The sequence below is a fragment of the Amaranthus tricolor genome, chromosome 13 (assembly GCF_026212465.1).
Source record: "Amaranthus tricolor cultivar Red isolate AtriRed21 chromosome 13, ASM2621246v1, whole genome shotgun sequence".
Classification (NCBI taxonomy): domain Eukaryota; kingdom Viridiplantae; phylum Streptophyta; class Magnoliopsida; order Caryophyllales; family Amaranthaceae; genus Amaranthus; species Amaranthus tricolor.
The window spans coordinates 3,678,806-3,799,632 of NC_080059.1; the positions used below are offsets into that span (position 1 = coordinate 3,678,806).

General features: G+C 31.6%; 10 protein-coding genes and 1 pseudogene across 14 annotated transcripts in view; 4 read left to right on the plus strand and 7 right to left on the minus strand.

Annotated features, from left to right (window-relative positions):
- LOC130797583 (flowering time control protein FCA-like) overlaps positions 1–13,529 on the plus strand; it is a 14,842-nt gene extending 1,313 nt beyond the window's left edge. Inside the window, exons 2-17 of one of the 4 annotated variants that reach the window (XM_057660220.1) lie at positions 2,626–2,704; positions 3,756–3,781; positions 4,625–4,707; positions 4,799–4,850; positions 5,153–5,206; positions 5,309–5,344; positions 5,477–5,544; positions 5,790–5,856; positions 6,554–6,633; positions 6,722–6,786; positions 8,192–8,249; positions 10,300–10,572; positions 11,490–11,657; positions 11,741–11,938; positions 12,540–12,608; positions 13,229–13,529. In XM_057660220.1, coding sequence (XP_057516203.1) covers positions 2,685–2,704; positions 3,756–3,781; positions 4,625–4,707; positions 4,799–4,850; positions 5,153–5,206; positions 5,309–5,344; positions 5,477–5,544; positions 5,790–5,856; positions 6,554–6,633; positions 6,722–6,786; positions 8,192–8,249; positions 10,300–10,572; positions 11,490–11,657; positions 11,741–11,938; positions 12,540–12,608 — 1,317 coding nt within the window. In that variant the 5' untranslated portion in view covers positions 2,626–2,684 and the 3' untranslated portion in view covers positions 13,229–13,529. The remainder of the gene's footprint in view (positions 1–2,625; positions 2,705–3,755; positions 3,782–4,624; positions 4,708–4,798; positions 4,851–5,152; positions 5,207–5,308; positions 5,345–5,476; positions 5,545–5,789; positions 5,857–6,553; positions 6,634–6,721; positions 6,787–8,191; positions 8,250–10,299; positions 10,573–11,489; positions 11,658–11,740; positions 11,939–12,539; positions 12,609–13,228) is intronic. The other 3 variants (XM_057660218.1, XM_057660217.1, XM_057660219.1) reach the window with 3 other exon arrangements.
- Positions 13,530–16,153: 2,624 nt separating this feature from the next.
- On the minus strand, positions 16,154–19,603 carry LOC130798615 (WRKY transcription factor 23-like). Its single transcript, XM_057661672.1, has 3 exons — positions 18,972–19,603; positions 18,378–18,524; positions 16,154–17,469 (listed from the first exon to the last, which is right to left on the minus strand). Exons 1-3 carry the CDS (start codon positions 19,391–19,393, stop codon positions 17,001–17,003), a joined length of 1,038 nt encoding a protein of 345 aa, XP_057517655.1. The 5' UTR covers positions 19,394–19,603; the 3' UTR covers positions 16,154–17,000.
- An 18,728-nt stretch (positions 19,604–38,331) lies between these two features.
- Positions 38,332–44,560, plus strand: LOC130797609 (5-formyltetrahydrofolate cyclo-ligase, mitochondrial-like). Its single transcript, XM_057660266.1, has 8 exons — positions 38,332–38,733; positions 39,909–40,049; positions 40,646–40,810; positions 43,259–43,300; positions 43,391–43,436; positions 43,846–43,916; positions 44,012–44,138; positions 44,229–44,560. Exons 1-8 carry the CDS (start codon positions 38,376–38,378, stop codon positions 44,245–44,247), a joined length of 969 nt encoding a protein of 322 aa, XP_057516249.1. The 5' UTR covers positions 38,332–38,375; the 3' UTR covers positions 44,248–44,560.
- A 147-nt stretch (positions 44,561–44,707) lies between these two features.
- Positions 44,708–45,937, plus strand: LOC130797612 (germin-like protein subfamily T member 2). The gene has a single exon (XM_057660269.1). The coding sequence runs from the start codon at positions 44,997–44,999 to the stop codon at positions 45,639–45,641; it is 645 nt and encodes a 214-aa protein (XP_057516252.1). The 5' UTR covers positions 44,708–44,996; the 3' UTR covers positions 45,642–45,937.
- Positions 45,938–46,214: 277 nt separating this feature from the next.
- On the minus strand, positions 46,215–51,885 carry LOC130797610 (transcription factor bHLH79-like). 2 transcript variants are annotated; one of them, XM_057660267.1, is made up of 6 exons: positions 51,177–51,885; positions 48,465–48,659; positions 47,799–47,864; positions 47,557–47,625; positions 47,230–47,301; positions 46,215–46,673 (listed from the first exon to the last, which is right to left on the minus strand). In XM_057660267.1, the coding sequence occupies exons 1-6, from the start codon at positions 51,504–51,506 to the stop codon at positions 46,530–46,532; spliced, it is 876 nt and encodes a 291-aa protein (XP_057516250.1). In that variant the 5' UTR covers positions 51,507–51,885; the 3' UTR covers positions 46,215–46,529. The 2 variants fall into 2 exon arrangements, with proteins under 2 accessions (XP_057516250.1, XP_057516251.1); XM_057660268.1 differs by having other exon boundaries at positions 48,465–48,656; positions 51,177–51,882.
- Positions 51,886–59,622: 7,737 nt separating this feature from the next.
- On the minus strand, positions 59,623–63,604 carry LOC130798303 (uncharacterized). The gene is made up of 2 exons (XM_057661234.1): positions 62,765–63,604; positions 59,623–60,620 (listed from the first exon to the last, which is right to left on the minus strand). The coding sequence occupies exons 1-2, from the start codon at positions 63,404–63,406 to the stop codon at positions 60,465–60,467; spliced, it is 798 nt and encodes a 265-aa protein (XP_057517217.1). The 5' UTR covers positions 63,407–63,604; the 3' UTR covers positions 59,623–60,464.
- Positions 63,605–71,484: 7,880 nt separating this feature from the next.
- LOC130798732 (uncharacterized) lies at positions 71,485–74,120 on the minus strand. The gene is made up of 6 exons (XM_057661833.1): positions 74,018–74,120; positions 73,762–73,934; positions 73,022–73,688; positions 72,851–72,959; positions 72,201–72,613; positions 71,485–72,080 (listed from the first exon to the last, which is right to left on the minus strand). Exons 1-6 carry the CDS (start codon positions 74,118–74,120, stop codon positions 71,485–71,487), a joined length of 2,061 nt encoding a protein of 686 aa, XP_057517816.1.
- Positions 74,121–79,654: 5,534 nt separating this feature from the next.
- Positions 79,655–83,870, minus strand: LOC130797592 (probable LRR receptor-like serine/threonine-protein kinase At3g47570). The gene is made up of 2 exons (XM_057660233.1): positions 81,350–83,870; positions 79,655–80,922 (listed from the first exon to the last, which is right to left on the minus strand). The coding sequence occupies exons 1-2, from the start codon at positions 83,868–83,870 to the stop codon at positions 80,528–80,530; spliced, it is 2,916 nt and encodes a 971-aa protein (XP_057516216.1). The 3' UTR covers positions 79,655–80,527.
- A 1,070-nt stretch (positions 83,871–84,940) lies between these two features.
- On the minus strand, positions 84,941–86,605 carry LOC130797593 (defensin D2-like). Its single transcript, XM_057660234.1, has 2 exons — positions 86,081–86,605; positions 84,941–85,384 (listed from the first exon to the last, which is right to left on the minus strand). Exons 1-2 carry the CDS (start codon positions 86,136–86,138, stop codon positions 85,215–85,217), a joined length of 228 nt encoding a protein of 75 aa, XP_057516217.1. The 5' UTR covers positions 86,139–86,605; the 3' UTR covers positions 84,941–85,214.
- Positions 86,606–95,995: 9,390 nt separating this feature from the next.
- Positions 95,996–103,378, plus strand: LOC130797948 (serine carboxypeptidase-like 21; annotated as a pseudogene).
- Positions 103,379–104,045: 667 nt separating this feature from the next.
- Positions 104,046–106,241, minus strand: LOC130798231 (transcription factor MYB35-like). The gene is made up of 3 exons (XM_057661133.1): positions 106,068–106,241; positions 105,405–105,537; positions 104,046–104,830 (listed from the first exon to the last, which is right to left on the minus strand). Exons 1-3 carry the CDS (start codon positions 106,198–106,200, stop codon positions 104,059–104,061), a joined length of 1,038 nt encoding a protein of 345 aa, XP_057517116.1. The 5' UTR covers positions 106,201–106,241; the 3' UTR covers positions 104,046–104,058.
- Positions 106,242–120,827: the final 14,586 nt, after the last annotated feature.

The window sequence follows — 120,827 nt, forward strand, 5'->3', positions numbered from 1 at the left end:
TATGGGTAAGGTGGCGTCATAGTACTTCTTACGTATTGTTAAGGTTTTTAGCTTACTGGAACTGTTTGGATTGACCTTGAAATGTTTTGTGACATTGTTGCAACTGGGCACTTCTGCACTATGAGTTGGTACATTCGAGTCTCTGAAACTCTTCTTAGATAGTAGCTACTTGATGGCAATAATGGGATAATGTAACTACACTCTTAAAGTGGTAAGTTTTCTTATGTAGGAAGTTTAAGTTTAAAACTAGACTCTCGAAGTTTCTGCTAGGAGCAAACTTCCTGTGACATTTCCTTTCTATCCCCTTTGCAAGTTGTTTAGTGAACATGCGTCTCTTACACTCGATATGATTAACAGATTTAGAATTTTTTGAGGTGTAAAACTATTTCCATGTAGACCTTGATTGAAACAACAAATGATTGACCGAAAACTTGAGAGGAAATAAAATGTTAAATATACTTCCATGAAATATTTACTTCTCCATAATTCAAATATAAGTTTAATAAATGATGATTATTTCTATTCTGCTCTAAATCGATTTTGAATGTTATTTAGTGTAACATAGTATGAATAAATCATGTGATTCTGTATTGAAGATAATTTTTCCAAATTGAAGCGGATCATTGCATGTGGAGAAACATGCTAAAACTTATCACTTAGGGGTTGCAAATTGAAAAGTATATTATTGTTAAAAATAGATTTAAATGCTAGTGATCAAAGATTTTAAAATCACTATACTCTCATTGCATATTTCTGTGTGTTATGTCAACACTAGATCCTATGCTCCCTATTTGGTGGCATGTGTGGATTTTCTTATAAATGGAACTGTGATGTTTCCTTTTTCCGGTGTGGAAAAGATGAAATGTGATGAAGCAAGACTGACCTAATAAAGATGATGTTGCCATGTATGGGGAGGTTGAGGCCACCTCCATACTTTTGGGTGAGAACATTAAGGAATAGTGAGTGTTTGTATATTTGAGTTTCGACAATGTTATATGCAAGGGTGTCAGGATCGGGATTCTACGTAGGCTCGAAATCATCGGGTGGGATCAGATCGTTGGATCGAATCGTAGGATCGGTCGATTCTACAAATTTGCAAAAATATCAAGTTGTATTATGTCCATGTTTATTGTATGATCATTTTCAATATAAAAAAACACTAAACTCACATACACATTCTTAAATTTTTGCTTAAATTTTTTTTAAAAAATATACATCTTACTTGTTTAAGTCGTTTAGAATCTGTTTTCTTAATGAAATGACAAAATATATAAAGCAAACACTACTCACAATATATTTAAAACACACACACCAAGAATATAATAATTAACCATAGTCAACAAAAATCTAACAAACAACTAACAAATTTAAATAATATTAATAACAAATGAAGATGGTGAAGATTTGGTTTAAACAATATTAATAAAAAAAACTAATTCGAAATCAGAGTCCTAAACAAACTAATAAATTTGAACAAAGGAGCAGCTGAAGATTAGAATCAGAATTCAGAAAGACAAGAATCATAATTGACAAAAGCAAAATCAAATAATTGTCAAAACCTAAACAAACAACTAATAAAGTAAATAACAAAAACAAAATTCAGAAATCAGAATCTTAAGCAACATGAGATCGATTATGAACAAATGAATAAAAAAATTGAGAAGAGATTATGAAACAAAATGAGATTAAGAACTAAATGAGATTAGAATCCGAACAGGAAAAGACAAGAAAATAAAAAAAAAAAAAACAAAATAAATAAAAATGGTGAAGATTAGGGTTAAACAACATGAAAAGACAAGAAAAAATGGGAAAAAAAAAGGGAAGAACGAACCTGAAATTTCGATTGAAGATGGTGAAGATTGAGCACCACTACAGCAGCCAGGAACGAGGTGAAGGATGGTGGGTGATGGTGACCTGCGGGTTTTGAGTGGAAAGAAGGAGAATGAAGCTGAAATTAGGGTAATTTGTGGGTTTTTAGAGGTCAGGCCCAAAATATAAGACTTTCACTCGGGATCGTTAGAATCGGTTGTAACTTGCGATTCCACACGATCCTATGCGACTCCAACGATCCTACCTGATTCCGATTCTACGACCGATCCTAGTCGCTGGGACCGATCTGGGTCGTAGAATCGTATGATTCTACGATCCAGATCGCGATTCTAACAACCATGGTTATACGGGTGTGTTTCATAGCTACTAGTTTTGGGGTGTCTTGGGTAGTGGTTAGTGGTCCTCATTTTAGTGCTTTTGCTGAATTTCTCCATGTCTTGGCTCCTTTTGTTGGGTTTTATCCAGACTCTTGACTGCTTCTAGTTTACTGAGACACAATAAGGTAGCGTATCAAGTGAGTTGTCTCCCTTTGTTGAGCTGAAGAATTCATTGCTTTTATGTACCAATATGGTAATCATAGTCTGCGTACTTGTGTATAGAATTGTTGTGGACTTTTTTGCTGGTTTGACCTACTTATATTAGGAAATGAAATCATTCTTTGGTTGCTATTGTTCATCTCTCTTACCTTGTTTACATCTGAATGGAAGAATTATTCATGTTGGATCCTTTTCCTCTGATGCTTATTCTATAAAATTAATCACATCATAAATTGGCTTTTGTTCATGGTCACTGTAGATTTATCGTGTTTTTGAAGACCATGGAAATGTTACGGAGGTTGTTCTTCTCCCTGATAAATGGACTGGTCAAAACCATGGTATGTGTACATCGAAGCTGCTCACGTGTGTGCTATTGTATTTGCAAGGACAAAATATCCCCCCCTCCTGCTCTTCGATTTTTTGGTCCATTTTTAATTTTCTTAGGTCCTATATGATTTTTACTTGCATGCCCTTTTTATGAGATTACTTCTGGCATACTAAAAGTAAATATATAAATTTTTTTTAATAATCTTTAGATTTCTATGAGTTTTGTTCGTTTCCAATGTAGCCAATAATTCATGGTTCTTTGGTTTTGAAATATGGACTATTAAATTGGTTTTTTAAACTGTGCACATTTTTTACATGAAGATGCAAAAAATGTTTGCAATCAAGTTTCAACAGAACGTACCTCTTTATTGTTCAATGGGAAGGTTGTATTCATCCAATCCCCTAGAACGGGGTGATTCAATGTTGTTGTTTTGATTGCATTAATTTATAATTCAGTTTCTCTTTTTAGTCCCACTTAGTGGAAGAACCAGTATTAATCAAGGCTGATAAAGTATAAATACATCACATCAGGGACTCATTAAGTAAACTTTTTCATGATGGACAATTATGGTAAGTTTCGATAGAGTATTCAAATACTTCATTTGTTTTTATAGTTGCCACTCTTTGACTTTTGCTCCATTTATGATCTACTTTGACTATCGTAAGTGATATATACTCATAGAAACAATATAGTCATGTGAGATCTAGTTAGTTTTATCTTAATGTGGATTATCGAAGGATCCCGCGAAATATTACACTTTGTAACTTGAACTTTATTGAAAAGTATCTTTTATATAAGATATGCTAAAAACTCTCTTTTTAAAACTTTTAATAAATATTGGGACACATTTGGATTTTCTGGCCAGAATTCTATTTTTCGGGTATGATCACCGTCATTGCGCTTGGTTTTTATCACGCTTGGAATTCACTCAACGCTCCCTAAATTAAGTCATTTCCTCCTCTTTCTCTAAATCCCTAACCCCAAGCCGTAGAACTAATTCACCCACTATTCTCTTTCTCCCCAACTTCTCACTTAGCTTCCTTCTCTCTTCTTGCTCACAGCTGTTGGAGATGTCAGCACACACTAGGTAAAATTCTTCGCTAAAGTTAAATTCTTTTACTTCCTTTCAATCAACTATTTTAATTCTTTCCAATCCCAATCAAATGCTTGGGATTTTTGTTAAATTTGCAAAATTTTGGGTTCTTGTTAGTCCAATTCATAGACTTGGGGTTGTATTGAAATTAAAATCTGAGATCAAGTGATATTTATCATAACTCCAAATTGTGGGATCTTAATTTGTCAATAAGATGGCTAGGGTTGTAATCATCTAATTCCATTGAATTCTAAAATTTGGGCTAGCTTAATTTTTGGTGAAAATGGATATTTTACATTATCTAGAAAAGGAGTCTTATTCTTCCAAAAGAAGACACTGTTGATTTTAGGAAGCTCCATCTTTTTCTGTCTTTTGGAATGAAGCCTGTGCTGTTGAATAACCCTTTGTCAACAATTGAATGAATTTAGTGGGGGAGGAGGGAAGTTAGTAGGTCATTACACAAAATCTGATACAAAAGGTACTTTTCTATTAATTTGTACTTATAAAGCTCACTATTTGGCGAAAAATCTATTTGAAACTATTAGTAATATCAATTGCTGAACCCATGCATTAGCAAATGAGAAATAAGAAACATTGCAACTAAATGCTGGTTTTGTTTTTTAGGGCTACCTTAGTACCATGTTTTGTCATGTGTCTGGACTCTGTCGCTCAGCTTTTAATCGTTCAAAGGTACAGATGTGTACCATTGGATCTAACCTAGAGCTTCCAGCTGGTGTTTTGACTGGGTTGTTCTAGAAACTGACCTAGAGGTTCCAAATGAAACAGTACAGCGGAAGGAACTTACCATACCTGTGATCCATACTTTTACATTTGCAGAGTATTGTTTTGTGAAGTATGCATCAACTGAGGAGGCTGACAGAGCAATAACAGCTTTAAACAATCGGTTTACTTTCCCTGGGGTATGTTGATAGAATTTGTAATTAAGTTCTGATGAATTCCTTGTTACCTGGAACCATGGAGGAACCTTTTTGAATATCTTGTAATTTACAGGCAATGCTTCCTCTTAAAGTAAGATATGCTGATGGAACCAGGCAACGTCAAGGTAATTTTAGATTTGTACTCATGTTTGCTATGGAACCCCTTTTTTTTTTTTTTTAATGTTCCTGTATATGAAGTCTATTTCCTTCACCTAAATTATGTTCTCGTCGTTGAAATGCTTTAGATATGAAGGGTAAAGTAGTTAGGGGAAGGAGTTTTGCTATGAAATTTCTATATTGATTTGTTTTGCCACATGCTTTAGTGCTGTTCATCGTTATAACATCTTTCAAAATTTTGATATAATGTAAAGGTATCATCTCTATATGCTCACCTCATTCTTTTTCCTTATCCCTTACTTCGGGGCAGTTTCTCAAATTATGGAGCGTCCGATGCAGCATGAGTCCTGCCTTCCTAGATCAGGTAGTTATGAGAAGATAATTTATCATTACTGAACTAGTAAATTGATACTCATTTTCTCTTGCTGCTATCTTTTTGGTGTGGGTACACTCGGCCTCTTGTTAGGCCTGATGCAACATGATTCGACGTTTCCCAGACCAGGTATTTTCTTCTCCAGAGCATAGGTTGTAGTTTGTCTATTACTATGTTACCTACTTATCCTACAAGATTGAATATGTATTGTCCAAGTTTCTGTCTGCAGAACAATTTAATTTTTTTGTTTATTTGTTACAGAAGACACTCTGCACAAGCTGTATGTAAATGGCATGAATAGAGAAGCGTCAACAGAGGAGATCGAGGAAGTATGTATTCCTTGGTATTCTTGATTAATTGCTTCAGAAACTATTGAATGCAATCTAGTGAGTTAACTTATAGACAGACATGAATTTAGGGATAAATCTTGGCCATGATGATATTTAAAATATGTCAGATTATTTGACCATAGGATCTAAGTCAAGCTTATATGATACCTTTTCACTTCCTAAATTAGTTCTGATGCTGGTATTTTTGGACTTAATAGCTTTCTAATATTTTTTCTCTTCGCCAGATATTTTCTTCCTATGGTGTTGTTGCTGATATTTATTTAATGCGTGATGAAATGAAGCAAAACCGTGGTAGGTTTCTGTAACTTTTCTTGTACGCTGATGTTGCACTTGAATAGAAGTTGTCAAGTTGCATATTTATTTAATTTTTTTTCCAATTCTTGATATATTAATAAAGAATTAAAATAAGAGCGACTACCCATATACTAGGAGAAAATATGACATAAAGACGTTTTTCCCCTTGAGTTTCCTGAGCCATTTATCTACAAAGTCAAGAACAGTCAACGTATGCTGCTCATACACTAAAACATAAATAGGAACTTAAACCTTGACAACTGAAGCTAAGTTGCAAACATTTGTTGGTATCTGTCTTTCCTAGTACACCAAATTGCTAATCGATGAATCTTCCACACTTCAGTTCCGACAACTTTTTCTCACCCTTCTCTTCTATGCAACATCTACTCATATAATCAAATCCTTTTGTAATAAAATCTTCTTCTATGCAACATCTACTCATATAATTAAATACTCATAAGACAAAAATTTAACACTATGCTTCTTCCTTTTTACTTGAAATGTGACAACATCTACTCTTATAATCAAATCCTCTTGTGTGGGATCAGTTAGGTAGTAATGCTTATTTCCAGATTCCGGTTGTTTTTTCTTTTGTTTTGTAATTTTTTTGTACTTTCTCAAGTCACTATGTAGGATTGTAGACTTGATTTTGTTTCTTTGTTAATGCTCATGTGACCAATTGTAAAACATGTAGGATGTGGTTTTATTGGCTTCACTCAAAGATATATGGCAGTGGCAGCAATTAATGGGTTAAATGGAAGCTATGTGATGAAAGTAACATATATACTGGATTTTTCTGTAGCTCTGTTTGTTCTCGATCCTATGTCAATGATTTGCTTTACTTGTTTTTCATATATTCCAGGGGTGTGACAGACCATTAGCTGTTCGTTTTGCTGATCCTAAGAAGCCAAAGAATGGAGAATTCAGGTGGTTTTTTCTGTTCAAATTTTTGGTCTGGTTATTTTTATCTGTGTTCTTGTAAATTGGAATTTAGAGTTGCCTTCAGACTGGAAGCTTATTGGCACAGTGCTAATGTGAATTTTTGAAATGCATCTAGTTCTTGTGGCAACGGCCTGTTTCAGGGAAGTTAATTTCTACTGATTCTTCAATTAATGTCCTTATGGAGCACATCCAAACAGGTTATCATAGAATAAAACGACTTTCTTGGCTTATGTGATTGATGCAACACGCACTATGTATGTCCTTTATCTCATGAAGCTCAAGGTAAAAACATTTTTTCAAGGCAAAGCCTAGTCTGTCTAAAGTACTAGATGACAGGTTCAGTAAAATAAGGAAAAAGTTTAAATGTTCAGTAATATTGTGCCTTATGGCTTCACACAATCTGATAAACAATGAGCTTCATGGAAACATGTTGAAGATTGCCATTCTAGATTCTCTTTTCTGTTTGTTTAGGTCAGATTTTCCTTTGGAGATAGCTTGTACTCTTTTTTTTTCATTTTCTATTTTTCTTGTCCTTTGTGTTTTAGAAAATTCTTTTTACCCGTGTAGCTTCTCTAGCTTCAAAAGATCATTGGAACAGATAAAAAGTAAACTAGCATTTCTTTTGCTTGGTTAAACTTCAAAGAAATGACATCCTTCCCTTTTTTGGGATAGGAATTGAAAGAAAATAAAAGAGGTTAATATGCTTACCTTGTTTTCGTTGAAACTTTGTAGTTCATCCTTTTCTCTTTCCTTTCCTTTCCTTTGACTTTGTTTTCCTTCATAGTCATCACAATACAAGTGCTAGAGAGTTCAAATGGCACTGCTTTTGTGAGGGGGATCCAATTGCTGTGCAAGATATTCTTTCATGAAAATCATCGAGTTTGTTTGACTTATGAATTATGATGTATGTGCGTGCTATTTTCTGTTGACTCCTGATTGTAGAATGGCTGCCCGGATAGTGCATTATGTGGGAATGATGATAAGGGGATCGGAGCAAGTTCCTTTTGGAGACTACGATTGGAACATGGCGGCACGCTTTCTAGTTCTCCAATCTTTTAGAAATGGTGGGAGGTTCTACTTTTGAAAGGCTACCTACAGAAATTCGGTTGGAGAAGATTTGTTTTTCTGTGTTTTGGCGCATCTGGTTCTGTTCTCGCGTGAATTTCTTTTTCTACCGTATGACTTCCATGCATTGCAAATGTTTAAGTATATCTGCAGGATGACTTTTGAGTACAAATAGCTGCATCGCTGAATTGCTGGTGCATCAGTGTTTCTCACAGTTGACTGCTAAATAAATTATATCTACTTTTATGATGAACTGATGCACTTAAATTCAGACTACGTTTGAAGTTTTACTTTTGCAACTACTTAGAGGCTCTACTTTCTGCAGGCCAGCTCCTAATCCTATGTATATGTGGAAGAGTAGTATACCTGATGCTCTGCACTTGGTAAGTACAGGATAATAATTCGCAATCATAAATATTCTCATATTATATAATTCTGTGTATAGCTGTACATTAACATTCCATTACCACAATGTCATTATGTGACTCTCACCTAGGGTGTGGTTTGGAAGGATCAAATGTACATTTTATGATCCGGAACTTTTTTTCTTTTTTTTTTCCAATGTCAAATGTGGAAGATCTTAATACCGAGTAATCTTTTTTAAAGTAGGTCTTCCTGTTTATTTGATACAATCACTGTATTGTCTGTCACCATACCGTAAAAGTAAATAATATCAGAAAACATGTACCAGCCAATACGTGTTTTTCATTCCCAGTTTCTCTAGCTAAGGACACATAAGGAAATGACCTATAGGATATTATACCCTTTTCAACATGCAAATGCATACAACAATCTCAACTTTGGCTAGTATTTTGTGTCTTCTATGTTTCATCACTAGAGGCTTAGAGTTGTGTGTAGTTTATCTCATTCAGTATTTTTGATTTCTAACTAGTCTCTGTCATAACGTTTATTTTTGGCTTGACGGAGAGCAGCTAGTTTGTGCTTTCTGGATGATGTAAATGTTCACTGCTGCCTGGCTGCTACCATACCTGTCTTTTCCTGATAATTACATAGTTGTATTGAGTACTGTGTTCCAGTTATGAATCTTTCACATACGATTACTGTTGTTTGAACCATGGGTCAGAGCAATATATCCATGGATGTTACTATGTTAAGCCTTTTACCTTTGCAAAGAACTCACATCACATATTAGGCTTATCATGCGACGGCATGCCTATGAACATCCACGTTGCTTTTGAGCAACATGGTCAGTAAAATGGAGCAAATATTTAGTGGACAAAATACACTGAACAGGGACGGTTTAGCATCATTTAATAAGGAGTCTCATATGACCTATACTAAAAATTGAACTTTAGAACTATGTATTGATTTTATGAATATTAGTTATTGAATTTAACCTGAGAATTTAGCGTTTCTTATTATCATTTTGTTGTCTAAGTTTGTGAAATAAAATTTTACTTGTGGATAAAGATTGAAATGCTAAAAGTAAACCAATGTGTTGGTCAACTAGATGTAGTCCATTCCACTACATGTGGAGAGTGTAATTAATTAGTGGTGTTTAATTACCATAGTGAAAATTGGGGAAGATCAATTTGGATTTTTTTTTATCTATTCTTGAAAGTGATCTGAAATAGGATCAGCTAAAATGTAATTTATGATGCTTTCAATATGATGGAACAATGGAAGTATTTGTCATGGAAGGAGAGGTACCGTGCCTAAAGCACGTGTATTCTAGGAGAAGGAAGGAAATCTAAGCTGAATCTTGTTCTGCACTTTGTTATGAATCTTTGGGTAAAATCTAGTTTAGAAATCTTTTCACTACTTCTGTTAGTGATTTCTGAGCTGTAAGAAAGTTTTTACGAGTAATCTAGGATGGAACTCTTTGTCTACATAAGCAGTGGAGGGAGGGGGGGATTGTTAATTTTATGCTTGTAGTACATTTGAGTGTTTTATAACTACTGGAGTTTCTAAGCCACTCTAAGAGCTCGGAGAGCACTGCTCTTCTATACATGATACTAAATTCCATTCTCTCTATTCTCTCTTTGCTTCTGTCTGTTCTGCGCTTCTTCTCTTCTATATTCTGCATTTGACTCTCCTCTTCTTCTCTCTGTCTCTAATCTCTATTCTGCTCGCTTCTGAACTGCAACCTCACCATATCAGTATTGTATTGTTATATCAGCGTTTGTGTTTTATACAACCTAGCTTGCACTGAAAATATGCAAATTGTTGGCAATAAGCACTTCTCCCTTGTCGGATCCTGGACATCCAATTTGTTTATTGCATTCCTTTGCTGTGACTGGCAAAATTTCCGCTTTGTTGGAGTGCTAATGAGGTGCCTACTTGTTTGCAATTAAAGTGATATATATATTTTCATTTATCAGTACCATTTTATTTGTAGTTTCCAGTTCATTTTTTATGCGAATAAATTTAATTGTGAAAGATCTGAAGGATTTGTTTGTTCATTCATTTCAGAGCAACTCATCAACTACCATGGAAGTAAACACAAGCTTTCCAAATGGCAATTTTCAAACAGTGGCAAACAGGTCGGAGTGCCCCGTCTCTTGTGAAATGCAAACACTTCAGCAGCCAATTTCATCTCCAAGGTTTTCTCAGACATCATTGCAAAACTCACAAACGATGCAGGGGAGCCCTCAAATCTCCAGGCATACGGATTCTCAGTCGCACACACCATTGCACTCAAACCGAACATCAATTAGCACTGTAGAGCAGCAGCATGATCATAAGGTTTGCATGAACTTGTGTTCTCACATAAATTGTTGTATTTCTTAGATGTTTAGACTTCAATATTGTCTGATGTCGGGACCGCTGAACTTGAAAGTAGTGGCAGCTGATAACATTTTTAGATCAGTGTAGTTTATTGTGTGGCTACTGAAGTAATAGGCTACTGATTGGAAAGGGTAGAGTGGGCATGAGTATTCATATGCAAGTTGCATGACCTTCATGGCTGCTATAATAGTCTTCTCTCTACGGCGAATTCTGGAAGGCTAATAATAACATCCTCCACCACATGCCAAGAAAAAACAACCTTGATGATTTTGCCAGTACAAGCATGGTGATAGCCTTGTAAGCGCTCCACCTTGCCCCTCACCTCAAAAAAATGTGAATTGTAAACTACTTGGAAACAGGTGATCTATTATTTGAGTTTTTGGCGTAAGGTGTGCCATTGTTATATAACAAGACTGTCAGCTTTCTGGTGACAGGATAGTGTACATCCTTCTCCCTTTTTACTTGCTGCAAATAGAGGTTGAAGATAAAGTAAGAAAACTTGATGTTCTATCACAGTTTACAAAAATGTAAAATTTTTTTAATTTGATTTCCTCAAAACAGTTAATTTTTTTAGAAAAAATATAGTTACACCTGCATTGGAATTTGGAATTGTACAACTGCATTAGGATTATGAGAGAGAAAAGCTATTTTGTAAGTGTTCCGTAAAAATAAAAGATGAACAATTAGTGATATTTTCCTTCTTTTCTACCAATAACTACAACAATGCCATACATGGACCAATATAGAAGTATCAATTTCAATGGTTGTCCACATGGATTATTTTACTACATATGCATGGATCAATTTCTCTATGTCGGTATTCAAATAGATTTTGAGTTCACTTTTCTTATGTCTTTTGTTTTTTGTTACCCCAGCCTTGCAGGGATACTGGATCAGACTCACAAACAGAGACCTCTGAACCTGGTCCCTGTCCTTCATATAGAAGTGATTTGCCAGAGGATCCTATAGACTGTGACTGGAGTGAACATATCTGCCCAGATGGAAACAAGTACTACTTCAATTCCGCAACATTTGAAAGCAGAGTAATGTTTCAATTTCTTGGTTTTACTCTTTTCTTGATTCTGTAGATTTTCTTGTTGATTCAACCACTGCTATGATTCTGTAGTGGGAAAAGCCAGAGGAGTTTGCTATTTATGAGCAACGGTGGCGGAATAGGCAATTGCGCAATCAAACTTGTCCAGAGTCCTGTCCATCAACTTTAGAGACTCTATCTATTAAAGAAGAATGTAAAATTCAAACAGCACAAGATCAGAGGGAATCCTGTGATTCTAAGACTCCTCCATCGACAATGTCATGCGCTGTGGTTAGTGTTTTTTCCATCTGGGAATTAAATGTCATATAGAATGTTTGGCAAATTGTCATTATTTTTCCAATTTAGAAGTAATGGTTGATAATTGTACTCTGTCTAAAGATGCCTTCAATTACAATGTAGCCATGGCATGCATGGCAAATTCATGTCATATCTTTAGGTCACGACAAAACAAATACTAACACCTCAACATCTACTTCCTCAACTTTTGTGCAAGTTTGTGGGGAGAAGATTCAGTTTGAGTCGTGATACTCGATAAATAGCATGCACTGTAGCTAGTCTCATTGATGGTCCACATGGTAGCTTGTAATGAGAGAATGAATTTAACATATTGTTCAGTAGCGTTTTTTGTAGCCCTGATGTGATGCATTCTTTTATTCCTATAAGGACTTTTAGACCCATAATAATTTCAAGTATTGCCATTGTCTTGGAAATTTGGATATATGAAAATATCCCTTTGTTTTTTATCCGCTATTTTCCTTAATTTTTGTTTTTGAATTGCAACTTTTTACCCAATTAGTCATAATGCCATTGCGGTTTCTTTTCTCTAGGAAAGTCGGCTTTAAAATCTATGTTGATGATATCTTATACTTAGCAGGAACACACTCATGAGCAAGTACAAGCAGAAACCAGTGTACTCGGTGGACCAGCTGTAGTTCAATAGGTAACACCTTAATTTTTTGATTCTTCATATTTCATTTTCATTTTTACTTGTAACTTCTTGGTATTAGATATGTATATATTATAAAGAATACAAGGAAATATATCCAATGAAAAATTCTCTTGTTTTCCTCCCTGCTAGATCTATCATCTATGTGTAGCAGCAAATCTATAGTTGCTCTAGTTATAGTAAGTGCATAAGTTCCAATCATTCCAAAATGTACTGTTTCAGAGTTTAAAGTTGATCTTTGGTTCAATGGTTATAATGATGTGTATCCTTAACATTTCTTAGAAAACATACTTAGTGACATAGAAACTTCCTTGCACAATTTAGAACCTCTACCATAACCTGTATATGACAGGCAAAGTGGTTTGTGTTTTGTACTCACTGCACGATTACGGCTAGGTATACCTTCTTTAGGCAAAAACCCAGTGTACAACCAAATTGTGTTCGAAGGTAAGCTCTAGAGACTAGAATCTGAAGCAGCATACAAATCGCATCTCAGGAATGTGTCTTAAGAACACCATCTCAGGACTGATTACCTAATTACAGGTTTCACATTTTGTTATTTCTTCTTCATTGTTTAGTTAATATCTTTCTTACTCATTTTATTACTTTTGTAGATTGATATCAGACTTCTGTCGTACCTTCACTTCACTCTGCAGTGATATCTTTACTAGTCGATCAGTGGTAGAACCTCACTCGCTGAGCTTCGGCTCTGCACACCTGCAGACGCCAACTGAAGATGGCCTGTGTTTTCTGTTATGGTAATTGATAAACATCAAAGAAACATTACTCCTATGACCAAAAACATGAAAATGTACAAACAATTTTGACCAAAGGTGCAACATAACATGTTCAAAATCTCAGTTATGTAGGCAGTTTTATGAAGCAAAAAGGCATAGTAAAAAGACTTTTGTTTTATTCTATGTCCACTACCACTTGTTTTAGTGTCCAATGAAGAAAACAAAAAGGCTTGAGGGGCAAAGAGAAGCTGGTAGGCAGCAAAACATACATCAAAGTAGTATAAAGATGTTGCCAATTAACTCAGCGTGATCAAAGTGGGACCAATCTTGAATCCCTGTTGGCCCTCTCTAACTCCTCTTTTGGATAACTACTATACTTCTTCCTTGAACCCGATCTATTGGATTGTTTTGTGCATCGGGTTGCTTTTGTTAGATTTTATGTTGTGTTTTTTTAAGATTTAAGATTAAGATAAATTACCGTCATAAAAGTGAAATTTCTCTTTCGAGAGAGACATCTAGTGAAAATGGTGTCCAACTCAAATTTAAGGTCGCTAATGTTCCTATTAGGGATAAGTCGAGAATAACAAATTTTTTTTTTTTTTTTTTAAGGTTAAAGTTATTTCGTGCTTGGTGCTTTGAGTAAATGGCTTTTTACCATTATGAAAATGACTATTTGTAGTTCACTAATGAGTTATTCAGTCTCTATTTATAAATGACTTCCACTATTAGCACAAGAATCAAGAATTTTAATGAGATCATGTCTATTTTTTCCTTATTTAACAAACTTGAAGCTACCAAAAATATATAGTACTCAAATATTCATATCATAGAAGCACATTTGATTTTAAAATTATTGAACTGCTTTTATTTTTCATGGTAAAATTAGTAATTTGTAAAATGTATCCTGCGAGTAATAATATTAATTATTAATTTTTCTTTTAATTATGCCAAAATTCGTCCATTTGCACTAGCAAACACACCAATATCCTTCACAAAGTTTGTGTTAAATTCAGAAATATTAATCCAATTTCAAGTAATAGAAGTACTTTTATACAAAAATTACCGTGAATAATATAATATTTTGTTAATTTTCTTGCGATAATACTAACTTTTAATTAATTATGAATAACACCAATTTAGGGTGTATTTTCCTAGAATAATACAAACTTTAGTTTATTAGCTAATTTATCAATTTTTTTGTCATATAATCTCATATAGTTTGATTTTTAACATATTAGAGATATTTTAGGAAAACATCACTTAAAATTAGTATTATTTATGATTAATCAAAAATTGGTATTATTGTAGAAATATAAACAAAAATTGTATTATTTCTGGGTAATTTTTTGTATTTTTATTAGTACTGTTTGATCCTAGTATTTAGTATCTAATAGCGAAGCCACATGTGGGGTCCGCAGGAGTTCCATCTCGCATCTTACTTTTACGATCTATTCAAATTGCCTTATTTCAAATTCGACTCCTGTAATTATATAATTATATATTACTAGCTTAGCTTTATATTTTTTCAGATTATACGTGTTATTATACACCTATAAAAACTAATAAGTATAATATTTTTTTAAAGTCAAAATCATTGAGAGGGAAAAAGATGTACTCTAGTGCATGTGGTCCTTCCTCAACTTTTATATTTTCCTTAATGTAAAAAAAAGTGCCCAATTCCCGGGAGGAACAATGCACAAGCCGAAAGTATCTCTGTCCTTACGTACTTGGTTGGATTTATGTGAATGTGAATAATAGTAAAACCCTAATCCCTCAATAACTCATTTTTCACAAGACAAATAGGAGAGCGCACCCAAAAGATTAGTCTACTAAGTGAGAAAACTCTTTTGTCTATAAATCCCACACCAATTGCACTTTACAACCGATGTGGGACAAGTCACATATCTTGCAATGAAACATAACAATCAACCCCCATAAGGACGTTAAGGTCAACGTCCTCGTTGGGTCACAGTTATGTTGAGTCATAGCTGGCTTTTCCATGCCACCCACTCCGCAAGCCACCTACTCCGAGTCTGGCTCTAATACCAATGTTATAGAACAAACAGAAGAAGTCACCAAAAAAACTAGCCTATTAGGTGAGAGAGCGCAATTGCCTATAAACCCCACACCAATTGCACTTTACAACCGATGTGGGACAAGTCCCATACCTTGCAATGGACCATAACACTTTGACGAGCCTCTTTTTCCCATTCTATCCATCTTCATAGTTTAAAAATGTGATAACTGGTAGCTATTACGATAACGAACACAGTAATGTGGTGATCAATGCTGCAATTTTCGTACCATTGAATATCGGTTCAAATCATGAGTAGGGGTTGATTCTGAACATGTGCAAAGTGCTCAATCGTATAAAGCCTCATAAATTAAGGGGCCTCAAATATTAGTCACGTTTGTTAACAACCTTAGACTTAGTCTAATTACTTATTTTCAGACCCTAAAATTATGAAAAAAATATAAACAGGATCTCTCAGATTTTTGTGTATTTTTGCTCCGCCCCTAATCATAAGTGTTGCTCAATACATCCTAAAACACAATTTTTTTAGGTCTTTTTACGGTACATGTAACATTGATGGCACTAAATAAATGCATCTCCTTATTTTTACACCAAGGATTCTATGATCAACAAATTCAATGCATCTTTCTCTAAATACACAAACAAAGATACGAGCCCTTATCTAAAATATTTCCATTTTTAGGCTTACTCTAATTCTACATATTTTTTTCCCCTAAAATTTACTCGAACAAAAATGGATTTCTTCTATGTTACAGAGAAGAAAAAAAGTACTACTGACAAGAGAACTTCATTGAATTGCATACGTTTTGTGTACCAGATACTTCACATACTATTATTATACTTACCTCCACTATAGATTATAATAAAGCACATACCCTTTTCATGGTTGATATTAATTAAATACACTTTATTTTGCACCATATTCCATTATTATTTGCCCTATTAATTTTACATTATTTCTCTTTTTACAATGAAATTATTCTTCTTTGAATCACATTTATAAACTTAAATTCTTTCTTTGACATAATCACTCATTTTTATCATCCACTTATTTTTTGTTTTGTTCTTCAATTTAATTTTTCTTTCCGTTACATTTCACTCATTTTAAATTTGGGTGCAAAAATCAAAAGGATAGAAGGAGTATTTCACTTTAAAAAAGAATGGTAGATAAAATTTCTAGCCACTCTTGTATGCGATCGTCTCACTGTAAGACAATTCCATATAAAAGCCCGTTATGCTAAAAATTTCTATTATTGCATTATTTAACCCAAGTTTGGCGTTCGTATCACGGTAAGACCGTCTCATACAAGAATTTGTATAAAATTAATACTCATACACTCACTTACTTTGTTTCTAATACCATATCAAGAAACCAACTCATTCATAAGGCTAAGTTGTGGTTAAAGGTCAAAATATGTTATACTCTTGCCAAAATACAATGACTAATACTTAGCTTATATGTCAAGTACTTTTCATATATGATAAAGAGGGGATCTTCTACACCCAATATTACACTAGCTAAGATCAGTGAGAGGATTCTACTAAAATTACAGGCTTAGTCAGCAAAAAAAAAATGGAAAATACACAGAAAAATACTCCATATTTATAATGAATCTACTCTTGTTTCTTCATGATTGAAGGAAGTATGTCTTGCAAAAGCCCATGATCTGTAAGCAAAGCAGCATTAAGTGGAAGTGGTGCAGAAACACCACCAAAATTACACCTTTCTTGGGAACCTAATAATGAACAGCTAGAACTAACACTACTACCTATTGTATTTGTACAAACAACATTATTGCCAAACTGGTTTAGCTGTTGAGGAACTAAACTATTACCATAACTCATTTGAAAATGATTGTTATTAGCCACTTGCATTGGTACAACAAAAGGGGTGATTGCACCCTGCACACTAGCATTGAAACCCGAGCCGTAACCCGAACCCGAAATAAGTCCACGTGGCAGGACGGTGCAAGGGTGGGTGTGTTGACCTTCATATGTTGTAACAACAATGGATGGATCAGTAAAAGATCTCTCTACCCTCTTCTTTACATTACATGATTGACTGGTGCAACGGTAGTAACTCCTATAAAAACTCCCCAAAAAAATAATTTTAAACATTATCATACATTATGACAGGATTATATACATTATACTCCTATGATAGAGTATATAACATATTATATTATGGTTAATAAGTTTATATAGACGATAGAGTATATAACACACTGAAAGTTTACTGCCGTCTGAAATATGTAACGTACTCTTTAAAACCCGTATAACATTAAACAAAATCTTATTTTTTTGAAATATATACCAAATTATATTAGAGGTGTAGTTAGTCTTTTATACTCCTATTAGCTTTGTTTTTTATATAGCTACACTCCTTAAAAAAAATTATCACACAAAAGTGATAGTATTTTATTTTTGAATCTTTTCTCTATACTATACATCCTATATTTCAATGAGTTTGCAATATTGCATTTACCCATTTGAGAACGTTTTTTAGTAGATATGCTGCAAATCTCCGCTTATAAAAAACTATAATTAGGATCTAGGAGGGAAGAAAAACAACAACTCATACCCATTGATAAGAGTACGGTCGAAGAATCTCTCGGTTCAAATGTTGCAAAATCAAAGGCATAACAAAAGAGTATAAAAATTATTTTAGAAAAAATTAGTGAAAACATTCCACTTTAATTTAAGAGTGTGAAAGCATATGTTAATTATATACTCTAACACATCCTCATATGAGAGTTTTTAAATTAAGAGCATGAATGCACTGTAAATATTTCTCACAACTGACTTAAAATATTCCACTTTAATAAAGAGTAGATGTGATACGAACACGGAACATATGACATCTGAAAACCAAATAAACAAAAGCTTAAGCTTGATTGAGGCAACACGAGTACATGACTACACTCTAAAAAGTGTCTGAAATTGATGAGATATAATTGGATGGTTAAGATGGTGTAAGAAAAATGGAAGTACCTTGGAAAAGGGCTGTTCTTGACAGCTTTTTGGCCGTATTTTCTCCATCGATAACCATCTTCTAGATGATCAACTTCACTCTTTGTCATGAACGCAAATCTCGCCTCTCTCTGCCGTTTCTCATTTGTCTTCTTAGCTTTTGTGCATCTTTTAAGGAATTAATCAAGGTCAGACGATTAACTCAGAGTTTAAGAAATCAATTAATTAATTAAACTAATATAATTGCTTGGATTAGCATTTAATATTAAACTCTATGGTCCCATCTGTCTTATCATCCTAAACTCTGATCATAACTTCTACGAATAAAATAAGATGATCATTAAACTATTTACAAATCATCAAACTTTGTTGATCTTGATTTGTACTAACAATTAACAAATCAAGAGGGAAAATTTAAAAATACCCCTTTTTTTATGCATATTATCAAATAACACTTAATGACCCACTCACCCACACCCCAAAATCCAAAAAAAAGACCCAAAACTCAAAAAAAAAGAGGACCCATTTTCCTTTCACACTCTTTTCAAATGGGTTTGTCTCAAAATCCCCAAAAATTTTAAAAATAGATAGTTTTTTAATTAAAAAAAAACTTACTGTTTTTTGGTCTTTTGTTCTTGTTCATCATCTGGGTGTTGATCATCATTAAGAGCTTCATTAGAAGCAGAGGAAATGGAAGTAGAGTTTGGGGTAGTAGGAAGATTATTATTAAGCACCTCAGAAGATTCTAGATTGACATTAGAACAATGAAAAGCTTGATTATCATCACCATTCATCATCATAATATCAAACAAATCAGGAGTATTAATATTAATCACATCTTGCATACCCAATAACTCCATAAACCCTGTATTATTATTTGTTGTTGATGATGGGCAATAAATATTCTCAAGAATTTGAGAATCTAATGATGTTGTTGTGGATGAACACTTATTTTCAGTTAAATAATGATAATTATTACTATTAAGTGAAGCTCCTCCTTTCAAAGTCTCCATCTTTAATGGCTCTTTCATCTCCATTTTTCTTTTTTTCCACCTTTGAAGCTTCAAAGTTTTGAGATTTATTTTTCACCTAAAAGGATTCTCTCTCTAGCTACCCTCCTTAAATTAGTGATGAGAGAGAGACAAAGGGGAGATGGAGATGAATAGAAGTACGAAAGAGACTTCAAGAGAGAGAAGTGGAAGAAGGGTGATAGTAAATAAATTTGTTTAATCGAAAAATATTTAGCTAGTCTTTGATTGGACGTTTTTTTAGTCTATTTCACTAGAGTTTAATGTCTATCTATGTTATTTTTAATATTTACTTATTATATTTTTAATGTCTAATTTTAATATTTTAAATTTCTACTTATTAATTCTTAATATCTATTAATAATATTTTAAAAAATATAAAATGGGCCAGCCCATTAGAGATAATTTTTCAAATAGACCGTCACTTACAAGAATTTGTGAAAAAAATTAACCCTTTAGCTTTTAAAGATCAGAAAAATTAACATTAATAATATAATATTTTACTTATTCACTGTAAAATAATTTTACTTTTGAATTATTTATTAATAATCTAATATTTGTCATACATTTGCCCACAGGCGACACACATACTATTTTACTAATATAGGTTATAATAAGGTATTATGATAGAAAATTAAAGTTGAATTATTCATAGCGAACTAATGGCAAATATTAAATTATTTAAAAATAATTTAAAGATGAAATTATTAATAAAAAAATAAATTATTAATGTTAATTTTTCCTTTAAAATCTTAACTTTTATTCTATAAGTATGTATTTGGCATTTGCATTATTTTCTTAAAGGACTTTATTGCTTATAACAAATAGGTTTATAATATTTTAAAATATAAAATGATGTAAATGTCAAATTTTTTGTAATGTAAATGAAATATAGAATAGTTAAGAGTTGCGCCTAAAGGTGAGATATTTAGGATTAAATTTTTCATTTTAAAATATTACTATGTACTTCTTTTGTCCTAAAATTTTGCTCCAATTTCTATTTTTTTCGTTCTTATATTTAATTTTCTATATTTTGTTTTATAAAATTTTCTATATTCACGTTTCAATTTTCTTTTTAATAAAATTTGTATAATTAGAATTTTTATCTTATTCTTCTTATAAGTTTTAACAAAATTACTTAAAATATTTGTGTGAATCTTCTTAATAGTAATTTAGTAAATTTATTGGAGAAGAGTAATTTTAATTTTTTCCCTACTCAAAAAGTAGGGGGGGAATGGAACGGGTACAAAACAATTCAAAACAACAAAAAAAATATTTAAAATGGTTCTAGTACTCTTTACACTCTACTAAGTAGGTATAATATATTTACGGGCAATAGTTTGGGGCTAAATTTGAAAGGACTACCTAGCTATCTAATATTTTAACACAAAAAGTTGGTCCTTATAATGAAACTATCAATTTAGATCAGCCTAATATAATACTATTTTAATTTTTTTGGACATTTATCAATTTTGAACTTTAAAGGTATTAATTTTCATTTTTAAGATCAAAATTGAAAAATACCCAGAAAATGAAAAAATATCCAGGTTGTTACACTTGCAAATTAAACCGACTCAAATTGACGGTTTCATTATGAAGTCGTCTCGTCTAAGATCAGTTGATATTTTAAATATCTATGGCTTAAAAAAATCCAATTTGTAATGGCCCAAAAATAAAGATTTGTAAATTTTTGTTTATGGTCACCTAATAGGAATAGGTAAATAAAGAAAATTATAAGTCCTCGTTTACTGGTTAGGTCTGCTTTGTGAATAAACATAATAAAGCACTTTTTCAGTTTTTTTTATAACTACATTTAAATTCTACTATTTTAATATTAAATATTTTTAAATGTGCATCATAAAAAATTATACAAATATGATATGGATAATATGCATTAGTATGGATTAATTAAAATTATATTGGACTAAGTTTTTCCTTCACATTTAAAAATTATAAAATAAAATAAATTGATAAATACTCCTAGTATTTACTATTTAACTATAGTCATTTAAAAAACAAAGAAATTACATGATTAGCGAAATATAAGGAATACACATCAAGATCAAGATTTGAGGTTGAGAAATGGGTGTCCATGGTGCAAGCAAAAAGCTAGACTAAAAATGCAAGTGTATAATTGATGATACAGTAAACAAGATAATAACCACTTTAATATTTAAGGTGGTTCATCAAATAAATACAACATCCATCATCTTAAATAGATTGTATTTAATAATTTGTTTTAAGGATAAAAAAAAACTTGAAAGAATTATAATAGAGGTTTTATGGGAAGAGTGGATATTACATCACATGGGAAAGAATTAAAGCAAGAAAGATGAGCTATAATTAGCTTAACAATAAACTATGCTAAGTAATTTATAAAGCAACTTAGGGCATAAAGAGAAAACAGCATAACCAACACAAAATCGAGGCAATGATAGGCTACTGATGTTCGCTCGTTTGAGTAATATCATTGCTCGTTCGAGCGGCTATAGGATAGTTATCCTGAGTACGATTCAACTTGATTGTGCCACAATTCCCTTTGGCCACCTAATACACTCCCAATAATCTTGCTACACATGTCCTAGGCTAAATGCTAGCGTTTGTGCCCAAGCATACTTCATCTAATGATGGCAAAGGGGAGTGTGCTAGGTTGATTTTCCCTCAACCAATCCTAATTGAACAAACGAGGATCAAAAAGGGGTTCTTTAGAGTTAATTTATCAAGGAGTAGAAAATAGAATTGTTTGTCTTTTGTAAATGCTTGGAATGTTAAAGATAACGTACCTTAAAAATATGGAAGAATTTGTGTTTATAGTAAGGACTATTTATTGAAAGTTGTCAAATCCTACCTGTTATTATTACTAATTTGTCCATGTTGTAACGGCCATGATAATGTCTTAACCTCTTGTATCGCTTATGAATTTGATTAGATCCCTTTTGGATATATATTGTAATGTATCCTTTTAGGGCTGATGTAGACGTTGTTCGTTGAACATTATTTCATCATGGGGTTGTTTGTCGTTATTATGAGTGTACCCTGATACGTCGTTAAAACTCTCGACGTGAATGTACGACATTCCCGTGTGAACACTATTCGCCATGTTGGTCCTTACCTCATTTGGAGGTTACAACTATGTTTGATGGTGGTATTGTATCCGCCCAGATAAGTATCAGAAAACTAAGACCTATCTGTCATGAGTCTGATTTTCAACCCATATAACTAAAATAGAAGGATCGTAGATTGTGGTAGAAGGATATTACATAGTCTTATTAGGCTAAATGGTATTTACTATGAATAATTAACAATGATATATGTTGTGATTATTGTTAAAATATAATAACGGACACGAGACAGTCAATTATGGATACGGACAATCACAAAGACGTGGCCTGGTTGGTATTAGTAATTAAATGTGTGAAGTTTCGTCGCCGTATTTAAACTGTTTAAGGTTTGACCAACATTATTTTAATATAATAAAACATTAATCATAAATGAAATAAAATAAAATAAAATAAAACTTTTTAATTAATTAATCTCTCCAACATAACTATTTAAGGCGTGAATTGGGATTTGGGTTTTGTCTGAACTCTGAAGGGGATATTTGGCATCACGTGAAATTAAGGCAACGCCGCTCGAAAAAGAAGCTTCGCACGTGTGCATGTGAAAGGCTGTGTGAATGCAAAATTCAGTTATTAAAAATTTGTATGAAGCTTTAAGCAATTAAGCATTGTCGTTTTGCTTTTCAAATTTTAAAATTTTAAAATTATAGTGGTCTTTCTTAATTATTTAGTACTAATTATAATCAACCACATAATCTAATGTTTGGTTGATTTGCAATACCAATGTTGAATGGGTCTAAGATACTTTTCTAACATAATTAAATACAAAATACTACTCCTAACTTTATACTACATATAAAATTATTTATAAAACTTCATTAAAAAACATACAACAAAAACTTAAATGCCTAATAAAATAATATCTATACAATCATATACATATTATAATCTAGAAACTCCCATGCCACGTGTAATCATATCAAGATCATTCCTAAAGTATAGTAGTACAATTTTTTCACGCACTTCATACTACATTACTACTTCATATTTAGTTTTGATTATAAATAAAAGTATTAAGTATATATTCCAACCTAAAGTAATTATTTAAGTGTCACGTGTGTGAGGAGTTACAACTCCCCGCATCCCCACTCTCTATAATAATAATAATAATAATAATAATAATAATAATTGTGCAAAAACTCAAGGCACTTAAGCATGTTCTAAAGAAACAGTATTAACACACTTCAGTCCAGTGTGCTTTATTGTTAGCTGAGAAATCCCTTCATTATGCTCAAGTTGCTCTTCACAAACATCCTCAAGATGTTCTTCTCATTCAAGCTGAATCTTTGTGTGCTCGGAACTTACAATAAGCTAAGTCTGATTTTGCATCCTACCTACAACAGAAGGCAAAAATAGAGTGGTTCAAGCATGGATACTTCGTATTTTTATAATAGCATCAAACAAAGGCGCTCTTATGACAAAATAAATCATTTGAATATTGATGGTAACCTGGTGAGTGATCCTTCTAAATTTCAATAAGCTTTTTTAGCATTTTATACTGACCTTCTTTGTAGGGATATGGTAAGCAGGAGGAAGGTTAATATAGATGTTACCCACTCAGGCTAAGTTTTGTCTACTGAGATGAGGAACCAATTGAGTCTCAATTTTTCCCGTGAGGAAATTAATTTACCTCTTTGGAGTATTCCAGATAATAAGGCCCCTAGGATTGATGGGTATAACAGTAAATTTTACAAAGCTGTATGGTCAGTTATAGGGTATGATATTGTGCATGCTATCCAAGATTTCTTTCGGAATGACAAAATGTTGAATTCTTGGAACATTACCTCCATTACTCTCGTCCCTAAAACCTCTTGTCCTGCATCCCCTGGGGATTTTCGTCCTATTTTCTGTTGTCATGTTCTTTATAAGTGTGTTGCTAAACTGATTTGTACTAGACTTCGGTTGGTTTTGACGTCCATCATTAGTCCTAATCAAGGGGGCTTTGTGGTTGGTAGGAGTATTTCACCAATATTATGCTCTGCCAAGATTTTGTCAAGCATTATACAAGGAAAAATTGTTCACCTAGTTGCTTGATTAAGGTTGATGTGAGGAAAGCTAATGATACGGTGGATTGGCTTTTTATTAAAGATATGCTAGTTGCTCTCAATTTCCCCCCACATTTTTATTAAGATTGTCATGACTTGCATATCATCTAAACAGTATTCTCTCTTGGTGAATGGTAATCCTTCTACAGTGGTTAAAGCTAAAAGAGGTCTTAGACAGGGGGACCCTCTATCCCCGCTTTTTTTTGTTATTGGGATGGAATATCTTTCTAGATCTCTTCACCTGTTATCTCACAATCCTGATTTCCAATTTCATCCAAGATGTAGAAAGCTTAAGTTGAATCATATGTGCTTTGCAGATGTTCTTATGTTGCTGTGTAAAGGGGACCTAAACTCAACTAAGCTTATCTGCAATACTCTGGACTTGTTTGCTCAGACGTCAGGCTTGTGCCCTAATCACCTGATCATGTTAAGCTTTGTATTGCCAAAGAGCTGCATTTGCCTCTTGGATCTCTACCTTTCAGATACTTGGGGATTCCTCTTACGTCCAAAAACATCCCAGTTACTGATTGTGAAGCCCTTGTTGATAAAATGACAGCTCGCATCAGGGTTTGGTATGCTAAGAAGCTTTCTTATACTGCTAGGCTTCAACTAGTTAACTCGATTTTGATGAGTATTACTTCCTTTTGGTGCCAACTGTTTATCTTGCCTATAGCTATCATCTAGCAAGTGAACAGCATCTGCAGGGCCTACCTTTGGCACACTGATTATCAAAATACATTCTCTGGTAATGTGAATTGAAGCCATATTTGCAAGCCTAAAAAAGATGAGGGCTTACGTGTGCGAAACCTTGAGCTATGGAATGTTATTGCTATGGTTAAACTGGCTTGGCATGTTTGCATGCTTCATGAGTCTCTCTGGGTCAAGTGGGTGCATGGTGTATATACCAAGGGGGCTAATTGGCTTTTGTTTAATCCTCCTCCTACAGCAAGCTGGTCATTTCGCAAAATTTGTGCTGCTAAAGAGAAGCTTCAGGTCTTCATGACAAAGCCCACCTATGTTATCAGGAGGTGTACAAAAGCCGCACTCTTCAGTCTAACACCATTCATTCGGACAGGCTGGTTTGGCACAGAACCACTACTCCAAAAGAGAGGTTCATCATGTGGATGGCTATGCTTGGTAAGCTCTCTACCACGGACAAGTTGTTCCAATTTGGAGTGGTTGGTAATGCTCTATGCCCTATGTGCTGTGACGTTGTTGAAAGTGTGCAACGCTTCTTTTTTTTATTTCAAATTAGTGCTAAGTGTGTGCAACTTTTAGCTAAATGGTTGGGAATTGCAATCCATCCCCAACTATCTCGATCTAATCCGAGAAAATGAAAGATTCCTAAGGATAAAAAAACGAGTTGCTATTACTAACTTGTGTAGCCTAGTCTACAATATTTGGAAGGTTTGCAATGAAGTTGTCTGGGCAGTTACTATGATGTCCCCTGAGGCTGTTGTGGAGAGAATCAAGTCTGAGATTAGGCTTAGAGTTCTAATAACTATACACCCTCATATACAGTGGTGTTTTTTAGATTAATTTGTTAAGCTGCTTGTATAGTGCTTTGTTTGTTTCTCTTTGGCTTGGTTACTTACTTCTCTTGCACATGAAGAATGAGCTGGTTCAACTCTTCCTAGAAGGTGGGTTCCTTCCTCATACTGATGCATTACAGAGTGAGAGGTTCTCTTGTTTTGCGTTGTATCTGTTTTTGATTTGGTTCAATGATATTTTTATTTTCCAAAAATAATAATAATAATTGTGACTATTCCTTAAGTAAGACTTTACAACTATTCCAGTTATTGCACCTCAATTACTGCATTATTTGAAACACACTTTGTTATATCTCTATATTACAATTTAAAGCTTTTCCATAATTATTATTTATTTATTTGTTCAAGCTTTTCCCTTTTAATCTTCAATTTGTTGAGTCTTTCAATTTTGAAAGGACACACAAATTAAAGATAATGATAATATTAATAATAATAATATTAATAATAATAATAATAATAATAATAATAATAATTGTGACTACCCCTTAAGTAAGACTTTACACACTCAAAGTACCACATGTAGACTTACCTAAATAATAATAATAATAATAATAATAATAATAATAATAATAATAATAATAATAATAATAATAATAATGACTACTATAAGTAAGACTTTACAACTCCTTAAGTAAACCTGCATTAATTTGAAACACTCTTTGGCATGTCTCTACATTTATTCTTTGGCATGTCTCTCAATAAAGATTATTATTACAATACATACAATTTATTTATTTACAAGTTAAAACTTGTAATTGTTTACGGGTTTACTTAATAAGGAGTTGTAAACTCTTACTAAAGGGCTTATTTTCATTTATTCCTATGAAAGCTTTGGCATGCCTCATTTTCTGATCTTCTATCACAAACTTATGATGTCTTATTTATGCAATATGTATTATATACTCTTTATTCTTATAGTTTAATAAGTTATATATATATATATATATATATATATATATATATATATATATATATATATATATATATATATATATATATATATATATATATATATATATATATTAACTAACTCGTTGTTTAGTTCAACAATTATCATCAACCCAGACATTCCAGAAGTGAATGAATTTTTTAAAAGGTAATTTCAATTACAATCAAAATTTTTTGACTTTTAGAAATCAAATTAATTGTTATATATTATTATGGTATTAAAGAATAAAGGATAAAAAGGCAGATAGTCCAAAACAACTCATGGAAATTCCTAAGGATAATCTCAAATCAAATGAAGCAACTTTCTTACAAAATAAAAATGCTATCACATTAAATGACCTTCCCAATATCACAAAGGTATCTACAATCACATGCATTGTTTATTATTTTGATTGATTAAATTATAAATTATTTTACTAACTCTTAGAAATTAATTGTACTTTTAATTTTATTAGGAAGGACATTATGTGATTTTAGCATGCATTACTGGCTTAGATGCTGATCGTGAATGGTTCTATCGATCATGCCATACATGTTATGTTGAGGTTGTTCAAGACTCTTAATGGTTTCCTTATGTTTCCCAAGTGTAAGACAAACATGCAAATTACCTTTGCTAGGTAATCAATGTTAAAACTTTATAGATATAATTGTTAAAATAATATTTGTATTAATTTAACTATAATGTCTAAATTAATATTATATATTTTTTTTATAAAATAGTTCCATAATCATCTACATATCATGGATAAATACCTAGTTGTCTACCACTAGACTTAAAAAAAATTAAGTCTATAATTTATTTTTATCCATTTTGATTTGCAATACAAGAGATCAAGTAGCATATCAATGCAATGGGCAAAGTTATTTAATGTTTGTCCTATTTAAGTTAATCATACACGCTTTGGATAACAAATTATAAGATAAAAGAAAAGAGGGAAAGGAGAAGAGAAGGAAGAAAAAGAGTAAGGAAGGAGACTTTACATTGGTTGTTTCGAAGGAATTTGAAGAAAAAAGGAAGAAAAATGAGTATTTTTCCTTTAAATATGTCCACTTAAATAAATATTCTATTCTTAACAAAGTATGTCCATATTTTCCTTTTAAACCTCTCTCTTTTTTTATTTTTCAATTAAGAAATTGTCTTTCCTTCTAAATTTCTCCCTTTTATTTTCCTGTATTTCACTCTATTAAAACATTTTGATAGAGATAGAATTGATGTTAAGAAAGTAAAAAGAAGTTAATAAATTATTAATAAGATAAATAAGTGAAAAATATGAAAGAGATATCATTGTCTCAATGTGACAAAATAAAAAGAAAGGATAAAAAAACTAAGAATTTTTAAAAAACATGAAAAGAATTTCATAGTAGCACAATAAATTTGCAACCTAAAAAGGTGGTCAAGCTAGCATGTCACTTCTCCAACTTACAAGCTATGAAATGGCATGTCGGAAGAGCTAGTATAACAGGGAGTAATAATTAAAAAAGTATCTATTTTGTTTCATAACTTTTGTCTCCAGTATAATTTATGAGCAATCTAAGATAAAATAAAAAAAAACATTTTATAAAAAAAATAAAAATAATTAAAAAATATAACATTATATTAAGAATAATTATATTAAAATAAAAAATACAGCAAAATTCATATTATACTTCTTCTGTTTCGTTTTAGTCGCTACATTTGCATGGGCATGTGAATTAAGAAAAGTGATTGACCTACACTGTAGCTGATTGTTTACTTTATAGAATATAGTATTTTATTATTGTTAATCGAAAAAGAAAAAGGAAAAATAGGTTGTTAGGTTACTTTATAGAGTATAATATAGTATTTTATTATAGAGTATAGAGTATAGAGTAGGATAAAAATAGGGGTAAGTAGAACTTTAAATGATTGTTTTATTACTAAAAACGGAAATGTAGCAAATAATATAAAATTACCAAAAATAAAATATATAACGGGTATTATGGAACGGAGGAAGTATTAGGTAGCCGTGGGTTTGGACTTTGGAGTGGGAACAAGTAGTAACTTTAATCGGCAAGGAGGTACACTTTGATGAACCTATCACAATGACAAACATGCATCAACGACCAAAACCCAGTATCTTTATTTTGAGAAAGTAATTAAATTTACACTGCATGCACAAAAGAAAATGCCTTTACTTAGACAAATTAAAGACAATACTCCATGCATGATGATCCTTATGAATCCTTTGCTAGCTTTTTTTTACCTTTGCTTTTCTGGAATGCCAGGTACTTTTCTCACCGATCCCTAGAAAGTATAAAGACTAGCATATATTTCCTCCGTTTAAATTTAAAATTTTGGAATTACTTAGCACTATTTACTTATTTTTTTTATTTATAATTAATTATTTAATTTTTAATTTATAAATTAAAAATATAGTTAAGTGGGTTCTTATTTAATTCACATTCATACAAAAATTATTAAAATTTAATTTTTATAATTTTTATGATACAGAATTATAGATATTAAGAATTAAATTAGTGTATTGAACTATAAAAAAACAAATATTACAAGTATTTTAGAACGAAAGAAGTAATAATTTAAGAGCACTCTCGTACCACGAGTTTAGCTACATTATCTACCATTTCAGTTTGTATTTTAATTATATGACTAATACTTTTTCTCTAATTTCCATCAACATATTTAAAATATAACTCTTTATTTCATCACAAATATATTTCACTTTCTGTTAATTTTCTTTTCTCAACTTCTTTTATCCCACAATACTTATTTGTAGTAAATGACGTGGACAAAGTACTCTATTTTGCCATCAATGGATACATCAAATACTACATACTATTTCCATTCTGTAATTTTTGATACACGAGCTAATACTTTTAATATTGTTTTGTCATTTAAGCTTAGGATTAATAACTTAAAATAGACTTAACTATTCCATATCTATTCAAAATACACCTTTATTACTATTATTATTATTATTATTATTATTATTATTATTATTATTATTATTATTATTATTATTATTGTTAAAGATGAATATAGTTTACTCAAAGTTAATGATCTCAATAGTAGAATGTATTTTAAACTAATTGATAATGAGTAATTTTAAATGGATAAATTTTCCATTTACAAAAGCTTAATTGGAAATTATCAATAATGGAAGATAGCTGGTTTCTTTAGTAGGCATCCACATTCATTTTTGTCTCTAAAAAAGTAAATAAAGCAAGAAAAAGATACTTCGTTCGTTCCATAATACCCGCTACATTTTTTATTTTTGGCAATTTCATATTATTTGCTATATTTTCGTTTTTAGTAATAAAACAATCATTTAAAGTTCTACCTATCCCTATTTTTATCCTACTCTATGCTCTATAATAAAATAATATACTATACATTATAAAGTAACCTAACAACATATATTTCCTTTTTCTTTTTCAATTAACAATAATAAAACATTATACTCTATGAAGTAAACAGTATACTCTATAAAGTAAACAATCAGCTACAGTGTATGTCAATCACTTTTCTTAATTCTCATGCCCATGCAAATGTAGCAACCAAAACGGAACGGAAGAAGTACTATACTCTATAAAATAAACAATCAGCTATGGTGTAGGTTAATTACTTTTCTTAATTCTTGTGTCCATGCAAATGTAGCGACTAAAACGAAACGAAGAAATTACTAAATTTGTTGCAAACTTATGCTGTTATGCACGTGTGACATATAGTGTTAAAATTGGGGCGTGTGAGTTAGTAATGATCACGTGGTGAGGTATTTTACGTGTCAGTCTTAAATATCTATATGATCTATCTTTCCTAACTCCCGGCCTATAATTTATTAATTTTGCACTGCCTCTTCTTTATTTTTAATTACTTTATCTCATTTAATTTACTAAATATTTTTTGCGCTCTAATAATACTAATATTATTTATCATATTAAAATTTATTTTATATACATCAGTTAATAAGTAAAATAATATATAAATTTAAGTGAGATTTTTTTAAAATTATTTGGTCACATATTTTTATAATATTAACTTTTTATAATTTTTAGTTATTTAAAATTCTATATAAAAAGTCATATATATATTTATAATAAAATGAAAAAAATATACTTTAAAAGCTCTCAAATTAAAGATACTCCTAAAATGTTGCAAACTCAAGAAATTATTATTTACATTTGCATTTATATTCCTTTTTTATTAGGAATCAACCCAAGCATGCTCAACTATATTCAATGTATTTTGTCTAGTAACATAAGAGTATAAGACAAGTGGCAATCGACATTCTACTTCCCATTCATTTGATTTAGCCATCTAGCTAATTCTCCCATGTCAAAGAGTAAATTTCGTGAATTGATTTATTTTAAGGTTTTAAGTTTTCACCAATTTTTTATTGAGATCGTCTCACCATAAAACAGTCTCAATTGGGTCAGCTCAAATACTTTAAAAAAACTGTTACCTTATAAAATTTAAATCTCATTGTTTCTAAATATTTTTTTACTATGGCCTGCTTGTATGGGCTCGTCTCTTGATAAGACGGTCTCATACAAGACTTGCTATAAAGTTTTCATTTTTAAATATTTTTTTTCTAATGTATGTACTATTAGTTGGGTTATTCTTCAAGATGAGACTTAATTTCACTCTCATCAATACTCTTGTGTCTTTCAAAAAAGGAATTAATAATATAACAAGAAAGCTCAATATAATAAATGCATTAACAAGTGTACATGGTTTGATTTGTTTGAAAACATTATCAGCTTGGGATATGATTTTTCTTTAGGATTATTGTCCGAGTAAAAATAAAAAAGATAAATCTTTTGTTAATTTGACGGATAACTCTTAGAAAAAATATAAATGTTGGGGATGGAAGAGTGAAAAATAACTTCTAATTTAAGAGATAGAAATACTTTTTCAATCAAAATTTTCATTTCACAATCCTTGTCAAAATGAATTAAATAATTTTTTAGTGAAATTATTTTTATACAAAACACCCTTAGATACTAGTTGTCTAAGTGAACTAATTAAATCAAAATAAAAAATTATTCAGTATCTTTATCAGAAAAAGAAAAAGTATTATTTAGGATTTATAATAATTTTTCTTATATAAGATTATAATACCCACACTATCCCTTGACTTTTGTTCAGGATATGTTAGAAAATCTCCTACAGTCACGACGTGAGACAATAATAAGTTTTCACATGCATGTAAGTGGTAAACATTTGAACTCCTATCACAATCTCCCGACTTAACCGTTTCCGAATATTGCTAACAAAATTTTATCATAAAACTAAATGTCCATAATCAAACAATCCAAAGCCGCCGTTTACGTAACCATATTTATTTTGAACTATTGCCAATTTGCATCAATTATACGTGTTGATGAAAAATCGTTTGCACAAACGACAAAATAAATTAATATATGAATTGAGACAATCATTGTGAATGGGACGAGGAATATTAAAATAGAAGATATATCCAAGTACATATAAAACTTTTATATGACTATTAATTATTGTTCCTGTAAGTTTTCATTAACAATTATTTAAGAACTTAATTTTCTATTTTGTAATTAATCAGAGATTAAGTACTGTTGGAAGTCTGTTTTCGCTATCTTGCCAAGCTATGCAGTAAGATCGTTTGAGAAGATGATTGTTCTTGTAAAATGCAACAAGGGGTTAGCAGGGCTCGGAATGTTTTTCCGGGGACCCACTCCGACGCCCAAGTCAGTAACAGTCTGAAGCAGATTGCCTAATAGGTTCTTGCAGGAGCACTATAGCTACAAGGTGGATTACTGACTTATTTTGACGTGAGGTCTTTTGTGATTAATATCTGGCAAATGCACTTTTGTGGATTATTTATGTCAATAGTAATTACCCTCTTAGATTTATGATTGTGCAATTATAATGCTTCTCTGAAAATCAATTTGGGTCCTTGAAAATCAGATGTAATAACTCTTTCACAATAAATTACTTAGAGTTCATTATCTCTCTCTTAGTTGTAGTTATTAGTTAAAAATTAATTACCATCCCCTCATTTATGAGCTCCTTGATATGTATTTAGTCTATGTCTGTGCAAGTAGAACATTCCTCTGTTATTACAACAACCCCAAAATTCCCTTGTATGTTACTGTAGTTGTCTTTTACGTGTCAAGTTCCTCTTTACTTTGTTGATTTTTCTTTTATTTTTCATGGCGCTTTTTGCTTCTCTTATTAACACCTGTCCCACTAGCTTATAATGATCCTCTATAATTGACAAGTGTCTTCCAACCGCACGTGACCTTCCCATGCACTAATATTACTAATGTATGTTTAATGCTCCTTCAATCCTCCCAGATAAATGTTACCAGATTACTCTCTAAACTCACTAGTTCCTCCCAGATTAATATTAAATTAATCATCCCAAATAATTTTCTTTCATAATTACCTCTGACTAATATTTTACATATACAATTATTAAAGGCAGAGACAATCTGATTGTGAAATGTGACAAATATTTATGAGATGAACACTTTGTTTTAAAGTAATCTCAAGCTATAAGAGATGTTCTCTCATAAATAGAAGACCATCATATCTTACATTCAGACTTGTAGTCTAAAAAACCTAGTCTTATCATATGAAGAAAAAATGTACGTAAAATAGTTTTTTTGCTAAAAAAAATATATAATATAATATACAAAACATATTATTAGAATGATCAGTGTAAATTTTGTTTAAGTTAATTCTTCAACTTAATTATAAAGCATTATGATGATGCCTGATGATGTAGTTATAGTGAAATCTAGATTTGGAATTATTAATACGTAAAATATAATTGATTCTCTTAAATAAGTTATGTTATCTGCTTCCATTTCATTTATCATCCGGCAATTATTATGCATTAGCATGCATGATCAACTGACTATTTATTGCATGGTTTCAAATGGGTCCAGCAAAGAAGAGGTGGTAATACTTTAAACTGACTATATTTATTGGGATTAGCATCAAATAATGATACTAGGGAACATCTTTTTGATTTTTTAATTAAAGGTAATACCACACTAATTAGGACTATATATAAAATGTTCAAAAAAAATATTTGGTTAAAAATAAATATATCGTTATTAACTCAATTTACATTATTTGAATTTATATTTGATGAAATTAAAAATATTAGTTATATTGTTATGAGATCATGCTTAATATAATCCTATTTTAGAAATTAAATTTTATATTTATTTACAGCGTATACCATTTTACTCTTATAAATAAGATGATAAATAGATAAATCGATTAAATTACTCTATATAGTCTTATTTGTTTTTTTTTTTATTTTCCTCAAATAGAAATTTCACAAAGTTCTTTTTATTATGAGCATTTTGAAACATTATTTAGGGTAAATGTAACCTCATTTGTCTAACACATTGTACCATAAGGATATCACAAATTTACGTTTTTAAGCCATAAAATTTAGTTGATTTTTTTTATATTAATGGTACTCTTATTTTATTATAATTTTTTTCTTTTTTACTGTACTCTTTTACTCCTTTTTATGATTTCAATTAACTGATCAACAATCTTATTTCTTATTAGTATTTTTCTTGATTTTTTTTCATATTTCAAATAAGAAGAATGAAAGATAAAAAAGATGAGAGGGAGTAATTAAAATAGTACAAAAGCAAATCTCATGAATAGTTATTAATGCACGCTTAGTAAAACCCGGGCATGATGATTTATATTTATCAAAGCAAATAATACCTTGAGGCTTGAGTAGCTTTCTTGGTGGATTATCCGGCCAATAGAGGAATCAAATCAATTATAAGGGGCCAAATGGATTGTCCCTATCTTTTTAATGAAAAGATTGGAATTAATATTATGTGACCACTAATCAAACTTCTAATCAAGATTGGATGTTAATATGTGATAATCAAACTTCTAATTTAATGTTAATACTCTCTATACATATCATCTAATTTTTGTTACGCTTTAAATAAACTAGTTTGAAACTTGTGCAAATTACGAATAGCTTTTCAACAAATTAATTATAATTTTTTCATTTTTTTTATTTTCTTGTTATACTTTATTATAATATTTAATGTTTGTCGAACTATAAAACATTAAAGAAAATTAATTCAAAATGATGATAATTTAATCTTTTTGAAATAGTAATAGTGCATTGGATAATTATCTTCTTAATGTTTAATTAGAATAATGACAATTAATTAATTTGTAGGACACTATTTGAAACAAGAATAAGAATCTAAGTAAATGTAATGAGTGAAGAATAACAAGGGAATGATGCCTTGATGGGATCTTGCTGGCGTGAAACAAAATGGGCCACGCCCCCAACGGACATCCATCACATATGTAGAAAATTTGAAATAGATAAGATTATTTATTAAAAAAACATACAATAAGATACAAATAAACTTATTCGTATTTATAAGCGTTTAATTCCTAAACTCAAGGGTAGGGGGCTATTCGCACTTACTAACTGCGAACAAGTGTTGTGATCCAAAAAAAAAAAACCAAAGGGGTTGATCGCAGTTAGTAAGTGCGAACAGAGCTTTTGACTTTTTTGACTAGTCTCTCTTTGTTAGCAGTTACTAACTACGAACTGAACCGAACCCGAGCTCTGGGGGTGGAGGCGCTTATAAATGGAAATAAGTTCATTTGTGTCTTATTATGTGCTTTTTTTGATAAATAATCTTATCTATTTGGAGTGACAAGGTGCTTTGTCAAACAGTTGATAGCTGATAGTTAATATCTGACTATAGTGGCTGATTTGATTATTTGGTTTTATTAACTAGTTAGACTAGCTAATTTTGAACTCGCTGCTTTTAAGCAACTTATTTGTAACAATAAGTTGCTTTCAACCAGCTAATTTACCAAGCATTAACATTGGCTGATTTGACCAGTTAATCCTCTATTTGTATCAAAATAAGCTAAACTGCCTAATAAGTTATTCTGCCATACACCCCTCTATAAAATACTCCTATGTCTTTGAAGTTTAAAAATTGTCAAATAAGTGTCTCCCGGTAGGACCATTTCTATTGGGTTGATCCAGTGTTCACTTACAGCCTTAAAGTTATCACTTACAATCTTAAAGTTATCACTTACAATCTTAAAGTGATAAATTATATATAATCATAAAGTGATCACTTATAATTTTAAAGCGAACATTTTCTAAAGTCGTAAAGTGATCACTTATAGTGTTAAAGTGATCATTTTTAAAGTCGTAGAGTAATCACTTATAACTTTAAACTGGTTATTTACAATCTTAAACTGATCACTTATAATCTTAACGGGATACTTATAATCTTAAAATGCATGTTTAAATTGATGGCGTCATGGCTCACCAAACCCTATATAGCTAATTGTATGGGCTATGTCTGCAGAGTCACAAACTTCTTAATAATAATATATTTAATTGTTAAAGTAGGGATTCTCAAACCTACTCAAAGTTGTGGCTTAATTCCAATTTCCATGGTTATATTGGTTCAGTTCGATGGTTGGATTAATGTGTTAGTCGTGACGGACAAAATGTGGACTTGCTTGGGCGAGCAAGTATGAGACATTGGAGGTTGCTTTTGAGCACTTCAGCATTTTAGGGAACAAATTAGAAATAGAGATCATAATGTGCATGAGCTCGTTTGCTTAGGCAAGCAAAGACACTGCTGAGGCAAGCAAGTGCCCTATTCGTGTGAGCACATTGTGCTTAGGCGTGCCTATGTACGCAGATTTTAAAAAAATTTTCTTGAAAATTCTATTTTATATTGATCGTATCTTTTACTATAAAATTTAACCCTTGCCTGAACACATTAATCCTAGTATTCTCCCCCTCTCTATTGTAATTCTTACTTATCATTTTCGTTTGGATTATAGATATTGATCATAGTTTTCAGTATGGGTGGTGAAAGGGAAGGAAAAATTAATCATTTTACGATAAAATTGTAAATTAACACTATTATAAAGTAGAAGAAATAACCTCTAAATCATTCTATAATTCTATTCTCAAACTTTTCAATATATTTGATATTTTGAATATTTATAATTTGATCAAATGTTTTTCAGAGTAAATAATATATTTTAAGTTATTTTTCTACATATTCAAAAAAAATATATATAAAAATTGAAACAGCTAGTCTCTTGAGAGACTGTCTCTTTGAGAGACGTCTCTCAAGCCCAGCACATTAAAACTTAATTTTTATTTATATTATCCTTAATGCGTACTTATCGTATTTTTAATGTCTACTCACAATATCTAAAATGCCTACTTATATTATTTTTAACGCCTACTTATAATAATTCAAAAAATATATAATGGGTCAATTCAATTAAAAATGATATATCAAACATACAGCCTCTCATAACAATTTGTACCAAAGGCATCCATCAGTTAGGTTTTTTGTGGGTCATAGCTTTAGTCTCAAGATTAAACATCTGTCTTATCCAAGACGAAGATTGATGTAGGCATGTCTAGCTCATACTTTCCACCATTAGCGGGCTCCTCCTAAACTTGATTGCCAATTGCCACTTGGTCATTTTTTAAAGATCAAGAATTTTGCCCTTGCTAAATTATTCAAAAACAAATCTTTCCACTTCATGAGAAGTTTGCTAGAATAAATTTCATTATTGTTATAAAAAGTCTAAAATAATTGATATTTTCTCATATTTTATTTACAAGAAAATTTATTTTTTTTGTCAAATACTACCTATATGTGATTTTTGATTGAAAGTCAAGATGAAAGAGTGTTTTTTGATGCAAATTAGATGCATGGAAAGTTGGATATCTTTTGTTATTAATAGGAATAAGTACGGAATCAACTATGAAAATCGTATTGTGTTGGATCGCCTATGTGTCATGCCTTATGCCAAATTGTCGTGTCAAGTAGTGCCTATAAATTTTGCGTTGTGTTGTACTTGGGCTTGACTAAATTCTAACCATAAAAATTGTGTGGTGTTAGACGGCTCGTGTGTCGTGTTTATTGTGTCTCGTGCCAAATTGTACCGTTTTATGTCATACCATAGACAATATCATATAGTGGCTTGCCTCAGTCGGTTGTGCCAAGTTGCCTACATGCCGATCCAACCCACTTCCATCTTTTGGTATACTCGTTATACCATTCACTTATATTGCTGTTACTTAGTAGAGTACACACCTTGCCAGTTTGAAGATTTTTTTTTTTTCATTTTTTGATTGAAATTTAATTCCCAGATTTTACATAAATAATTAATTCTCTTTTTCCGTTATGTCTGATCTACGAGTCTACGATTAAATCAAATATACTCGGAGACTAAATTGGGTGTAGATTACACTGCACAGTACCCATCACAAATGAAAGAAGTGAGAGGCCCCAAACTTACTAAAAAATGAACACAATTCTGAGACTCTCCTCTACTCTTAAGCCCAAACAACTGAATAAGCTTATGACCCTTTCTCTTTCACTGTCCTTTTCTTCTCATCATTTGTGCACATTAGCATCACCACTTCCTCCCCACCACTTTCACATCCTTAACGTGCGCCCCGCCGCCGTATCACCATCACCGTCACCATCACCATCACCTTCCACTTTTCACTCTTTCATCAGGATGAGCTCTACCAATACTAGCAGTTCCATTGATGTTGCTGCTTCTGAATTGGATCCCATTTTTAAGCAGAAACGTATCATACGTTCCAAAGTACGTAAATCCCTTAAAGAGATGGATCTTTCTCAGAGAACCCTTGAAGGTAATTATATATTTATTTGAAAAAAAAATTTGCTCTTTATTTGATTGTTACTTGTTTTTGGTTAGTTTTGAAATTTTGGGTTTTACCCGAATTGATTTATTTGATGATTAATTGGTTATTTTGATGATAAATTGACTAATTTGGTAAGCCTGAGTTGAATTTTGATGTGGGAATAACCTGGGAAATTAGGTTCAAATGTAAATGTTGTTTTGCTTTGTTCTTTAGTCAATGATCTGGTCTGAGCTGACACCCTTCAATTCTTCCTACGTACTTTTCCGAAACAAGCCATTTTCAAGACATCCTCAAAGGCTTGCATCAAAACAAAAATTTCTCTTCTATATGAGCATGGGGAAGTAACCCATGATTAAAGGAATTGCAAACTCCTCCATGGTTTAAAACTCCAAAGCACAAGAGTTCAAACCTTAGCTTAAAATAAGCCAGGTCAAATGGTGGACTCAAGTCACCAATTGCAATAGTAATAGTGAACATTTCACAGGAGATGATCAATTGGACAATAGTAGTGTTCCTGATAAAAAAGTCTCCCGGCCTATAGCAATGTCTTCAGTTGACATTATATAACTTGTTAACATTTATTTCAACCTCATATACAACACCATTCCATTTTTTGTTGTCATTAAGTGGCTCCCACACAGGCGAGGTTTGGGGTTAGATGTATGCAATTTAATCCTTATAAAAACAAATATGGTTGTTTTTGATTGACATTTGATAGCAAATATGATATGCATCTTCAATGAATAACAATGTACATGATTTTCATGCTCGTATAAATGTAAATTGTATAAAGATACAAATCTTTTTGATTTTAACTGATAGTTGAACCATTGATCATTAACACCTCAGATAATTGTTGAATTTTCACTATAGATGCTTTGAACTAAAGCTTAATATAACTCGCAGTGTACAAAGTACAACATAAGTAATACAGACTAGTAGAGCACTTATAAAAGAGAAGATTTTTGTTATGTATTTCTAGTTTGATAGTTGAGCCTAAACGTCTTTGAACATTTGATACCTGTAATGGTGGGGAGTTATATTAAGCTTCCATCGTCTTCAGTTTGCAACTTCCTTTCATCTCCACATTTCAATAGTATCAACCATAAATAATCATCTTTTTTATAAACTATCTTTATATTGATTGTTTTATGTCTTCACAGATGATGTAATTCAGCATTTGATATTGGATGCTCCATGGTTTAAATCAACTAGAAGGTTGTGTGCTTATATAAGCTGTCGTGCCTTGCGAGAAGTTGATACATCTAAAATATTAGCAAGTATCTTACAGAGTTCAGACAAAGGTTTGACACTTTCCAAATGCTCTTTGGGCAATGATATAAAATTTATTTACCGCAGGTGCACGATATACATGTAGCTGCTAGTCGAACACAAGGAATCTAGTTTAATAATTTTTGTGCTACTCTAGATTCCACAGTGAAACGAAAGCAATATATGATTGAATTTAATATCTAAACTATTGAAAATTGTAATCTAATGGATTTAAACTATATAATTAAAAGATCTAGTAAATGAGCGAAAAACGCCCTAAAAACACCACTAAACATCCAAAAAGAAGCATAAAAATGTGTACCATAAGTGCAAATAATTGCACTTATCAAGCAACATGATGATTCTTTTTCTAGTCATTAATTTTTTAACCTTCAAGAAATTCCCTATTCGCTATAATAATTTGTTCGTTCTCTTAAGATCTAAAAGTACAAACTCGTAGAATGCACCATAGGCATCACTATAAGTTCATATTTAGTTTTATTTTTTCATGCCCATAGGCTTTGCTGAAGCTTGTAAACTAAAATTTTTGATCTATTTACCTTCTTAAAATAACTAGTCCAAAACCTATTTTCTTTTGAATACTATAAACTTTAGTTTTGGCTTGCAGACAATCAGGAACTTGAAGGTAAAACACTTTATGTGCCAAGAGTGGAAGATAAGAACAGTCATATGCGAATGCTTAACATCTCCAGCTTGAATGATTTAATTGCAAACTCAATGGACATCCTCGAACCTGTACCAGTAGATAGTAAAGGAAACCAGCGGGAAGATGGTAACTCCCATTCTAGTCTTTATTGCATAAAGCTCCTATGATAAATGACAGGCTTGATTGCTCTACATAGTATTTATTTTTTTGGTTGACTTATCTGTGGGAGGCAACAAAATGGACTCATTGTAATTATCTAGCTTACAAAAATATGTTTCTGTTGGGTGACTACCCTTTACAATACAACAATTTGGTTGACTTGCACAAACACACAATGACAAACTTGAAGAGATCCTTGATGCTTAAAACTTACGGTCTGAAAGAATAAGGCTCAAAGTATATGATTTCTTACAAATTTGCAAGGCTCAAGAACATTCACTTTTAGGATGAGAATATGTAATTTACTACTGAACACTATCAACCTCTCTATTAGTTCTTTTATAGAAGATAACATTCCCTTTAAGTGTATATTTAGCCATGCATGTCCAAGGCATATAGGCAACCATGAATCAACTGATCAAGAGAACATTCAAAAAGAAACCAACAAAAAACCACGATAGTGTGGCGGCGAATCGTTGCTTGGGGACTGATGACTAGTCGGGCCTTTTTTACCCAACACAACTCTCCTTCACAGACAAACTGACTGATTGTGGTCCTACAATCTCCCATTTGCAAGTTTCTCCAAACTTTATCTAGAACCACCAACGACCCGTCGTGGCCAACAAGAATTGTTGGTTTGTGGACCTTTTAATTCGTTTTAAACTTGTTTCCAAAGGTCCTTTGCAAAACTGCAATGCATAAAAAGATGTTCATTATTTTCTCCATCCTTCAAACATATAATGCATCTATGTGGATTCAAAGACTTATTAAGTCTCCTAGTCTGTAAATTCTCCATAGTATTAAGCTTCCCCAAGACAACCAACCAAACAAAGGCTCTAACTTTACATGGGATTTTTGCTCCCCAAAACAATTTGGCTGTTTAAAAGGAAAAAGATGTTGGAAAATGGGAAACGAGGCAAGAATAGAATGAGACACAGGAAAGACCTTTTGATGGATTAGGGGACCAAGTCCAAGTATCTAGATTCGAAGAAGGGTGTAAATAAAGAAGTAGAGAAAGAAGTTCAGACATTGAAGTAAGGTCCCAATTTAACGGATGGTGTCTAAGGGAAGTAACAATACAATTTAATCATCACAATTCCGTAAGCAATATGAATTTCGTACTTGTCTTCCTCAAAGTCTTCTCTCTAACTGGCTTAATGTGAAGTCAAGCATTTGAAGGAATTTCTCATAAAAAAATGGATCTGGGAAATTGTAAGTAGACTGGAGGAACACTAACAACCAAGATGTATTACTAAATATACTTATTAAAGAGAACAATATACTTGCCTTTCAGCTTCCTAAATTTTTCTCTGGCCCAATTTCATGTTCATAGCTCAGAGATTAGCAGTTCATAACTCTTTCACTAGTGAATGCTTTTTAGCATCTTTTATTTTTCTTGATTATACATATATATCGTCTTAGCAGTAAGAGGCTATCAGCTAACATTTCTGTTCAACTTGGAGTACTTTGAGTTGTATCCGGCTGTGTGCTTAATGTGTATAGTTGAACTTGGCAGCTAGAGGTCATGTTTCCTATTCATGGTTGGTTTCCTAGGACAGATTCAAGGTTGCTCAAGTGATAGAATTATGTAACGGGCAAGCGCTGTTACTTAAACACCTGCATGTTATTCAGACAATCGATGTGCATATCTGACTGTGGCCACATCAAGGCTGGATGTTCCCGTTTGGTAACTAGTACTAAATGGTGGGAATGGTAATGGAAAATTAGTGTAAATTTGGTAGAAATATCTCTTGACAAAATTTAATGGACATGCATATTCTCCTTCAACAATCCATTTTTCTTCACAAAATTCATTCCAATGCATTACCATTTGAACATGTGGTATTAGGTGCTAATGAAAATTTTGAAGAAAAAAACTTTTTTATGATCAAACTTTCATTATCATGGGAATGAAATGATATATACCATGAAAATAATTTACACTACAAATCATTTCCATTACCACCAATTAGTACCGTTAACCAAACGGGCCGTTAGAGTTTTGGACACTAGTGTGGGGACTCTAATCATGAAACAATTCTTATTATCAATGAAATTCTGCTTGAGCTTTTCATTTACATTTACAACTGCATATATTCGACATTTTTATGTTAACTTGTATGCTAGTTCAAGTTAGAATTCAATCTAATACCATTTGTGGGAACTTATAGCATAATTTTCTCACTGCTTCCCTCCTTTACTTTCCTCTAGTGGTTCAAGATCATTGAAATTTCTGGATTGAAATCAAAGTATTGGTTGATCATCCATAATTTTCTCGCTGCTTCCCTCCTTTACTTTCAAAAAATAATTTACATTATGGCTTTAAGGCCACTAAGCATCCTCTGATATTACTTCTCTTCATTACTTCTTTCAAATTGTCTAAATCAAGTTACAAAGAATGATCTCTCATTGCAGTTATGGAAGCAAGTGAAGCAGTTGACCTCTTTCTCTTACCTGGTATTATGGCTATCAATTACTTACTACACTCCTACATTACTGGAACTGAAATTGTAGCTTTTGATGATTCATGTAATTTCCTTTTTTCAGGACTTGCATTTGACAAATCTGGAAGACGGCTGGGCCGCGGTGGAGGGTATGTTCCAAAAACCTCAAATTCCTGCGGTGACATGTATTTGATTAAAATTGCTTGTGTTTTCTGTAAAATGCAAGTTAAATGAGTCCAGTGCCGTTACTGATGTGTGAAACTCCACCTCATGTCTATCTGAGTATCTTTTCCGTTGCTCCCCACCCCCCACTTATGACTTATCAGATAAAAAAATTTGAAATTAATATAGCGGGCTCCTATATTAGTGTTTCGAGTTTCTACATATTGAATATCACATTTCAACTAACAAGTTATTCCCAAAAAAAAGGGAAAAAGATTTTCTGTTTGCATAGCCTACAATGGTTCAATGGGAGTATATCATTAGTCAACGTGCATTAATGTTGGATTGAGAACTTTCTGGTAACTCGCTAATCCCATGTCTTGAAAACTTTTGAAGGTATTATGACACTTTTCTGAGTAAATACCGACAGCTTGCTAACAAACAGAACTGGAAGCAACCATTGCTTGGTATGCTCAAGTAAAATCCCTCCATTTATTAGTTGCCTTGTATGTTTACTGATTGATTGTTTTTTTTTTATTATTATTATTTTTTTTTTTGGTAGTTGCTTTGTCATATTCTGTGCAAATATTGGATGATGGTGTCATTCCAATCACTCCTAATGATATAAATGTGGATGCTTTAGTAACACCAGCCGCTGTTGTTCCCATTAGCTCAGCCGCACGTCAAAGGTAGTATCGAATACACACTGTGCACAGTTAATGCTACTTCTTTGTTATGACAAATTGGCAAATGTTGAAATTTTTTGTCAAATTTTTCAGGATGGAGCATGGTATATGACTGCCATGGCATTGTCACTTAACTGCTTCTTCGTGATATTCCCCCGATGTGATCTTCTTTTTTATTTGTATCGGCTGATCAGCATAGTGATTGAAATTTCTCTAAGGTGAGAGCTTATACAAGGCCGTCTGAAAGCCTACAAGGTTTTTGGTCCCCGGGGATAATGACTATAAGTAACGTTCTTATTTTGTGGCAAATTTATGGTTAGTGTTATTGTTTTAATAATCCTATAATCTATGATATGAAATGAATTATGATATTGTAATTCATTGAGTTGATTCTTTAAGATTGCATCAGAATTTTGAGTGTGAAACATAGTGTAGAAACCTGATCGTGTCGTATTGTATCTACCACCTTGTAAAGATTTTCAAATTTTCCAATTATATCCATATCGTCAAGGTGTAAAAAACCCGCATCGCTCCTGTTACCGCATCACCGTGTGTCTGTGTCGTTACTGTAATCGTGACCATTACTTAATTTTACACTATGGTGTGAAAGGTAGATTAGTCTAAAACTAAACAAGAGATAATTCTTGGTTCAATAGGTTGAATGAGTCTTACCAACTAACCTTTTGAAATTTTACTATGATCTTCCCTCAGCAATGCATAATTTTCTTTGCTGATGTTGTTTACACTCTTTCTAAATGCTTTTCTTTAACCTGCCTTTGACAAATTCTCATGTTCGTAGCTATAAAAACACTAATCCTATCCTTATCACAACACAAAAACATTCCTTAATTAGAGATAAACATGGCTGCCATACTCTTCCTTGTAGTTCTCTTGCTTGCTCCTTTCCTTTCCCATGCTTCTGATCCCGACCCCTTGATGGACTTCTGCATAGCAGAACCCGATTCCTCTCCCTCGTTTGCGAGCTTTCCTTGCAAGCCCGCCTCAAACGTGACCTCAGAAGATTTCTTCTTCAACGGGTTTATGAATGAGGGTGATACATCTTCGAGCCCATATAGATCAAAGGTCACACCTGGGAATGTTCTCACATTTCCGGGCCTAAACACTCTTGGAATTTCAATGAACAGGGTCGATCTTGCCATTAATGGTATGAACCCGCCTCACTCCCATCCACGCTCAAGTGAGGTTGGAGTAGTGATCTCAGGGAAAGTTTTGGTCGGGTTTGTGACAACGGGCAATGTGTACTACTCCAAGGTGTTAATTCCTGGGCAGATGTTTGTGATCCCAAGGGGATTGGTTCATTTTCAGAAGAATGTTGGAGAAACTAAAGCTCTTGTTTTCACAGCTTTCAATAGTCAGAATCCAGGAGTAGTGATTTTAGCCACAACTCTGTTTGCTACAAAGCCTCCAATTCCTGATGATGTTTTGAGCCAAAATTTCCAAGTGGATTCTAATGTTATCCATGAAATAGAATCCAAATTTGGATAATGTGAATTATGGAATAGTTATACTACCATGATCATATCAACTTTCGGTGAAACGACACCAAATAAAAAGCTTATATTCTTATACTGTGTATAAAATGGGATATTTAACCCATATATGAGGCGCGTCTCTTAGTAAGATCGTCTCATACAATAATTTGTGATTTGATATTCCTTGTTTTGTTTTTTTGATTTATTTTTTGTTTTTAGTAATTGATTTTTTGCTATTAAAGATTGAAGCATTATTATGCATTTTTAATGTACAAGTGATGAAACAATAAATCATATCTTGTTTCTTTATTGTCCATTAGACCATTAACATTACATATATGTTACTTTAGGTAAGGGACTCTTGTCATTCTAACCTTAGATTTTTGATTCTACAATTGCAAATATGATTTTTTTGATTAGTGATGTTAAAGAATATAGAAATGCAGATGCAGTCAAATTGGAAACAAAGAAAGATGAAGAAATTTAACCCATTTTCGAGAATCAAGATATTTAACATCTAATAAAGTATAAGAGTCCAAAAATTACCAATCTGAATGAACACAATTTAGATAAACTCATAAGAATGTGCAAGGTCTAAAAAGTTATTAGAAGTTCAAGTGTGTTAATTATACAAATATTGAACACTTTCACCAGCCAGCAAGGCTAGGATACTTGAGTCATTTTGATACTAGTTAGTGAATCAAAGGTTACAAACTTACAACAAGTTGTAAGTACTTTCTAGTTTCTACACAAATTGGTATCACAAAATCAAGGCAACCCCACCTAAATACTTGAATCATATATATAGGCATTAGGCAGACTTTCCTGATTCTGTGTAAATAATTTGATTAGGCAGAATGTTCTGCAAATTATCATCAAACAATAGTTCTTTTAAAAAGAATCATGATGTTCGTTCAAAATTTCCGCCTAATTGCATATGTAACCACTCCGATTGCGGCCCTCCAGCTGTTGTGAATTCTCTCGTAGCATGCGTGTTGAAAATTAAACCATTTGGATCGAAGGATGGAACCCCGAGCTGATTCACCTAAATAGATGGAATATACTTTATATACTAGTATCTAGTAAAGCTAAATAAAATTGTAGGACATGAATAGAGAGCATTGAACTGTGAAGCAACCGAAACTTCAGCAACCTTCGTTTTTCTCCTCCATTTTCCATTTTGTCGTCCCACTTTCACCATAAAATTTCCGTTCATGCTCTTCCCTTCCTTCTCTCTCTTTACACCTCCTTTTCACTCCTCGACGCCACGCCTGGTGGCAACCACCATTAGTGTCCCAACACCACAGCCTTTCCTCCCTCCAAACGAGTTGCCCACCGGGTGGCTCGTTCTTTTACAAAAAGGACACACAATTGGGAACTGGTGGAACCCTATCTATTTGCATCTGACCATACTTCAAATGCTTATATTCTGCATTTCATCTATTTTTTTGTGAAAAAAGACACCCGAGTGAGCGGCTCTTTTGTGTCGGCAGTGGTGGTCTTCAGTAGGTGGTAGTGTGGGGGATGTGGAAGTGAATTAGATGAGAGGAAGATGGAGAGTTCGATTGGGAGGGAAAAGAAAAGGAAAACGTCAAACTTACATCTTTTGATTGGAATCCATTAATAGAGGGAACCATCCCGGAATTGACCGCTTCAAGCTTCATAGATAAGAACTGCGAAGCAATAGTCATGACACATGAGGCTTAGCTACAATTCATGTGGAAACCACACAAGTAAAACAAAGGAAGAAATCGAAGAGCTAGAATTTAAGGGAAAAAACCGCAAAACAAATGTTCACAACTATCCCAATTCTGAACGGCCAAACTTTCAATCACTAAGAAAACGTTAAAGGACTAGTTATAGAATTAGTCTGATCATGACTGGCAACAATGCTCAAAACGACATTTCTAAGCCTAAAATTGACGCACCTCAACTTGTCGTTGTAAAGATTGTATATAGTTGATTATTTCGTCGAGGACTAAAGCTTTTCCAATAACCTGCCCAACAAAAGAGAGACGCCAGCAAGAAAACGATAGATGTCAAAAAAAAAAATACAGTTCTAGTATTCAGAACGGATTAGCTTGAATGCTTGACCATCCAAGGTCGAAAGGCCTCCATAAAACAGTCGACGATTACAATAATGATTGATTATGACATGCAATATACCAACCTTGTTACATCCAGGGACCAAATCTTGTAAAATTTTCATTCTCTCGCTTATCTTTTCTCTCCTGGCCTGTCACAAACAAAAACAATCGAGAAAAACTGATGAGAATCCGCCGGAAAAACAAAAATATTAAATTTTTTTGCAAATTGAGCCTTAAAGTTTAGCATTTTTGTAAATTACAGCCTCAATGTTTATGTTTTGCGAATTACAGCTACCAAAATATCAAAGTGATAGAATTGATAGAATGATTGGTTGCCATTTAATTTCAAAATGAGGAAATAAATACAAGAGTAATCTTGGAGAGTAAGAAAAATATTCTATTCTATTACAAAGTCTACTGCGTTAAGGCCAAATCACAGTATTCCAACCATTTTGATGGTCGGAATTTTAGATTAAGTGGTCGGAATTCTGTGATTTGGCTTAAACACTGTAGACTTTGAAACTTTGGTGGCTGTAATTCTCAAAAAATAAACATTAAGGCTGTAATTCGCAAAAAATAAACATTAAGGCTGTAATTTGCAAAATTCTAAAAATTTAAGGCTATAATTCACAAATTATTCTAAAGCATATGAGCATCATTTGGTTGCATAATTCATACTTTTATTACCCTGCCTACTACAAGGTGAACATAAAGGAAAAAAATTATTCCAAAATTTGAAAGAAAATTACTCTCTCAGCCAGACTATGGCTATCGGTAGCTTGTCCCCTTCTTGCTCTGACATGGATGTAGTCTTTAGGTGGCTCTGATGGTTTGTCAGCAGATTTGTTACCACCGGCTGAACTCGCTTCACCTGCAGCCTTCGAACTGCCATTTTCATCCTGAGAATCTGATGTTTTGATGCGTTTAGCATTTGAATCCTTCTGCTTCACAAGAACGAAATAAAAAGTAAATTACTAAATGTCCAAATCAATATTCAGTACATAAAAGCTTATCATACGTGCCATTTTTTCTATGATAACCTTTAATAGAAACATTGGACATCCAAAATCTAAGCTTCTTCTGCATGATTCACAGAACTATATATTATTGTGGCCTACCCCCAAGAAAGAAAGGAAAGATAGAAGCATCAATTCATTATCTATAAGCTTCTTCTCGATCTAAGGGTGTCCATTAGGGTATGATTTTTCAGGTCTAATTAATTTTGATTCTTGAGTACATGTAAATATCTCGAGAATCTGATTTTGATTTTTATACATGGGTCATTTCAGATCGAGTCAGATGATATTTGATTTCGAATAATCAGGTCAATTTTGACTAGCTCTATCTCGAGCCAAAAAAAGTACACATATTTCATCTGTTGTATCTTTTTTCTTTGGCCTCTCCTTACTAGCAAACTGAGCAGGTTTCACCAAATTTAATTTGGTCCTTCATTCACCTCAATACTTGTGCCTATTACTTAACATAATACTGCAAAATGTTGTCCGCATCATCGTATCATAACCGTATAGTAAATATTTTTGAACTTAGTGTGAACGAAATAAAAGTTAAGACATTTGCAAAACCATTTGCATTGATCGTGAAAACCATTTCACAACTGGTACCACTACCATGATCGATACTACCTTTTTGCGCTATGTTTCACATTACAAAAGCTTATGAACACTTGACACATAATCGGCCAAGGGTGCTAACATAAGAACATCAAGAACACAAAGGGTTTAGCCAAACAACGTCCAATTTACCAAAACCATAGTCTCTCAATACCAAAAAAAGTTCCATAAAAAAAGTTGGTCTTCACTTAGCCAGCTTAATCAAATTATATATTTCTCGAATAAAACCTTCATTTATTTTGGTTTCTGAAGTAAATAGTGAGTTTGGTCATTTCAAAACTAAACATTGGTTGCAGTCAGTGATCCAGATCTCATTCCTTCGCTTTATGTGGAAAGTAATCCATATCTAGTTTGGGTGCAAGCCAAAATATCATGAGGGCAAACATTATTGGAAACTACATATCCCTTATCAAATTCAACCAATAACCCAGAAGCAATTAGCAAAAAAATTGAATGCTACACTTTGCCTTACTATAGTTTTGAGATTTTAAGCCTTACACTCAAAATAGGCAAAGCAAATAAAAGAATTTAAACATGTCATCTTTTTTAAGAATGGCAAGAATTAAGAAATATGTTATAAACTAAATTAAAATGGTACACAAATTTGATTTTGTTGTGCAAAAATTGCCTTTGATTATAAATAGTCAAAGGTGCATTTTGTGTTATTATATGAAAGTAATAGTTCTAGATCTAGCCTTATTTAAAGAAGCATCTATACGATATTCATACTATAATTTTACTGTATGACAACAGTGGGTCTAGATTGTCGAGTTTCAAGTATGGATGTAAGTTCCATGGGCATCTAAGACTTTTTCGCCCAAGTCAAGTATTGAAAAGACGGGGCTAGTCACCAACACACAAAAATAGCCACTACGAAAGTCAAGATACTACTACAAGTTAGGTTGAACACTCATTTGTGCATGTGTGTATACTGTATACTATAACCACCTTAGTTGTGTCATAGTGTCATTCTTTCAAGTTGTTCTCCTATGTTTTGTAATTCAATATTAATAGGGTTTTTGATTAAATGACGGGTCATATCCTATGCAAGCCCAAACCTAGATTCTCCCTGAACCCTGTTGCTAGCAAAATAAATATCTAAAGATGTTGATACCCTGATTAAGAACCAAAACTCAAGTATGACTAACAAGGTTGTGGAATAATTCAGCTTCAAACATTTCAAATTTACAACATTTTCGAGCATCCTGAATCCTTATTATTGCTAAAACATCTTATAGATAACAATTTCCTATCACCAAAGGAGGCTAGAGGAAAAATTGAATTAATGATCAAACACAATTTTAACCCCAAATATGAAGGTAAGGTGGCTATATTGAACAACATACCTCCCTATAGTTGAATTTGCCACATTTATATCTCCTAAGAGCTTTTTACATCATATGTAGGAAATTCAATGGGACCAGAGAGTATGAATGAACACAAAATTTCCATTTGTTCCTCTTACAAAACCCCTTTTCAAGACAAAGAGCTTTACAAGGGAATTTGACTAAATCAATTACATCAGGTAAGATTAGATCAAAGTCTATAAGGGTGAAGCTCATACAAGTAACAAACAAAAATAAATCTGAAAATTGATGCTGAATTTCAATCATAAGGAACACTATAAGAACACAAATCTATCACCATCAAATTAATTATCAATAACATCCCAAACACTCACAATTCGAACCACAGAACACCAGAAAATTGACCAAATAGAAATTCTAGCTATTGAAACAAGCAACACAATATTTCAATCAAACACAATACAATTTGAGCTAAAAAGATCAAATTTTCCAAAACAAAATTATTTAAAAAAAGAAAAATTACCATTTCATTTCCACTACTAGTAGTAGAAACAAGCTTTGAAGACTCATCTTCTGAGACATTCTCCCTCCTCTTCCTCCCACCACCACCAAGACTTCCACTTTGCTCAGTAACAGTTGATTCCTCAATTGACCCATCTCTATTCATTGTCCCAACAAGACCATTACTCAATAACCCATCAATCAAACCATTCACAAATCCACTACCACTTCCCATTCTAAGCCCCAACATTCCTCCATTTTCAGAATTTCCACCATTACTAAAAGGCCAAATCTCAGATAATGAAGGGTTTGCTGTTGTAAATGAACCTTCATTTATCAATGGAGGATCCATCAAAGACTTCACCTTTACTTCACCCACATCCAAAAATCCTCAATTCAAAGCTTAACCAACAAATAGCTAAATCCCCACAAGTTTTTCCAAGAAATTAAGATGTGGGTATTGTAATTAACAATTAATTCTGAAATGGGTAGTGCTTAATTTGATGAAATTTAGTTCAAATCCTTACTTTATTGTTCTGAGTTCTTGAGTGGAAATGAAATTATAGAAAAAGTGAGCTTAATTATATAAAGTGAAGAGAGAGAAAAGAAAAAGAGATCCGTTTGGGTTGGGGTTTTGCCAGGAGGGCTGAAAAAGGTTAAGTGTACAGTGCACCCACTGCGCACGTTAAGGAAGTGAGGTCAGAGATAGATAAAAGAGAGAAACCTTTTTTTAGGAGAATCCAGCGGTTTAGATCGCAGATCCGTTTTGATATAATTGGATAATTTTTTTTTTCCCTGTATGATTAAGACTTGACCTTGGGCCCACAACCCTGGTTCAAGTTTTAGGTCCGTTCAACGTCTCTTAAGTTGAATCTGTGAAACACTGATTGTTTGTTAAATGGCTGTTACTTTGAAGTATTGGCTGAAATTATTAAGTATTTTGACCAGCTGAAAGTATTAGCTAAAATTATCAACTACTTTGATTAGTTGAAAAGTATTGGCTAATATGTCAATTATTCAAGTCAATTGTTACAGAAATGTTCGATAAAACTTTTTTGTTAGTTTTTCGAGAATTTATTAGAGAAAAAATAGGTTAAAAAAACAAAAACAAACGAAAAAAGCTATTATGAGTAAGTAGTAACTTTTGTTTTGATTTCAAAGCTAGTATTTTAGATGATTTAAAAATCATTTACTAAATACTTTTCGATTATTTAATAAAGTAACAAGTCAAAAATCAAAACAAATTCAACCATAGACTATAGAGGTACAAGAATACCTCCTATCAGGCTATCACAAGGCCCTAGCCAACTACTCCTTATTGCCTTTCACTAATTTTCTATTCTTGTGAGATGATTTTTATTGGTTCAGCCTAAATCATTTTAAAAAATTACTTCAAGTGCAAGTTGAAATTCAATTTTCATTATCTTTTAATGTTTTTTTATTAATGTATATAAACCGGTCTCACGTTGAGATTATCTCATGCAAAACTGGTTTATTACCTTTATAGTAGGAGTGTAGGACTAGGTAGCATGACATACTCCTATGAACAAAAAAAAAATGGTGGGTTTAATATGAACATAGAACATGTATATTTCTTTTAAAATATTAACAGCGAATAAAGTTGTGATAAAATTAATAACTGCAAATAAATATAGTTGTACGTTCGGACACGAAGACACTTACTCATTATAATATGAAGTATTAATTTGTATAATATACTTTTTCTGTTTTATCATATTCGCTATATTTCACTTTTTACGCAATCCAATGCGTAACTTTGATTATTTATATCTTAAGCTATGCTTAACTAAAAATTATCAAAATATGATATTATGACAGTATTCGATTAGACAATCAAATAAGATCTCATTTGACTATATTTTTTCTAACACATTAGATACACTATTTAAAATAAGCTTGAAAAATGAATAGTAACAATAATCTTTATGTAGCTGACTGTTTCAGAATAGAGAAAGTATTAATTAATAAGTAATAATTATAGACTTATCTCTCTACTTTGCTGACATCTTCAGTGCATGTGTATACTCCTCCTTTTCTTGTTTTATTAGTCTTTGAAAACTAAAAGATGTCTTTGGCTCTTAGCCTTTCCAGTAAATAAAAGAAGTGTTTAATAAAATGGCATTGAGAATTTTCTTTTTTTTTTTTTTTGTCTTTTTATCTTTGATTAGTCAATGAGTAAACAAATGTGTTTTGTATATGGCTGTTTAGTCATCTAAAAAAACTGACTTTTAAGTTAATTTAAAGTTTGATATTTTATAGTTTTTGGCTTATTGACCTTTTTTTTTTTTCTTGTATTAGGCAACAGACAACAATTTATATAAAATTCAATAAAAAATTTCTAAAACAGTTGACTTATTCAACTAATTTTAAAATTAATAAAAAAGTTAACACTTTTAGTTGATCAAACAAGAACTATCGACTGCTTGAGCTTCAAATCATGGAGCAAGGAATCATTTACCGACCCAAATGACGAACCACAATTAAGGCAACTTTCAAAGTGACTTTGAAAACATCCAGGCTGCCAAGCACCACGAGAAAGATTTATCAAAGACAAAGGCAGGCAAACATTTAATAGATGATAGCTGATTTAGTTGATTAATTTGATTAGGTGATTCTAAACTTGTTAAAAGCATAAAAATATTTTATTTTAAAATTTATAATAATAAGTTATTTTAATTAGTCAATTTAAGAATACTAGTATTAAATAATTTGATCATCTGACCTTATTATTATACTCTTAAAATAAACTAAAATTGCCCGAATAATTATTTTAACAAACACCCTAGTGTCTACTAAGAAAAACCAATGCTAAGTGATTTTCAAATGTGATAATTCTATAAAGGTTGACTTTTGAAATACCTAGAAATCTAATCTTAACAATTGATTATTTTAATATGAAATTTAAGCCATTTAATTCTTTGATTGATAAAAGAAAAATTAAATAAAATAAAGGAAAAAGTATCAGAATGTACCTAACAATTTTTTTTTCAAAAAGTACTTAATAAAAAAAATTTTGTTAAAAAAATACCTAAAAAAATTTTTTCTTTTCCAAAGAGTACCAATTAACGTTTTCCTTTAGTTGACCGTTAAATATAGCGGTTGACTATATTTAACTGGTCAAAATCGAAAATTCTTCTTCTTCATCTTCAATTGTTTTTCCAATTCAATTTCCTCACTATTTTTTTCAGCCAATTTTTTACTCAAAATCGAAATTAAATTGAAAAAAAATTAAAGATAAGGAAAAAGAATTTTAGATTTTATCCGGTCAACAAGGAAAACGTTACTTGATACTCCTTGGAAAAAAAAAAATTTGACACTAATTACCCATAAACTATAGAAGTATAAAAGCAAATAATTGCTAAAATAATCTATATTCTGACACTAATTAATAAATTTTTTAAGATAACTCAAACTTAATACAAAAATTTCATACATTTTTATTTCGTCAACCTAAACCTAGCTTGTCTTAAGGATGGATAATTAGTTAATTACCCATTGCCAAAGATCAAATACCCTTTGAAGTCTGTTGACATATGCTGCCAAGACCAGTTAGATGCTACGAGCCAACATTTTATTTATTCAGTCCCATCTAAAACAAGTGATTAGTGAGCACAAAAAACATGATTAATGAACAGATCAGGACTAGTCAAATGTATTAAGAGTCTTATAATTGTTTCTTTAATTGTTTTTAGTACTAATACTAAATTACTACTATAATTATCACTAAAAATAATTGTCATCTGCATAAGCGGAGCTGTAATCTATGGTATTAGCTATAACATATTTTTTCTTAAAACTTTTGAAATTTCCTTTTATGATATTAGCTAACTCTGGGCTATTATTAAATATCGATTTCTTAAACTAAATTCTAGTCTTTTAGCGTGCTCTCAACTTAAACGCTGCTTTCACGACTACTAATATGTGTGCTATAATCAAGAGCCACTTCTTTACTCCTTCACTCATTGGAGCTTCAAACCATTAAGCAAAAGTTATGTTTGTGTACAAAATTGTCAAAAAAAATTTTATGTTTTCTTCTCATATATATATATATATATATATATATATATATATATATATATATATATATATATATATATATTTAATCATTAATATTTTTAATTGTATTTTTATAATAAAACAGTTGCTTATGTACTATGGTACACTCTTGATTAATAAATTGTTAATAATCCTAAAATGTTGCACGTAAGAATTTTAATTTAATTAAACATTGTTCTTAAAATAAAAAAAAATGACTCAAATTTATTGTTATCTTCTTCTAAATTAAAATGCAAGTATGATACTTTGTTTGATTGAAGTGTGTTATCACCATCCATTGTATGATCAAAGGCTTAATTGTAAAGGCAAAAGGTTTGGTGATGGAAGGTGATAAATTATCCCAAAAAATATGGCAAACTATAATTTGTTAGAGTATATGATTACATGAACCATCAGTTTAATCTTTTAATTAAATTAGTTTATTAATAATATAATATTAGAAGCTAACGTGACAAGAGGTCACAGCTTCCTATCACACTCACTCCTTACTTAAAGAAGAATATTTTGCACCAGGTATGAAAATATTTGTCTTACAATCACACTTCTAGCTTAAATAACTCTGGACAGAAATATATAATAGCATATAACATATGGTGAATCATCCGCTAAAGTTAGTTCGTTTGAGAAGATTATATAGTTGTCTAGTTGATTGCCTAACACCTTATCTCAATTGTCATGAATTCTGACATTTGCCAAACATTGCCTTAGCCATTACTTTTGATATTAGAACAGTTAAGCACCAGTTTAATCCCTTAAAAGCCTCTTTGTGATGCTCCTAATTTGGGCGTTTAATTCATGTGACCTTTAATTGTGTGATGCCCACTCTATTATTAAAGGGCTATTGCTCAACTTTTTTTAGTCTAAGGGACTGCTTTTAGTCAATTTTTAGTACTCAATTGTGTTTACTTTTGTAGAAAGTGGTTGAGATCCATTTCATTGAATTGCATTTAATTACATTGAATTTATAATAATAATGGTGCGTATGTACTTTTTCATGCTCATATATCCATTTAATATTTTCTTACCCGCTATTTATTCACTATTTATGACGGATAAAATTTATATATTCGCATCTGCCCACTTAAATATGCAGTTAAATTTTAAATCCATCTCCACTTACTATGATCAACCGAGTATATCTACCTTATGTCCAACACAAATTCACTCCTTATTTGCGAATTGCGATTCATATTGTAATTCCTTATTTGCGCTATATGCGAATTGCGATTCATACTGCAATTCCTTACAAATTTAATTGTATATATACTTTTATCTAAATCATACAAAGCAATATGATAAAGTTTATATCCTTAATTTTTATCATTAGTTTTTAATAAGAATATACAAAATTAATAAAAAAAAATCAATATATTGTAGACACGTAGAGGTGGTTTGGCGGGGTGGGTATGACACGGGTAAGACCTCATTTCCACCCACTGGCCATTACCAACCAAATTCATACTTATATCTGCCCCTATTGGGACGGATGCAATGCAAAACCAGTTCAATTTTATTTGGCCACCATCCTTTTATGCCTTTGACTTGGGTAGAAATCTCAGATTTTAACCCGATTTAAAATTTAAAATTTTAGATATTGAAATTTATTGGATCAGAATCAAAAATTTTTGATCCACCTGTCCCTAAAATGACTTGATTTGAAAAAAGACAAAAAAGAAAAAACCAAATTTGGTTGTAACTTAAATTCGCAATTTTAACCTAATTTTTTTTAGCTTTTTTCAGTTCCATTCATCATTCTTATTTGGTATTTACTATTCTCTTCGTTTTTATTGATTTTTCTTTTAGTTGACAAACATTAAAGCTATAATTTGTAAAAGATATAACCTTAAGATTGCAATTTGCAAATAATTCTTTCTATGATATTCAATCATAGTTGATAATAGTTGATAAGAGTGTAAATTGTAGTATGTTTTATTTGATTATCCTTTAGTCAAAATGTATGCTTTAATGGAATTTTTTTTAAATAACCGTTAAATCAAATACTTATATTGTCGCATCACAATTTGCTAAGTTCAGTCTTGAAAATTATTTTGGACAAGACTTGGTCTTCATACACTACAAGCTGAGCCTTGCTGGGGGTGACGACTGGGCCTTTTTAATATTTGGTCGTTAAAAAATCGAGCAATATATGGTGTGATGAGGTCAGATAATGTTCTTTTATAAAATTACACAAAATTTTGTATGAGACGGTCTTATTATAAGATATATCGTTTGTATTAATAAATAGTTTGATAATACAAACTATTAACATATAAAGTTCTTAATTTGAGATCCTCTCACTAAAAGACGAACTTTTAAAAAAATAACTCATAAAACTATAAGAATTTTTCCTTAAAAGTGTTGTAAGATAACGTTAATTTACTCACCTCTATAAAATTAATTAAGTTTGTTAGTATGGTAGACATTGACACAAATAGTGTCTAGGATCGGTGTTGGGAAAATAATCATGGAAGATGGTACATATTAATGTGCAATCATCGGGTGATTGTAGCCTTGTGATCTACGCCTTAAAGAGCAAGGGTACAATCACCTAAACAGGGCTGGGTAAAAATTTTGAAAGCTTTATTTATTTTTGTGATGTTTTTTATAATGGGATCCTTCATTATATTAAAAAATATACTCCCTCCTATTCAGCTTAAATGTCCCATTTGACTTTTTATACTTGCCGAGGCAACATTTTAATTCTTAATATCTTAAATTATTCTTAATTAAAAATTATAAAAAGTTGATATTAATAATCCCTGTATTGAGACGAATCAAACAAGATCCCACATGACTATGTTTTAACTTATAGATTAAGAGTAAAATACAAATTAAGAGTGATAAGTGAATAGTGCCAAAAATCAAATGGGACATTTAGGTTGAATAGGAAGTAGTAATATTTTTCATTTCAAGAAAAATAATTTAAGACAAAATGTATTATAACATTATATTACTTCAAATATAAAAAAGATTTACACACAAATTAAATCACTTAAAAAGTATTGCTCGAAACCAGGCCTGAATAGCACTATTTAATATTAAGAAATCCTTGTGAGAGACAGTCTCTTTAAGAGACCATCTCTGATTGGGCCGACCCATTATATATTTTTTAAGATATTGAAACTAGACATTAAGTATACGATAAGTAAGCATCAAGGATAATGTAAGTAAACATTAAGAATACAGTAAATAGATATTAATCTTTAATGAGTTAGACTTGAGATATGTCTCTCAAAGAAACAGTCTCTCAAAAGACTAGACCCCTTTAGGGAGTCCTATGCAGTCGATTATCTGGGATGCCCCAAGAACCGTCCATGTAAAAGCAAGTGTAGAAACTTGAATGGATGGGGGGGGGGGGGGGGGGGGGGGGGCGTACAGTGTACGTGGAGAAGGAAGGACATACTCAATATGCTACTATACTGGACTGCTCGGAAGAGCCTAACTGTTGCTCACACAAGCAACATATGATCCGATAACCTGCGTTCTTTAGTACAAAGTAGCAACATTTTTGGCTCGTACCCCATGCTTGTTGAACATTTAGAGTATATAGACCTAGATTTGTATATACTACATACTTAGTATAGTAGTGGTACTAAAATATATATTATGAGTCCAATTAAATGCCTCAAAGAATTTGATGAATCATTACTTTGATTCATAAGCTTTGTTTGGTGAAACATTACTTTGATTCATAAGCTTTGCTTGGTGAAACATTACTTTGATTCATAAGTTTTGCTTGGTGAAACATTACTTTGATTCATGAGCTTTGCTTGGTGAAACATTACTTCGATTCATAAGCTTGCTTGGTGAAACATTACTTTAGTTCGTAAGCTTTGCTTAGTGAAACATTACTTTGATTCATAAGCTTTGCTTGGTGAAACAGTTTTGTTTCAAAAGAAGGTATTGTTTCATGCATAGCTCTATAAATAGAGATTGCATGCCTAGGGACATTTCATCCCATCTTCATATCTTTTCTTATTTCTCTCTTAAGAATACTCCTATTCTTATTCTTTCTTTCATGAGATAATATTGAGAGAGTAATTAACTCTCAATATCATCAAAGTTCTTAATTCACCACAACACTTGTATTTACTATTGCAATTTCCTTGTGCTAGGATTTTATTGTGTAGATTGTATTGAATTTCAATCATCATCCCAAGCACCTTTGTGGGAGAAATATCACAATAGAAAAGTGCATGAATGCCTTCTACTCATATCAAGTTTCCGAGCGACTTCTTTGATTGTCGCAATCATATCTTCATCTTTTTCTTGGTGATTCAACAAGAGTTCAAAGCCATATACAAAGGATTACAAATAGTGTAGATTTATCTTGTAACACGTATTTGTAATACATCATTATTGTAATAATACTTCGCAATATAAATTCATATATGCCCTAGGTTATTTGTAAGCCAGAGTCACATTATATTAGCTTTCTCTCTTGCTTTATTTTTCCTGTAAAAGTAGCTTTTTTTTTCCAAATCACTTATTTTTACACATATTGAAATACAACTTGGTGAATATAGTCTAATTTGGTGAACCAGCTTAAATATTGTGCTATTGATTGTTTATGTTTACTTTGTTACTCATCATCAACTTGCATTTTGTTTTGCTCATTGATTGGACCTTCAAACACATTTCTTCCGCACTTTTTTATTATCTTTCTGTGTGTTTCCTTTTAAATGTCCCAACAATTTTTCTCTAGAAATGGGTCTAGCATGTCCAAGCGTGCCAACCCGATTCATTTACTCATCTCCTAAGAAGTTATACTTCCCAAAGAATTAACCAAACAGGCATTGCGAGAAACGATTTTTTTTCTTATCTTCTTGTTTTGATGTCGTCTCACCTAGAGACGTTCTTTCACAAGAGTAGCTACATGAACAAGTTTTATAGACTAATGAACGTAAGCTTTAAATAAGTAATGATTAAAAGTCATACAAAAAAGTAAAAGAGAGAACACTATGTTTATATATATTGGGATCATTCACCAATTGATAAGGTCCAAATGCATATTTGACAAACACATCTTGACAACATCAAAAAACTTCATTAGTTGTATTATATTTGAAGCATCAAGAAACATGTACAAGCTATCCAATCCAAAAATTTATAAAGGGACAACAAACTTCGGTATAAAGACTACAAAATTTGTTCACTACTATTTACCCCCTTTAGAAAGCTTTCCTGTTTTCTGCACCATTAATGCATCTCTTGATCTAAGCTAAAAAGCTTATCAATCAGCTCTCTGTACAGTTGTTTTGAACAATAATACGTACCATTTTTGATCCAACGAAAAGTATAGGAATCCCCCGACGGAGTGAGTAACGAATGACCCAAAACTAGTCCCTACAATGCAATGCCAAGCCGGCCCATACACTCCATCAAGTTCCTGCATTCATAGGAACTTTTATTAACTTCATATACGACCAAATAATCCCTAATATTAGGACTACATGACAAGACCAACAATAATAATACTTCACATAGCATGGGATCCCACTTGAGAGTTGGGACAAGTAGTATAAGGAAGATGGGTTTTTATACAATTGCCCATTCTGTTGGGTATATATGCCAAGTGATCCAACTATTGATCACAACTCATAAGTCACAAGCTAGATGGGACTAGAAGCCTAGGATTCTACCTGCCATCCAAGAACAATTTATTTGTTCTTAATATTCTTGTGGGGGATAATCACATGTTGTTGCATATAATTAGGGGGATATATTGAGCATATTGTATATAATAAAAGTACGTTATATATACATAAGCAAGATTTGAGGGGAGAAAAGCAGATTAATCCTAATGTCTATGTGATATGCCCAAGTAGAACAGTTTCTTGTTCCATTCGAATACATGTATTCGGAAGAACATTAGTAGATCAAGTGTTCCCTTTTGTAGATGTATATTGATTATGTGTAATCTCAGTTTCACAACAAAATTGATCTTATTGAAATCTATTGAATGTAAATTTTACGTCCGTTGGCAAATGACTTTTTGTTCAAAGTGATAGTGATAAACGACATTTAAGTCGGCTGAATGAGTAGTTTTTTCATTAATTTTCAGCTTTTAATCAATTTTTTCTCTAATAAACAGACAACATGCACAACTAATTTTTACCAAATCATTTCCTTAACATCTGGCTTAACAATAGATTATCCAATACTTCAAGCTGGTCAAATCAGCCAACACCTCCGATTATTGATTTGCCAATGGCTTTCACACTTCACTAATCACGTGAGACTTGTTTTTTTTCAACTACAGAACTCCTATAGGCTACTAGGAACAGTAATCTTTTTTAAGGTTGTCAAATTAAGACTTCAAATGCAAAATAAAAGCAATATGATTTGTAAATCACCACAAAAAGACAAAAAAATAATAATAAAATAAAAAATCAGAAAAAGTAAATTAAAATTACAAAACTCTATCCTATTAAATCCTATCATATAAGGGTGATTTATTAACTTCACAAACTACCGTTATTTACTAACACCTCCACAAATAAAAGAGGGTGGACCCCAACTGACCAAAATACATCATGTTCTTACACCTATTGTCATATCATTTCTCTGAGGAAATAGTAGACCAATTAAACAAGTTAGGAGTAGTCACTTCACTGATTGGTTCTCAAAAAAAATTCCTAAGCAATAACAAACCACCATAAGAAAAAACAAAAAATATAATAATAAAATAAATAAAATCAAAAAAATAAATTAGAATAACAAAACTCTCACCCTATCACATCCTACTACATGAGAGTAATTTGTTATCCGTATGAATAACCGTTATTTACTTAGACCTTTCCTAATTCTGAATTTTCTTATGGAATCATAAAATGAAATTCAAATGGGAAGTTCAACCAAAATTCATTTATACAGTACTCCCTCTGAACTCTGTACCCCACAATAAGGTATGGCCCATCTATATAACACTAATAACCAAACAATATTAATTCAACTGAGTACTAATCGATGCTTATTCTAAAGACACTATTTAATGCAATGTTAACATGCCTTTATTCTATTCATAAATTGGATTCTTTGCCTTTTTACCGAGTTAAGTTATAAATATTACATTCCATTGGAATCAATTGTTACCCTTACATAACTATTGATTCTTAAAATCTGTTTTGAAATACCGGCTACGTTACGGTTATTGATACTATTTATTGTTCAAACTTATTTTATATATTGCGCTAATATGTAAGAAAAAATATAGTTATATAGAATCTTATTTAAATCGTCTAATAGCATATCGTCGTAATATTAACATTCAATAATTTTTAGATATACATAGTTCAATGTATATGATCATAATAACTCATTGAATTAGTAAAAATTTAAATATAATAAGTATAGAAAAATAAATAAAACAATTAAATATATCTTGATTCATCTCAATGCACATCTGAAGGTACTCTAAAATATCAAGATAATCAATAGGTATAACAACTAATTCTAAGTACAATTAAGCCCCAAAAAAGAACAAAATAACAAAAAAAAAATGAATTGAAGATGAGGAAAGAGTGGGAATACCTTTTTAAGAGATAAAGCAAGGTTCTTAGAAGTGAATTTCTCAAGGCTATCTTTAATCTTTCTAGCAAAACCGACAACATGAATTTGCATAAATGGGGGCATATCAGCTGAAACAACTTTGGCACAATTTGTTAGCAAAAAATTAGCCAATTCTTCTTGTACATCACAAAATGACCTCCTTTTCCCAATCCCATTTACTATCACCAACTTATTATTAATATTTGCTTCTCCTCCTTTCTTTGATTGATCTCTTCCCATTTTCTTCAATTCCTTCTTAGATTCTACAATATCTTCATGAACAACCACCAAAGATTTATTCTTCCCACTTTCCAAACCCATCTTTTTACCTTGTTTTCCAATATTTTGACCATAAAAGCTTGGATTTTTAGGGTCTAAATTAACCGATTTTGAGAGTGCTTTAACTTGTAAATGAGAATCTATATGTTTTTGGGTAGGTAGGTTTTGGAAATTAGTGGGTTTTTTTGGATTAGGATGTAACCTTGAAAAGTGATTTGTAAGGTTATAGATTGTAGATGTTGAGGTAGTACTAGAAGGCTTTGGATGTCTTTTTTCAGTAGTTTGTGAGATGGAAGGTGAGCTTGGTGCTGCTAACTTGCGCCTGTGAGTAGGATTGTGTGCCATCTTGATCTCGTGTGGGTAAAATGAGAGAAATGAAGGAATTTCAAAGCAAAAAAGGTTAGGGTTTGTGGGGATGAGTTTGGTGGGGTGGTGTTAAAAGGGAGGAAGAAGGATGTTGAGTTTTGAGTGGGAACTTTTTGTTCTAACTTGCGCCGCTAGACGTGGGGGAAATGAGGTCTTAATTTTTGACTTGTTTTACCCAGAAATAAACAAGGGAAAATAGAATGGGGAATTGGTAAAGTGGGGTCCTTGGTAACATGCTTTTCCATTCCTTTATTACATAAAAGAGTGAAAGTGGGGTCCATCTTCGTGAAATTTTGAATAAATGTCTCTCAATTAAAAAAATCTTAATCGTGTACTCTTATTCTATTATGTTTGCTACCCTCTATAATTACCCAATTACAAAGTGGGGTGGATGAATGATAAGATGCTAGATACACAATTAATAGGCCAATATATAGGACATGTGGACATATTATAGAAAGAAAATAAAAATAAAAATAAAAATATACATGAGTCTTGGATATGGTGTCCATAGTTCTCTTATAAACTCGAGTATGTGAGCATCTTGTGGCATTTGTGTTGCACTGCACATCTTAGCCCTGATCTTGTGTGGCAAATCGTGCTAATAAGGATGGGGACGAAGGGGCACGAAGTACTCGTAGATCTATACCTACAATAGTGTTAGATAATTCTTATCATCTTGGATTCTGACCTAATAACTATTAGATGTGACTCATAATCTCAATATGTATAGCTTCATATTGTATGGGTATGGTAGAAATAAGAGGTGTTATTAGTGCTCATGAATGAAGAGTATGGTCAGAGTGTTTCATGAGTAGCTCGAGTATATGGCTCAACCCAAGTTGTTGGTCGCTCACTGGATGCATTTGGCTCGACTGGTCGAGCAAATTTCAGCATGTCAAGCAGCTGTGTTCATGGCTACTATTTTGCATGGGTTTTCTTATTGCTTGTTGTCCTTCCTCTACTCTTAGTCTTATATATACTCCATCTCTACATCAAGACCAAAGTGGGAATTACATTGTAATCAAGAGAAAGAGAACACATTGTAATCCTCTTGTAAGAGATATTGATCTAGATAGAGAGAGCCTCAAATAAGGGTTCTTTAGTGAATTAAGAGCTTTTTAATTACTCTTGTAATCTCTATAGTTTTTCATTTCCTTTGTTAGAATTGATTAGTGTGTGTAAACAAGAACTAATCAATACAATAGTCTTTATTCTTTGGGTGGGTTTATAGTCTAATTATTAATTTGATATTAGGATTTTTCCACCTTCCAATTCTTAGTGTGTTTGATTATTTCTTTATATTTTGCAATCTTTATCATTCTTTGTACATTAGAATCTTCATTGAAAAAGCATTTGCTCTAACAATAACAACAAAGCAACTCGCGATAAAAGTATACCAAATTAACAACTTCCCAAGAAAACTCTAACACACCCCCTTGGGCAACCAAAATAGCACAAGGTTGCTTAATGTCCATGCGTGACTTATCAATCAGTAGTATCGACTACTGTATAACCACTTAATAGGTTGTATCTTGTTGCACTACTCGAGCATGTACTCAACATAATGCAACAACCAAGTCGCCAATAGCATTACGTTGGATCATTGGGAAAAGACTTATTCACAACCATACTAGGATGCCTAATGATGTCGTTGATTGTCGTCTTCTAAGTCAGACACTTAAGAACTACATGAGTATGCTCCTTCCCTTCATAAACTAGTCTAGCTATATGTCATTCACAACTAGAAATACGTTTACAATCTAGAGGTCTGTAGGCATCTATGACCTAATTCACCCAATTAGGTTACTCCTTATCATCAACTCGAGCAGCCTGACTAAGTGGCCTTATCCTTGAAGCACGGTTAACAATTAGGCTATCAGTAGATTGCCTAACAACATCGCTACGAATTCTAACTCATATTTGCGAACCAACGATAGTGCAACAAATCGACCCCATTGGCTCCTTTCAACAATCCAACCAATAATTGTCTCCTAAAATGTCCTAGCCTTTCCCTCAGACTAAATCCTCATAATCAGCAGCAAATGAGGTTGATCTTGAGAAACTTAGCTCTCTCGACATTCTCTCAAAACCTACTCCCTAACACAACGCTTTCATCAGGGCAAGGGCGGTTCAAGGGCCGTGCAAGGTGGCCAACTGCATAGGATCCCGAACCTAAAAGACCTCATATTAAAAACTTATAGTATAATAACATACTATTGTAGTAGAATAGCTAGTAGTAGTTTTGCTTACTATATCAATGGTCATATATATAAAACCTATAGATTACAATTTTTTTCTCTTTTTTTATCTTTTTCCAAAACAACTCTTTACTTTCCAAATATTTTTTCTTACCCCATTTAATATTTACACATTTATAAAACATCAATTATCACTAACTTAATTTATAAAAATAATCAACAATTTATTTTTAAAATTTTCAACCCTTCAAACTTTTACTCTTTTTATTATTAGTCATCAATGTATTACTATTTTTTTCTCTTTCATTTTAACATTAGAGAAGAAAGTTTAATTTTTAACTACTTAATTTAAGTTTAAGAGATTAAAATTATGTTGAATTTTTATTTTAGTTTAACAAAATCTTTCTTTTTTAATAATAAAGGGCCCCAATTTTAGAAATTTATGAAAAATAAACGGGGCCTCAGAATTGTTTGCTTCGCCCCTGCATGGCCTGTTCAAAAAAATTGAACCCGCTTGATCCGACCAGTCAACCCACTGACCCGCATTTTAAATGGCGGGTCAATTTAAAATATATATATATAAGTTCAGGGTCGGGTCATGGGCTGCAAACTTAATTATAGTGAGCACCCGTTGACCCGTTTGAGGGATTTTTTTTTTTAGTTCAATTGTTAATTTACTTTAAAAAGATAAAATGATACAGAACTATTAATTATTCATTTATTGAAATGGAATAAATTATTCTAAGAAGTACTTAAATGTGATTTTTTAAAATGAAATGATATAAGTATTAATTAGCTACTCTCTGAAATAGCATAATACTTGTATTTGAGCAAAAACAGCTTCATAGTCCAGAGCTCATATATGAATTACTACTTGTATTTGAGCAATGGTTTGAATTAAAAAGTAGGGCTTATGCTCTAAAGTACCTTCCTCATGTTGATTCTGTTTTCGGTAATCAATGGGCCAAGTGCAACGATCCCAGAATTAAGAAGTAGGATTTATTAAGAAGTATAAAATTCAATACCAAAAATTCAGCTTAATTTTCTCATAAATTATGCCAAACAATGCCACAAATAAAATTAATAACCGGGTACCGATGTCCCTGCCCAATTTATTCGGGTACCCGATAACCCGGATGGATTGAGTCGGGACACAGGCCGCTAAAATAAATACCCAACTAACCGGGTACCCGAAATGCCAGGTACCCGGTTACGAATACCCCTGGGCCATCAGGGTCACCTTTTACCGGCCTAAAAGTCGTATCACCTAAAGTACTTCTACCAAATAAAATTTTTCCTTCCTCATAATCACCAATCATCTTTCTACATAATTTACATGGACAAAAAAAATCATACTTAATTAAAAACTATAATTATAACGATTAATCATAAACAAAATTAATATTTAATACTATAAAAATATCACATAAAATAATAAAATACATTTTTATAGTATAATATTCTTACATTAGTAATAATTAAAAATAATTAGATGATATAAATATAGTTAAATATAAAAATACAAAATAGACAAAAATCCTACAAAACATACGATTTTACCAAGGTGAAATCACACAAAATATAAGGTAAATTAAATTTTTTAATCACTTAATTTTATAATTAAACCACTTATACATATTCAGAATCCCATCTAAATAGGACCCACAAGACAATCCATTACATTTGTTTGGTAATTATGAAGTGTGGGGTGCACTGTGCATTTTGTGGTGATAAACATAAATTTAGAGTGTATCCGTGCAGAGCGTAGTGATTGATTTTTTTTTAATTTTAAAGGATAATTGTACCCACTTTAACAAATAGTGGTGCTATGCATGTTTAACTACACAGCCACCCAAAAAATAAAAAAATAAATAATACAAATGAAAAGATGATTTAGAGAAAATGAACCGTTGAAATGATCATCATGAGACAAAAATAATTTTGAACTCATGCCTAATTTATCTCATTAATAAATTTATTTTCTCACTTAATTTATTCAATTATTTCTCCCTTTCAATAGAGCAAAATTGTATGTAGAATTACATAAATCCTATATTCCTATATTCAAAGGGTTAAACACATAAGGATTTGTTCTGAAATACTAAAATGATAGCAATGTATTCTTATATTCATTCGAAATTGCTACATAACACAAATTAGAAGATAAGCTTTTATATATTGTGAACAATATTTTGAATAATTCTTAGTGTTGATAAGCATTTTAGCCAGTGGAAAATCTTGAACAAAATTAAATGATGTCGCTAATATAAAAAAAATATGGTAATAAGAATTGAACCCAAACCAATATAAATATGGGTTAAGTTGGTATAAGCTTTAATAAGTAACTCAGATCTTAACACTAATATAAATATTGTCAGTTGACAGCATTGACCAGGCACAGATCCACCCGAGATTTCAGCAAAAACCTGTCAAATGACAACAACAAAGAAGCAAATTCCAAGTTGGTCATGTTAAGTGAGTAAATGGCTTTATTAGAGATATCCAATCCAAAGACAATAAATTTGGCAACGATATGTCAAGTTTTCATGCATTAATTCGTGGTCCAGCTCCAAAACATGCCAGGGCCTTCATTTAGAGCTTTTGTACCCAAAGAATATTACGGAAAATAACAGCCCAAATAAAATAAAATACCCACAATAAAATGAATTTTGAGAAATTCAGCTCAGCTCTTATGTCTATTTTTTATCAAAAGAATTTTAACCTTTTTAATTTGGAATTATAACATATATTTATATCAAAATGACTTATTGATTCACATTGCATACGTTTGAAGATTTAGAATTATGATAACCCCAGGAGGTCATGAATAGTAATTTCAAAACGATTCGAACAAATATAAAGATCTATAAAATCAGCAACGAGTCGTCAATAATTTTGAGCATGTACCATTCTATTTTTCTAAATAATATACATCCATTTCATTCAGCTGACAACTACGTGAAATCCTAAAACTGAGCTAACCAAAATGTACTTCCAATCCAATGGCTGAATACCTTGGGGGAAGGTATTAGCATATATAGTACAAGCAACAAGAAACCATTGCATCAATATATATTTGTATATTTAGTTCGTTATTATAAGCAAACTCGTAATCGACATGTACCTTGTTTGTGTTATGAAATGTTATGCAATGATATACACCTGCCAAGAAGTCCAAAAGAAACAAACCAAATAGAATATAGAGAAGAATACAATCAAGAAACAGAAGAACAATGAACTGAATAATACTTTCCGTATTCTGGTTATTGAAATTTTACAAGATACAAGATACAAAGAATCCTTCGAGTGGTCCCAAACTATTATGTGAATAATCACCCAAAAGATACAAGCATACCCCAATAGAAGACCCTCAACTATATATATACAAGACTCTAAGAATAAACCCCCTAATAAAAGTGAATGACTATTAATAGTAAAAAGTCAAAAATGCCCTTTGACCCTTGGACCCAATTCATAACAGTTTGCTTGCCTATATAAAGCACAAAACTTGTAGTCCTGTTCCAATTTATCTGCTCATCAAGTCTGAACTGAAGATGAAGAAGATCATGGGCTTTAATTTGATAAGCTCGAATGTCAAGCATCTCTAAAACCTGAAGTGCCACCGAGGCAGCTGGGGAAGGTGAGGACTCAAAATAGCTGGTTGCAGATATTCCCAGATATTGATACCGGTGTCAAGTTTAAAGGGTGACTCTGGTTTACCGAGGGAGCAAAACGTGAAGGACTGCCAGCAGCCATCATTGCTGCTCGAGATGGATAAGATGTCTGCATGAAAGATGGTAGCTTAATACTTCTACAAATTCAGATTTTTTTTTACCAAAAAAATAGATGGAAACACAAGTCAAATCTAAGAGTGGGGATACTAGATACACTTCCTTATTCTAGTCATTCCATTCTCACATCATGTAGAATCTGATATGAGAATTCAGAATCCATACTTTCAAATTTGTACAATTATCCAGAGAAAAGTAACAGGATATTTGTTCCTATGTTCTAACACCAGCCCAAAAAGGAAAAGGAAAAGGAAAAGGAAAAGGCAGCCTCTTAAACTTGATCCACTGTCAAGAACCTAACCAAAAATACAGAGTTTCCTAATAGCGATGTCTGAGGCAATGCATCACTGATAAGAAATTCAGCAAAGTTTAATATCAAGACTCAATTCAATCTTTAATCATGCAATCTTTTATTCATAGAATTGGTGAAAGATACAAGTACAAGAATGAGGATATATATACAAGAGAAGTAGAGAGCAAGAAAGAACTAAAGATACACAGCTATAACTAACAACTTTCTGTTATACAAAACAGAAGTTAATTACAAGAGTCTAACTAACTTTTGTGTTTCTTGTGGAAGTACATGGATTGCTTATTTGGGCACATGGATAGCTGACGTGGAGACCTGGGAGTCCTTTCATTTCCAACACCCCCCTCAAAACTAGGTGGTGTAGGGTAGACACCTAGTTTGGACAGTAAAACATTGAACTAAGGTGAGGGGAGAGCTTTTGTTAGAAGATCTGCCAATTGAGAATGAGTGGGAAGATATGATAGTTCAATTAAGCCTTCAAGAACCTTGTCTCTAGTAAAGTGGCAATCTATCTCAATGTGTTGTGTGTGCTCATGAAAGACGGGATTCTTGGAAATGTGTATAGCAGACTGGTTATCACAGAACAAAGTGACAGGTTGTAAGTTTGTGAGGCCAAAATCCTGAAGGAGGCGAATAAGCCAAGTGACTTCTGCAGAAGCTGATGCCATAGTTCTATATTCTGCTTCAGAGCTAGATCGTGAAATAGTAGATTATTTCTTAGACTTCCAACTAATGGGAGAGTTTCCCAACATAATAAGGTAACCTATGAGGGAATGTCTAGTGTCAACACATGAAGCCCAGTCTGAATCAGAAAAAGCCTGTAAGTTGAGCTTATCAGAACCCTTTAAAATAATGCCTTGCCCAGCAGTAGAGGAGACATAAGATAAAGTGTGTTGAAGAGCAGCAAAGTGAAGATCAGTGGGCTTTTGCATAAACTAAATTAGTGTTTGAACAACATAGGAGATATCAGACCTGGTATTGGTAAGGAAATTGAGTTTACCAACGAGGCTTCTGTAGACTGTAGGATCAGGCAGAGGGTTGCCTTCAAGAGCAGAGAGTTTAAGGTTAGAGGGTAAGGGTGTTAAAACTGATCTGAGATTAGTGAGCTTGCTGTCTGTGAGAAGCTCTTTGGTAAACTTTTCTTGAGTGAGAATGAAACCTTGATCACTATAACGAGCTTCCATGCCAAGAAAAAAATGTAGAGACCCAAGGTCTTTAATGCTGAAGGTGGTATGTAGGTGAGCTTTGATAGCTTCAATGGCTTGTAGATTAGTTCCAGTAATAAGTATATCATCAACATAGACAACCATAAGGGTGATATCTGCTCCTAACTTGTTGATGAATAAGGAATAATCACGTTTAGATTGCTTGAAGTTCTGCTGTTGAAGGGTGGAAACCAATTTAGCAAACCATAGACGTGAAGCCTGTGTCAGACCATAGAGTCATTTATTTAACTTGCATACTTTCTTGCCTTGGACATGTAAACCCTCAGGAATCTTCAAAAACACTTTTTCATGTAAGTTACCATGAAGGAAAGCGTTGTTAACATCCAATTGGTAAATAGGCCACTTATAATGAGCTGCCACAGCAAGCATACAACGGATAGTTGTCATTTTGACAACAGGGGAAAAAGCCTCCTCAAAATAAACCCCATACTTTTGAGTGTAACCTTTGGCTACAAGTCTAGCCTTGTATCTCTCTAAGCTGCCATCAGCCTTTACTTTGGTTTTGAAAACCCATCAGCCTTTAATTTGGCTACATAGTCCAGGTGTTATTTTGTTCTAGTGCATGAAGCTCTTTGTTCATGGCTTCAATCCAGTGAGGACAGGAAGCTGCTTCTGCATAGGATTTGGGTTCAACATATTTTTGGTGAGTCTGTGAGATAGATTTGTGAGTAACAGAAAGGGCTTGAGAAGATACAAGGTTACACCAATGATTGGAAGTGACATGGTTACACTGATAAGATTGAAGGAGTGAGGGTTGTTTAGGAATTCTTTGGGATCTGCAGAGAGAAGGTGGTGGTGGTGAGGATACAGGTGAAGGTAAAATAGGGAGTAGAATAGGAGAAGAGACAGAAGAATCAAGAGGAGATGTGTTTAAAGGAATAGTAGTAGGGACAGTAGAAGGGGTAGGATGCAGGGAGTTAAAGAAAGGAAGAGGAGGATCAGGATGGTCATCTGTGTAAGTAGGAGTAGAAGTAGGAAGGAAAAATTGTGGTAGAGGAGTAGAGGTAGTGTGATTGAGATAATGAAAAGGAAAGTGCCTTTCAAAGAAGAGGACATCCCTAGATACAATGACAATCTTGGTATCAATATTATAAACTTTGTAGCCTCTTTGTTGAGGGGAATAGCCTATGAAAACATGAGGAGTGGCTCTTAGTGCAAATTTGTGTCTGCCTTGTTTGAGTGTAGAAAACATATGTCAAGCAACTAAAATTCCTAAGAATGGAATAATCAGGTTGTTTGTGAGACCATTGAGGGTAAGAGTAGGAGTTCTGTTAATGAGGAAAGTAGCACATTGCAAACAATCACCCCAAAAGGAATGAGGGAGTTTAGATTGGAAAGATAAAGCCCTAGCAACCTCAAGAAGATGTCTGTGCTTCCTCTCAACAATCCCATTTTGTTGAGGAGTGTCTCTACAACTGGTTTGAAGGAAGATGCCATGCTGTTTGTAAAAGAGAAGAGCATCTACCTCAGTAATCTCCTTAGCATTATCACTTCGAATGGTTTTAACTTTGTGGTCAAATTGATTTTCAACAAGCAGTACAAATTGTTGAAGAAGAGTAGGACATTCACTCTTACTTTTAATGAGAAAAATCCAGGTGAAGCGAGTGAAATCATCAACTATGGTGATGAAACCAGTGTGAAGTTGTCTAGTTTTAAACCTATAAGGCCCCCATATATCAATGTGCAAAAAGTTTCAAGGGATTGGAACTCCTAGTGATACTGTGAGGGAAGGGTAGTCTTGTTTGTTTAGCCATGGGGCAGATAGTACAAAAGGAAGAATCAGAATCAGAATCATGCATAAAAGAGAGAAACAATCTTTTTATTTGAGACATGGGCAAATGCCCCAATCTAAGATGCCACAATTTTGTATTACAAACAATTTTATTTTGGTATACAACATTACAAATGTCAATCTTTTAAGGAATCTTGCAATCTTGTAACGGAGAAGTATGCTCAATCTTGTAGTGAGGTAACACCACTCTTGCATCAGTGGTCCTGATACTCCTGAATAAAACAGCCAGAGGGTGTAAATAGAATTTTACAAGATAAATCCTGGCACAATTTACTAATAGAGATCAAATTGAATTGAAATTCAGGAACATATAACACTTCTCTTAATTCAACACCATTAGTAAGACAAACTGTGCCATTGCATTGAACATGGACTTTCCTCCCATCTGGAATGGTAATCATATGATCTTTAGCACTAACATAAGTATATGAATGAAAGAGAGTAAGATCATGAGTCATGTGGTCTGAAGCACCACTATCAAGAATCCAAGAATGAGGATTATGAGTAACAAAACAGGAGGAACCTGCAAAGAGAGCAGTAATGTGATCAGAAGAACTGGAAGCTTCTTTCTTGAGGATGTTGAGAAGATGTCTGTATTGGTTACTGGTGAGCTTGGTGGTCACAAGAGCATCATCATCAGAATCTAGTTCCATTTGTGCATTATGAGCTGAGCCATTAGGCCTTCTCCAGGTGTTATTCTTGAAAATTGGGGGATAACCATGGACTTTCCAACAACGTTCAATACTATGAGCATAGGCTTTGCAGTGGTCACAGAAGTAGGATCCAAAACGTTTAACACCAGATTCTCTTAATTTGTCTGATCTGTGACTAAGAGGAGGGATAAGAGAGGCTTTATGTCTGTCAAAAGAGGACTTTCTGTCAGCATTGAAAGCAAGGGATTCATGATGAGATTCATTCAGTTTGCTGAGTGTTTGATGCCTCTATTCTTGATCATGGATTTGATGCTTGGGCAATAGTGGGTAGTTCAGGCATCATCAAGATGGTACTACGCACTTGAGTATATTTGGAGTCAACCTTCATTAAGAAATGAGTGAGTCTTTGATTCTGTTGAAGCTTGTAAAACTGTTGTGTAAGGTTGCAAGAACATTCATCACAAGAACATGTGGGTAGAGGGTTGAGATGGTCAATTTCATCCCAAATAGTTTTAAACTTGGTATAAAAATCAGCTATAGACATGTCAGGATCATGAGTTAATTGACCAAGCTCTTCTTATAAAGAATAGAGTTGTGCATTTGAAGAACAACCATACCTCTCATGGAGTTCATCCCATATCTCTTTGGCAGTCTTGTGTCATTGAACACTATTAGCAATGCTTGGTTCAAGAGAAGATAAAAGCCAACCAATAACCACATCATTAACACGCCTACATGCATTCAAATCAGAGGAATCTATGGCAGGTTTGGGGAGTTCTGCCATCAACAAAAGATGATCTTGTTCTTGGCAGAAAGAGCAAGAATAATGGCCCTCCTCCAATCACCATATCCAGAGCCATTGAAAACAGAAGTAATGATCTTATGCCCTACATCAGAAGAATGAAGATAATAGATGCTGGCTGGATTGTTAGTAGGATCAAGGGTTTGAGGTTAGGAAGAAGGCTGAGTCATTGTAAAGAAAAGCAAGCGGAAGAAGAAAAGAAGAAGGATCGAAAAACTAGATATCTGATACCATGTTGAAACTCAGAAAAGTTTAATATCAAGACTCAATTCAATCTTTAATCATGCAATATTCTATACTCCAATACTATGACACATGGATATCTCAGTACTAGTTCAGGTTTCACTCAACCGAAAGAAAAACAGGAGAGCAAATAATTTTAGCATTTTAACGATCTTTGACAAGTCAATTCCTGAAATCACTACAGCATCACAGATAGAAGGTCAAGTGATTGTAAAGCAAGCTAAGCTACCATTAGCAAATAAGCATTGTGAAAGAGAAAAAAACCAGTATCACGGAGGAAAAAATCAAACTTACCTGTTTAAGTGTTTTTACTAAATTGTGTTTCTATTCATTCATGATATGCAGCTTGTCCTCATCCTCTCCTTTCCGCTTCGCTTTTTCATCAGTTGTATCGACTTTGTCATTTTCCTGCACACAAGTGAACATCTATGACTTTTGGCTAGCTTCAGTTAAATACCAAGAATCTATTCCATCATGAACAAGTATTCGTTTATTTACACATACAGAATTAAAAAAAGAGAAACACTCTACTGGTAGATAATATCATCATATAACCTCAACTGCACTCCAACAAACTCGCTAAGATGTCTTTTTCCAGCATCTGGTCAACAAAAAGTCAGCAAGACTAGTGTTTTCTGTAAAACCTAATATTTGGATTTTAACCACCCAAAGACAAGCAACATAACAATACTACAGGCACTAACGACAGAATGCTTAACAACAGACAGCAAGTATCATGAAATCCACTCACAAACGATTATAGATTTTCAAATCAATAACAAGACACATGAAGGGTGCATTTAAGTAAAAACATCACATTGCCATTAATATAAGTTATTGTTCATAAGTCTTATTATTAATTTGCAAAACCCATAAATTTTATCAACTGGGATTTTTCCAACATTCAGTAGCTATTATCCGAAAACAACACTACAAAGGGCACATCTGGTATTGAGTTTTTAAGTATAGGAAATGGAATCTATTATTGAGTACTTTTTATGAGTGTGGGTGATAATTGCTCACAGTTTGAGTGGGCATCTAAAACCCCAGTTTGTAAGCTCTTCTAATCACGAATTAGCTCTTTGTTTGGATAGTAATATAGTAGCTATAGGATGGCAGAGGGGAACATGGAGCTTCATTTTCCCTCAAATCTCTCCAATATTGATTCATTGAAATAATATTATGGATCCGTCCCTTTCTTTCTCGCGACCTTTTATCCAAATGATTGATCATGTTCCCTTCTCCCTTGTTCTCGATCTTCTCCTATCCAAACAAAGTCCAAGTAGTTCCTTTTCTACTACTTTCCAGGCTTTAGTAATATCTCTTCTTGATTTTTTTACCACTTCCATACTCTCTCTGCTTTCTATAATTATACCAAACAAGTGATAACCATAAAGCTTTAAACAACAATCAGTCAAACAATTTAATAAATCACACAAAATTTTACTAGCTCTTATTATCTGAAATCATGGATCCGGTGTTTCCATGTTTGTATCACAACAGTCAACATTTCATACAATACAAATTTTGAATATCAACTAACTTTTCTTAGAGTACAATATTTGTCTTAAAATATATCAATACACTGCCATGAAAACTTCAAGAACTTTATTAATCCTACACTTTCTATTAATAAATGTACCAATTCAATATTCCAAAATTAATCATAAAATAAACTCCAGTAGCTAAATTATCTTAATCAACGACTCCATTACTTAAAAGATTAACAGCAGAAAAAAAATGCAGTATACAGACTCCAAAAAAGTAATAGTAGTAATATTAAGAAACAGGACAAGGAATGGAAAACCTCTAAAGCAGAAAGAAATTGATTCTCAACCACAGCAAAAATTTAATCTCTTTCTGCTTATCGTGCTCCGTCACGTTGTCACCTTCATCACTCAACAATGGCATTTTATCCAACGGTGCAGAGTCACCAAAATCCTTTATTTTACTTTCAACATTATTAGAAGATTCAGGACACGAAATAGGGTATTTATTACCCTTGAAAACTCGATTAAGTGAAGGAGAATTAATAGGGATAACATTAGGGTTAGGGTTTGCGACAACATTAGGGTTAGGGTTTGCGATAACATTTGTAGAAGTAGGAACAAGCGAAGGGAAGACGGAAGAAGAAGAAGAAGGTAGGAGTGAACGAGATTTGGAACGACGAAGAAAAAAGGTTCGAAAGTTTTTGAGAAAGATAGAAGGTGGTGGCATTAGCCATCGTCTTCTTTAAGCAGAAGGTAATTTATGGAAATTTCCTCTGTATAAAGATATAGCCACCATTTTTGTTGCTCTTCTGAGCAGTATCAACTATCAACGCAACTTTTTAGGGGAATACGCTGGAAAATGAACAATCAAGAATTTTATTTATATGCTTTCTATTTGAAATATTTCATTTTAACGTGAGAAATTTCATTAATATTTTTGAGATATATCTAGAAGATAAAAGCACTTGAATGCTAATTTTTGAAGACGTCAACACCGTTTATAATTCATCTTATTTTAACCAATGTACTCTATTTATTCTTCATTTTGATTCGTCCCACACATTTTGCATTAGTTGTCATTTTAATTTGTTTTACTCATTTTGTATTATTTTAATTTGAACAATTGTTTCCCTCTTTTGATTTATTACCAACGTCCACCCACAATTTTTCTCATTGCTCCTATTTGACTAGGACATTGGGAGTATTTTAATGTGTAGATATCGAAAAATATGGGTACACCGGACATTTCTTAAATTTTAAAAACAAACTAGTACTACATATAGAACAAGAGAAAAGTTTAGATGAGTAGGTAAAGTATTATACTCCCTTTATTCCTTAAAAGAAGTTATCATTTGCTATTTGAGGTGTTTTATTATTCTTTTCAAACAAAAATCTTTATATTTTATGTCCCAAATATGGAAAAAAATAACATTGTTCAAGCATATTTTAATATTTTTATATTTCCTATGTGTCTTCATATGTTTCCCACTAACTTTATAAAAATATTTTTTTATTAGTTGTAGTTTACATATTTTTTCCACGACCTTTCTTTTCATATTTTTTAATGTTTATGGTTCTCATTTTTCCTTTTCATCATCATCATACCCAGTTTATCACCCCATTGCAAAACCATGAGCAGGGTCTGGGGAGGGAAGGACGGCGGCAATTCATACCCAGAAAAGAGAGTGCGGTCAAAGAGTCCCTCAACTCGAGGGGAAATAAGAAAAGTTCTAGCAACGAAAAGAGTGGGTGAAGTTGAAGTCACCTTCGCAAGCCCTGCATCTGAAAAAAAATTAATAATAAAAATAATAATAATAATAATAATAATATTAAGGAGACTTATTTAGCGCTTATTAAATCCAATTTGCGATTCCGTTGGAAGAATCTTGTCTCGAATAGAAATTCTCTTCCTAAACATCGCTTTGTGTCTTGGTTGGCGGCTAAAAAAAATTCGCGTACGAAGGACAAACTCTTATGTGTAGGTGTGGCGAGGGATGATCTGTGCCCCTTATGTGGTATGTAGTCTGAATCATCGAAACATCTTTTCTTTTGAATGTCCTTTTAGTATGCGATGTATCTCAGTTGTCCGGTGTTGGATAGGGGTTACTTGTCGCCTTCTTGATAACATGGACTTTAGGAAGTCTAAGAAAAATCGGATGCAAAGGAATGTTCTATGTGCTATTTATGCTACTTTGATTTACCAAATATGGATGAATAGCAATTTAGTTGTTTGGAAGGGGTTTGTGAGAAGGCCACAGCAGGTTCTATGTGATATTCGGACAATTGCGTGGGATCGTTTTGATATTCTACATCCTGAATTCACTGATACTGTAATTAACAAATGACTATTGTATTTTGATTAAAAGTTGTTGTTTGTGACCTACTTTGTTGCTGTCAGTGCAACTTTTGCGGTGCTTTTTGATGGTTGTATAGCTACTGTAATGATGCTGTGTGATGGGTGCAGATTATGTTGTTTTTCTGCTGTTGTGACCTGTTGCTCTATGGGGTTTTGTTTGTTAGCTGTCTGTGCAACCTGCTGGTGTGTCCTGCTAACCTGCAATGCTGACTTTTTTGGCTGTCTCTTGCTGTCTGACTTCTTGTGGTGCAGTTGGCTGGTGCTCTTTGGCTGTTGTCTGCTTCTTGCTATTGTTTGGAGTGCATGTTGTCTGTTGATTTATTTCTTGTGCAGTCTGCTTGCTAGTTTGTGTAACTATTATAGTTTATTCTATATAGCTTTAGATATTTGCTGACACTATAGTGTTGGATGGTTTTAGGCCTCGCTTTCTCGTATGCACATGAAGAATGGGATGAGGAAACCCTTTAGGTGGACCTAGTTTCCACACTGATGCAAATAAGAAAGGCTGAGTTTTCCCTTACCTTGATGTACTTTGTTTTTTTTGGTGAATGAATTTTTTTTATTTGCCAAAATAATAATAATAATAATAATAATAATAATAATAATAATAATAATAATAATAATAATAATAATACCTTTATCAAATTCATTATTCAATAAAATAATATATCCACAATAAAAAAAATTATTTTTCTTAATTTCCATGAACATTGGTGGGAACTGAAACGGAAGAAGTATTTATTATCTAGAGCAACGAGGCTCAAATCCTATGCGTGTCTATTTTTGACCTATGAAATTTCATGTGGCAACCCTGAAGTTTCGACATTTTCACGTGGTAGACAAACTTTTTTTTAATCCACGTGGTGACCTTGACATTCCAACTTTTCCACGTGATAGACAAAAGAAAGTTTTTGTTAACTTTACGCTATTTTTGTCCAACGTAATGAATTTTTTTTCAGAATACAAATGTCATGATCACCTTAATTAACCGGATATTTCGAAATTCAGTCGAAATAAGTACTTAATTTAACTAAAAATTTACATTTTGTCTAACAAATGAAAAAACTAATAGCTTAACATCAACACGTGAATTTTTTAAAATATTTGTGGAAAAACCAAAAGTTAGAGAGTAACCAAATTTTTTTTTTCTTTGTTGGTTTTCTAAACTTAAACAAAACCCCACATTTCCTCGTTACAATTTCGCCCACTCCCTTCTCCCCGACTTAGTGACTCCCAAGTCCCAAAACTTCCTCCTGATGTCCTTCTCTGCATGCTGCTAGGCTTCGGTCACCGCATCGAGGTCATCTTTACAGTTACAAGCTTTATTGCATCATTCTACCAAGCCTTTTTTCGGTATGTTTCAGAATTCTTTGTCTTTTTCTAATATTTTTTATTCTCCAGATTTTGTGTTAGTCCAATTTGTTCGTTTATGGCTAAATACTTCTTGTAATTTGAATTTTCTGTTATATTGTTCCAGTAGACTATTGGACATGTTTGTCATTTTTCGGTTGATAAAACAAGCAATTAAACTTCGTTCATTTAATTGAAATTTCTGTTAGGTAAATTAATTGCATCATCAATTTGAAACAATGGGGTGTCTATTTTCTTTTTTTAATTTGATTAAACTGTGAAAAGGGTAGATATTTGTGAATTAATGGTGAATTTTGAATAAATCTGAATGCTTAATAGTTTAATAGTGAATTAAACTATCAAATGATATATTATGCTCAGCTTTCAAAATACGAAAAATCACCATGGAAAATTAGCATAAATGAAACGTTTTTAACAGTAATTTTTATGTTTACATTGTGGACATCACTTGAAATTCTTTCTAGATCCGCCACTGTATATTGTTGCATAAGACAATATTGTTATATATGGGCTATATAGCACAAATAATACAAAATGTATTGCGACTCTTCGTATGCTAGCATATGGGGTAGCTGTTGATCGAGTGGATGCAGAGTATATCCGAATTAGGAAAAGCAATGCACCACTTGTATTTATTCATTTCACAAAGGGAGCTGTAATTAACCAATTTAGCAAGCAATATTTGAGAAAATCAACACCACAAGCTTTGACTAGTTTATTGGCCTTTGGGGAAGAGTAAGGATTCCCCGACATGATTAGCATTGGAGGAGTATGAAATAACAGGTTATGAATTTGATATCATCAAAAAAGTTGCAAGTGTTATCTTCACAAGTGCAAAAAAATGCGAACTCTTCAGCTGCAAAGTTTAATGGTTCTGATCTAGTATGGTCTGAACTTCACATATTTCAAAAAGATTCTTGCTAAAAGAAGAAAGCTGTGTGACCACATTAGACATGTCCATTCTTTCTTGAGTGAGCTCATTAGAGCAATTAACTGCCATTCCAAGAATAGAAACCAAGCCTTCTAAGATAGTACTTGTGTTAATCTTCTTCACAACCAGTACTTCTAGTTCCTTAAGCAAAGCCTCATCTAGAATTTCGGTCACCCTATCAGGCAAAGCTTCTTTAACATAGTGCTGGAGGCTAATGCTACCATTGAACATCTTGTTAGTGGGTCGCTTTCCGGTGAACATTTCTAATAGTAGGATCCCATAACTATAGACATCACCATGTATCGACACCTCGTTTCCCAATCCATACTCTGCATCATTAGTGATCACACCTTTAGTATGGTTAAATCATGTATGTTCGTAGTCAAGGGTATAATTATAACAATTTTGGTGAATCAATTAGCATAATTCCATAATCTCTAAGCATATACTGTTAGAGTATATTATATATTCCGAGACCTTAACCATCAACATAAGCTTTTGGTTGAGTTGGTTCCTTGACTTGGTATCATAGCTGATGGTTGAGGTCAAAAATATGTTATATATTCTAACATATACTTCCTCTGTCTCTAATAAATTGTCACAGTTTAGTTTATGCTTAAGCAAATAGCAAAGTGTAGTCATTAATGAGAAACGGAGGAAGTACTTCCAAGTTATAGATTAGTTGAAATGAAGTAACAAGCAAAGTGAAGATAGTTTGAAGGAATAAGGATAGAGATAGGGATGCTTGCGAGTTACCTGGAGGAGTGTAACCAATAGTTCCCCGAACTCCAAGGGAGCTAGACTCGCAATTTTCATGGGAGCTCCTAATGCCTTCCGAGAGGAATTTAGCCAATCCAAAGTCACTAACATGTGCTACCATATCTTCATCCAAAAGGACATTGCTTGGCTTCATATCACAGTGAACTATTCTATCACCACAATCATAATGCAGATACTCCAAGGCATTAGCCACCTCCACTGCAATTTTAAGTCTTTGACCAAGGTTTAGGTTTTTAGGTGTAGATTTGTCATCAACCATGTAAATTTCCTTTGGATGCAACCAATCTTCCAAACTTCCATTGACCATATACTCATAAACCAAAGCCTTGAATTCATTACCTTGATAATCAATACTTGAGCAAACATTTATCACCTTTACCAAATTCCGATGTCTTATAGCTCGAAGGACACTACATTCGGCCATGAAACTCTTGGACGCGCCATGTTGCTCAAGGTTGAACACCTTGATTGCAACAATTGACTCATCATGATCATGAAGTAAACCCTTGTACACAACCCCAAAAGTACCTTTGCCAATCAAATTTTCAGATGAAAACCCATTTGAAGCCTTCAAAAGACTTTGGTATGACAAATTTGGATAATTTTCTAACTGATGTCCTTCATATGTGGGTTGTTGCATTTTCCTCTTTTTGTACCAAAGAACATATAACACAAATACTACAACTATCAAAACAAGTCCAAGAGACCCTAAAATTATAGCTAGTTTAACTCTTCTTCTATGTCTTGGCCTTGTTTTCTGATCATCAAAATTGCATTTAGGTAGCTTTAGCTCAGGCATGCCTCCACAGAGTCTAGTGTCACCATCTACCGAAAAACCATTTGTATTACTAAAGATTCCTCCAACAGGCATCTCACCTTCAAGGTCGATATTATGCGACAAATTTAACATTTGCAATGGAAGTGTTACAAGATATTCAGGAATTCGACCAGATAAGTTGTTTCTTGATAAATCTAACAAAATGAGACCCTTCAATGCATTTAGTTCATTAGGGATTCTTCCTTTAAAAAAGTTCCCCATCATAAACAGGTACTGTAACACTACACAGGCACCAAGAGTGCTTGGAATTTCTCCTGATAGCATGTTTTCAGAAATGTTAAGTGCACCAAGATTCTTGAGTTTCCCAACTTCCTTGGGAAGGGACCCAGTTAAACGATTATTAGACAAATCGAGGATGCCAGACAAGGTGGAGAGACTAAGAAGTGATGATGGTATCTTTCCACTTAAATGATTGTTAGAAAGTATCAAGGACAGTAGGCTTCTACAATGTCCGAGACTTGAGGGTATTTGGCCTTCAAGATTATTTGCTGATAGTTGAAGTAAAACCAGATTTGTTAAGTTCCCAATTGAGGATGGTATACCCCCAGATAATTGGTTATAACTAAAGTCTAATTGGTTCAGATTTTGAAGTTTTCCAATAACCTGGGGAATAACACCAGTAAGTTGGTTGTTCCATCCAGAAAACAAACCCATGTTTACAAGGTTATCTATACAAGATGGAATCTGTCCAGATATCTTATTATTTGTGAATGTTAATACAAAAATCATTGAGAAATTGCAGAAAATACTAGGAAAATTTCCTTTGAAATTATTGTAACTTATGGAAAGAAACCTTAAATTTGTGGCATTGGCTAAAGAAACAGCAAAATTTAAATCACCGGTTAGAAAGTTTTGAAAAAGGGTAAGGCGTGTAAGATTGACTAATCTGTGCAGAGAAGGAACTTGTCCTTGAAGATTGTTAGAACCCAATTGAAGAACTTCTAAATTTGATGAATTGGTTATAAAAGTAGGAATGAATCCTGTGAAATTATTTCTAAAAATAGAAAACCATTGCAGGTGCGGAAATTTGATGCTGGAACCTGAAGGAAGGTTTCCCTCCAAAAAATTCATTCCCACATCAAAACTATTCAACAAAGTAAGGTTAAAGATTGAGGGTGAGATTCTTCCAGATAATCTGTTTTCGTCCATTTTCAGGACTCTCAAACTTTTCAGGTTACCTAAGCTTTCTGGTATGCTTCCAACCAAGTAGTTTTTTTGTAAAAAGAGTTGTTGAATGGAAGATATGTTCCCTAAAAATGAAGGGATTGTGAGAGAATAGTTGTTATTTCCAAGGTCTAGATATTGTAGATGTAACAAGAGACTAAACCCGGAAGGGATATGTCCTGCTAACCTGTTATGTCCAAGATCAAGGTCCAAGAGATTTAAACATGAAGACATATTTATTGGAATTTGTCCTTCGATCGAGTTATTATTAAGCCATAAATATTGTAATCTGTTCAATTTTCCTATTTCAGGAGGAATAGTGCCACTAAAGGTGTTGTTTTGCATATATAATTCTTTCAGAAAGCTACGATTCCTATATGTGGAGATATTATACCTGTTAGTTTTGATGACTGTAAATTTAGGACAGTCACCCTTTGGTATTGATGACTGCAGGTAACCCCGAACCAGTGACAAAAATGGAGGGTATTGTTCCATAAGCGCATCACACTAAGAGGGTCGTCTCTTATTTTGGCTTTGATTTCGAGTAATGCTAACCGATCTGTTTCGTTACTTCCGGCCATGGAAAAATGAAGATAGTACAAGAATGTAGTTGCTACATAAATGATCAGGTAAAATTTGGAGCATGACATGTTGTCAATATTTTTTGGATATAAGTTTTGTAATGGCATGAGAACAAGGGCGTTTTAATGGTGCTTGAAAATTAAAGGGGTAGTTTACTTCTACAAAACACATAGCACTACAACATTGACCGTGTGATTTCTTTGAAAGGTAATCTGTTTGGTGTAAAAGTCTTGTGCGCGCACTAACCTGAAAAATAACAAGTGTTTTCTTGTACTCAGAATACACTTATGAAGTGAAAATACTTGATGTTGATGCATTTTAAAATACTATGAACTTGGTTCATACAAGACTTTGTCATGTTTGGTGGAAGTTGTGGCACATAATTGTTGAGTTGATTGAAAAAACAGGATAGATAGGAATATTTGGTCACTTGGTAGTTATTCTGACACTCCCAGTATCCCGCACCGCAGTTCGGGTGAAAAGTTTTTTTTTCCAGAAAAATGCGGACAAATCATACCCGTTTTCCATAGAGAGAGTAAAGAGAGATACGTACAGTCAAGAAATCCCCTGCGTTCAGTAGGAATCTAGCTCCACATGTAGATGCTCTATCCGTAATAACCTTAATATCATTATAGGATATCAATATTAGTCTCATCCTCTTTTTCTCCTTTCTTTCATTCACATTATCATCCATGAAAATACTCTTAATATCCCTTTTAATTTTTGCACAATTTCTTTTTTCCCTTTTTCTTTTAATTTTAATCATAAATTTATTCACTCTTCATCCTAACTACTTATTTTTATAATCCATTTATTTTATCTAATTCTCCAACTTAATTCTCTATTTCACTAAATTTTACGCTATAAGAGTGTGCTATAAATATATTTAAATAAGGAGGAAATTAAAAATTCTGCAAACTCTAGTCTTATTATCAAGAATAAATATGAAAAAAAAAACACAAAATTCACATTTTATAAGACAAAAAAAAATCATACTATCAAAACAAAGCAATGACAATGAGAGGAAAGACTCAATGAAAAGTACACGCATATAGATATCATTGATGTGAAAAGAAACTAATACATAAAAGATGAAATTATTTAAACATAGATATAGAGTGATAGCAAGGCGCTATATTAAGATTACATATATGCATGTAGCTACGTCATAATAAAGCTAATGATGAAAATAGAAACATTTGTTATCATTATTTAGAGGTGAAATAAAAGGGTGATGTATTAATTAATTAGGGTAATTTAAGGACAAGGCCTGCTGCAAATGCATCGTCTACGAAATCCATGGCAATCTCCAGCGGCCATTCCTTCCGCCTTGCAAACACTATCACAGTTGGAATCCCTAATACCACACATTCCCCTAAAAAGTTTGCTCGGAGCTTTGCACATCCTTGCTTCTGTCTTTCTTGGCCCTATATCCAAATTCCAACATTACATTATGCTATTAGAGTATCTAACAAATTTTAAGACCTCAAATCATAACAAATTTTGACACCTCAACTATCAGTTTAAATTGATTGATTTCATAACCTGATATGAGAAGTCGGTGTGACAAAAAATCACGGGTTCAAATAACATATCTTGAGACCTCAACTATCAGTTTAAATTGATTGATTTCATAACCCGAATAACATATCTTGAGACCTCAACTATCAGTTTAAACTTTTAATTAAATTAATTCAATAACCTAATATTGAAAGCCAGCATAACAGAATTCGAATATATAACTATTTTAAAAACTTGACCATTAGCTTAAGCTTTTGATTTAATTAATTTCTTAAAATAATATCAAAAGCTTAAAATAATATCAAAAGTCAGTATAATAAAAAATCACGGGTTCGAATATCAATCAGCCTTCATTTAAAATGGAATATATATTTAGTAGGTATGAAGAAAACTTGTGTTGCATCCACGCTTCTAGTCCAAAAGCTCTCATATAAATAAGTATATTATAATATATATAAATAAGTATATTATAATATATAACATATTCTAAGGCCTTAACTACCGGCGTACACTTTTGGTTGAATTGATTTTCTTTTAAGACATTACTGTTAATTAATTAAAAGCCCGGCTAAGAGACACAACAATGATAATTTGAGGAGTACCTGTTATGGCGAAGGATGCAAGAAGAAACATAAGAACGAAAGCTCCAAATGTCTTCATTAATTAATTTGAGGATTTTGATATTTAATTTTGAGTGGTAAAAATGAAGTTGTTTTGGGTGAGATTTATATGAGAAGAGGTGTATGCCAAATGGAGTATTGGTCTTCTCAAGGTTTCAACCCAGCTGCACGTAGTACGTCTACGCCTTAATCATCGACACGTTCCTTAACATTTGGGAAGATGCTAACACATGTTGTGAATTACGTATAATGTGAACTTGTAAATAGTCCATATACATATAGATATTGATCATGGTATTAGGGTGTTTTCGGTAAATTATTTTTGAATATTAAAGAATAAAGATCAAAAGACAAATTATTAACATACATGTAATAAAAAACAGTAAATGAGATTATGAGAATATAAAGATGGGATGATGTTCCCTTAATTAGCTTCATGATTTTACACACTAATTATAGGCCTTAGAGGTCTCTATATAGAAATAAATATTGCTCAAACTATAAACATTGAAGCCCATAAAAACCAGGCTTCTTGATCCACACCTACCAATGGTTGAAATTATAACTATTTCTATATAAATTCTTGTATGAGACGGTATCATGAGACATGTCTTATACTTGGATTAAATAGTCTAATAGTAGAATATTAGAAACTTTTAGCTTATGAATTTCTTGTTTTGAAATTATTTCACCATAGGACAGTCTCATACAAGACGTGCTGCTATTTCTATTCTATTACCCTAATTAAAAAGTGTCAAATATAACTAAAAATCAAGTCTTGTTCAGATGGAATATGTATTATTTTCTCCAGAAAAATTCATGGGTTTGATCTCAATCCTCTCAGTGCTCCATCTCTTAGCTTTCCCTTTCCATCGGCCTACTTCGTACTTAAAAAAAATATTTGTGACAAATAAATAAAATTATTCCATCCTATTTGCAACCTATCATAGAGTGGTCATACTATCAATGAAATGAAATTGTTCATCCAAATACTGGTCGGTAATGTTTGTCATGAGTCATGACATCTTTATAATTTATATATTTGCCTTTTCCCATCTATTATGTCAATTATTTTTTATAACTTTTAAATTTATTATAACTAAATATGAGTTTTAGATCCGTCTAATTTCATACGATATATTGATATTTATTGATATTTTTAGACACGTAAATTTATTATAGTAACTTATACATATATCAATCGATTGTACGTAGAATACTCTCAATTTTTATCTCGTAATCAAGACGCACACTCTCTTACCCTACTCATGTAGACATGTACGCGCTTTGATTGATGCATGTTTGCAAAAGAAAAATCCCTATCCCAAAAATAACCATGTTATTAGTTTTATATATATATATATATATATATATATATATATATATATATATATATATATATATATATATATATATATGACTATATGAGATAGATTTCTTTATGTAAAATATTCCGCAAGTGGGCTTTTAAATTGTCGTTTTATATAGAAGTTTTTATTTGTTATTTTTGGATGTTTCGTTTGTTGTTTCCATCAATAATATTTTTATTTATATTACTAATTTTGACAAAAATAACCTTGTTTATTATCATTTTAATATTTTAATAATATTTATAGTCCCATATATCTTTCACTAACTTTATTTTAAAGTTTTTATATTGTTTATAGTCCCTACATGTTTCTTATTAACTTCATAAAAACTTTTTTTTTACTATTTGTAGTCTTCATATTTTTTACACTAACTTTCTTTTTAATATTTTTGTAATATTTATGGTCTTCACTTTTCCCATCAAATTTATTATTATCTAAAAAAATTCTATTTTTCTTAATTCTCGTAAACATTCCTTGTGAAAACTTCATTAAGAAATTAAAAAAATAATATTTAAAAAAACCACAAATTCTCAATTTAAGTGGTTTCACTCTCACACTTACAAGTTGAGCTAAAATCCTAAAAACCTAGTGCAACTAAATTTGTTAAACTATTCATTTTAAATATTAAAATTAATATTTTAATATTAAAATATTTAAAAATTATTTTTTAATTTGTGTTTCTTATTTGAATCCCATTTTTTGTGTTTGTTTTATACAACACTTGCTGAATAAAGAATGATTTTGGGAGTAGAGTGGAACTAGAATGGGGTCATATAAGTGTAATACTTTCTCCCTTTCATAATACTCGCTACACTTTCTATTTTTGGCAATTTTATATTACTTGTTACATTTCCGTTTTTAGTAATAAAACAATCATTTAAAGTTCTACCTATCCCTATTTTTATCCTACTCTATACTCTATACTCTATACTTTATAATAAAACACTATACTATACTCTATAAAGTAACCTAATAACCTATTTTTTCTTTTTCTTTTTTAATTAACAATAATAAAATACTATACTCTATAAAATAATTACAGTGTAAGTCAATCACTTTTCTTAATTCTCATACACATATAGCTAACAATACCAGAACGAAGAAAGTACCACCTTACGATAAAATCATGACCCATTCCTATCCTTTTTTTTTATAAAGTTAAGGCTGCAATATAAAAGTGATGTAGGTACGTCCCCTCATTCCTATTATATTGTCCATTCATGTCTTCAATAATGATTATTAAGCGAGATTTTTAAAAAAGTGAAGTAAATCTCAATTCTTAAAGGAAGGAAATCTTTTCTAATACGAGTCGCCTCATTAGACATTTGATTTAATGAGATTAAAAATATTTGTGGTGATAATGCCAGATTATGGTGTAGCTTTCATCAATGGGGTCAAAATATCATTATATTTATTAAGATCAACTTTAAACTTAGATATCATCCAGAGCAAGTCTTATATTTAATATTTATTTATATTATTTTTTATGCTTATATACTGTATTTTTAATACCTATTAATAATATTTTAAATGTCTACTTATAATATTTCAAAACATATCTATTGAGTTGGTCCAATTAAAAATAATCCCTCAATAAATCACAAGGATTTGTATATCATCTCAGTTTTATATGTTTGTGACCTACACATCTGATTACCACTCACTAGCTGACGTGGGCATTTCTAAAACTCACTTTTTTTTTTACATTTTTGTACATGTGGAAGCATATTCATTTCCTTTTGATTGTTTGTTTTTAATTTTAAATTCATTATATTTATTTTAATATATGGCGTATTTGAATTTTTTTAAAAAATAATATTTCTAAAAAGCTGAAATTTTTTCTTCTGTTATTTATTTAGAATAAATTAGAATAAAAAAACCTAAAATCAAAATAAAAAAATTCCCTCCAATGCTACACATTTCTTTCTCACTCTTATTTTAATTAATTAAATTTCATATTTTTATATATCTCACTATTTTCTAACGAACATCACTAAATAATTAAAAAAACAAGTCTTGTATGAACTTAGTCTATACTAACATCAACCTTAATCTTAATTATTTTCTCTTAAAGATACTTAATTCTAGTGTTTAAATAAAAAGAAAGCATAATAATATTTTAGTGCGATTTAGTTTCAAACGATACTTTTACCAAAAATATTGTTATAGCAAGTTGATGATTACACAAGTAACCCATAATCATCTCACTTACCATCAAAGCTCCATTTTGATCGTACACAAAAAGAAGCGTATGTGGGTGATCTGTTTGGTTTCAAATTCAATAATTGATATGGTTTTCGCTTCATAGACTCTCTACACGTACAATTTATTTACACGTATATTCTATGTCGGCTTTTAATTAACATTACTCATATTCAATAAAAATAAAAGAAATTTAGTTGAAGAATAAGATAATAACTACATTATTATAAAAATAAATGAATAACTGGGGAGATAATAAGTTTATGTGAAAGAAAAAAAAAAGTGTAATTATTGTCAAAATGAAAAGAGACAAAATCATTGAGATTTGCTAGGTAATAACCATGATTCATAAATTTGGTAAATACATATAGGCCTAACCGTATAAGGTATACATCGGTCTATGCTTTTAATAATTTTATTTTTCTTTTTTTTCTTCTAAATATTTTATTAATTTTTCTTTTGTTTTTTATGTTAATTTACAAATAACTGTTATTAATTTTGATTTTCTAAAAATTTATGAGATGAAATGAAATGAGAAGTGACCTTAATTGAAAAGGAGAGATGGAATATTTGCCAACAAGGTGTTGGTTGATGATTTGATGACTAAAGTTGTTTTCTGGTTGGCAAAATAGAAATTTTTAATCAATTATTGTAATTTATAAATCACTACGAAAAAATAAAATAAATATAATAAAATAAATAAAACAAAAAAATTTAAAATTCTAACAGTCCCAACTTATCAAATTCTTCCACTTAATTAAAATGATTTATCAATATTATAAATCACCATTATTTATTTAGACTTTGTCTTCGACAAAATCGTTTGTTTGATTCGAGTCTTGTTAAGGAAACACTTGCATCGGAAGGTTTTGTTTAGATCAAGACAATCAGACAAACCATATACTTCTATGCAATGTAGACTTAAATAGACTAGAATATCTTACGAAGAGTTGAATATTAACATCATTAAATTGGACTTGACTTGGATTGTTCAATTCTAGTGCATACTTAATCATTAATCATTATGTATGTTCCATTTTATTTTAATTATATTTTCCATCAATTGTTTCATAAAAATATGTTTGGTGATATTCTTATTTTTGACAAATATATATATACGAAAGTTAATGGGTAAATAGCCTTTAATAATATATAACGTCAAATAGATAGCACAAAAGTTTCAAGTAATACTATTAACGTAAAATAACATTATTAGCTGCCTTTTCATATTGAAAATAGATTTTTTAGGTATTTTTTGAAAAAAAGTCACTTTTTATTGAGTACAATCTGACAATTATTTTTATAATTTATTTTAGTTATTATGATAAAATCGTATGAAAATGTATACATTGGTGATATATAATGAATCTCATTTACAATATTTCATCCTTAACAACTCTATCTACGCTAAAAAGTATAATCCCATACATAAACAAGTATAACTTTGTTAAGAAAGTTTCCCTTTTAAAATGCTAAAATGATATATCATGATTATAATTATTATATTTTGTATTTTTATAAACTTATCTTGATTTTTCTCGAGTTGAAAGATTTTTTGATTGCGCTCTTTTTTATGGATATGTGTTGCCGCCGTCCTTCCTTCCGCAAATCTGGTTCATGATTTTCCTATGGGCGAAATATACTGGATATTATGATGATGATATTCTGTAATTTTATAAATTATCATATATATATATATATATATATATATATATATATATATATATATATATATATATATAACTAATTACTTGTTTAAATGATCTCACTGTTACTTTTTATGTTAGATAATTCTATAGAATTAAAGACAATTAATAAACTGAAATTATGCTGTACTACAAATATATTTTTTTTATAAATTTTCACAACAAAGAAAATCCTCACTGCATAAAGTAGTAAAGCTTAGCTTCTAGAAGTACGTAATCCTTAAAGAGGGGAGTATATATCATATAAACCAAACCACAATACAAGACATAAAGTACTTGAAGCAACAATTCCATATAAAGATCAAACAACAGTTTGAGATTTCTTACATAAAACTAATTAACCAAATGATAATATTAAAAGATGGTTAATTTTATTTAACACGAATCTAACAGGATCTCACATAAGATCATAGCACCAGAAAATGATGAGCAGGGTGTTAATAAGTAGGAGTAGTGGTAGGACTTGGGCTTAATTAAGCTGCTGGGCATGGCCTGCCGCACATGCATCGTCTACGAAACCCATCACAACTTCCACTTGGAAATCCTTCAGTATTGCAAACACCTTCACAGTTCCTCTTGCTGACACATAATCCTCTGAATTTTTGACTTGGAGTTGTGCATGTTCTTGCTTCTGCTACTTTTGGCCCCATCTCTTTCAAACCATCAATAATAACATTATATAGTAGAATTTAACCATTGGATACCACAAAAATTAAGTATGCAACAAATTTGACAAGAAACGTAGTAAGGAAAAAATTAAGCTAACGGGTACGGTGAAAAAGTTACAGCTATAAAGTTTAGGCTTTTTGCAATTTACAGTTTTAATATATTTTTTTAATTACAGTCACCAAAGATTAATATTTACGGTATTTAGGTCAAATTACAGGATTGTGGTTGAAAATTTAAGTTAAATGGTTGGAATTATGTGATTTAACTTAAGCGTTGTAGACATTAATACTTTGGTGAATGCGATTCGAAAAAAAAATATAAAAGTTGTAATTTGTAAAAGGTTTAAATTTTAAAGTTATATTTTGCTAACTATTCAAAATGAAAAGATCCATAGATAAACAATTAAATTATAAAAATAAAAGGATTATTAAGTTTTAAGTTTCAACCCATCTTGTATGAGACTGTCTCACAGTGAGATGACCTTAAAACAAGAAGCTCATAAGCTAAAAATTTTTATTATTAGGCTGTTTAACCCACCGTCTCGTACCAGAATTTGAGTTTGAATTTATCTCCACTTTTATGAGTATGTCACCTAATTAATTTTAATAGAGAAAATTTATGCAATATTTAAGGGAGTATTATAAACCTGTGGCCAATACAAGCAAAAGCACAAGGAAAATAGCGGCAAAAGGCTTCATTGCTTGCTTCATTGTTTTGCAAAATATGGAAAAAGAAGAAATTGGCAAAGTTTTGGGAAGTTTAGAAGTGATATTTGGTATTAAGGATGCAAATAAACTAATTGCAAAGGGCCATTTATAGGAGAGGAAAGGTTCCCAACTCAAAAAGGCATATGCCCTAAAAATCTAAAACCAAGCATAATATCTATTTGTCTTCATCCATAAAGATAAAGCTATATAATCAATGAGCTTTAGTCTTTACTAGAGCCATCGAAGCATTATTGTTTATTTACCCAAAAAGCTATGGTACACATTTCTTACAATATCTAGTGGCTCACTAATATATGTGTGACAAGTACTATACACTATTTAGTTTATTTATTTATTTATTTATTTTGCTTTTTTTTGGATTTCCTCATCTTTATTTTCCATACTATTTGTGTACGACTTTAAATGTGTTTTTACTGAATTTTAAGAATATGAATTATTAATATAACAATATCATAATACCCTCAATGCGTGAATTTCACATAGCAAAATAATATGATTTGCATCAGTTGGAGTTACTAAGAACGTTAAATGTCGTTTATGATCTGGTGTTGATTCATAAACATTGACCGTATCAGCAAATATACACGTACAAATAAAAAATCTTTTTCTTATTGCTTTTTAGATGTAATATTATATGTAGAGTATTAAGAATTAAAATGGTATATATATAAATATACCAAAATTAAATAAAACTATTTAATCAGAGTATGAGAGTGTCTATCATAGAGTGAACTTTTTCAACTTAAAGGCTAACGCGTGCATAAAAACAGGGAAAAGCCGCAATGGAAAACAATACAACACTCATGTAATTTGCTTTAACCAAGCTGATCTATCATTTCTGTGAATTTTCTGCCTCTGTATAAACTACTCCTATCTTAGCTCCCTTTTACTTTTACTAATTCTTGAATTTGACGATCTCACGATGAGTGATTAATTATGTCTTAAAATGATCACTTATAACGTTAAAGTGATCGTTTATAATTTTAAAATAATTATTTTTATAGTTTTAAAGTGATTAATTATAACCTTAAAACTATCAGTTAAAATTTTAAAGTAATTAATTAAAGAAATAGACTAATATATAGATCGGTCTTAATGATGAGACGGTCTCATACAAGAGGAGCTAATTTTTTTAAATTAATGTGCTTTATTCTCTTATCTTCCTTTTTTCACCACATTAGAATAATAAGCATTGCCAACCTTCCAAATACCAATAGTTCAAGCCTCAAGGGGTGCATTACACTACACCCTCAATTCCAAAGGGTGTAGGAGATAATTATTGAATAATTGTCTAATCACTCACGTAGAAGTGGTCGATGTATTTAAACTTATAGCAAGGTATGAGTGATTTAACTATTACAAATATTTCAAATTCTTGAAAACAATTGTGGAGTAACAATTTACATAGTCTTCATTTCAACAGAATTTTAGTTATAATTTTAAAGTTTTTCTAAAATTTTTGCAATAATTTATCGTATATTGATACGTCATTTTTTAATATTGCTTTTGTTGAGATGGTTTATCCCACATTAATAAATTAAAGAAGGTGTGTACATTTTATAACTTGTTGGAGTCTTTTTTCCTATTACCATATGATTTTGAAATGGTATATATTTTCTTAGCTTATAAAATATGTGCACCTCGTATTTCCTCATTAATATGCTGACATTCATTGTAAATCTAGCGTAGTTTAATAGACCTCTAATTTAAAAAATTTAGATCCGCGACTGATAATAATAAGTTGGTTAGATACATTAAAATAATATAAAGTGGAGTACATGGATTGACATAAATAGATAAGTTGGATTAATAGAATTTTGAGTGGCGGTTGGCTGCCTTTTATTAAGAATAGTACTCCCTCCTATTCAGCTGAACTGTCCCATTTGACTTTTCACACTTGCCGAGGCAACATTTTAACTCTTAATATCTCAAATTATGCTTAATTAAAAATTATAAAAAGTTGATATTAATAATCCTTGTATTGAGACAAATCAAACAAGATCCCATATGACTATGTTTTAACTTATAGATTAAGAGTAAAATACAAATTAAGAGTGATAAGTGAATAGTGCCAAAAAAAAAGGGACAATTCAGCTGAATAGGAGGTAGTATTATATAAGACAAATTGCCAATTGGGATAGGTGAAAATACTAAAAAAGCAATGTATGCTCATATGTGCTCTTACATTAAAATTTTTGTTGTTCTTGTAAAATATGCTGTACTACATATAACAGTAATATACAAATATTAAAAATTAAAATAAATATAAACTCAGATATAAATGGATTAGGTTTTCATATAAAAATGATGACTTAAATTTAAAAAAATTGACAAAATTTTAAAAACAGTCAGAATAGTCAAATTTAAGTTATGATTGAATTTCATTTCTAATTTTTTATCAATTTGTACAGGTAAAGTAATTTTTGGATTATGGGTTAAAATTTTCATATACTTATATTTTTGATTAGATTCAAGTCGATTTTTGATCGTTTTTAAAAATAGGCGGATGTAAAAACATGTCTTTTCATTTTTTAAGTACAATAACTACAATTGTGTAAAAATACAAATTATTGCTCTTTATTTGCATCTTAAGTAATTTGTGATAGCATGCTAATTTCAATTCACATGTGTAAATAAATTACGAAATATTTACAGTCCGTTTCATAGGTAGTAATAAGCGGTGGTAACGGGAATGAAAAACTAGTTTAATTTTGGTTGAAAAATCTCTTGGTTACTTTGATGTCCATGCTTGTCCAATTTCAATTATCTCATTTTCTTCATAAAATTCATTCTAACGCATTACTATTGTGAGAAGTGGTATTAGGTGGTAATGAAAATTTGTAAACAAAAAAACTTTTTGTGATCAAAATTTCATTATTATGAAAATGATATGAAACTTTTTATACACAATTTTACACTATAAATCATTTCCATTACCACCATTTAATACCACTAACCAAACGGATAGTTAATGTCATCCTCAGATTCGCCTTGCCATATTGTCCCAATGATTTTGCCTTGAAGTTATAAATGAAGATCTAAAACAAAACAATAACAACATTCATTATCATTATCATATTGTATAATAGCATAATCCAAACCACATACATATTTTATGATTTTAAACCATTTTTGTCTTTACCTAATTCCCAAATATTTTTCTATATAAGTCGTATTTTTATATCTCATATTTCTTGGAATAAATACAGTAAAGACCTAATATATTATTGTCTTTACTACATATATTGTAGATTTGCATAATTTTGAATTTAACTTTTGAAATGGCCAAAAATGCAGGGAATCCTTTTGTATTACTACTAATAATTCTTGTTACACTTTGCTTTAATTTGATTAAAGCTGCACCTCAAAGTTCTCTAGTTACAAGCTTACCAGGATTCAATGGCAGCTTCCCTTCAAAGCACTACTCTAGGTAAGCCCATTATCATTTTATACTATGTTTGTAAATTTATATCTTCGTGTTGAGGAAACGCCCACTTGTGATTCCAATGCGGTGTTTTATAAGTGAGATATTGACTACCATATAAGCTTGATGGTCTACTGTTCGCATTATCACAGGAGTATGTTTTTAGGAAAGTCAACTCCTGATAGAATTTGTAAAATGGGCCTAAGCAACCAAATGAGTATAGTGAGTTAACCGTCTTATAAGTCCAAAGGAAGATAATGAGTTACTTCTTAAGGTTATCAAGTGACATATTTTCTTCTTTGTCTCCGATTTAAAACAACTCATATGTGAGTAATGATTAGTACTTTAATAACTCGCCTTTTATGTGAGCTTGTAAACACGAGTTTACTAGTGGTAGAATGATGTTTTATTGCACGTTCTTTTTCCTATATTTTAGGAATTCATTTTTTGATAAAATATTTAAGTGGAATTTGAACGTTTTTGCTTCAAGTTATGTTTCAATAGATAAAAAGAATGCAAAGCAGATTTTCTACTATTTTGTGGAATCCGAAAGAAACCCTACAAAGGATCCGGTTGTTTTGTGGCTTAATGGTGGGCCTGGATGTTCAAGTTTAGGAGGCTTTGTATACGAACATGGTATGGTATTAACTCTTTTATCTCATTTGTAACTAGGGACATGGGTCAAATATCATAAAACTTAAATCCAGGTCCAAAATATTTTCTTGAATCTCGTATGGTAAAAAAAGTTTAGGGTCTGAAGGGTTTAGTGTATGAATCTGATAAGTTTAAACTTGAACCTAACCTTTTTTTACTGCATGTACCCTGCTCCAGACCCGAGTTCATAAGGTAGTCCAAATACTTAAATTATGGTCGAATTTGGATCCGAACCCATGAATCAAAACCGATGCACATGTGTATTTGTAACTTACATGCTAACTAAGACATGGAGTATTAATCAAGTTAAAAGTTTGTGTAACTTTGATTAGTTATCCAAAATGCTTATGTGTTCTATAATTTGTTTAGGCCCATTTATATTTGAAGCATCCAGCCCAGTCAAATTTGGAGAATCTATTAAGAAGGGAAGCTTTCCAGCAAAGCTGCATCTTAATCCAAACAGTTGGTCTAAGGTCCACACCGAAAACATTTCATACTTTAAATTTTTGTATAAGAGTCACATTAGTACTTTGTTTCAAAGCTATTTGATATTTGAATAGTGGTAAAAGGCAGTTTATAATAACACAAAAATTTGGATGCGGCCGCCTCACGTATGTGACAAAAAAAAAATTACTTGTGAATTCAAGTCTTAAAATACCCATTTTAAGACTTAAGATGCCAAATCTAACACTTAAAGCCCCTATTCCAAGCCTCAATCTTTTTTCTCCAAAGGCTTCATTTAATTTTTCTTCTATCGACTTCAATCCTTAAAACGCTCATTCCACCACTTAAAAATACGAATTCTGACTCTTAAAACCCCTACTCCAACCCTTAATTTTATATTTTACTTACCTACTCAACTGTAAAAAATCAATTTCAAGACTTAGAATGTCTATTTCAATGGTTTAAAGTTTGTCAAATCTAAGACTTAAAATGTCTATTTGAAGGTCCAAAATTCCAATTTAAGCCTTACGTATGCGACCGTCTCACAAGAGATTTTCTGTAATAATAATAGTATAATTTTTATTTTTATTTTGTGATGGCAGGTGTCCAATATCATCTATTTGGACTCTCTTTAGGTACTGGATTTTCTTTTTCACGGAACACAACTGATTATGAAACTAGTGACTTAAAGACTGGCTCTGATACTTACATATTTCTACTGAAGGTAAGTATATATAATAATTTAGCTAACAAAATTATTAAATTAGATCGTTGGATGTCAAGTCTTATTTAACAATCTTACACAAAAATATTACAACAAATAATAATATCGGAGCCTTAATTTCAGAAGATTACAGTTGCTATACATACATAAAAATAAATAAATAAATAATGCAATTGAATCATCTAAGTGAGGTGATGCAATGACAGTGGTTTGAGATGTTTCCGGAGCACCTTCAAAATCCGTTTTACGTTGCTGGTGAATCATCTAAGATCGTCAAAGGTATGTAATCATCTACATGGTATATATAGCTTCGAGTGGGACATGTAGTTTATATGTGTATTTGGCTTTTGATATACAATAAAAATATACAAAGTACGAAATTAAAGCTAGGCTAAGGAAGGACGTAGTCACATAAGTGAACCTCGTAAATTCAATGCTTGTATAATCGTCTAGTTCATTAGTATTACCTTTAAACTGCAATTGCGAAAATACACGTCCGCTTATCCGCTACATGTATAAATGCCAACTAGCTAGTGTTGTGAAATATAATTTTCCTAATTTTCTGCAGGAATTAACTCCGGTGCAAAACCTATTATCAACTTACAGGTATGCAAATTCCACTAGTTTGCCTATTTAATGTACTTTATGGCAATAATATTTTCTCTACAAGCAGGGATATATGATTGGAAATGGAATCATTGATAAGTACTTTGACCAGAAGATTGTTGTTCGTTTTGCCCATGGGATGGGCTTGATCTCAAATGATCTGGTAATGGTAAGAAATCAACTCAATTAAGAGGTTAAGCTGACAGTTATACTTAAGATTAAGTTTATGGTCTACACGTCCCCTCACACAATATTCCTTTGATCTAAAAGTGTACATGTGACACAGGTCTCCTTATGCGTGATACTCTTTTACTATAAATAATAAGGACTGGATAAAATTTGAACTCTTAAAGTGCTGTTATGTTAGTTTTTGAAACTCGAATCCATATGATAAATCCTTGTATTTTTAAATAACTGTCTTTCCTGTAGGAGATAAATCATGCATGTCATGGAAGAAACTACTTCCATGGAAGATCATCAAGCGTCAATTGTCGCAGCAAGCTCGATAAGTTTCATCAAGTAAATTAGCTTTCCTTATTTTAATTCTTTTATGTTCAAGACATATATATGTGTCAATATTAAGGAACCAACTCAACCAAAAATTTAAGCTGATGGTTAAGGCCTCAGGATATATTATATACTTTAACACACCTTCCTAGAACTTTGAATGCACATAGGTACTGAATATCTACTTTAAATGAAGGGTGGAAATCGTGACTTCTTGTCACGCTGGCTTTTGATACCAGTCAAAGAACCAACTCAACCAAAAGCTTAAACTGATGATTAATGTCCCAAGATATATATGTTATATACTCTCACAGTCAAGATACTAGCTTTTTCGACCAAAAGTTCTAATATGATAGTTGAAACTTGAAACCATGTGACATCTTATACATATTATTAGCTTTCCATTCTATTTAAGTCAAGCTATCATGTATACTAAAAGTTTATTTTAAGCTGATTGTCGGAGCCTTAACAGTTGTTACGTACTCTTTGAAAACATTATTAATCTCGAATTTTATTTCTTTTGATTGACGATAGGTTATTCGAAACTTGAATCTCTATAACATAATGGAACCATGCTATGACTTTGATTATGATCCAGAATATGAATGCTATAATTGCATAGATGGAGATTTGCTTAATAATGTTGATGATATGAAAATGTCAACACCCTTTGACAAACATAAGAAGCATATTCCAGTCAAGACAAGAATATTTGCTCATGCAAGGCCTCTTACACATCTTTTTACAACTCCAAATAGTTTAACATGGTCTCAAGTAGTCAGCAACATAACCGTTTTATGCAATGTAAGCAATCATACTACATAAATAATTATCTTTTACTACTACTTTATTTCATATCATAATGGAATATAGGAGTATTAGGTAGGATGAAATAGCTCCCACCCTATGGCTCAATCATGAGGCGATCAGGAAAGCAATTCATGCTGCAGAGGTAACATGATAAGTTACTACAAAATTCTTTTGGTATTTGAAAAACTAGCTAGCTGCACTTGTGGTGTTACATTAATTATAAAAATTGATTGAAACCGGAATATTTTGCTTCAGGAGAGCATATCTGGACAATGGGAAGTTTGTACAAACCGTCTTACATATCATGGTGATGTAAAAAACGTGATTAAGTACCACAAAAGGCTAATTTCTTCACACCTGCGGGTTCTCATATACAGGTACATCTCAACTGTTTAAGATGATTGTCCCACATCGATTAATTAAAGATAGTGTGCACACCCTATAACTCACTGGAGCCCCTTCTCTTAATGTCATATGGTTTTTGGTTGACATCTGAAATAATTGCCAAAATTGATTCGATGCTAAAAAATTTGATTTGTGATAATAATAATAATGAACTAAACAAATGTTTGATAATGTAAAACTTGCCAAGAGACACAAAGATTTAAGGAGGTTCACCCAATGATGGCTACGTCCTCCGTGGTGTGTAGTTTCTGTTTATATTATATCAAAAGAATACAAACAACACTTCTTAATGAAGAATTACAATTGAGATAGAGATAAAACAAAAGGCTATGTGTTTGGCTTAGGGGTTGTGTTTGATGTGTTTGATGTGTGAGTATGAGAGCTCTATTTATAGTACTAGGTACATGAATATGAATAGCTCACTTGAATACATAGTTAATATTGAATAATGAATACTATGAAATAACTCTAAGGATTTGAAAGGTCGAAAACAAGCATCCCATGCATATCAGAGAATCCGCTCGACTGAACAGAGAGCTCGCTCGGGTCAAGCGGCTCGGTCGAGCGAGAAGTAGCAAAAACTGGAGCATTCTGACTGACCGCTCGACCCACCAAAAGGCTCGCTCGGTCGAGCGAATGGGTCGAGCGACCCTACAGCTTCCTCTGACAGAAATTTGATCGAGCATACTTAATCAAACCTTTACATATTCTTCATTAATCTTCATTAACACTCATAATACTTCATGAATACTCCACACATAATTACACCCTTTTAGTTACCTAAAGTACCAAGAGTCACACTCATGAATTCACCCCATTTATGTGCACTCAAGTCACACATTAGTATACTACCACATTAGTATACTACCATTCACAACAGATAGTGTGCACACCCTATAACTCACTGGAGCCCCTTCTCTTAATGTCATATGGATTTTGGTTGACATCTGAAATAATTGCCAAAATTGATACGATGCTAAGAAATTTGATTTGTGATAATAATAATAATGAACTAAACAAATGTTTGATAATGTAAAACTTGCCAAGAGACACAAAGATTTAAGGAGGTTCACCCAATGATGGTTACGTCCTCCGTTGTGAGTAGTTTCCTGTTTATATTATATCAAATGAGTATAAAACACTCTTACAAATGAAGTATTAAAATTGAGTAAAAGATAAAATTAAAAGGCTATGTGTTTGGCCTAGGGGTTGTGTTTGATGTGTTTTATGTGTGAATGAGAGCTTTTATTTATAGAAGAGATCACATTAAGTAACATTAAGTATATTAAAACTATGAATAAATGATAATGAAACATCCCCAAGTACTTGAAGAGTCAAAAACAACATCCTAAGAGCATCAGAGACTTCGCTCGACCAAAACAGGGGCTCGCTCGATCGAACAGTTTGGTCGAGCAGGCTACAGGAAGTTTCTGATTGCATTCTATCTGCTCGCTCGACCCACCCTAGAGCTCGCTTAGTCGAGCGACACTTCAGAGAGATTCTGACAGCATTGCTCGACTTGCATAGTAGAGCATCTTGAATTAATCCTTTGCATTTCTTCATTAAATCCCATAACTCCTATAATTAACTCACACTTCATTACCTCATTAATCCATACTTTTAATCACCATCATAAACCACAATCATCAAGACTCAACTTAATACACCCACATTAACACACTCTTGGATTCCATCCCAAAAGTCACACATGAATGGACACATTAATTGTGCACTCAAGTCATACCGTTCATGACACTTCATAAAAACATCTCATTGGCTCATAAAATGTGCACCGTAACATATCATGGAAGTTTAACCATCAATTTAATCTTTTAATTGAGTTGGTTCATGTCCTAAGGTATTTTGTATACTATATTGATCTACATCATCATATACAGTGGAAAAATATGATTTAAGTGACAGCCGCATGACGACTTTTATGGTCTATGCAACTGTCTTTTTGGTTGTCTCGATTTATATTTTGGTTCAATTCAGTTCCAACGAAATTCTACGTTATGATCAATATTTTTAGCATTACAAACTAAGATGTTTATAAGTTTTATATATTCTGACAATCTTTTTAAATTATTTTTGAAATGCATAGTGGTGACCATGATATGGTGGTGCCATATACTGGGAGCGAAGAATGGACAAGATCGCTTGGTTACAAAATCATCGATGAGTGGAGACCATGGCTCTCAAATGCACAAATTGCTGGGTATATTATAACGCTATATGATGTATAATTGTCAAAATCAGGCTATTGTGGCTCATTTGTTAACTATGTTCTGTTTTGTCAATTTTAGGTTTACACAAGGATATGACAAGAACCTCACTTTTCTTACTATTAAGGTTTACCCTTCTACAATATCTGAATTACCAATCTGTGAAATTTAGGCTCGGACCTGTCTAGACTATAGCCTAGATTGTTTGATTAAAACTCTTTAAATGCGTAATATATAAAACTGAAAAATGAGAGTTTAGTTGATTTTTTACACGTGTAGATTTGAGTTTTCAACTCACCCTATACTAATATTTTAAATACGCCACCGCTGTTAATCTAATTAGAAGTTATAATTTATCTATCATCAAATATTTTACCAGAAATTTGCACAAAAAAATAAAAACAATGCATTTTTTTATTAGTTGTTATTGTCTTATTGACGGGTAGCAACTTTCTCAAAAGTTGATTATTCTATTACAAAACCTGAACTGTTATTTTTTTATTGGCGATTCTGAATGTTGTACAAAATGTGTAGGGTGCAGGGCATATGGTTCCGGAAGACAAACCAAGAGAAGCATTAGACTTCTATAGCCGATGGTTGGCAGGAGAGAAAATATGAGTGACAGAGGATTTAATATATCACAATACTATACTTTAACGTTGAGATAGTTTGTCCCATATTGATTAATTAAAAATGGTGCACATACTTTATAACTTATTAAAGTCATCCCTCCCACAGCCAAACGGTTATAGAATGATATCTCATTAGCTTATAAAGTATAAGCACCCTATATTTTTCCAATTATTTACTGGTATTGATATTAAATCCAGCTCAATTTAACATTAAAAACTAAATATTTTTTATATTGGTCTGATATTCATATATCAAAGTCAAAAATAGGAATTTACCGATGAAAATTGTAAATAAGTCAAAAATAGGGTTTTACCGATGAAAATTTTAATTTTGCAATGAGGTTAAATAGTAATGGTTACAAGTTATTAGTACACTCAAAATTATACTCAAACTTGTCTAGACAATGACCCTTTTGTGATTAAAACCCCTATTAATACTCAAAATTATACTAATCTACTAGATTCGCTCCTAAGTCTAGCATATAGTTACGTACAACATTTTGACGTTATTCTACGAACTATCTGATAAATTTGTTACTAGGCGTGTATACAACATTTTAACTTTATGCTACAAATCCAATGAGATTCCATGCTAAAATAACTCGATAATAGAAAGAGTAGCCCACCAAACTTATATGTTAGTCAATCTCTCTCTTATTTTTCGGATATCTTCTAGTATTAGTTCATTGGATGGAGCTTATCTTATACATCAAAAGTACATCTCATATAACCAGCCAATTTTACTGGTTTGAACTTCCAAGGTAAAATAATAATCACCAATAATGAAGACATCGATAAATAATATAAGACTGAAATATTTTATAATTTTATTTAAGCAATATACAAATCGAGAACTAGTATAAAGGGTCTTCCATAAGCCCAGGAAAGCTCAAAAACATATCATTTTCTTGATCCAACATAGCCTCTAAAAATGATGAACCATCTGAACTTGGTAAGACCTGATTATTAGCACCTTGGATTTCATTCTTACAATTAGTCCCCCCATTTCCTGATGCTGGTATCACCAAATAATCTGTTACATTACTCCCTTCTTGTTCCAATGCCGGTTTTTGAGCTGGTTTGAACGCGTCTTCTAGGAGAAAATCATGCCAACTGAAACTCTCAGGGGATTTATAGCTCGGAGAGCAAGCTGACGTTGATGAATTCGACAATGATTCAGTCGAATTTAGGCCAAAAAAATCGTTGTTTTGTCCTTCGGTCACAAAACTTATGGCATGTAGCTGAGACAAAAGGCCTAGAGAGTGACTAGAAGTGTTAGAAATAGTATGGTTGTTATTGTTGTGTTGTATAGGTGAAATATTGTGAGTAATTTGCGAGTTCGAGTGAAAAGTGTAGGAAGGTAAAGCAGAAGATAGGGCGGGTTTTAGAAGGTTGGATGTAACGACTTTTTTAAAGTCTTTTGGGATAGTTCCTATAGATTTTGGGGGTTCAGATGACCTAGAGATACCACCAATGTTACCATAATCTGCTAGGATTTGGGAAAATGGTTTGTGAGTAATGGGATCGATCCCCATTTCAGTTAATTTCTTCCTTAATTTGGTATTCCAATGGTTTTTTATGTCATTTTCTGTTCTTCCTGGTAGTTGATGTGCTATTAGACCCCACCTATATGCAAACACAAGTATTATGAGACACAATGACTAAAAGGATTGAGCCAAACATGATCCTGCATTGGCAATGCATGAACGTAGTAAAATTGTATGACTTTGAAGAATTAGTATTCTCTGTTATTTTAAATTTGCTACATTACACAAATTAAAATAGGGTCTTTTTAGATGGGACTATAGAAAATTTAAAAGATCAAAAATTATATTTATTTAGAGACATTATTTCGATAGAACCATAAATAATTAAATAGCTAACATAGTAGATTTTGGGCTATTTAGTTATTTTCAAGTCTCCTTTTGAAAAAACAAAATTGGACAATGAAAAATAATACTCAAAAATAATTGTCTTTTTGTTATAAATTAAGATTTACCACTAAATATATCAATATATAAAAGTTTTTTGTTCAAAAAATTTTTTTTTCAAGTAATAAACTTCATTGTTAATAAATTATCAATTTTATCTTACCCCAATAATCATAATTCATTGGGAGAAATTTAGTTATCAAATATTAACCTAACCTCAAGAAAAGATAAACATTAGAAGGAAGGGAGAATAACAGGAAAAAAGTGACCTGCTACCAACAGCAGCATGAAGCTTAATAATAAGCTCCTCTTCATGTTTAGTGAAACCCTCATGACTTAAATCAGGCTTCACATAATATTTACTCCACTTTACCCTGCAATTCTTCCCACATCTTTTTGGCCCTGCTTTAAAAAATTTATTTTTACAATTAATCATCAACAAATTGTAGAATTAATCAAACATTTGAAAATACTAAAATAATTAGTTGAAGGGTATTTTGGGTTGAAAGAAAACATTTATATAAAACTACTTTATCTTTTATGTTAATTAGTTTGATAGAAAAACTATTAAGATAAGAATGGAGAATTTTATAGACTACGAAAAAAAGAAGTGAGAATTTTTTCTTTTTTTTTCTAGAAAAAGTGTACATATTCTAATTAAGACAAGACGCAAAGAATGGAGAAATTAGAGACGTTGAAAATGAGAGAATTCCACAAAAAAAATTAGATTCCTTCTAATTTTGGATGAAAATATCTATTAGATATAGAAAACTCTTTTCTACCCTAATTATTTTTCATGTAATTAAATACCTTATCAAAATAAATAACGAAAAACAAAGTAGACTTCTAAATAAAAATATTTTCTTTCAAACTAAACACCAAAAAATATAACATAAAAACTAAAAAAAAGGTAATAATTCAACATTAACAACCTATTTTTCTTGGAACAGGACTCCAATTTGAAATGACATGCTTTGATGAGTATAAAAAATTTGTAGCATCCTTGTGATGTAGCCAACCTCCCTTCTTTGCATTTAGTTTATCACAACATGGAGATCTCACCATCTTAACTATTTCCAATACATATAATTAAATTGTATAGCTTAATTATTTAAGACAATAATTAAGCTTGAAAAATTATGATTTAAATGATTTATTTAACCCTTTTAGAAATAGAAATTGATTAGGAATGAGTACTATAACAAGTTCTTGTGTGCCATTTGGGAAGGAAATGAGAATTGCATGAGACTTTTTGAAATGCGTAATTGTCCAATTTAAAATAAATTGTCATGATATTTGCATTGAGATGTAGATGATCAAGTGAAATGAATGAAATATATATATATATATAAGTTAATATTTATTTTTGTGAACTTTGATTTTGAATTTGCATGCAATATTTGCTTTGGCTTTAGGCAAATACAGATTCAATATGGGTGACTAATTTAGTTATAATATTCATTTGTTTAGATTTATTGGTTACATTTGTGAAAGAGAAAGAGTTTGATTTGATTCATCCTAAACAAATAATTTCTTCCAACATTTACTTTTTGAATTTTTTTCAACTACTAGCTTATATAGAAAGAAGTTTGAAAGTTCTAGAAGTCTTTTGAGTGAAAATAGATTATTCTCAAAAATATTTATCAAAAATCAACTTAATTAAAAGTTTAACTTAATTGTCACTAAAAAAATATCATATACCAACAAATATTTACCTATAAGCTATTTTGTTGGAAAATACCAACTGATTTCCAATTAATTTCCAACAAAACGGGTCTTGCAGGTAATTGCCAATAAATTTCTTACAGCTGCTAAGCTGTTTCGAAAAGTTACAAAAATACCTCGAATTGTAGATATTTTCCAACAAGATATCTACACCTTAATTTTTGTAGGTGTTTTCCTACAAATTCTCTACAAAATGCTTGTAGGGAAAAGATTTGAATACCATAATTCAAAGCTCCATCTACTTTTTGTATTGATAATGGGCGGGAACTTTAAACATATCAACAAGATGCCAATTAGTAAATTCTTGTTGGTAAATTTTCTAAAAATATTTTTTTTAAAAAAATTGGGTAGATAATTTCAAAATAAATACTCATAGGCGAGAATTTTCCTACTCTAGCTTATAAATTACGAGGAAAGTTTTGGTGATACATGTTAATAATATAAGATATAATCCTATTAAATCTAATAAAAAGGATGATATAAATACATGTACTTAGCCCCTTTGTAAATAAAGTTAGTTTTATCTTTCCTTTTTCAATAATATTGGTTTTCTTCTCTGTTGCTTGATTTCTCTGCAAATGGACTAAGCCTCCATCTTCAACATGGTATCAGATGCTTAAAAATCCCATTGGTAACCATTTTTTTTAATTTCCCTCTACATTTTTTTTTTCTTTCTTCTGTCTTTTCTCTGTTTCTCTTTTTCCCCTTTCCTTCCTCGTTTCTCATGGCTGCCATTCCAAGCAATTCCGGCATCAAACCTCTCGATCCTATTCAAGATCCAGCTTCACCCTATTATCTTCATCCGAGTGATTCTCAACTTCTACTGGTTCCGATTCCCTTCAATGGCACTGGATTTAACGATTGGAAAAGATCTGTTACAATTACTTTTTCTTCCAAAAATAAACTTGCATTCATCAATGGTCAAATCCCACAACCTACTTCTACTGATCCTAATTTCAAATCCTGGGAAAGAATTAATAGTACCATAATTTCTTGGTTGATGAAAGTTCTTGATCCACAAATCGCTAGAAGCGTATTATATTTCTCCACTGCACAAGAAATTTGGAACAATCTTGAAGAGCGATTTGGTATTACTTCTGGAACTCAGATCTATTCTCTCACCCAACAAATCTTTGATATTGACCAAGGTTCTGATTGTCTATCCACCTATTTCACCAAGATTAAGATGTTATGGGACGAATTTGACGCTTCTAATCCTCTACCTACTTGTAATTGTTCCAATTGTACTTGTGGAATCAACAGCAAATTACTGAAAATGCAAGAAGAACAACGGTTAATCCTATTTCTTATGAAACTTAATCCTACCTATAAAACCATTAGAGGTAATATACTCATGCAACAACCTTTACCTAGCATATCCTATGCTTATAGATTAATCATGCAAGAAGAGAAACATTCTGATTTAGTTTCCCATCTCAATTCTACCACTGATGAGGTTATTGGCCTTGCTGCTGTTAATAAGCAAAAGTTTTATAATACCAAAACACATACTGCCTCTGCATCTCACAATAACCCCCATAAACCTCCTCCTTATGGTTTGAATAACATCAATACTCGCAAACCCCTTTTATTCTGCACTTACTGCAAAAAGCAAGGTCACACAAAAGAAAGTTGTTACAAATTGAATGGTTTCCCAAATACTTCTACAAGAGACAATTGGAACAACAAGAAGATTGTGGCTATGGTCCAAGCTGACAATCCTAACAACAACTGCACTACCTCACCAACCCTCACAGTTGATCAATACAACCAACTTCTTATTCTTCTTGCTCAACATGACACTCACAGTGTTTCAACAAATGAGGCTAATACTGATGAACACAATTGTCTTCTATCTGGTAAATCTTGCTTTCTTTCTATGACCAAATCTACCTGGATAATTGATAGTGGTGCTACTAATCATATGTGTTGTGATCTTTCTTTGTTTAAATCTTACATACCTATTCCTCATAACATTGATAATACTATCACCATCCCAAATGGTAAACTAATAAAAATTGCTCACAAAGGAACTGTTGTTTTAGGACCTGACCTCACTCTTACTGATGTTCTTCATGTTCCAGACTTTCATTTTAACCTTCTTTCTGTTACCAAACTCTGTAATGATATGCATTGTTCCCTCATTTTTTCCCACAATTGTTGTTCTGTTCAGGGCCCTTCTCTGAAAAGGCCAATCTTGCTTGGTAAACTTGTTCAAGGTCTCTACAATCTTGTTGACTTTCCTGAATCCAATCAACAGTGTCCTAAAGACTTTCCTACCTCTATATGCTGTGCTGCTTCAGATACTGAACAAACGAAGCTTTGGCATCTTAGACTTGGTCATGCTCCTTTCCCTGTTATCAAACACATTTTCCCTTCTCTAAATGTTTCTGACTGTACAAGTAATTGTCTATGTAAAATTTGCCCTTCAGCAAGACAAACTAGATTTCCTTTTCCCAATAGTTCTATTAAAACACATAAGGCTTTTCAATTAATACACATGGATGTATGGGGACCTTATAAAAACTCCACATACAACAAATGTAATTCTTTCCTCACAATTGTTGATGATTTTACCAGGACTACCTGGATTTTTCTCCTGAAAAACAGATCTCAAGTTCCTCTTATCTTTGAGTATTTTTATTCATATGTTGTTAATCAATTTCACAGTAATATTCAAAGTGTAAGAACTGACAATGCTCCTGAGTTATGTGCAGGCAAATTGAAAGCATTTTATCACATTAAAGGTATCATTAACTATAAATCTTGCCCCAATACTCCACAACAAAATGGTGTTGTGGAAAGAAAACACAAACACTTATTAGAAACTGCAAGAGCTTTATATTTTCAATCTAATATTCCCATCAAATTTTGGGGCGAATGTGTTCTCACCGCTGCATATATTATTAACAGACTGCCACTACAAAGCCTAGGTAACATTTCTCCATATCAAAAACTGCTTAATATTCCTCCTAATATGGATCATCTAAACTGTTTTGGTTGCCTTTGCTATGCCTCAAATACTTCTCCCCATAAAACAAAATTTGATACAAGGGCTAATCCTTGTATATTTCTTGGTTATCCTAATAATCAGAAAGCCTACAAATTATATGATATCACTACACACACTATAATCATATCCAGAGATGTTTATTTTTATGAAAAACACTATCCCTTTCACCAGCAATCAGTTCACACACATAATACACAACATTATCCCTTTTTCCTACCTATTTCAACAACTGCAGACATACTTGTGGATGATCCTTTTCAAACACCAATATTTCCAGAGAATAATATAGCAGCTGAGAATATCATTTCTCACACTTATGAACATACATCCCCATCTCAGACTCTTGATCTTTCAATAAGCAATATACCACATGATCACACCACACCTACACCTCCTATAAGACACTCTCACAGACCTACTAAACCCCCAACTTATCTATCAGACTATGTTTGTAATAATGTTTCATGTGATGCTAACAACTGGTGTTCTATGATGTCTTATCATGCTCTCACTAATTCACAGCAATGTCTTATGGCTCATTTCACCTCTTTTACTGAACCTACTTCATACAAAATAGCTTCAAAAGACCCTAAATGGGTTCATGCTATGAAGCAAGAATTACAAGCATTATCTGAAAATAAAACTTGGATATTAGTTGAGCTACCTAAAAATAAGAAACCTATAGGAAGTAAATGGGTATATAAAATAAAGCTTAATGCTGATGGCTCAATTGAAAGATACAAAGCCAGGTTAGTAGCCAAAGGTTATAATCAAAAGCATGGTATTGACTATGAAGAAACATTCTCTCCTGTTGTAAAAATGGCTACAATAAGGAGCCTTCTAGCCCTTGCTGTGCATCATCACTGGAACATATTTCAACTAGATATCAATAATGCTTTTCTTCATGGTGATCTACATGAGGAAATATATATGAAGGTTCCAGATGGTTTTCCAAATCCACAAAACCAGGTATGTTTACTTAAAAAGTCTTTATATGGTCTTAAGCAAGCATCAAGGCAATGGTTTCATAAATTACTGATTTCTTTAAAAGCTCAAGACTTTGTTCAATCTAAAAATGATTATAGCCTTTTCATTAAGAAGGATAGTAAAAACATTACAATTGTTGCTGTGTATGTTGATGATATTATTATAACTGGCAATAATATTGACTGTATCTCTCAACTCAAAGATCATCTCCATGATACCTTTAGTATTAAAGACTTAGGCATTTTGCATTATTTTTTAGGCTTGGAAGTTAACTATATTGATGCAGGCATTTTTCTTTCTCAAGCAAAGTTCACCAAAGATCTCCTCAAAGAATCCAAAAATCAAAATTTTAAATCTGTTGTTACTCCTCTTCCGCAAAATCTAAAATTGTCAAATGATCAGGGACAATTATATGAGGATGCCAGTTATTATAGAACCATGGTTGGTAAACTAAATTTTTTAACTAACACTAGGCCAGACCTAGCCTTTACTGTCCAATATCTTAGCCAATTTATGCAGAATCCTCGCATCCCACATGCTTCAGCTCTACAACATACATTGAATTATGTTCACAGTACAGCAAGCCAAGGTATACTCATCAAGGGTTCTGATCAATTACAACTCCAAGCTTATTCTGATTCAGACTGGGCTTCATGTCCAAATAGCAGAAGATCCATCACAGGCTACATCTTGTTATTAGGCTCTTCTCCAATAAGCTGGAAATCCAAGAAGCAAGGGACAGTCTCAAGATCATCCAGTGAAGCTGAGTACAGAGCAATGGCATCTGCAGCAAGTGAAGTCACTTGGCTTGTAAGACTATTAGAAGAACTCCAACTCACTTCTTTAAAGCCTGTTCTACTGCACTGTGATAACATAAGTGCCATACATATTGCCAAGAACCCTGTATTCCATGAACGAACGAAGCACATCGACATAGACTGTCACTTCACTAGAGACAAGGTTCTCGAGGGTCTTCTTCAGCTGACTTATCTACCAACCAAGAATCAATTGGCTGACGTTTTGACCAAAATTTTGCCATCACACCAGCATTATCAGTTGATGAGCAAACTAGGCATGTCCTCCCTTCCTAGTTTGAGGGGGGGTGTTAATAATATAAGATATAATCCTATTAAATCTAATAAAAAGGATGATATAAATACATGTACTTAGCCCCTTTGTAAAAAAAGTTAGTTTTATCTTTCCTTTTTCAATAATATTGGTTTTCTTCTCTGTTGCTTGATTTCTCTGCAAATGGACTAAGCCTCCATCTTCAACAATACAAATTCAACTTCTTAAGAAACTTACAAATAATTTTTACAAATTATTATGAATATTATTTACTTATGTTATGAGATATATTTGCAAGTGTTATAATTTACGATTGAAGATTATGTCCTTATAATAAGAAATGCAAAAAGCCTTTAATCACTGCATTAACCCAAAATTTTATTGATCACCAATTATTGCACCAAAACAAATTAATAAGATATGAATTTATTGATTTCCTATTAAAAAAATAAGTCAATAGCGAAATTCAAACAAAGAATATCATTTTTATATTTATAAAAAACTAGAATATCATTATGCAAAAAATAATTATATACCATTCACAAATCATAATCCTTGAAAAGATTTGTTGTCAGCTCTTAATTTAAAATTCATTCATATTAAAACACAGATAGTAAGAATGATGATGAGATATTATTCATTGTATAGCACAAGTAGACAGTGAATGTCACAACCCACCTGGACCAATTTTTAGACGAGTCAAATACACTACAAAGTTCTGACGAATGTGTAGCACGTGCGGCACTCTCGATACATAATTAACATTAATAATTATACTTAAGATAAATAATGCGGAAGTGTAAAACGCCGAACTGCTAAAAACCATTTAAACTAAAATCGTTCAAAACATAAGTAAAAAAAAATATATCTTACAACTGAGAAAATATAAAATAAGTTTACTTAAATACGATAAAAAACATAAGTACAATCTAGTCATCAAGTAAAATCATTGAAGCTAAGTCCTCGATAGAATAATTAAAGTTGCGGCCTGGATCGAAACCTGAGCTAAATTTTCCTGCAAAATACTGTCATCCATAATACGAATGACAGCCAATTAAATCGGTCAGCGATAAAGCCGAGTACAATTTTCTCAGCAAGCTTATGATGCGATAGTTAAATTATGCTTACAAAATAATCATCAAGCACAATATAGAAGGTTATTACTCATTATTGACCTTTACTAAGCCATTAAGTTACATTCTCAATACTTGCAGAAGTTCATTACTGCTACTAAATACTTGGTAACCTTAATGCTTATTTAATCAAATTCAATTAAGCCTCATAGCTTTACCATCATAGCACATCACAAGGTCACAACAATAATGAAAACTGATATATGTAAGGGTCTGGTTAGGTGAGGACCGTAGTCCTAAACCCTAAAATATAGTTAATTTTTAGGTATAAAATAATTAAATCAAAGTTGTAAGGTTAAAATGATAAGTAGTAAAGTTAGTTTAAGGAAACGAAATTGAAACTTAACGTTTTAATAAAATCGTAAATATAATATTAAAATTTTACTTTTCGTAGTATAAAATAATAAAATAATATTTTAGTGCTTATAAAGAAATTTAAGAATATATATACATATATTTTTTTAAAGTTTAATATTTAGAAGAAATTACAAAATCGGAATAAGATTTAGGAATTAAAGGTGATTTGAATTAGATAACTAAAGGATTAGGATTTCGAAAAAAAATAATCAGAAGATTAAGATTAAGAAATTTAAGCCTGTAACAGAATGCCAACCAACAATTACATAAATAGTATAAATTTCTTAAAAATGCTATTCCCTTAATTTAGGGTATATTCTATGCTGATTATAGTAATTGATATGCAAGCAATGGAATCATATTTTAGTTTATGAGCTAAATTGATAATCCGATTTTGTTTTCAAGCAAGATTTATTGATTTGTGAGCTAAATTAGATATATTATTTATGATGTATTATATCCAACTTTTTTTCTTTTCTATTATTTTTTCATTTGGTTTAGTATTTAAATTTAGTATATTTCTTGTCTTGTTTTATTATGTGTTGCCTTGCTATTGGTTTATCTGCATGTTTTCCCTGATTGAAAGTCTCATTTCCGGGCATGTGGCTAACAACTAAATGCTGGAAGGAATAAATATCAAATTTCTCGAGTAAAAGGAGACCTTGTATTTTCTATCTACAATCTGTTGGGGTCATCCATGTAATGATTATTTTCATAGTCTTCAAATCATTTGCATATTACTTTCATTTTAATAGTAACCGCCCTTTTTATTAATCATTAATCATATGTTGTCACTATTTTATAATAGAAATTTTAAAATTTTTCAAAAAAACATAAACTTATTTTTTTATAATATAAAATGTATGTCAAAACCAAATATAAACGTGTGCACAAATGAAAAATTTACGTTTGTCTCAACTTGTGCACATGTACCATTTATTTGCACAAGTTTGCGTTTGTGTTCTGGTATGAACAATTTGTACAATTTGTGCATTTCTAATACGGATACAGAATTTGTACATTTACTATTTTGAAAGAGTAATATGGTCTATTAATTATTTTTGCAGGGGGTGAAGTGAAGATTTTAAAAAGGATCTCTTTATAACTTAGTAATAGTAATAAAGCTTGTTTATTTAATTATACTATATAGCAAATTGCATTAATTTTATAATAGAAAAAAATATTAAATAAAAGAGAAATTAACCATCATATTTGGATCTTTTCCTTCTAACTACCAAGTCAAAACTTTTTCACAAGTCAATTTGACTTGGCTTTGCACATTGACCCTATACAAATGGAAGGTGACTATACTGGTGGCTAGGGAAAATTCTCAATCCTCTACTGGGTTTTGAATACAATCCTTCACTATTAGACCAAGCCTTCTTTGGCTAGCGAAAATCCTCATACTATTGCTATATTAAATTTTAACTAGCTTTATTCATTTTTTTAATATTCAAACTCATATTTCCTCCTATTTTTCCTACTGGTTGCATTTATTTTTTTGATTACTATTGATTAACACTTTTAATTTGTATTTTATTTTTAATGTATAAGTTTAAATATAGTCATGTGGGATCTTATCTTATTTGTCTCAATGCAAATATTATTAATATTAAATTTTTATAATTTTTAGTCATGCAAAATTAAAGATATTAAAGGTTAAAATGTCGTCTCGATATGTCTAAAAAAGATAAATGAAATCAGTAGGGTGAATAAGAGAGTACAAAATTTTTTCTAGCTTTATATTTTTCAGGACTCGCCTCAATCTTAGGTTTCTACTTATATATTTTGAAAGTTAAAACAATATATATATATATATATATTATTTAGCACTGTTTATTACTTTATGGTATTGTACATATTGTAGTTATTATGCTAGAAAAAAAATATTGTCATGTGGGATTTTATTTTATTCGTTTTATCGCATATTTTTATAATTTCAAATTTTTATAATTTTTAGTTGTGTATAACTCTAGATAAAAATAATTCCACAAATGCATTAAATTGCGTAAAAGTAAAAGTAGTCTGGATGCAAGTAAAAAAAAAAAAAAGTATAACATTGCCAACTTCAAGAGTCTTTAAATAAGTTTTTATTTTTCAAACTTTAATGCAAAATCTACATTTTTTCACTTTACTAAAATCAATCTTTGTCAAAAAGACACGACATTTTTAAGACTTATTTTAAATAAAATTAAACAAACCTAATGTTACGTAGCATTAGTATTTTAAAGTGAAATTAGTTAGACTAATTTTTTTGTTTTAAAAATAAATTATGTAACATCTTGGTACTTCATAATCAACAATTATATTTTTTTGTTAACAATATAGATAGCTATAAGAAATCAAAAAAAAATGTAACTACAATGACAAATGGACAATAACATTTTATTACCCTAATGCCATTAAGACCTTTTTATATGTGGTGTGATTTGAGAGTCGAATATAAGTAATCATATCCTTGTTATTAATAACAGTAACAAATAGACTATTTAAAGTAAAAGAAATTATAATATTTGATGGTATTGAAATAAAGAAAGGAAAAAAATGTAACTATCAACATTAATTGGCTATTAATTACCATGATTATCCCTATTTTACACGGACTTACTAATTTCATGAATGACATAAGAAGCAACTTATTTTTAATTTTAAGAAAAAACAGTTAACAATTAAGTCCCATAGATGACGCTCATTCTTTCAGCTTAGTTATCTGAAGAGCAAGTACTACTTGCTTGAAAGCAACTTTCTCTATTCACAGAGTGGGCTCTTTATCAAGTCGATGAGCCGGGTTCAAATCATTTTTTATTTAATATAAAATTAATCAATTCCACCTAATAAAGTTTAATGCTACAACATGTGTTATAATACTTTACAACCACCTTTTTTATTAAAAGTATAAATGCAACAAATATTTTGTATTTGTTTATAGATTATATATAATGGTTAATATTTCATTTGAGAATGAAAGGTTGATAAAATTCAATATGTGATTTATTCATTACACATAAAAGTCTTGTATAGACTTGATTCACATTATTTTAATGTGTATCAATCTAATAATATTAAGTATTTCTCAATAATTATACTTATTAAATAAAAATAATTATTATATGAATACTTTTAAAAGTTAGTTATAATGCATATTAAAATAATATGGACAAGTTCATATAAAATTATCTCTTATCATATTATCTTCTAATAACATGCTAAGAATCCAATACAATAAAAATTAATTTCAAGACATATTATATACTTTAATTATTTAGTCCTCTTGAAATTTGTTTCAATTTTTTACTTCAATTTTCTATATTAAATAAATAATTATTGATGATTTGTCATTGTCTATTTGTAGCAAGTAACAATCAACTTAAGTTTCCACTAATTATAAACTCATCAACCAGATTATCACCTGATCACCTAATTTGAATTGCAAGCATCATACAATAATAGGAGAAGTACATGCTAGTAAAATTCTGCCTTTTCATGATTGTGACCTATTTTGCCGTTAATTACTTCCTAATATGAATTTCCATTTGCCAACGGTCGATTTTGCCAACATTTGAATTTTGGACCCACCCTAGTTTCAAATTTTCAAGAAAGCTTAATAGGCATAATTACTTTGACCCCGTTTACAATCAATCAAAAATTACAATTAACTAATCATTGGATTCACTTTTTAGTCATTCATGATTAATCAAAGTTGGATATCCAATCTGAAATATGTAATGATATCGAATATTCTATATTTAAAATGAATATATTTAATATTCGATATTTGATATTTGATTCGACTTAGATATCTAATCTGACGTCTGAAAATATTCGAATCAAATATTTGATATCTATGCAATAAGGATATGTTGAAAATTTCAAATTGAATACTCGAACTATTATTTGATATCTGAATTTAATCAAAATAATTTTTTAAGAAAAAATTTAAAACATAATCTTATTGTTAATATTGAATATCTAAATTTATTATACGAGATAATCGATATTCGATATTTGACATTATTTGTTTACTCCATTCAGCAAGAAAACTTAATGGAAATATTCCCAATTGAGTTAGATACATACTCCCTCAATTTAATAAGATCTGAAATATTCCCAATTAAAGCTAGATACATACTCCATTTTTTTTACAATTATAATCATTTGCATGTAATTTCTATTTTGAGTTCTCTCATTCCTTTACACATTTTCCTCTTGTCATCAAGGTTTTTACTAAGTTTTTTAATCTCACTCACTATTAGTCTTTTCTATTTATCTATTGACCCCACTTAATAGAAGTATAATACTTCCTTGTCATATTAGTTGTAACATTGACAAAAATAGCACTATTTATTCATCATTTTTATTATATGCTTACTTTTTAATTTAAAATATAGTCAAGTGAGATCTTGTTTGATTCGTCTCATTGCAAAGATTATTAATATCAAATTTTTATAATTTTTTATTATATATAATTAGAGATATTAAAGACTAAATTAGTACATTAAACTGCATAAAAAAGCAAATGTTATAATGAAGTAACTAATAAGTACCAACTATAAATTACTTTCTTTGTCCTTAAAGAATTTCACAATTTTTATTTTTCAGTCTCTTTAACTTTATAATATTTTTGTTTTAAATATTATCTCCATCAATTTCTTTAATTTTTTCACGTGTTTTCTAACGATTTTTCACACTTGCAGTCATATTTTACACAATTTAACGGCATCTACTTTTTTCTTTAGAATTATCTGATTGTACGTCCTTCGTTTTAAAATACTTACACCAAATCTAATATATTTATCTAGAGTTATAGACAATTAAAAATTATAAAAATATGCAACGAAACGAATAAAATAAAATTTCACATAATTATATTTTTTCTTATATAATAGCCAAAATATAAAATTATAATAAACTGATGAGTTATATAAAATTTAAGTTGGGACAAGTAATATCAAAACAGACAATAATATTCAACCAAAAAGGCGTAAATCAAATACTCCTTCAGTTCTTCGTCCACTAATATTGTTAATAAAAAAATGGCCTCATTCCCTACTAAGGCTACTACCTAGAAATGTTAAAGGAACCTAGAAAAAGCATGACATCCATTCTTTCTGAATGCTTAGCCTGCTAAAGTTTGCTGCAATTGCTTTAACCTTTCCAACACCTGTTTGGCTGTCCCAAACTCTCTCTCAACAAAACACCCCACAATCTTTCTCTCATCATCATCTCATTTAATTACATTTACTGCCTTAATTACACCTCCCTCACTTCTTAATTAATTACTTTCTTCATACTTATTCCATTAGTACTCCACCCAAACCTTTACTAATATTTTATATTTAATTTTTAAATATTTGATATTTGTCCTCACCATTATGATATTAACTCACAAGTGGATCACAATTCACAACCAAACTTTATATATATATATATATATATATATATATATATATATATGAAATTCAATAAAAAGAATGTTTAAAATGAAAAGAATAAGAAGTATTTTATACCTTTGATTTGAGTAAGATAAAAAAATTTAAAGTCACAATTGAGTCAAAAACACTTAATTGTAAAATTACTATCTTATACAAAAAAAAATACTATGTTATAAATCTAAAGAATGTTATTAATTTTTTGTATGTCTCCAATAAATATGAGTCTAATTAAATTTTTTTTATAAAAAAATAGTATATAATATAATATTTTATTTTTTATAATGACACTATTGTTATGATAAAAAATGTATAAAGTTTTTCTAATTTTAAAAATCTCTATAATTAGACTTTTTGAAAAATATTTTAAACAATTGGTTTTGTCTTTAAGTATAATGGTTATTTACTATCTATATCGTCGTAATAGACTCGTTGAGTCAAAAAGTACCAAAGGGCATATAAGTAAACAACAAGACATTAGGACAAGAAAGACAAGCTAAAGAAAATATTTTTAGTCTAGAATGTGAATCTGGTGTCTCCAACTATAAGAGGTGCATTTTACTCAAATCTTCCTTAATTTCCTCGACCCACGCTTTTTTAGGTCTTCCTCGACTCCTCTTACCTACCACTATGATGGTTTTTATTCTTCTGATGGGAACGTCGATTGGCTTTCTTTGCACATGTTCAAACTATCTTAACCTATTTTCACGCATCTTAACAGATAGTGATGCAACACTTGACTTTTCTCTAAACTCATTATTTTTATAATTCATTTGAGGAAAATAAGACAAAATATTCAAAATGTACAACCGAAATAATTATAGTAAGTATATGTTTAAATGTCGGTGGGTCATTGATATAGTATATCAATTTTTTCCTAAACTTGAATAATTTTATTTTTCTCATGTATACTGTTTTAAAGTAATAGTTGATCATGATTCTTGACCGGACCAGCGATCTATATTTAGTGTAATATCATCTTATATTAATGGTAAACATATATTAATTTTCTAGTATGAGGATACATATTTCATAAATCAAAATTTCAAACTCTAGATATTGATGATTTTTTGTTTAATTTACATACATATTAGTGCATAGTTATTTCGATCCGTATCAATAGTTTATTAATTTGCATTTTGCTTTTACGATTTTATATTTAATTTATTTTGATTACAATCATACTATAAATTTAAGTATTAACTATCTTAACAATAACCTACAATATATCGGGCATTATAAATATCTATCTAATTATTAAAAAAAGAAATATAATTAATTCAATGATAAAAATTAAAATTAAGATTATAATAAATTCATTTGACAATGATTTTGTTTGACATTGATGATAATTGTTGGTTGGAGTTGTATGAAGTTGTAAGCTAATTTTAACAACTTAATTGGTAAGAATTAAGTGTTGGAGATTGATTATTTATTAGGAAAAAATTTTTAAAAAGTCAATGAGAAATGTTACTCGTAATAGAATAATTTTTCGGATAAGTTAATTCTTCTATTCACTTAAAAATACCCAAATAGTTTTTAAAGCAACTAAAAAATAAAAAGTCAAAAGAAAAATTTTTAAAAATCCATTTACTAAACACCCAAAACCTAACATACTTTTAGTTTGTTTAAATTATGCCATAAGGCATGAAATAAGGGCATTAATTACGTCATTTAACAATTTAATTCAATATAATTCTCTTAATATTTTCTTGAAGATAGTATTTAAAAAAAAAATCATTTGACTAAATTCAGATGTCGGATATCCGATTGGAATTTTTCAATCAATTCCAATTGACATCGGATATCGAATATCCAAATTTTTTTAGATATCGAATATCAGATATAGCAGTTTTCTGATATCTAATCCGACTACGTATTTCTGATGATATCTGATTATGCTCACCCCTAAGTAATTCATCTCAATGCTAATTAATGTGGTTAAGAAAAAAAGTATTTAATGCACTGTTTGAGAAAGAT

What these genes read in the sequence shown, in the direction of transcription:
- LOC130797610 (XM_057660267.1), bottom strand. Translation starts at nt 51,506, where the DNA reads ATGGATCCTCCATTGATAAATGAAGGTTCATTTACAACAGCAAACCCT. An exon ending in CTAGTAGTGGAAATGAAATG is followed by an intron (nt 48,660 to 51,176) that starts GTAATTTTTCTT and finishes GTTCTTGTGAAG; the next exon opens with CAGAAGGATTCAAATGCTAA. An exon ending in CTTTACAACGACAAGTTGAG is followed by an intron (nt 47,302 to 47,556) that starts GTGCGTCAATTT and finishes ATTGCTTCGCAG; the next exon opens with TTCTTATCTATGAAGCTTGA.
- LOC130798732 (XM_057661833.1), bottom strand. Translation starts at nt 74,120, where the DNA reads ATGTGGTTATTGGTTGGCTTTTATCTTCTCTTGAACCAAGCATTGCTA. An exon ending in TTGACTCCAAATATACTCAA is followed by an intron (nt 73,689 to 73,761) that starts GTGCGTAGTACC and finishes GATCAAGAATAG; the next exon opens with AGGCATCAAACACTCAGCAA. An exon ending in TCCTACTCTTACCCTCAATG is followed by an intron (nt 72,081 to 72,200) that starts GTCTCACAAACA and finishes ATGTTTTCATAG; the next exon opens with GCTATTCCCCTCAACAAAGA.
- LOC130797609 (XM_057660266.1), top strand. Translation starts at nt 38,376, where the DNA reads ATGAACACAATTCTGAGACTCTCCTCTACTCTTAAGCCCAAACAACTG. An exon ending in TTCTCAGAGAACCCTTGAAG is followed by an intron (nt 38,734 to 39,908) that starts GTAATTATATAT and finishes ATGTCTTCACAG; the next exon opens with ATGATGTAATTCAGCATTTG. An exon ending in TGACCTCTTTCTCTTACCTG is followed by an intron (nt 43,301 to 43,390) that starts GTATTATGGCTA and finishes TCCTTTTTTCAG; the next exon opens with GACTTGCATTTGACAAATCT.
- LOC130797592 (XM_057660233.1), bottom strand. Translation starts at nt 83,870, where the DNA reads ATGGAACAATACCCTCCATTTTTGTCACTGGTTCGGGGTTACCTGCAG. An exon ending in TATTGGTTACACTCCTCCAG is followed by an intron (nt 80,923 to 81,349) that starts GTAACTCGCAAG and finishes CTAATGATGCAG; the next exon opens with AGTATGGATTGGGAAACGAG.
- LOC130797612 (XM_057660269.1), top strand. Translation starts at nt 44,997, where the DNA reads ATGGCTGCCATACTCTTCCTTGTAGTTCTCTTGCTTGCTCCTTTCCTT.
- LOC130798615 (XM_057661672.1), bottom strand. Translation starts at nt 19,393, where the DNA reads ATGGAGATGAAAGAGCCATTAAAGATGGAGACTTTGAAAGGAGGAGCT. An exon ending in GAACAAAAGACCAAAAAACA is followed by an intron (nt 18,525 to 18,971) that starts GTAAGTTTTTTT and finishes ATTCCTTAAAAG; the next exon opens with ATGCACAAAAGCTAAGAAGA. An exon ending in AAGAACAGCCCTTTTCCAAG is followed by an intron (nt 17,470 to 18,377) that starts GTACTTCCATTT and finishes GAGTTTTTATAG; the next exon opens with GAGTTACTACCGTTGCACCA.
- LOC130798303 (XM_057661234.1), bottom strand. Translation starts at nt 63,406, where the DNA reads ATGGCACACAATCCTACTCACAGGCGCAAGTTAGCAGCACCAAGCTCA. An exon ending in TTGCTTTATCTCTTAAAAAG is followed by an intron (nt 60,621 to 62,764) that starts GTATTCCCACTC and finishes CTATGAATGCAG; the next exon opens with GAACTTGATGGAGTGTATGG.
- LOC130797593 (XM_057660234.1), bottom strand. Translation starts at nt 86,138, where the DNA reads ATGAAGACATTTGGAGCTTTCGTTCTTATGTTTCTTCTTGCATCCTTC. An exon ending in TGCATCCTTCGCCATAACAG is followed by an intron (nt 85,385 to 86,080) that starts GTACTCCTCAAA and finishes ATTTGGATATAG; the next exon opens with GGCCAAGAAAGACAGAAGCA.
- LOC130798231 (XM_057661133.1), bottom strand. Translation starts at nt 106,200, where the DNA reads ATGGTGAGATCTCCATGTTGTGATAAACTAAATGCAAAGAAGGGAGGT. An exon ending in TCCTGTTCCAAGAAAAATAG is followed by an intron (nt 105,538 to 106,067) that starts GTTGTTAATGTT and finishes TTTTTAAAGCAG; the next exon opens with GGCCAAAAAGATGTGGGAAG. An exon ending in CATGCTGCTGTTGGTAGCAG is followed by an intron (nt 104,831 to 105,404) that starts GTCACTTTTTTC and finishes GTTTGCATATAG; the next exon opens with GTGGGGTCTAATAGCACATC.